At 45.0% G+C, this 142,476-nt stretch overlaps 15 protein-coding genes across 15 annotated transcripts; 9 read left to right on the top strand and 6 right to left on the bottom strand.

The window, feature by feature from the left end:
* Positions 1-3,427: 3,427 nt before the first annotated feature.
* MYCTH_90296 (uncharacterized protein) lies at positions 3,428-4,234 on the bottom strand (the record flags this gene model as incomplete). The annotated part of the gene is made up of 3 exons (XM_003665831.1): positions 3,428-3,850; positions 3,907-4,031; positions 4,072-4,234. The coding sequence occupies 3 exons, from the start codon at positions 4,232-4,234 to the stop codon at positions 3,428-3,430; spliced, it is 711 nt and encodes a 236-aa protein (XP_003665879.1).
* Positions 4,235-30,620: 26,386 nt separating this feature from the next.
* On the top strand, positions 30,621-30,836 carry MYCTH_2069453 (uncharacterized protein; the record flags this gene model as incomplete). Its single annotated transcript, XM_003665830.1, has 1 exon — positions 30,621-30,836. A coding segment is annotated over one exon (216 nt), but the record flags the coding sequence as incomplete, so codon positions are not given.
* Positions 30,837-44,472: 13,636 nt separating this feature from the next.
* MYCTH_2112679 (uncharacterized protein) lies at positions 44,473-48,539 on the top strand (the record flags this gene model as incomplete). The annotated part of the gene is made up of 5 exons (XM_003665829.1): positions 44,473-45,087; positions 45,147-46,020; positions 46,129-46,713; positions 46,788-46,902; positions 47,300-48,539. The coding sequence occupies 5 exons, from the start codon at positions 44,473-44,475 to the stop codon at positions 48,537-48,539; spliced, it is 3,429 nt and encodes a 1,142-aa protein (XP_003665877.1).
* A 755-nt stretch (positions 48,540-49,294) lies between these two features.
* MYCTH_2310036 (uncharacterized protein) lies at positions 49,295-50,975 on the top strand. The gene is made up of 2 exons (XM_003665828.1): positions 49,295-50,044; positions 50,114-50,975. The coding sequence occupies exons 1-2, from the start codon at positions 49,573-49,575 to the stop codon at positions 50,839-50,841; spliced, it is 1,200 nt and encodes a 399-aa protein (XP_003665876.1). The 5' UTR covers positions 49,295-49,572; the 3' UTR covers positions 50,842-50,975.
* Positions 50,951-52,625, bottom strand: MYCTH_2310035 (uncharacterized protein). Its single transcript, XM_003665827.1, has 2 exons — positions 52,225-52,625; positions 50,951-52,149 (listed from the first exon to the last, which is right to left on the bottom strand). The coding sequence occupies exons 1-2, from the start codon at positions 52,330-52,332 to the stop codon at positions 51,130-51,132; spliced, it is 1,128 nt and encodes a 375-aa protein (XP_003665875.1). The 5' UTR covers positions 52,333-52,625; the 3' UTR covers positions 50,951-51,129.
* A 1,430-nt stretch (positions 52,626-54,055) lies between these two features.
* Positions 54,056-56,480, bottom strand: MYCTH_2310031 (uncharacterized protein). Its single transcript, XM_003665826.1, has 2 exons — positions 55,991-56,480; positions 54,056-55,877 (listed from the first exon to the last, which is right to left on the bottom strand). Exons 1-2 carry the CDS (start codon positions 56,432-56,434, stop codon positions 54,600-54,602), a joined length of 1,722 nt encoding a protein of 573 aa, XP_003665874.1. The 5' UTR covers positions 56,435-56,480; the 3' UTR covers positions 54,056-54,599.
* Positions 56,481-57,012: 532 nt separating this feature from the next.
* Positions 57,013-59,625, top strand: MYCTH_2310028 (uncharacterized protein). Its single transcript, XM_003665825.1, has 3 exons — positions 57,013-57,365; positions 57,418-59,029; positions 59,094-59,625. Exons 1-3 carry the CDS (start codon positions 57,163-57,165, stop codon positions 59,430-59,432), a joined length of 2,154 nt encoding a protein of 717 aa, XP_003665873.1. The 5' UTR covers positions 57,013-57,162; the 3' UTR covers positions 59,433-59,625.
* A 1,516-nt stretch (positions 59,626-61,141) lies between these two features.
* On the bottom strand, positions 61,142-61,866 carry MYCTH_2112674 (uncharacterized protein; the record flags this gene model as incomplete). The annotated part of the gene is made up of 2 exons (XM_003665824.1): positions 61,142-61,297; positions 61,453-61,866. The coding sequence occupies 2 exons, from the start codon at positions 61,864-61,866 to the stop codon at positions 61,142-61,144; spliced, it is 570 nt and encodes a 189-aa protein (XP_003665872.1).
* Positions 61,867-64,282: 2,416 nt separating this feature from the next.
* Positions 64,283-67,793, top strand: MYCTH_2096092 (uncharacterized protein; the record flags this gene model as incomplete). The annotated part of the gene is made up of 10 exons (XM_003665823.1): positions 64,283-64,502; positions 64,569-64,608; positions 64,691-64,834; positions 64,931-65,214; positions 65,345-65,464; positions 65,597-65,696; positions 65,747-65,983; positions 66,032-66,134; positions 66,183-66,573; positions 66,631-67,793. The coding sequence occupies 10 exons, from the start codon at positions 64,283-64,285 to the stop codon at positions 67,527-67,529; spliced, it is 2,538 nt and encodes an 845-aa protein (XP_003665871.1). The 3' UTR covers positions 67,530-67,793.
* A 1,673-nt stretch (positions 67,794-69,466) lies between these two features.
* MYCTH_97150 (uncharacterized protein) lies at positions 69,467-71,031 on the top strand (the record flags this gene model as incomplete). The annotated part of the gene is made up of 3 exons (XM_003665822.1): positions 69,467-69,517; positions 69,606-70,171; positions 70,257-71,031. The coding sequence occupies 3 exons, from the start codon at positions 69,467-69,469 to the stop codon at positions 71,029-71,031; spliced, it is 1,392 nt and encodes a 463-aa protein (XP_003665870.1).
* A 1,151-nt stretch (positions 71,032-72,182) lies between these two features.
* On the bottom strand, positions 72,183-74,144 carry MYCTH_2310016 (uncharacterized protein). The gene is made up of 4 exons (XM_003665821.1): positions 73,709-74,144; positions 73,372-73,652; positions 72,741-73,301; positions 72,183-72,669 (listed from the first exon to the last, which is right to left on the bottom strand). The coding sequence occupies exons 1-4, from the start codon at positions 73,866-73,868 to the stop codon at positions 72,454-72,456; spliced, it is 1,218 nt and encodes a 405-aa protein (XP_003665869.1). The 5' UTR covers positions 73,869-74,144; the 3' UTR covers positions 72,183-72,453.
* A 1,425-nt stretch (positions 74,145-75,569) lies between these two features.
* MYCTH_2310013 (uncharacterized protein) lies at positions 75,570-77,594 on the top strand. Its single transcript, XM_003665820.1, has one exon. It carries the CDS (start codon positions 75,960-75,962, stop codon positions 77,529-77,531), a length of 1,572 nt encoding a protein of 523 aa, XP_003665868.1. The 5' UTR covers positions 75,570-75,959; the 3' UTR covers positions 77,532-77,594.
* A 2,087-nt stretch (positions 77,595-79,681) lies between these two features.
* Positions 79,682-81,226, top strand: phy1 (uncharacterized protein; the record flags this gene model as incomplete). The annotated part of the gene is made up of 2 exons (XM_003665819.1): positions 79,682-79,737; positions 79,795-81,226. 2 exons carry the CDS (start codon positions 79,682-79,684, stop codon positions 81,224-81,226), a joined length of 1,488 nt encoding a protein of 495 aa, XP_003665867.1.
* Positions 81,227-81,997: 771 nt separating this feature from the next.
* Positions 81,998-83,012, top strand: MYCTH_117620 (uncharacterized protein; the record flags this gene model as incomplete). The annotated part of the gene is made up of 2 exons (XM_003665818.1): positions 81,998-82,219; positions 82,341-83,012. The coding sequence occupies exons 1-2, from the start codon at positions 82,118-82,120 to the stop codon at positions 83,010-83,012; spliced, it is 774 nt and encodes a 257-aa protein (XP_003665866.1). The 5' UTR covers positions 81,998-82,117.
* A 1,508-nt stretch (positions 83,013-84,520) lies between these two features.
* On the bottom strand, positions 84,521-85,757 carry MYCTH_59005 (Intradiol ring-cleavage dioxygenase-like protein; the record flags this gene model as incomplete). Its single annotated transcript, XM_003665817.1, has 2 exons — positions 84,521-85,296; positions 85,385-85,757. 2 exons carry the CDS (start codon positions 85,755-85,757, stop codon positions 84,521-84,523), a joined length of 1,149 nt encoding a protein of 382 aa, XP_003665865.1.
* Between the last annotated feature and the right edge of the window lie 56,719 nt (positions 85,758-142,476).

Genomic DNA, 142,476 nt, shown 5'->3' with positions numbered 1-142,476 from the left:
AGTCGTATAGATGACGGTAACGATAGTCGGTAGTTGGATGTCGAAATTTGTTCTTTGATAACGAAGGGTCCGACCTTCTTAAAGTCTAGCTTCGTACTTAGTCGTTTGGTTCGTAAGTTCCGTGCAATCAAGTAGACTTTGTCTCCCCTCTCTAGGCGAGGTCCCTCGAGCCTGTGTTTGTCGTAGTAGTTCTTCATTCTAGTTCTGACAAACTCGAGTTCCTTTTTAAGCTTTTTATATAGTGCGTACATTTGTTCCGCTTTGACTGCTGCTCTCGGCACTGTGACTTCTGGTCCTTGCCTAAGGTCTGCTTCGTATCCGTAGTTCGCGAAGAACGGTGTGACTTTGGTCGTTTCTGTCGGCGTCGTGTTGTAGGCGAGTTGTGCTGTTGGTAACAGTATGACCCAGTCGTTTTGCTGGTAGTTGACGTAAGAACGGAGATACTGCTCGACAACTTGGTTCAGTCGCTCCGTTTGTCCGTCAGTCTGTAGGTGATATGCCGTTAACAGCTTGCTATTAACGCCCAATCGTTGCATTAACGCTTGCCAGAACTTCGATACGAATTTGGTGTCTCTGTCGGTGATCCATTCTTGCGGCCAAGCATGCACTGATGTAACTTGCCGATAGATTATGTCTACCAACTGTTCCGCTGTCCAGGACTCCTTGTAGGGAAAGAAGTATGCCCACTTAGTCAGGCGATCTACTACAGTAAGAATACTATCATAGGTCACTCCTGTGGCTGTGTCCTTAGATTCTGGCAGCTTCGTGATGAAGTCTATCGTAACTAAACTCCATGGTTTGTCAGCTGTTGGCAGTGGCTAAAGTAGCCTATATGGCTTGTGTCGTGCCGTTTTGCTTCGATTGCAGATGTCGTAACTCCGTATGACTTCCTTAACTCGTGCCGTTAACTGTGGAAAGTCGTAGTGTTTCTTGACTTGTGCGATAGTCTTCGTGACTCCTTTATGTCCTCCGAGTTTCGACTCGTGGAGTTCTCGAATCATCCGTAGCTGTTGATCTTTGTCGTGGATGTATGCTTTACCTCGGTACTAGAGTTTCCTATCTTTTTCTTCTACTCCGTCAGGTACCACTGGTCCGGGTGCTGCTTGATACTGTGCCTCGTTGATCCTTTCTTCTCGAAAGATTGCGCAGCATTCGAGGAACGAGTCGAGTGGATCATCTTCTACGGGTGTCTGCGTCTCGTGATGCAGCGTTCCGTCTGTCCGTTCCTTGAATAACGGTGGTGTCGTTCCCGTTTGTCCTTCCGTGTGATCCGTTCGTCGACTTAAGATGTCCGCTCGTGCGTTCTCTTTGCCCTTCTTGTAGCGGATCTCAAAGTTGAATTCCGCGAGGAATTCTGCCCATCGTATTTGTCGTCTGTTGAGTTCTTTTGTCGTCGTGAAGTATCGCAAATTCTTGTGATCTGTATATACTTGTACTGGTTCAATCGTGCTACTAAGGTATGGTCGCCATTCTTTGAAAGCTTCGACAATCGCAAGTAGTTCCTTATCGTGGATCGGATAATTGAGACGTGGTCTATCGAGCTTCTTTAAAAAGAAGGCTATAGGATGTAGCTTCCCTTGTTCGTCTCGTTGTCCTAATTGTCCTCCAATGGCGTAGTCTGAAGCGTCCGTTTCTACCTCGAATGGCTTCTTGGGGTCTGGCAGTACTAGTACTGGGTCTTCGGTAATGGCGTTCCGGATCTGCGTGAATGCTTGCTCGTGTTGTTCTTCCCATTAGAATTCAGCATTCTTCTTGGTGAGTTCGTGCAAAGGTCGTGCGATCGCTCCAAAGTTCCTGATGAACATCCGGTAGAAGTTTGCAAATCCGATAAAGCTTCGTATTTCCGTGACTAACGTCGGTCGTGGCCAATTCTTGATAGCTTCAACCTTTGAAGGTTCCATCCGGATTTGTCCTGGGGATATCTCGTATCCCAGAAACACCGTTTTCCTGACGTGGAATTCGCTCTTTCCCTTGTTAACTGATAGCTTGTACGCGTATAGCGCGTCCAGCACTGCTTTTACGTGCTTCCGGTGTTCGTCTATTATCTTGGAGAAGATGAGTATATCGTCGAGATAACATACCGCAAATTTGTCGAGAAAGGGTCGGATAGCTTGATCAATCAGGGCTTGGAACGTTGCCGGCGCGTTCGTAAGTCCAAATGGCATGACGAGGTACTCGTAGTAGCCATAAGGTGTCCTAAAGGCCGTTTTCCACTCGTCGCCTTCTTTGATCCGTATATGGTTGTAGGCCGATAGCAAGTCAAGACGCGTGAAATATTAGGCTCCTGCCAACTGATCTCGGAGCCGTGAGATCAGCAGTAACAGGTATCGATTTTTCACGGTCTGTTCGTTAAGTTGCCAATAGTCGACGTATAACCATAGCTTTCCGTCTTTCTTGGGCACAAACAGGATTGGGTAGCCTGCTGGCGATGTCGACGGGCGGATATGTCCTCTTCGAAGGTTCTCCTCCAAATATCGCTTAAGTTCTTCGTCCTGTGTCTGGCTCGTATGGTAAATCTTGAAGAACTTCAGTCGTGCTCCTTCCTTGAGCTTGATCTCGTGATCCTATGGGCCGTGTTCTGGTAATCCTTCCAGATGCTTCGGTTCGAATGCTGGGTGTCCTTCGTATTCCTTCGGTACTTCCCTAGTCTTGTCTCGTCTCTCGGTTTTCTGGTAGTATGCGAACTTGGTTCCGTCTATGGCGATACTGGCGATTTCTCCTGTCTCAACCCACTGCTCCTATTGCAGTGCTCCGCATTCGTTAACAGAGAGAACAGCTATCGGCGATTCAGCTCGTTCCTCCTGTCGTAACGTCGGTATCGTTATGCCGCTTCTTCCAGAGTCCGTAGTGGTCTGCCTACCACTGTCCGTCTCTTGCGGTGGATCCGTAGGACATGCCTTTCTCTGAGCATCGTCCGCTCGCGATCCTTGCGCGCTCCCCATCTCGCTGGTCGAATACGACTCCGTTCGGGGTCGCAGGTGGCCACCATTCTTCTAGCTAATGTCCGGGTCGTAATCTTCATGCCATGGTAACCCCAATATCATGTCTTTGTCGTTGCCTATGTCTACGATGCTGAATACGACTGCTGTAGTCTTCCCTACTACAGTGATGTCGATCGGTTCGGTCTCCCTACGTACCCATTGCGTCGGAAATAGCCCTTTGACTATACCATGCTTCCGCTTCATTCTCCAGGGTATCCGTAGCTAATTCACCAGTGTCGGCGAAATCAGATTCATCTCTGCTCTACTATCCACTAGTACGAGCATTTCGTGCTGTTTCCACTGTGCTGTTATCCATAGCCGCTTGTCTTGCCGCCGTCGTCCAAAGATTGCGGCGATTTCCCATGTTTCTGCCGGGAGGTCTCGGTATAGTGGTCTCTTGTGCCAGTTCCTCCTGTATTACGCTACCACTCGCCGCTACGCGGGCGTTAATGGTTTCCGGGCCCCTCGAAGGGCCCTGACCCGTTTCCTAGGTCAGTGCTGACCTCTCCGGTTGTTCGGCTAATAGCGGCTTCGTCGATCGTGCTCATTTCCGTGAGCCATTGAGTGCTTGCGGCTTCCCACCATTGGGTCCGTTCCGCTTTCCGTCGTACGTGCCATAGCTTCATCTGAAGCTCCCGAATTCGCAATTTCTTTTCGTCCGCGTGATAGAGGCAATCGTTGCTCCAGCACGAGTCCCATGTGTCTCGTCCGGTTCCGCAGTGCCTAGGCCAGGCTCGTCTTGGAACTATCGTGATGCTTTCTAGATCGCGGGCTTCGATCTTCCAGAGCAATTCGGCCGCTCTGTTTCCTGCATCATAGACCCATTCCACAGGGCACAAGCCTCCGTCCCCGTTCTCCTGTCGGGTCGGCTAGTGGTTGTTTTCGAATTTGTCGCGGAAGTGGTATCGGCATTCGTGTGCCACACACTGGAACCAGGGCACTTGCGTATGTGCCTCATGTCGAGGGTGCAGTCGCGTGGCGTCGCCCGGGAGGTATTGGAATTCTTTCCCGAATCCTTCCCATTGTACGTAGACCGTAGGTACTCCAGTGCTGATATAGGAGTGTTTCTTCCAGTAGCTTTCCTACGTACGTTCGTCTTTTCCGCGGTTCGCGCGCATGAACTGGTATTCGGGGTTCCGTACGTCGTGGCTGAGTTGCTGATCGTCAAAGTGCTCGGCGTAGCTATCGGGCCTATCATATGTCACAGGCTGTTCCCCTTTGATAGTTTCCACGATACGTCGGAGTTCCCTCATTTCGTCCTTTATCTCATCGCTCTGCTGGGCGAGTCGAGTCAAGCGCCCATTCCGTTCGCGTAGTTCCGTGTTAAGTCGGAAAACTTCGTTACGGTACTATTTGATTCGTTCCTGGAGGAATAGAGCATTAGGTCCGGGTCTTTCGATTCCTTGGGTGTCGGTTGTCCACGATCCATCCCGCCTCTACGTGACTGTGAAACCCCACTGCCTCAAGGTTAGGAGAATCGAAATTAGCGGCGCATACTCTCCTGCCATGTCCCATTCGGTAAGACCTGTCTCTGGGTCCACAGTGACCAGTTCGGAGTACGGTGCTTGTTCGTCTTCACCGTTGCCGTCGTGTCCGAGACTGTCCGTATCACTGTCCTTGTCTTCGTAGCTCGTGGCTACTACTTCGGTGACGTTCTTGGTAGTTTCGTCGATGTCCGCGATTTCTTTTCCAGGGACTGGCTTCCATTCTTTCTTCGGGCTCTGGCATTCTCGCTTATAATGCCCTTTCTTTCCGTAGTTGTAGCAGGTAACATTGGACTTGTCTTTGGTCGCCTTCTTCTGGTCCTGCTTCTACGCTGCGTCTACATCCATAGCTCCGGGGTGCGTCCCGTACGAGGTACTGACGTACGCTCGCTTTTTCTTATCGTTAGCCTTAACCGTAGTTCCGTTCATTCGACCTCGTTTCTACTGCTCTCGTGCGTAGAGTCGATCATCGATTCTGATGGCCTGTGCGATGTATTCGTCCAGGGTCTCAGGCCGGTCGTACTTGTATAGCTCGTCCTTGACCTTTTCCTTTAAGCCGTTGTAGAACAGTTGCATCAACGCCTTGTCGTTAAGCTGAGACTTGAGCATGTCCTGTCTAAACTGTGCGGCGTAGGAGGCTGCTAACTTGGTCTGTCGAAGATTGGCGAGTCTTTCTTGTGTATGAATCTTCTCGTCTTTGTCGCCGAAAACCTTTCGAAGCTCTTCTTCGAAACGGTCGTAAGATCGGAAGACTGCCTGTGTAAACGCGTCTCGGTCGTCTTCGTCTTCCTCAGTGAGGTAGTTGTTCTACGTAGGCTCGAACCATCTGAGTGCCTTGCCCTCTAGTCTTGTGGCTGTGTAGAGGACTTTGGCTTTGTCGTCTGGAAACTTGTCGTTATTGAGCCGGAAGTAGGATCGGAGGTTTGTTAGGAATCCTACGAGATCCTCCTTGGTTCCTCCGTATTTACCAGGTGGTTCGATCTTGATACGGCTCGCCTTGGCGGTCTCGAGCGCTTCGATTTTGGCGTAGGCCTCGTTGACCAACTTCTGCGAGTACTTTTCGCGATTCTCGAGTTCCTTGATTCGAGCTTGAGCAGCCTTGTCTCTCTGGTCCAACTCCTGGATCCGCTGCTAGAGTTGACCAAGCTGAGTGAGCAGCTGTTCGGCCGTGACGTCGGTAGCCATGTCGATGTCGAGGTCGAAGTCTCCTCCGTTCTGAACCATGACAGAACAAAGGGAGTGGTAACAACGTATGACGAACCCAACTCAGACTTCTTCTGAAAGGGTCCAGACGGAGGTGGGTGAAGCGGGACAAGCAGGCAGGTCGTCTGAGGGATTCGGTGAAGCCAAAGGGTTCACAACAACACTTAGAGTTGTCTCTCACAGTAATCAGCAATGCTTGGTATGAGTACTGTGATTGTGATTGTTACCACTGGTGAACTCCCAGAGTCCACCATAACGAGTGACTATTTACATGTATATATACTCTTCCTGATCGCTTATGGCCTTCTTCGATCCTGTCTTCGGATCGCCTTTGGTAGCTAGCTATCCTCTGCTATCTTTCCCCTTTTGGCAATTGTTCGCTCGTGGTAGCCTGCGCTCCCTAGCGATCCGTGTCAGCCTTGCTTCGTGCCCTTCTTAATTGGTGGCTCATTCGGCCTGCTGCACCCCACCGGGTCGCGGTTTATGGTTGGCTCGTGACATAGTGCTAATATAGGAGTGTTTCTTCTAGTAGCTTTCCTATATACGCTCGTCCTTTCCGCAGTTTACACGTATAAACTAGTATTCTAGGTTCTACACGTCGTTACTAAGTTGTTAGCCGTCAAGATACTCGGTATAGCTATCGGGCCTATCGTATATTACAAGCTATTCTCCTTTAATAGTTTCTACAATACATCAGAGTTCCCTTATTTCGTCCCTCATTCTATCGCTCTACTAGGCAAGTCAAATCAAGCGTTCATCCCGTTCGCGTAGTTCCGCGTTAAGCCGAAAAACTTCGTTACGATACCATTCAATTCGTTCCTAGAGGAATAGAACATTAGGTCTAGGTCTTTCGATTCCTTAGGTGTCGGTTATCCACGATCCATCCCGCCTCTACGTGACTATGAAACCCTACTACCTCAAGGCTAGGAGAATCAAAACTAGCGGTGTATATTCTCCTGCCATGTCCCATTCGGCAAGACCTGTCTCTAGGTTCATAGTGACCAGTTCGGAGTACGGTGCTTGTTTGTCTTCACCGTTGCCGTTATGTCCGAGACTATCCGTATCACTACCCTTGTCTTCGTAGCTCGTAGCTGCTACTTCGATAATGTCCTTAGTAGTTTCGTCAATAGCCGCAATTTCCTTTCTAGGGGCTAGTTTCTATTCTTTCTTCGGGCTCCGGCATTCTTGCTTATAGTGTCCTTTCTTTCCGTAGTTATAGCAGGTAACATTGGACTTGTCTTTGGTCGTCTTCTTCTAGTCCTGCTTCTACGCTATATCTATATCTATAGCTCTGGGGTACGTCCTATACGAGGTACTAACGTACGCTCGCTTTTTCTTATCATTGGCCTTAACCGTGGTTCCGTTCATTCGACCTCGTTTCTGCTACTCTTGTATGTAGAGTTGATCATCGATCCTAATAGCCTACGCGATATATTTATCTAGAGTCTTAGGCCAATCGTACTTATATAGCTCGTCCTTGACCTTTTCCTTTAGGCTATTATAGAACAATTGTATCAACGCCTTATTATTAAGCTAAGACTTGAGCATGTCCTATCTAAACTATACGGTGTAGGAGGCTACTGACTTGGTCTGTCGGAGATTGGCAAGTCTTTCTTACGTATAAATCTTCTCATCCTTATCGCTAAAAACCTTCCGAAGCTCTTCTTCGAAACAGTCGTAAGATCGGAAGACTGCCCGTATAAACGCGTCTCGATCGTCTTCGTCTTCCTCCGTAAGATAGTCGTTCCACGTAGGCTCGAACCATCTAAGTGCCTTGCCCTCTAGTCTCATAGCTATATAGAGGACTTTAGCTTTATCATCCGGAAACTTATCGTCATTAAGCCAGAAGTAGGATCAGAGGTTTGTCAGGAATCCTACAAGATCCTCCTTAGTTCCTCCGTATTTGCCAGGTAGTTCGATCTTAATACGCTTTACTTTGGCGCCCTCGAGTGCCTCGATTTTAGCATAGGCCTCGTTAACCAACTTCTGCGAGTACTTTTCGCGGTTCTTAAGTTCCTTAATTCAAGCTTAAGCAGCCTTATCTCTCTAGTCCAACTCCTGGATCCGCTGCTAGAGTTGACCAAGCTAAGCGAGCAGCTGTTCGGCCGTAATATTGGTAGCTATGTCGATATCGAGGTCGAAGTCTCCTCCGTTCTGAACCATGACAGAACAAAGGGAGTGGTAACAACGTATAACGAACCTAACTCAGACTTCTTCTGAAAGGGTCCAGACGGAGGTAGATTAGGCGGGACAAGCAGGCAGGTCGTCTAAGGGATTTGGTAAAGCCAAAGGGTTTATAACAACACTAGAGTTATCTCTTATAGTAATTAGCAATGCTTAGTATAAGTACTGTGATTGTGATTGTTACTACTAGTGAACTCCTAGAGTCCACTATAACGAGTGACTATTTACATGTATATATACTCCTAGGATCACTAGCAGTCGTAGTGATCATTCATACTGGCTTACCTGGCTCATATCGTGAGCCGGTGATCCTCTGTTAGGATCATTCCTTGCCAAGCGTGATCCCGTCCTGATTGGTCCATCATTCCTTCGGCTTGATTGGCCCGTTCGTGCCAGTGGCTCAGGCGGCATCTGCATGTATATTTCCGTGACACTTGTCTAAGGTCGACAGACTACGTGCTACTATATTAGTACCTTTCTCTACTAAAAACTCTTTCTATTAACGAAGACGCCGGAGCTATATAAGCTTTTTAGACAACTCGCGCTAGGCTTCTTCTAGACGGCGTTAGGATTTATCTAGCTTAAGTTTGGTACGACGTTTAGTATCCTTGATATAACGCTACTCCTAGAGAATATAATCTACTAAAGCAAATATTAGGAATTATATTTAAAAAAAAAAGAAGAAAAAAGGAGATGTACTTATAAGAAGAAAGCAATATACTAGAGCTATTATAAGAATAACCTTAACAAACGTAGGCTTTGTAACACTTCGTGCGTACGATCATTTTACAGACAAGGCCTTGCGACGCGCACTAAGAGCAAGGCATAACGACAAAACCGTTCTTAGCAATGTTCTAAGCAAGGGAAGCATGGTAACGTGTAGAATACGACTTCTGTTTCTCTATCGGCATTTTGTTAACATGGCGACTATAACGTAGAAATAGGAAGAATGTAGTACTTACAAGCGAAGGGTCGTTGGCGCTATTTGAAATAGCCTAAGAGGGCTTTCAGGTCAAAAGCCTTGAAGGAGGGGCATCGTGTTACGGATAAGCATATGGACGGCCCGGCAGGCTGTAGCCAGGACATAGGACATTCCGACAGCCAATCACTTGACGGACTAATCAGAAGATTATCACTGCTAAGACTAAGGTCTTTACTAGTGATAATAACATATTACCGTTGATAACGCGGAATTATAGAGTAAAAGGAGAAATGGTACTAGTGATAACTATTGAAGAAGGACAGATAATTGTATATATATAGCTAGCTAGTCACTCGTTATGGTGGACTCTGGGAGTTCACTAGTGATAGTAACCTAACCTATAATTATAGTACTTATACTAAGCATTGCTAACTATTGTGAGAGATAACTCTAGTGTTGTTATAAACCCTTTGGCTTTACCGAATCCCTTAGACGACCTATACGCTTGTCTTGCTTGATTTGCCTTCGTCTAAACCCTTTTAGAAGAAGTCTGAGCTGGGTTTGTTATATACAAGTCCTATATATCTTGTCCTATTTTGTAGTGCCTAGGCTAGGCTCGTTTTAAAACTATCGTAATGCCTTCTAGATTGTAGGCTTTGATCTTCTAGAGCAATTTGGCCGCTCTATTTCCTATATTATAGATCTATTCTATAGGACGTAAGCTTCTGTCCTTATTTCTTTGTCGGGTCGGCTAGTAATTGTTTTTAAATTTGTTACGGAAGTAGTATTGGTATCTATATACTATATATTAGAACTAGGGCACTTATATATGTGCCTTGTATCAAGGATATAGTTATATAGCGTTACCTAGGAGGTATTAGAATTCTTTCCTAAATCTTTCCTATTATATATAGACTATAGGTACTCTAATGCTATAGTAGGAGTATTTCTTCTAGTAGCTTTCCTATATATACTTGTCTTTTCTATAATTCGTATATATAAACTAGTATTCTAGGTTCTATATGTCGTTACTAAGTTACTAGTCGTTAAGGTACTCGGTATAGCTATTAGGCCTATTATATATCATAGGCTATTCTTCTTTAATAGTTTCCATAATACGTTAGAGTTCCCTTGTCTTGTCCCTTATCTTATTACTCTACTAGATAAGTCGAATCAAGTGTCTATCCCGTTCGTGTAGTTCCGTATTAAGCCGGAAAACTTCATTATAGTATTATTTAATTTATTCCTAGAGGAATAGAACATTAGGTCCGGGTCTTTTGATTCCTTAGGTATCGGTTGTCTATGATCTATCTCGCCTCTATATAATTGTAAAACCCTACTGCCTTAAGGCTAGGAGAGTCGAAATTGGTAGTATATACTCTCCTACCGTGTCCTATTTAGCAAGACCTATCTCTAGGTCTATAGTGACCAGTTTGGAGTACGGTGCTTGTTTGTCTTTACCGTTACTGTCGTATCTAAGACTATCTATATCACTACCCTTATCTTTGTAGCTTATAGCCGCTACTTCGATAACGTCCTTAGTTTCGTTAATAATCGTAATTTCCTTTCTAGGGACTATCTTCTACTTTTTCTTTAGGCTTCGATATTCTTGCTTATAGTGCCCTTTCTTTCTATAGTTATAGTAGGTAATATTAGACTTATCTTTAGTTATCTTCTTCTAGTCCTGCTTTTATACTATATCTATATCTATAGCTTTAGAGTATATCCTATATAAGGTACTAATATATACTCGCTTTTTCTTATCATTAGCCTTAACCGTAGTTCTATTTATTCGACCTCGTTTCTACTACTTTTATATATAGAGTTAATTATCAATTCTAATAGCCTATATAATATATTCGTCTAGAGTCTTAGGCTAATTATACTTATATAGCTTATCTTTAACCTTTTCCTTCAAGCTATTATAGAATAGTTATATTAACACTTTATTATTAAGCTAAGACTTAAGTATGTCCTATCTAAACTATATAGCATAGGAGGCTGCTAACTTAGTCTATCAAAGATTAGTAAGTCTTTCTTATATATAAATCTTCTTATCTTTATCGCCAAAAACCTTCTAAAGCTCTTCTTCAAAACGGTTATGGGATCGAAAGACTATCTATATAAACGTATCTTGGTCGTCTTTGTCTCCCTTAGTAAGATAGTCGTTCTATATAGGCTCGAATGTCACGATTTGGCTGCATAAGGCGACCCGGCAAGGCGCACAGAACCAATCAGGAACCACAAGACCTAAGGACCAATCAGGAAGTGATCGCAGTGATCGCACTTCGATCAAGACGAGCACTTGGGTAACGATCGCAGGATCGCAGCAGCGATCGCACGATCAAGACTCAAGGGGGAAAGGACAAGGAAATTGTATATAGTCACTCGTTCTGGCGAACTCTGGGAGTTCACCAGTGGTAACAATCACAATCACAGTACTCATACCAAGCATTGCTGATTACTGTGAGAGACAACTCTAAGTGTTGTTGTGAACCCTTTGGCTTCACCGAATCCCTCAGACGACCTGCCTGCTTGTCCCGCTTCACCCACCTCCGTCTGGACCCTTTCAGAAGCAGTCTGAGTTGGGTTCGTCACACGTTGTTACCACTCCCTTTGTTCTGTCATGGTTCAGAACGGAGGTGACTTCGACCTCGACATCGACATGGCTACCAACGTCACGGCCGAACAGCTGCTCGCTCAGCTTGGTCAACTCCAGCAGCGGATCCAGGAGTTGGACCAGAGAGACAAGGCTGCTCAAGCTCGAATCAAGGAACTCGAGAACCGCGAAAAGTACTCGCAGAAGTTGGTCAACGAAGCCTACGCCAAAATCGAAGCGCTCGAGACCGCCAAGGCGAGCCGCATCAAGATCGAACCACCTGGTAAATACGGAGGAACCAAGGAGGATCTCGCAGGATTCCTGACAAACCTCCGATCCTACTTCCGGCTCAATGACGACAAGTTTCCGGACGACAAAGCCAAAGTCCTCTACGCAGCCACGAGACTAGAGGGCAAGGCACTCAGATGGTTCGAGCCTACGTGGAACGACTATCTCACGGAGGAAGACGAAGACGATCGAGACGCGTTTACACGGGCAGTCTTCCGATCTTACGACCGTTTCGAAGAAGAGCTTCGGAAAGTTTTTGGCGACAAAGACGAGAAGATTCATGCGCAAGAAAGACTCGCCAATCTCCGACAGACCAAGTCAGCAGCCTCCTACGCCGCACAGTTCAGACAGGACATGCTCAAGTCTCAGCTTAACGACGAGGCGTTGATGCAACTGTTCTACAACGGCTTGAAGGAAAAGGTCAAGGACGAGCTGTACAAGTACGATCGGCCTGAGACTCTGGATGAATACATCGCGCAGGCCATCAGGATCGATGATCGACTCTACGCACGAGAGCAGCAGAAACGAGGTCGAATGAACGGAACCACGGTTAAGGCCAACGACAAGAAAAAGCGAGCGTACGTTAGTACCTCGTACGGGACGCACCCCGGAGCCATGGATGTGGACGCAGCGCAGAAGCAGGACCAGAAGAAGGCGACCAAAGACAAGTCCAATGTTACCTGCTACAACTGCGGAAAGAAAGGGCACTACAAGCGAGAATGCCGGAGCCCGAAGAAAGAATGGAAACCAACCCCCGGAAAGGAAATTGCGGCCATCGACGAAACCACCAAGAACGTCACCGAAGTAGCAGCCACGAGCTACGAAGACAAGGACAGTGACACGGACAGTCTCGGACACGACGGCAACGGTGAAGACGAACAAGCACCGTACTCCGAACTGGTCACTGTGGACCCAGAGACAGGTCTTGCCGAATGGGACATGGCAGGAGAGTATGCGCCGCCAATTTCGATTCTCCCAATCTTGAGGCAGTGGGGGTTTCACAGTCACGCAGAGGCGGGATGGATCGTGGACAACCGACACCCAAGGAATCGAAAGACCCGGACCCAATGCTCTATTCCTCCAGGAACGAATCGAATGGTACCGCAACGAAGTTTTCCGACTCAACACGGAACTGCGCGAACGGGATGGGCGCTTGACTCGACTCGCCCAGCAGAGCGATGAGATGAAGGACGAAATGAGGGAACTCCGACGTATCGTGGAAACCATCAAAGGGGAACAGCCTGTGACATATGATGGGCCCGATAGCTACGCCGAGCACTTTGACGATCAGCAACTCAGCCACGACGTACGGAACCCCGAGTACCAGTTCATGCGCGCGAACCGCGGAAAAGATGAGCGTACGTGGGAAAGCTACTGGAAGAAACACTCCTATGTCAGCACTGGAGTACCTACGGTCCACGTACAGTGGGAAGGATTCGGGAAAGAGTTCCAATACCTTCCAGGCGACGCCACGCGACTGCACCCTCGACATGAGGCACATGCGCAAGTGCCCTGGTTCCAGTGTGTGGCACACGAATGCCGATACCACTTCCGCGACAAATTCGAAAACAACCACTGGCCGACCCGACAGGAGAACGGGGACGGAGGCTTGTGCCCTGTGGAATGGGTCTACGATGCAGGAAACAGAGCGGCCGAATTGCTTTGGAAGATCGAAGCCCGCGATCTAGAAAGCATCACGATAGTTCCAAGACGAGCCTGGCCTAGGCACTGCGGAACGGGACGAGACACATGGGACTCGTGCTGGAGCAACGATTGCCTCTATCACGCGGACGAAAAGAAATTGCGAATTCGGGAGCTTCAGATGAAGCTATGGCACGCACGACGGAAAGCAGAACGGACCCAATGGTGGGAAGCCGCAAGCACTCAATGGCTCACGGAAATGAGCACGATCGACGAAGCCGCTATCAGCCGAACAACCGAAGAGGTCAGCACTGACCTGGGAAACGGGTCAGGGCCCTTCGAGGGGCCCGGAAACCATTAACGCCCGCGCAGCGGCGAGTGGTAGCGCAGTACAGGAGGAACTGGCGCAAGAGACCACTATACCGAGACCTCCCGGCAGAAACATGGGAAATCGCCGCAATCTTTGGACGACGGCGGCAAGACAAGCGGCTGTGGATAACAGCACAGTGGAAACAGCACGAAATGCTCGCACTAGTGGACAGTGGAGCAGAGATGAATCTGATTTCGCCGACACTTGTGAATCAGCTGCGGATACCCTGGAGAATGAAGCGGAAGCATGGCATAGTCAAAGGGCCATTTCCGACGCAATGGGTACGCAGGGAGACCGAACCGATCGACATCACTGTGGCAGGGAAGACCACAGCAGTCGTATTCAGCATCGTGGACATGGGCAACGACAAAGACATGATATTGGGGTTACCATGGCATGAAGATTACGACCCGGACATCAGCTGGAAGAACGGTGGCCACCTGCGACCCCGAATGGAGTCGTATTCGACCAGCGAGATGGGGAGCGCGCAAGGATCGCGAGCGGACGATGCTCAGAGAAAGGCATGTCCTACGGATCCACCGCAAGAGACGGACAGTGGCAGGCAGACCACTACGGACTCTGGAAGAAGCGGCATAACGATACCGACGTTGCGACAGGAGGAACGAGCTGAATCGCCGATAGCTGTTCTCTCCGTTGACGAATGCGGAGCACTGCAATGGGAGCAGTGGGTTGAGACAGGAGAAATCGCCAGTATCGCCATGGACGGAACCAAGTTCGCATACTACCAGAAAACCGAGAGACGGGACAAGACTGGGGAAGTACCGAAGGAATACGAAGGACACCCAGCATTCGAACCGAAGCATCTGGAAGGATTACCAGAACACGGCCCATGGGATCACGAGATCAAGCTCAAGGAAGGAGCACGACTGAAGTTCTTCAAGATTTACCACACGAGCCAGACACAGAACGAAGAACTTAAGCGATATTTGGAGGAGAACCTTCGAAGAGGACATATCCGCCCGTCGACATCGCCAGCAGGCTACCCAATCCTGTTTGTGCCCAAGAAAGACGGAAAGCTACGGTTATGCGTCGACTATCGGCAACTCAACGAACAGACCGTGAAAAATCGATACCCGTTACCGCTGATCTCACGGCTCCGAGATCAGTTGGCAGGAGCCCAATATTTCACGCGTCTTGACTTGCCATCGGCCTACAACCACATACGGATCAAAGAAGGCGACGAGTGGAAAACGGCCTTTAGGACACCTTATGGCCACTACGAGTACCTCGTCATGCCATTTGGACTTACGAACGCGCCGGCAACGTTCCAAGCCCTGATTGATCAAGCTATCCGACCCTTTCTCGACAAATTTGCGGTATGTTATCTCGACGATATACTCATCTTCTCCAAGACGATGGACGAACACCGGAAGCACGTAAAAGCAGTGCTGGACGCGCTGCACGCGTACAAGCTATCAGTCAACAAGGGAAAGAGCGAATTCCACGTCAGGAAAACGGTGTTTCTGGGATACGAGATATCCCCAGGACAAATCCGGATGGAACCTTCAAGGTTGAAGCTATCAAGAATTGGCCACGACCGACGTCAGTCACGGAAGTACGAAGCTTCATCGGATTTGCAAACTTCTACCGGATGTTCCTCAGGAACTTTGGAGCGATCGCACGACCTTTGCACGAACTTACCAAGAAGAACGCTGAATTCCAATGGGAAGAGCAACACGAGCAGGCATTTACGCAGATTCGCGACGCCATCACCGAGGATCCAGTACTGGTACTGCCAGACCCCAAGAAGCCATTCGAGGTAGAAACGGACGCTTCAGACTACGCCATCGGAGGACAATTGGGACAACGAGACGAACAAGGGAAGCTACATCCTGTAGCCTTCTTTTCAAAGAAGCTCGATGGACCACGTCTCAATTATCCGATCCACGACAAGGAACTACTTGCGATTGTCGAAGCTTTCAAGGAATGGCGACCATACCTCAGCGGCACGATTGAACCGGTACAAGTATATACGGATCACAAGAATTTGCGATACTTCACGACGACGAAGGAACTCAACGGACGACAAATACGATGGGCAGAATTCCTCGCGGAATTCAACTTCGAGATCCGCTACAAGAAGGGCAAAGAGAACGCACGAGCGGACATCTTAAGCCGACGAACGGATCACACGAAAGGACGAACGGAAACAACGCTACCGTTATTCAAGGAACGAATAGACGGAACGCTGCATCACGAAACGCAGACACCCGTGGAAGACGATCCACTTGACTCGTTCCTAGAATGCTGCGCAATCTTTCGAGAAGAAAGGATCAACGAGGCACAGTATCAAGCAGCACCCGGACCAGTGGTACCTGACGGAGTAGAAGAGAAAGATGGGAAACTCTGGTACCGAGGCAAAGCGTACATCCACGACAAAGGTCAACAGCTGCGGATGATTCGAGAACTCCACGAGTCGAAACTCGGAGGACACAAAGGAGTTACGAAGACTGTCGCACAAGTCAAGAAACACTACGACTTTCCACAGTTGACGACACGAGTTAAGGAAGTCGTACGGAACTGCGACATCTGCAATCGAAGCAAAACGGCACGACACAAGCCGTATGGACTACTTCAGCCACTGCCAACAGCTGACAAACCATGGAGTTCAGTTACGATGGACTTCATTACGAAGCTGCCAGAATCCAAGGACACGGCCACAGGAGTGACCTACGACAGTATTCTTACTGTAGTAGATCGCCTGACTAAGTGGGCATATTTCTTTCCCTACAAGGAGTCCTGGACAGCGGAACAGTTGGCAGACGTGATCTATCGGCAAGTTGCATCAGTGCATGCTTGGCCGCAAGAATGGATCACCGACAGAGACACCAAGTTCGCATCGAAGTTTTGGCAAGCGTTAATGCAACGATTGGGCGTTAACAGCAAGCTGTCAACGGCATATCACCCACAGACTGACGGACAAACGGAGCGACTAAACCAAGTTGTTGAGCAGTACCTCCGTTCTTACGTCAACTACCAGCAAAACGACTGGGTCATGCTGTTGCCAACAGCACAACTCGCTTACAACACGACGCCAACGGAGACGACCAAAGTCACACCGTTCTTCGCGAACTACGGATATGAAGCAGACCTTAGGCAAGGACCAGAGGTCACAGTGCCAAGAGCAGCAGTCAAAGCAGAACAGATGCACGCACTGCACGAGAAGCTCAAGAAGGAACTCGAGTTTGTCAAGACCAGAATGAAGAACTACTACGACAAACACAGGCTCGAGGGACCTCGCCTAGAGAGGGGAGATAAAGTCTACCTGATCGCACGAAACTTACGAACCAAACGACCAAGCACGAAGCTGGACTTCAAGAAGGTCGGACCCTTCGTTATCAAAGAACGAATTTCGACATCCAACTACCGACTATCGTTACCGTCATCTATGCGACTACGGACGGATGTTTTTCATATTTCACTTCTCGAACCAGCACCAAAGAACGCCAAGGTTGCCACGCACATCGAAGCAGAGGACGAAGAGGAAGAATGGGACGTCGAAGAAATTCTGGATTCACGCATCATCAACGGAGAACTGCAGTACCTGGTCAAATGGCTTGATTTTGGGCCAGAAGACAACTCATGGGAACCAGTTAAGAACCTGAGTTGCCCCGAGAAGCTTCAGCAGTTCCACCAGAGGAACCCTGACCGACCGAAAGCGACGAACCCGAAACCAACCCGAAATCGGCCAGCAAGGACGGATCCAAAGGAACTTCAGGATACACGGCATCCCAAAGCTGTCCGAAATCGGCGGACAGGCGAGATGGGGTCGAAGAAGACGCAGTAACCCCAGAAGCTTCCGCTGCCACCGCCGCCGCAGCCTCCTCACGTTCCACTCGCTCCAACTCCTCCACACTGTCGATACCCCGAGCGATAGCCCTCATCATCTTCTCAAACCACATTCGCTTCTGTTTCCGGAGACGAAGGACCCGCTCCTCAGCAGCCATAAGCTCATCCTCAAGTTTTTGATGCTGAGCCGCAATAGACCGAAGCTGAGCAGGAGAAACGCCAAGAACGTCACAATTCGAACGCTTGTTGCGAACGCACTCTGCGCATCGAGAAGAATCGCTTTTCGAAACCTCGCACGAACTAAGGCCTTTGGACTCGCACGGCGTACAAGGACGCATCGTTAAAAGATTATCCGAGGAGAGAATCGCGGCCAGGAGATGGTTGGCACGAAGAGTCGACGCAGCAGGTTTAGATTTCGACTTCTTTCTCACACGATCAGCCATCTCGACAACATCGTGGGAAGGCAAAGGAAGGAAGAAACTGAGAAACGCAATTACGTACAGACAGGGGATGATGGCGCTATTTGAAACGGACCGGAGTCTTTCGAGGACGAAAGACCTGAAGGAGGGGCATCGTGTCACGATTTGGCTGCATAAGGCGACCCGGCAAGGCGCACAGAACCAATCAGGAACCACAAGACCTAAGGACCAATCAGGAAGTGATCGCAGTGATCGCACTTCGATCAAGACGAGCACTTGGGTAACGATCGCAGGATCGCAGCAGCGATCGCACGATCAAGACTCAAGGGGGAAAGGACAAGGAAATTGTATATAGTCACTCGTTCTGGCGAACTCTGGGAGTTCACCAGTGGTAACAATCACAATCACAGTACTCATACCAAGCATTGCTGATTACTGTGAGAGACAACTCTAAGTGTTGTTGTGAACCCTTTGGCTTCACCGAATCCCTCAGACGACCTGCCTGCTTGTCCCGCTTCACCCACCTCCGTCTGGACCCTTTCAGAAGCAGTCTGAGTTGGGTTCGTCACATCGAACTATCTAAGTACCTTGCCCTCTAGTCTTATAGCTATATAGAGGACTTTAGCTTTATTATCTAGAAATCTGTTATTATTAAGCTAGAAGTAAGATCAAAGGTTTGTTAGGAATCCTATAAGGTCTTCCTTAGTTCCTCTATATTTACTAGGTAATTCGATCTTGATACGGCTCGTTTTAGCGCCCTTAAGTGCCTTGATTTTGGCGTAGGCCTTGTTAACCAATTTCTATAAGTGCTTTTCGCCGTTCTCGAGTTCCTTAATTCGAGCTTAAGCAGCCTTATCTCTCTAGTCTAACTCTTAGATTCGCTAATAGAGTTAACCAAGCTAGGTAAGCAGCTGTTCGGCTATAACGTTAGTAGCCATGTTGATGTCGAGGTCGAAGTTACCTCCGTTCTAAACCATGATAGAACAAAGGGAGTAATAGTAACGTGTAACGAACCTAACTTAGACTTCTTCTAAAAGGGTTTAGACGAAGGTAGATTGAGTGGGATAAGTAGGCAGGTCGTCTAAGGGATTTGGTAAAGCTAAAGGGTTTATAATAATACTAGAGTTATCTTTTATAGTAGTTAATAACGATGCTTGGTATAAGTACTATAATTATAGGGGGGGGTTGCTATTACTAGTAAACTCTTAGAGTCTACTATAATAAGTGACTATTTATATATATATATAATTCTAGGATTACTAGTAGTTATAGTAATCCTCTATATTAGCTTACCTAGCTTATGTCGTAAGCTAGTAATCCTCTGCTAGGATCATTTCTTGCTAAGTGTGATCCTATCTTAATTGGTCCATTATTCCTTCGGCTTGATTGGCCTGTTTGTGCTAGTGGCTTAGGCGGCATCTATATATATATTTCTGTGACACTAGGCTTCGAAATACTACTTAGTTTATAAGCCTAAGGGTAAGGCAGCTATTCTAGTAGTTAAGCGCTTCCTAGTTAGCTAGTAGGACTATTCGGTAGAGGAGAACTAGTATAAGGTAACCTTTCCGGCCCTAAGGGAGAGGGGGTTCAAGCTCTAGTTAGTCTATAATAACAAAGAGGAGCAGGCCCTCTTATAAGGCCTACTAGCCTTACCTTGGCTAACCTACCCCCTAGTTCTTATAGGTAACTTTAACCTCTACTACCTGGTCTAGGACCTATTTAATAGGCTTAGCCTAGGGGCTAGGGACCTCCTTAGCCTTATAGATTAGTAGGACCTCGACCTATATACGCCCTATAGCTAAGTTACTAGGGCCCCTTAGGGGGACTAATGTAGCCGGCCTTTTACGATAGACTTATTCTAGGCCTTGGCCAGGCTAGAAGCGACCTATAGGGATATCACGGAACGTAGGAAATCCGATCACTACCTATAGGCCCTAAATATCTCCCTCTAGGAAATTAATAGGCCTAGATTAGCTAGTAAAGGGTAGGACTAGAAGAGCCTAGACAAGGAGGTTACATAGGCCAAGGCGGCCTACCTCCTACTCTGGCTTAGTAGGTAGGTATCGGCCCCGGCTAGGCCTGTCTTCCGGGGCCTAGAGAAGCTTCTATAGGCCTTCGACAGGCTTATAGAGGCCTTTAAGGAGATAGCTACGGTCTCGGCCCTGGCAAAGAAGGCTAGCACGGGTGGTAAACGAGCTCGATAGTAGACGAAGGAGGTTTAGGAGGCCTAGAAGAGGGCCAAGGAGGCAGAGAGGGCCTATAGGGGTACCCTAAACCCCTATACACAGGAGGCGCTTCGGCAGGCCCTATAGGACTAGGCTAGGACCATTATAGCCGCGAAGACCAAGAGCTAGAGGGCTATATTATAGGAGGTAACTAACCGGCCGGACCTACTATAGAGGCTAAAGAGGTAGGTAAGGCTATAAAGCTACCTACCGGTCGACCTTCTAAAGCTCCTAGCCTTCGAAGGAGGACTTATAACCTACTAATAGAAGGTTAGAGCACTAGCCGATAAGTTCTTTCTAAACCTAAAAGCAGACCTATTAGATATTAACGACCTAGATCTAAACGACTACTAGGAGCCGAAGTTCGAAATAAGCTAGGAGATTATAGTAGGCAAAGTCAAGGTAGTACTAGCTAGGGCGGCCCTATAGAAAGCCCTAGGGGAGGACCTCTTCCCTATAGGCCTACTAAAGGCCTATAGGTAGCCGCTCTACCGGATACTAGCTAAACTAGCCTTAGAGAGCCTACAGCTCGGCTATTTCCTAGCCTAGTTTAAAAGGGCTAAGATAGTGGTCCTCTATAAGCCTAGTAAACCCCTATAGGCCTACTTTACCCTAGGTAGCTATAGACCTATAGCGCTCCTACTAATAGTAAGTAAGGTACTAGAGGCTATAGTTACCTAGAAGGTAACGGCTATCGTAAAGGCCTATAGGCTTTTCCTAGTTAAACAAATAGGTAACTAGAAATATAGGTCTACTAAACTAGCTATTTAGCTTATTATAGCCTAGGTTTAGGAGGCTTAGAGGTATAAGGCGGCTACCTCCCTCCTATAGCTTAATATCTTAGGGGCCTTTAATACTATTAACTATACCTAGCTACTAGCCACTTTATAGAACTAAGGCTTCCCAAAGTGGCTAATAGTTTAGGTTAGGGAGTGGCTATAGGATAGGGTAGCTATCCTTTACTTCGATAGCTAAGAAACAGAGGATATAGTAATAAGGGCTAGGGTCCCCTAGGGGTTACCCCTCTCCCCTATACTATTTATCTTCTATATAGCCTCTCTTTACTAGGCCATTCGCTAGGCTTGCCTTACAGTTAGTTTAATAGGCTTTACTAATGATACTAACCTTCTTGCTTTTAGGAGGACCAAGGAGGCCTATAACAATTAGCTATAGAGGGCTTAAAAGGCCTGCCTATAGTAGGCAAAGACCTAGGGTATAGCTTTTGCCCCGGAAAAGTGCAAACTTATCTACTTTAACAAGGGCTAGAAACAATGGTCGTAACTACTAGAGCTCCTACAGCCTAGAGGGGGTACTATTACCATAGCCCTGTCAAAGTCGGCTAGATTCCTAGGGGTCTGGCTAGACTAGAGGCTATAATAAGGCCCCTACTATATAAAGGTAGCCAAGAAGCTAGAGACCTAGGAGTTCGCCCTAACTAGGCTCGCTACAAAGACCTAGGGCCCTAGCCTCCTATAGGCCCGCGAGGTCTATACCAAGTGTATCCGTAGCGCCCTAGCTTACAGGGCCTCGAATTTCTACAAGCCTACTAAGCTAGGGGGCAGGCTAGAAGGCCCTACTAGGGAACTATCGAAGGCCTAATATAAGGCCCTTTAAGTAGTTACTAGGGCCTATAAGGCTACCCCTATTTAGTGCCTCGAAATAGAAGCCTAGGTACCGCCCCTTGACCTCTACCTTAATAAGAGGCTAGCCAACTTCGAAGCTAAACTCGACTAACCGCTCCTATAGGCCAGGGCAGGTCCGGGGGCCTCCTAGGTCTCTATAAGGGCTCTTATCTAGCAGGCCTATAATAGGCTAAGCTAGAGGTTTTGGAAGAGAAGGGCAAGGGCAAGGGGCTAGGAGCCGAAGCCTATAGCCCTAGAGGTAGCAAGGTTAACGGTCCGGCAGTGGGTTTAGGGGGGCTATAGAGGGGATCGACCCCCCCTATAGACCCTATAGAGAAGGCTACAGGCTACAGAACTAGCCATACTAGCTAGCTAGAGTAACCGATAGAGGGCTAACTAAGCCAGTAAGAAGATATAGCACGTATCAGATAAGGACCCTCCGCGCCTAGTTTTTACAAGGGAAGGCCTATAAAGGCACTAGGGCCTAATAAAGGCCTAGATATAACGAACCTAACTCAGACTTCTTCTAAAAGGGTTCAGACAAAGGTAGTTAAAGCGGGACAAGTATACAGGTCGTCTAAGGGATTCGGTAAAGCCAAAGGGTTCATAACAACACTAGAGTTATCTCTTACAGTAGTCAGCGATGCTTAGTATAAGTACTATGATTAGGAGTTACTATCACTAGTGAACTCTCAGAGTCCACCGTAACGAGTAACTATCTATATATATATATAATCCTAGGATTACTAGCAGTCGTGGTGATCCTCTATACTAGCTTACCTAGCTTATGTCGTAAGCTAGTAATCCTCCGCTAGGATCATTTCTTACCAAGTGTAATCCTGTTCTAATTAGTCTATTATTCCTTCGGCTTAATTAGCCTGTTTGTGCTAGTGGCTTAGGTAGTATCTATATATATATTTCCGTAATACGATGCCCTCCCTCTAAGGCTTTCGACCCGAAAGCCCTCTTTAGGTCATTTTAAATAGTACTAATATCATTTTCTACGTATATCTTGTAATTTTTCCCTTTTTCCGTACTACTAGTAGCTAATAAGATAGTAGATTATATCTCTAAATGCTAATCTTCGAAATCCTAATAGCGTGCTACGCTTACTTCTTTCATTAATTCTTCTAGCGTAGACGTTATACTATGTTCGTAGTGTTTTAAGTAAAACTTAGCTTGTCATATAGCGTCAGGCTCTTCTTGCTATAGCAAGTATATACGTTAGGGTTATTCTTATAATAGTTCCGACGTAATATCTACTTATTTATAACCTAGTTTATTACCTTAATATTTATAGCTAATCTTTTATAGTAACGAAGATTATATCTAAATAAAAATGTATAGAATAAAAAGAGGCCGATGCTAAAGAGGCCCTTTTTGTTCTTTAGACTTTAGACGGCTATTAGTCGATTAACTTGTCTTTGTTGCCAGAAACGTTTCTTAAAGGAGCAGGGTTCCGAGCTATTTCGTCGAGGTATATAGTCTCTAGAGGAAATAGAAGCGGAAGAACGGAGGGTACGGGATTCTAAGGTACGCGTTATTAGTAATATATAGTCCTAGGGTGCTAATGTCCTATTTGACTAGTCTTCTTTAGGCCTAGATTTGTCGGAGGCCGACTTGGCCGTTTTGTCCGAGCTAGTGCCTATAATCGATCTAGGTTCTGCTAATGGAACTATTCTAGTTTCTTAGGGCAATTTAAGTTTTTAATTAGTTCCTATAAGTTATCCTCTAGTCTAAAATTAAGCCATTTAACTAGATACCATAGTTCCCTATTAATAATATATAAATCTAGAATTTCTTTAACGTCCTATTTTTTTCCTCGTCTTTTGCTTTAATATACGTAGTAATTTTAGCGTTTTTCGGTACTAGTTCGAGAAGCAAAATATAAAAAATATCTATCTGTAGTTATATAGATGACGGTAACGATAGTCGGTAGTTAGATATCAAAATTCGTTCTTTAATAATAAAAGGTCTAACCTTTTTAAAGTCTAGCTTCGTACTTAGTCGTTTAGTTTATAGGTTTCATATAATTAAGTAGACTTTATCTCCCCTCTCTAGGCAAGGTCCCTTAAGCCTATGTTTGTTATAGTAGTTCTTTATTTTGGTCTTAATAAACTCGAGTTCCTTTTTAAGCTTCTTATATAGTACGTACATTTGTTCTACTTTGACTGCTGCTCTTGGCACTATAACCTCTAGTCCTTGCTTAAGGTCTACTTTATATCTATAGTTCGCGAAGAATGGTATAACTTTAGTTGTTTCCGTTAGTATTATATTATAAGCGAGTTATACTATTAGTAATAGTATAACCTAGTCGTCTTACTAGTAGTTAACGTAAGAGTAGAGGTATTGCTTAATAACTTGGTTTAGTCGCTCTATTTGTCTGTTAGTCTACGGGTAATATGCTATTAATAGCTTGCTATTAACGCCTAATCGTTATATTAACGCTTGCTAGAACTTCGATATAAACTTAATGTCTCTATTGGTAATCTATTCTTATAGCTAAGTATACATTAATGTAACTTGCTAATAGATTATATCTACTAGCTGTTTAGCTATCTAGGACTTTTTATAGGAAAAGAAGTATACCTATTTAGTTAGGTAATCTACTATAGTAAGAATACTATTATAGGTTACTCCTATAGCTATATCTTTAGATTCTAGCAGCTTTATAATAAAGTCTATCGTGACTAAGCTTTATAGTTTATTAGCTATTAGTAGTAGCTAAAGTAGCTTATATAGCTTATATTATACCATTTTGCTTCGATTATAGATATCATGGTTCTATATAACTTCCTTAACTCGTGTCGTTAACTATAGAAAGTCGTAGTGTTTCTTAACTTATATAATAGTCTTCGTAACTCCTTTATATCCCCCAAGTTTCGACTCGTAGAGTTCTCGAATCATCTATAGCTATTAATCCTAATCGTAGATATATACTTTGCCTCGGTACCAGAGTTTCCTATCTCTTTCTTCTACTCTATTAGGTACTAGTGGTCCGGGTGCTGCTTGATACTATGCCTCGTTAATCCTTTCTTCTTAAAAGATTATATAATATTCTAGGAACGAGTTAAGTAGATCATCTTCTATAGGTATCTACGTTTTGTAATATAGCGTTCTGTCTATTCATTCCTTAAACAACGGTAGTATTGTTCCTGTTCGTCCTTCCGTATGATCCGTTTGTCAGCTTAAAGCATCCGCTTATACGTTCTCTTTACCTTTCTTGTAGCAGATCTCAAAATTAAATTCTATAAGGAATTCTACCTATCGTATTTGTCGTTTGTTAAGCTCCTTTATTATTATAAAGTATTATAGGTTCTTATAATCCATATATACTTGTACTAGTTTAATCGTACTACTAAGGTATAGTCGCTATTCCTTAAAAGCTTTGATAATCGTAAGTAGTTCCTTATTATAGATTAGATAATTAAGATATAGTCTATCGAGCTTCTTTAAAAAGAAGGCTATAAGATATAGCTTCCCTTGTCTGTCTCGTTATCCTAATTGTCCTCCGATAGCGTAGTCTAAAGCGTCTATTTCTACCTTGAATGGCTTCTTAGGGTCTAGTAGTACTAGTACTAGATCTTCGGTAATGGCGTTACAGATCTATATAAATGCTTACTTATATTGCTCTTCCTATTAGAATTTAGTATTCTTCTTAGTAAGTTTATATAAAGGTTATATAATCGCTTTAAAGTTTCTAATAAACATTCGGTAGAAGTTCGTAAATCTGATAAAGCTTCGTATTTCCGTAACTAACGTTAATTATAGCTAATTCCTAATGGCTTTAACCTTTAAGGGTTCTATCTAGATTTGTCCTAGGGATATCTTATATCCTGAAAAGACTGTCTTCCTAATATGGAATTGGCTCTTTTCTTTGTTAACTAATAGCTTATATACGTATAGCGTATCTAGTACTACTTTTATATACTTCTAGTATTTGTCTATCGTCTTAGAGAAGATAAGTATATCGTTAAGATAATATACTATAAATTTATCGAGAAAGGGTCGGATAGCTTGATTAATTAGAGTTTAGAACATTACTAACGCGTTCGTAAGTCCGAATAGCATAACAAGGTACTTATAGTAGCTATAAGGTATCCTAAAGGCCGTTTTTTACTCGTCGCCTTCTTCAATCTATATATAGTCATAGGCTAATAGCAAGTCAAGACATATAAAATATTAGGCTCCTGCTAACTAATCTTAGAGCCGTAAGATTAGTAGTAATAGGTATCGATTTTTCACGGTCTGTTCGTTAAGTTGCTAATAATTAACGTATAACCATAGCTTTCTGTCTTTCTTAGGCATAAATAGAATTAGGTAGCTTGCTAGCGATATCGACAGGTAGATATATCCTCTTCGAAGATTCTCCCCTAAATATCACTTAAGTTCTTCGTTCTATATCTAGCTTATATAGTAAATCTTAAAGAACTTTAGTCATGCTCCTTCCTTAAGCTTGATCTCGTAATCCTATAGGCTATATTCTAATAGTCCTTCTAGATGTTTCGGTTCGAATGTTAGGTATTCTTTATATTCCTTCGGTACTTCCCTAGTCTTATCTCGTTTCTTAGTTTTCTAATAGTATACGAACTTAGTTCTGTCTATAGCGATGCTAGCGATTTCTTCTATCTCAACCTACTACTCTAATTACAATGCTCTGCATTTGTTAACAGAGAGAATAGCTATTAGCGGTTTAGCTCGTTCCTCCTATTGTAACGTTAGTATTATTATGCCGCTTCTTCTAGAGTCTATAGTGGTCTGCCTACTATTACTTGTCTCTTACGGTAGATCTATAGGATATACCTTCCCTTAATGTCACGGAAATATACATATAGATACTACCTAGACCACCGGTACAAACAGGCCAATTAAGCCAAAGGAACAAAAGGACTAATTACAATATAGAAAGCATAGTAATTACTACACTTACTAATAATCAAGGTAATCACCACTATATAATCACTTATAATTACTATAATTAGAAGTAATCACTAGGATTATATATATATATAAATAGTCACTCGTTAGGTAGACTCTAAAAGTTCACTAATAATAGTAACCTATAATTATAATACTTATACTAAGCATTGCTAATTACTATAAGAGATAACTCTAGTATCATTATAAACCCTTTAGCTTTACCAAATCCCTTAGACAACCTACTTACTTGTCCCGCTTAATTTACCTTCGTCTAAACCCTTTTAGAAGAAGTCTAAGTTAGGTTCGTCACACGTTGCTATTACTCCCTTTATTCTATTATAGTTTAGAACAAAGGTAACTTTGACCTTGACATCGACATGGCTACTAACGTTATAGCCGAATGGCTGCTTACCTAGCTTAGTTAACTCTATTAGCGAATCTAGGAGTTAGACTAGAGAGATAAGGCTACTTAAGCTTAAATCAAGGAACTTAAGAATGGCAAAAAGCACTTATAGAAACTAGTTAATGAGGCCTACGCTAAAATTAAGACACTCGAGGGTGCTAAAGCAAGCTATATCAAGATCGAACTATCTAGTAAATATAGAGGAGCTAAAGAAGACCTTATAGGATTCCTAACAAACCTTTAATCTTACTTTTGGCTTAATGACGATAAGTTTCTAGATAATAAAGCTAAAGTCCTCTATATAGCTATAAGACTAGAGGGCAAGGCACTTAGATGGTTTAAGCCTACATAGAACGACTATCTTACTAAGGAAGACGAAGATAACTAAGACACGTTTATATAGGTAGTCTTTTAATCCTATAACTATTTTAAAGAAGAGCTTTAGAAGGTTTTTAGTGACAAAGATAAGAAGATTTATATGTAAGAAAGACTTGTTAATCTCCGATAGACCAAGTTAGTAGCCTCTTATACTATATAATTTAGATAGGATATACTTAAGTCTTAGCTTAATGATAAGGTATTAATGTAATTGTTCTATAACGGCCTAAAGGAAAAGGTTAAAGATAAGCTATATAAGTACGATTAACCTAAGACTCTAGACAAATATATTATATAGGCTATTAGAATCGATAATCGACTCTATATACAAGAGTAGTAGAAACGAGGTTAAATAAACGGAACTATAGTTAAGGCTAACAATAAGAAAAAGCGAGCGTACGTCAGTACTTTGTATAGGATATACCCTGGAGCTATAGATATAGATGTAGTATGGAAGTAGAACTAGAAGAAGACAACTAAAGACAAGTCTAATGTTACCTACTATAACTATAGAAAGAAAGGGCACTATAAGTAAGAATGTCAAAGCCTAAAGAAAGAGTAGAAGATAGTCCCTAGAAAGGAAATTACGGCTATTAACAAAATCACTAAGGATGTTATCGAAGTAGTAGCTATAAGCTATGAAGATAGGGGTAATAATATAGATAGTCTTAGATATAATGGTAATAGTAAGGACGAATAAGCACCGTACTCCGAACTAGTCACTATAGACCTAGAGATAGGTCTTGCTAAATAGGACACGATAGGAGAGTATATACTATTAATTTCGATTCTCCTAACCTTGAGGTAGTAGGGTTTCACGGTTATATAAAGGTAGGATAGATTGTAGACAACCAATACCTAAGGAATCGAAAGACCTAGACCTAATGTTCTATTCCTTTAGGAACAAATCGAATAGTACTATAATAAAGTTTTCCGGCTTAATACGGAACTACGCGAATAGGATAGACGCTTGATTTGACTTGCCTAATAGAGCGATAAGATAAGGGACGAGACGAGGGAACTCTAACGTATTATAGAAACTATTAAAGGAGAATAGCTTGTAATATATAATAGGCCTAATAGCTATACCAAGTACCTTGATAACTAGTAACTTAGTAACGACGTATGAAACCTAGAATATTAGTTTATATATACGAACCGTAGAAAAGACGAGCATATGTAGGAAAGTTACTAGAAGAAATATTCCTACCTTAGTATTAGAGTACCTATAGTCTATATATAATGGGAAGGATTTAGGAAAGAATTCTAATACCTCCTAAGCGATGCCACGTAACTATATCCTTAATATAAGGCATATACATAAGTGCCCTAGTTCTAGTATATAGTATATAGATGCTAATACTACTTCCGTGACAAATTCGAAAACAATTACTAGCCGACCTAACAAGGAAATAAGGACGGAAGCTTATACCCTATAGAATAGGTTTACGATATAAGAAACAGAGTAGCCGAATTGCTCTAGAAGATCAAAGCCTACAATCTAGAAGGCATTACAATAGTTCTAAAACGAGCCTGGCCTAGGTACTATAGAATAAGACGAGACATATAGGACTTATGCTAGAGTAACGATTACCTTTATTATACGGACGAAAAGAAATCGCGAATTCAGGAGCTCTAGATAAAGCTATAGTATATACGATAAAAAGTAGAACAGACTTAATAGTAGGAAGCCGTAAGCACTTAATGGCTTATAGAAATAAGTACGATTAACGAAGCCGCTATTAGCCGAACAACCGAAGAGGTTAGCACTAACCTAGGAAATAAGTCAGGGCCCTTTAAGGGGCCCGGAAACTATTAATGCCTGTATAGTAGCAAGTAGTAGCGTAGTATAGGAGGAACTAGCGTAAGAGACCACTATATCGAGACCTCCCGGCAAAAACATAGGAAATCGCTATAATCTTTAGACGACGGCGGTAAGATAAGCGACTATAGATAATAGTATAATAGAAATAGCATGAAATGCTTGTACTAGTAGATAGTAGAGTAGAGATAAACCTGATTTCGCTAACGCTTATAAATTAGCTATAGATACTCTAGAGAATAAAGCAGAAGTATAATATAGTTAAAGGGCTATTTCTGACGTAATAGGTATATAGAGAGACTAAACCGATTGATATTATCATAGTAAAGAAGACTATAGTAGTTATATTTAGTATTATAGATATAGGTAATAATAAAGATATAATATTAGGGTTACTATAGTATAAAGATTATAACCTAGACATTAGCTAGAAGAATAGTAGCTACCTATAACCCCAAATAGAGTCGTATTCGACTAGCAAGATAGGGAGTATATAAAGATTACAAGCAGACGATACTTAGGGGAAGGCATATCTTACAGATCTACTATAAGAGATAGATAGTAGCAGACAGACCATTATAGACTCTAGAAGAGGCAGTATAACGATATCGATAACATAATAGGAGGAACAAGCTAAACCGCTAATAGCTATTCTCTCCGTTAACAAATGTAGAGCACTATAATTGGAGTAGTAAGTTAAGATAGGAGAAATCGCTAGCATTGCTATAGACAGAACCAAGTTTATATACCATTAGAAAACTAAGAGACGAGACAAGACTAGGGAAGTACCAAAGGAATACAAAGGATACCTAGCATTCGAACCAAAGTATTTAGAAGGATTACCAGAACACGGCCTATAGAATTATAAGATCAAGCTTAAGAAAGGAGTATAATTAAAGTTCTTTAAGATTTACTATACGAGCTAGATATAGAATGAAGAACTTAAGCGATATTTAAAGGAGAATCTTTAAAGAGAACATATCTACCTATCAATATTACTAGTAGGCTACCTAATCCTATTTATACCTAAGAAAAATAGAAAGCTATAGTTATATATTGACTATTGGTAACTTAATGAATAGACCGTGAAAAACCGATACCTATTACCGCTAATCTTATAGCTCCGAGATTAGTTAGTAGGAGCCTAATATTTTACACGTCTTAACTTGCTATCGGCCTATAACTATATACGGATTAAAGAAGGCGACAAGTAGAAAACGGCCTTTAGGATACCCTATAGCTACTACAAGTACCTTGTCATGCTATTCAGACTTATAAACACGTCGGCAACGTTCTAAGCCCTAATTGATCAAGCTATCTGACCCTTTCTCGATAAATTTACGGTATATTATCTCGACAATATACTTATCTTCTCTAAGACGATAGATAAATACCGGAAGTATATAAAAGCAGTACTAGACGTGCTATATACATATAAACTATTAGTTAATAGGGAAAAGAGCGAATTCTATATGAGGAAAACGGTATTTTTAGGATATGAGATATCCCTAGGACAAATTCGGATAGAACTATCAAAGGTTAAAGCTATCAAGAATTGGCTATAACCGACGTTAGTTACAGAAGTATAAAGCTTCATCAGATTTGTAAACTTCTACTAGATGTTCATTAGAAATTTCAGAGTAATTATATAACCTTTGTATGAACTTACTAGGAAGAATGCTAAATTCTAATAGAAAGAATAGCACAAGCAAGTATTTATATAGATCTATAACACTATTACTGAAGATCTAGTACTAGTATTACTAAATCCTAAGAAGCCATTTGAGGTAGAAACAGACGCTTTAGACTACATTATCGGAGGACAATTAGGATAACGAGATAAATAAGGAAAGCTATATCCTATAGCCTTCTTTTTAAAGAAGCTCGATAGACTATATCTTAATTATCTAATCTACGACAAGGAACTACTTGCAATTATTAAAGCTTTTATAGAATAGCGACTATACCTTAGTAATATAACCAAACTAGTATAGGTATATATAGATTATAAGAACCTATAATACTTTACGACGACAAAAGAACTTAACAGACGACAAATATAATAGGTAGAATTCCTTGTGGAATTTAACTTTAAGATCTACTATAAGAAGGGTAAAGAGAACATATAAGCGGATATCTTAAGCTGACGAACGGATTATATAGAAGGACGAACGGAAACAATACTACTATTATTTAAGGAACGAACAGACGGAACGCTATATTATAAAATGTAGATACCTATAGAAGATGATCTACTTGACTCGTTCCTAGAATATTACGTAATCTTTCGAGAAGAAAGGATTAACGAGACATAGTATTAAGTAGCACCTAGACTAGTAGTACCTAACGGAGTAAAAGAAAGAGATAGGAAACTCTGGTACCGAGGCAAAGTATATATCTATAATAGGGATCAATAGCTACGAATGATTTGAGAACTTTATAAGTCGAAACTTGGAGGATACAAAGGAGTTACGAAGACTATCGTACAAGTTAGGAAACACTACGACTTTTTATAGTTAACGATATAAGTTAAGGAAGTCATATAGAACTACGACATTTATAATCGAAGTAAAACGGCATGATATAAGCTATATAGACTACTTTAGCTACTACTAACGGCTGACAAACTATAGAGTTTAGTTATAATAGACTTTATTATAAAGCTATTAGAATCTAAAGATACAGCTATAAGAGTAATCTACGATAGTATTCTTACCATAGTAGATTACCTAATTAAATAGGTATACTTCTTTCCTTATAAAGAGTCCTAGATAGTGGAATGGTTAGTAGATATGATCTATTGGCAAGTTATATTAGTATATACTTAGCTATAAGAATAGATTACTAATAGAGACACCAAGTTTATATTAAAGTTCTAGTAAGCATTAATGCAATAATTAGGCGTTAATAGTAAGCTATTAATAGCATATTACCTATAGACTAACGGACAAATAGAGCGACTAAACCAAGTTATTAAGTAATACCTCTGTTCTTATGTTAACTACTAGTAAGATGACTAGGTCATGCTATTACCAATAGTATAACTCGCTTATAATATAACACCAATAGAAACGACCAAAGTTATACCGTTCTTCGCGAATTACAGATATAAAGCAGACCTTAGGCAAGGACTAGAGGTTATAATGCCGAGAGCAGTAGTTAAAGCGAAACAAATAAACGCACTATATAAGAAGCTTAAAAAGGAACTCGAGTTTGTCAAGACCAAAATAAAGAACTACTACAATAAACATAGGCTTGAAGGACCTTGCCTAGAGAGGGGAGACAAAGTCTACCTAATCGCATGAAACTTATAAACTAAACGACTAAGCACGAAGCTAGACTTTAAAAAGGTCGGACCCTTTATTATTAAAGAACGAATTTCGACATCTAACTACTGACTATTGTTACTATTATCTATACGACTATAGACAGATGTTTTTTATATTTTACTTCTCGAACTAGCACTAAAAAACGCTAAGGTTACTATATATATCAAAGTAAAAGATGAGGAAGAAGAATAGGATATCGAAGAAATTCTAGATTTATATATCATTAATAAGGAACTATAGTATCTAGTTAAATAGCTTGATTTTGGACTAGAAGATAGCTTATAGGAACTAGTTAAGAACTTGAACTACTCTAAGAAACTAGAATAGTTTTATCGGTAGAACCTGGATTAGCTAAAGGTAAACCTAGGACAGAACCGAAAATAGCACCCTAGTTAATAACGTCGACGCTACCGTTAAGTTATACGATAACCCCCGATTCCTATTATTCTACCGCCTCTAATTTGTCTAGATTCGATAAACCCCGTATAACTATATCTGCCCCCTTCTCCACTAGGAACTCTCGTTATTTACGAACCCGAGTCAGACAGGCCAACGCCTTAGAAGCTTTGTATTGATATTCTTATAGCAAGGCTTCGGCCTCTTTCTCTTTAGCCTTTAAATAACGTTGCTCGTATATAATACGATCTATTACGTTACGATTAGAGACGTGCCCTTGTAAGGAAACGGGAACTTATAAGAAGAAACTAGAACACTAGAATCATCGTAAGCACGACCCTAACATACGTAAGCCTCGTAGTAACAAGATTTTTTAATCATTTTATACACTTAGTTATACTTTGCGTAATAGGAACATACTATTACTACGAACCTATGATCAGAAATAAACTAAGCTAAACGCTTATAGCGAATAGACGCTAGGGATCTATACGCGTCAGATGGTATAATTGACAGTACAAAGGGTAATAAGAGGCTAAGGAGAAAAACATATATAAGGAATATAAGGGATGTTAGTACTATTTGAAACGGCCTAAAAGAGGGCTTTCGGGTCAAAAGCCCTAAAGGGAGGGCATTGTATTACGGAAATATATATATAGATGCTGCCTAGACCACCGGCACAAATAGGCTAATCAAGCCAAAGGAACAAAAGGACCAATTACAACATAGGAAGCATAGTAATTACTATGCTCACTAGCGATCAGGGTGATCACTACCATGCGATCACTTACGATCACCGTAATCAGGAGTAATCACTAGAATTATATATATATATAGATAGTCACTAGTTAGGTGGACTCTGAGAGTTTACTAGTGATAGCAACCTACAATCACAGTACTTATACCAAGCATTGCTGATTACTGTAAGAGACAACTCTAGTGTTGTTATAAACCCTTTGGCTTTACCGAATCCCTTAGACGACCTGCCTACTTGTCCCGCTTAATCTACCTTTGTCTAAACCCTTTTAGAGGAAGTCTGAGTTAGGTTTGTTACACTTAAGTATCGTCTGCTTGTGATTCTTATATGCTCCCTATCTTATTAGTTAAATATAACTCTATTCGGGGTTATAGGTAGTTACTATTCTTCTAGCTAATGTCCAGGTTATAATCTTTATACTATAGTAATCCTAATATTATATCTTTATTAGTACCTATATCTATAATACTAAATATAACTACTATAGTCTTCCCTACTATAGTAATGTCAATTAGTTTAGTCTCTCTATATACCTATTATATTAGAAATAGCTCTTTGATTATACCATACTTCTGCTTTATTCTCTAGGGTATTCGTAGCTAATTTACAAGTGTCGGTGAAATTAGGTTTATCTCTGCTCTACTATCTACTAGTACGAGCATTTCGTGCTGTTTCCATTATGCTATTATCTATAGTCACTTATCTTGCCGCCGTTATCTAAAGATTGCGGCGATTTCCTATATTTCTGCCGGGAGGTCTTGATATAGTGGTCTCTTGTGCTAGTTCCTCCTATACTACGCTACTACTCGCCGCTATATAGGCGTTAATGGTTTCCGGGCCCCTCAAAGGGCCTTAACCCGTTTCCTAGGTTAGTACTAACCTCTTCAATTGTTTGGCTAATAGCGGCTTTATCGATCGTACTCATTTCTATAAGCCATTAAGTGCTTATAGCTTCCTATTATTAAGTCTATTTTACTTTTTGTTATATATACTATAGCTTTATCTAAAGCTCTTGAATTCGCGATTTCTTTTTATCTATATGATAGAGGTAGTCGTTACTTTAGCACAAGTCCTATATATCTTGTCCCGTTCCGTAGTACCTAGGCTAGGCTCGTCTTAGAACTATTATAATGCCTTCTAGATCGCGGGCTTCGATCTTCTAGAGCAATTCGGCCGCTCTATTTCCTATATTGTAGACCTATTCTATAGGGTAGAGGCTTCTATCCTCATTTCCTTATTAGGTTAGCTAGTAATTGTTTTCGAATTTGTCGCGGAAGTAATATTAACATTTGTATACTATATACTAGAACTAGGGCACTTGCGTATGTGCCTTATATTAGGGGTATAGTCACATAGCGTTGCCTAGGAGGTATTAGAATTCTTTCCCAAATCCTTTCTATTATATATAGATCGTAGGTACTCTAATGCTAAAGTAAGAGTATTTCTTCTAATAGCTTTCCTATATATGCTCGTCTTTTCCGCGGTTCGCGTATATAAACTAGTATTCTAGGTTCTATATATTATTACTAAGTTACTAGTCGTTAAGGTACTTAATATAGCTATTAGGCCTATTATATATCATAGGCTATTCTCCTTTAATAGTTTCTACGATACATTAGAGTTCCCTTATTTCGTCCCTTATCTTATTACTCCATTAGGCAAGTCAAGTTAAACGCCTATCCTATTTATATAGTTCTATATTAAGTTAGAAAACTTCATTATAGTACTATTTAATTCGTTCCTAGAGGAATAGAACATTAGGTCTAGGTCTTTTAATTCCTTAGGTATCGGTTATCTATAATCTGTCCTACCTCTATATGACCGTAAAACCCTACTACCTTAAGGCTAGGAGAATCGAAATTAGTAGTATATATTCTCCTGCTATATCCTATTTAGCAAGACCTGTCTCTAGGTCTATAGTGACTAGTTCGGAGTACAATGCTTATTTGTCTTTACTATTACTATCGTATCTAAGACTATCTATATCATTGCCCCTATCTTTATAGCTTATAGTCGCTACTTCGATAACGTCCCTAGTAGTTTTGTTAATGACCGTAATTTCCTTTCTAGGGACTGTCTTCTACTCTTTCTTTAGGCTTCGACATTCTCGCTTATAGTGCCCTTTCTTTCTATAGTTATAGTAGGTAACATTAGACTTGTCTTTAGTCGTCTTCTTCTAGTCCTACTTCTATGCTATATTTATATCTATAGCTCTAGGGTATATCCTATACGAGGTACTGATATATGCTTGCTTTTTCTTATTATTAGCCTTAACCGTGATTCCGTTTATTTGGCCTCGTTTCTACTACTCCTATATATAGAGTTAATTATCGATTTTAATAGCTTATATAATATATTTATCTAGAGTCTTAGGCTAATTATACTTATATAGCTCGTCTTTAACATTTTCCTTTAAGCTATTATAGAATAATTATATTAATGCCTCGTCGTTAAGCTAAGACTTAAGCATGTCCTATCTAAACTATATAACGTAAGAAGCTACTAACTTAGTTTATTAGAGATTAGCAAGTCTTTCCTATATATAAATCTTCTTATCTTTATCGCTAAAAACCTTCTAAAGCTCTTCTTTAAAACGGTTATAAGATTAAAAGACTGCCTATATAAACGCGTCTTAGTTATCTTCGTCTTCCTTAGTAAGGTAGTCGTTCTATATAGGCTTAAACTATCTAAGTACCTTGCCTTCTAGTCTTATAGCTATATAGAGAACTTTAGCTTTATCGTCTAGAAACTTATCGTTATTAAGCCGGAAGTAAGATTAGAGGTTTGTTAGGAATCTTATAAGATTCTCCTTAGTTCCTCTATATTTACTAGATAGTTTAATCTTAATACAGCTCGCTTTAGCGCCCTCGAGTGCCTTGATTTTAGTATAGGCCTTATTAACTAACTTCTACAAGTGCTTTTCACCGTTCCTAAGTTCCTTAATTCAAGCTTGAGCAGCCTTATCTCTCTAGTCCAACTCCTAAATCCGCTACTAGAGTTGCCCTAGCTAGGTAAGTAGCTATTTAGCCGTGACGTTAGTAGCCATGTCGATGTCGAGGTTAAAGTCACCTCCATTCTAAACTATAATAGAACAAAGGGAGTAATAGCAACGTGTGACGAACCTAACTTAGACTTCTTCTAAAAGGGTTTAGACGAAGGTAGTTAAAGCGGGACAAGCGTATAGGTCGTCTAAGGGATTTGGTAAAGCTAAAGGGTTTATAATAATACTAGAGTTATCTCTTACAATAGTTGGCGATACTTAGTATAAGTACTATAATTATAAGTTACTATTACTAGTGAACTCTTAGAGTCTATTGTAATGAGTGACTATCTATATGTATATATAATTCTAGGATTACTAGTAGTTGTAGTGATCCTCTATACTAGCTTACCTAGCTTATGTTATAAGCTAGTGATCCTCTGCTAGGATTATTTCTTACTAAGTGTGATCCTATCCTGATTAGTCTATCATTCCTTCGGCTTGATTGGCCTATTTATACTAGTGGCTTAGGTAGCATCTATATATATATTTCCGTGACACTAGAGCTCCCTATTAGTATAGGCCTATATAGGGGCTATTAGCCTCTGTGACTTCCTTTTTAGGGTTCAAGTCTCGGGGGTTAGTACCCCTTACTATGCCTATAGCTAGGGGAGGGAAACTATAGAGCACCTAGTTATATAGTGCCCGAACCTACCAAGAAGCCGAACGTGGGAATCCTAGAAAATATAGTCGCAAAGGGACCTAGACCTCGTTCTACGGGGTATAGGGACCTGTAACCATCGTTTGGCAAGGAGGGTTCTATAGTGGCTAATGGACCTAGGGAGGCTCCTGGAATACCGCCTTGTAAGGAGGCTAGACCGGGAGAGAAGGCCTCTATAGGGCTATTCTAGCTACTTCTCCTTTTCTTTGTAGTATATTAGTACTCTGGATTAGGCGTTAGAGGCGGGACAGAGGTTTTTATCCAGCCTATTAGGCATAGTTTCCTTTATATATGAATAGAGAGGCTTTAGCATGCTTATTAGCATAATAGTATAGGAATATTAATAATAATAATAATAATATATTAGTTATAGACTAACTATATTTTATATATAGGTTAGTCTTAAATTACCTTAATACTAAGGAACTAACTAATATTACCTTACTTATAGATATTATATTAAGCTTTAATTCCTTCTATTATATGCTTAGCTACTATAGCGTTACTTTTATAGAAGAAGATTAAGAAGTCGTTAATATAGAAGATTAGAATAACTCGTTCATCGTAGCTTAGGAAGAGGCACTTCTCTTTACCTAATAGTTCTATACCTAGATCTAATAGCATTTTATAGAACTCCTTATACTATAAGAGTAGTAAGTCTCTCAAGCCGTATAGAGCTCTTCGTAACTCTATATATTTCCCTAGCTACTTGAATCCTTCTAGCAATTCGTAGACGATAGGATTGTCTTCTAATCGTTCGGCGTTAAGGAATGCTTATACTATATCGAACTACTTAACTTCCAAGTCAAAGTACGTAGCAATCGCTATCATTATACGGAACGATTATACCATTAGAGTAGCTATATATGTACTTTCTACTAAGCTAATATCTTATAGATCTCCCTATATATAGATCCTTGCCTTGTATTTCTCTAAGAAACTGTCTTTGTCAAACTTATATATAAAGACCTATTTTAATAGGATAGGTCGCGCTTTCGCCTACTTATATGGTACGATCTTCTACGTTCCCCTGCTCTCTAAGTTATATATCTCCTTATAAGCTATATCTTTAAACTATTGTCCTAACGGGTGATTATATAGGTCTTGCTAGTTATTAGGAACGCGAATAAGATCGTTAATATACTAATGTAACTTATTTAGGGCTACTCTAGGGTATATAATATCCTTCTATTATATAGTAGTAGCAAATACTATATATATTATTTAAAAGCTCTGGTCTCCTAGGTAAGCTTCCTATTAATTAGGTAGGTAAGTCTTATAGAACTATTACTAGAGTTCCTTTATTATATAGATAAAGGAGTAGTAGTAATTAACCCTTTCTTTATTTTATAGCCATTTACTTAACTATATAAGGTCCCTAGGTATATAAGCCCTCCTCCTACCTCTGCCTCTCCTTATAGGAGGTTACTAAATAGCTTCTCCTTTACTTCTACCTTCTAGAGGATACATTAGCTAATCTAGACTTTGCTTAATACTCTACTCTTTTAGCCTAGCTAGGTACAATATATCGGTAGTACCGTCCCTAGCTTCTAACTCTTCTATTAACATACTATACACGCTTAACTCTTTTATAGAAGGCATTTCTCTATTAGATCCGACGGCTCCCTTGCTCTCCCTAGTATCTAATTAGCCAGCTAGCGATTAGGAAGGCCCTAATTTAAACCTTCCTACTTCCTAGTAGACATCCCCTTTACTAGCCAGCGTAGGGTAAGTCACTAAAGGCTTAGGTATATATTTAAGGGTTAAGAGTCCTCTAAAGCTCTCTATCTATTTAGTAAGTTCGTCTATTACTTATGTCTCCGTTATAAGAGTCTCTAGAACTAATTGCTTGCTTATAGGCTATATATTAGAGAGCTCCCTTACCCCTAAGTCTTAACTCTATTAGAGAGGTTAGTCTACTACTAGACTCTCTTACGATAGAGATAGCTAAGCCACTATAATAGAGTCTTTTACTAGTTATTAGGTCTATAATAACGCTTCCTAGAGAAAATCGCTATCCTAGGAATCTTTGCTAAGATCGAATTAATTAACTTCCTAGCTTGCTACTACTAATAACGGCTCTATTAGCTATTCTTTACCTAGATAGTAAAAAGTCTTCTTATTAAAGCGAACGTTATAAGTTATAATAACCCTATCGAGCTTGGGTATCTAAATATGATAAATATTAAATACGCGATATTCTATAAGATACCTTATTAGCCTATATAATAGCACCTTAAAGTCCTTTATATGCTACTTAGCTTTCTTATCCTTATAGAGGATATATACCTAGTATCTATATATAAAGATACTATTCTAGTCTAGGCGTAAGTTGCTAGTTAACGTAATTATTAAGCTAGGTTCGTACTAGCAAAAATACTATTTAAACTAGCTATAAAGCACTTTGTTAGGAGTTCTAAACAAGTAAGCATAGCTTAGGCTTATTACGTATAAGTACGCTACTACTTATACGCTTTCTAACTAGAGCTTTATAAGGAGATTTGCCCTATTAAGTATTTTAATTAAGCGTAAGATTAGTTCTTACCTTACTCGCTTTACTAGTCCGTTAGGCTTATAAGTATATAAAGGTAAAAGTTTAAGATTAATACTACTTTCTATAGCCTAAGTCTAGTAGTATATTAGTATACGCCCTACTAAACTAATCGTCGTAGTATCATTATCCCACTTAATCTTATAGATAGCAAGCCTATATTAGCGTCTTACCTAGCTCTCGAAATTCTAGATAATTCCTATAATCTAGTCTAGTAACTTTATCATTAGGAGGAAAGGGAAGAGCTTCCTACTATACTTATTAATAATTATAAGTAGCTATCGTAATCTATTAATCGCTTTAGGATAGTCAAACAAATCCTAGGCTACTTACTAGAATAGGTATATAGACTTCTACTTAGGTAGTGTTTTCCTAGAGATAACCTTGCTTATATAAGTATAAGTATAGCTCTTATACTTAATATATACTATCCCCTTAATATAGATGTTTCTAGCGTTATTAATAAGTGCTTTTAACGCTTCTAGTCCGAGGTAGCTAGCTCTTAAGTGCTAAAGATCCTTGGTATCCTCTCTTACAATAGGTAACGCTTATATATATAACCTTCTACTATATATAGTAAATACGTTCTACAAGGATATACGAACATTCATAGTACCTACTTTACTAATTTAAACATAGTCTAGGAGGCTTAAATAGTAGAAAAGTGGCTTATATTCCAAAAAGGTAAGATTATACTTATATTTTAGCTTATAAAGAATAATATTATTTTCCAGTATTCCGAAACGTAGTAAGCAATCTAAGCTATAGTACTAAGCGCCTACCTTAAGTAATAAAGCTTCTAAGATAATATTAATATAGAATCCTTTAACGATAGTAATATCCTTAAGTGTTAGATTCTCGGTATATAGTCTATATAGTCTTTCTAGAATGTTCTCGATTATTTAAGTGCCCCTCCTACTAATAGGAAAGGTTATCATACCTGCTTTAACAAACTTAAGATCATTTACCTTAATAAACATCTTAGGCAAAAGGAACTTCTTATCGTTAACTAAGTAGGTCGTACTATATAAGTCTAGTAAAGTGCTTTCCGAAAGAGGATAGCGCTATAAAGTAACTATATTAAACGCCCTATAGTAAGTTAAGAGCTTACTAAGTAGTTAAGGGCTAATAATTGACGTATTAAGAGAACTAAGATATCCTACCCCCAACTATCTAGAATAGGATAGCTCCCCTTATTTAGCGATAAGTTAATTTTTTAGTCTAGCCTACTTTGGCTTATTAAGCTCCTAGCAAATCCTCTTATACTCCTTATCGGAAAGGTATAAGCGTTACTTATTACCGTAGATAGCTTACTTAAGCGTATAATAGTCTACTAGATCCTACAGATATCTTAGATGCTTATAAGGATATCTTATATTATGCTGCTAAGTACGTAAGTCTTTGCCTCTCTCCTTACCGCTCTTTTAAGCTATAGGAAGTATTAGTATATAAGTTATTAAGAAGATTCTATACTTCTAAGAGATTCTAGATTACATATTATTATTAATTAGGATCTTAGTCATTATAATAAGGGTATTAAGCTCTAGAAGTAGCTATCCTATACTATTAATAAGCTTAATTTCTATCCTTTTATTTATTGCCTAGGTTAGTAGGATATATATAGCGATAGCATTAAGAAAGGTATAAAGTCCTTATATACCCTATACTTTCAGGATATCATATTAGATAGCTTACTAGAAGGCGATATTAAAGTTATAAATCTATTACTACGGATTAACTCCTAAACGCTTAGCTATATTAAGACTAGCTATATATTATATAGTAACTATTATATAGAGCGTTATAATAGATAGTATAAGTATAGAGTAAAGTACCTAGATAATCCCCCTAATAAGGTTAATATCCTTCTTCCTATATGCTTTTATAGCTTTATAAAGTTTAGAATCTATGATATATACTAGCTAGTATTATAGCTATCTCATATACTTCCTAATATCTATAGTATATATAATATCTTTATAAAAGGAGTCTTATAATTATATAAATTCAGCTATAACGGCTATATTAGAAGGTATTAAATCTACAAATATCAAAGGTAATAATCCTTCTAAGAATTACTCTTAAAAAGCTAGGATAAGGTTATCTCTAGCATACTTATAGGTTAGGCACTATAGAACTTCTAGATCTAGCTTATAGTCGCCGTTAAGGTCGACAAATTCCTATATACTAGCAAATTTAGCCTACGATTATAGTTCGATATACTACAAGTTCTAGGAACTAGGCCTTATAAGGTATATAAAAGTCTTAACTAGGATCTTAGACATAATAGACATGTCGTTAAAAGCGTATTAAAGTAAGGTAAGAGAGTTCATAATAGAAGAAGCTACTACTAATATTAAAGATATATCGGTAAAGGAGTAGTCAAGGCGCTAGGCTTATAATTGCCAAATGTAGTAATAAGCTTCTAGGAGCGTTGAAAGCAGTCTATAGTAGGTGGCTATATGAAGGAAAAGAGTGCCTTGTTAAACTATCTATAAAGGAGACAAAACGACTAATATTTATAGATAAAGGAACTGGCCAATGCGTTAAACAGCCTTATATAGCTATAGCATGTATGTGGCTAATACTCTTAGAAGCTCTACAGCTTCTGACACTTCCCGAAGCCTAGAGATTCAATGGCGTGAAAATCAAAAGTCAAAGAAAAATAATTAACCGGAAGGTTATTAGCCTAAAACATCGTTTAACTATATCTTCGTGTCTTCAGCGTGCGATACGGTACTGTTGATTCCTCATGCGAGTCCGGATTCGACTTGCTCTCCGTTCTCTATCACAGAGCAACTAATACCTGAAGCATCAGCAATCAGCTGGGGGACTTGTAGGCAGTTCGGGCGAGATGATTATAACCAGACCCCATGTTTGTTGCCTGTGGCGTTAGCAGCAACCAATCGTCACCGAGAGTGAATAAACCCCTATCCAACACGGGAGGCGTCAGAGAAGTGAGAAGACTCACGATACCTTTCTGACTCCGGTCGTATTGTAGACAATGGTGCCAATCCTTACCTCCCTTCTCGGACCCATGCGAGTCTGCAGTATTTCGTCTGTTCTATGTGTTGTTATCGCCTTGTCGGCATCTCTCACCCTCATACGGAGTAGAACTGAATTATTGAGTGCTGTTTCCTCCCTTCCAGCGCCACCACCACCGAGCGCGTCACCGTTGGGACGACCACAGGAGAGCAGACGCGGTGAGGCGCGTCATACCACCCTCTTTAGAGAGTTCACGCTGGCTTTCCATCCACTTCCCACCACTCCGGCAAGTTCAGCTTTCTTTTCTCGATCAATCTCTTCCTCAACACCAAAACTACCAAGCTCTTCAACTTTCAAAGCAGCCTCAAGTCGAGGGCATTAATGCCTGCGGTCCTCAAAAATTACCTATTTTAGTTTATGTAAGTACTCCCCCCTCTCTCTCAAAGCAAGCCACCTCATCCCTCGCCGGCGAAGTCGTCGAATCAACATTGGGACGAAGACAGCCAATCCCCCTCCAAAGTTTCTCTTCCAGGCTCAACCTTGACAACAACACCAACTCCCGCCCCGCAGACTGCTCCTCCCACCTTCTCCATCTACAGAAAAGCCCAGCTCTTGTAAGCCCGCCGCGAGGACGCATCATTGGGACAGCGTCCGCTTCTCCTTGCTTCTCATTAACCACCCCCCACCCCCTCTTCTGCTCCATACCGAGATCATTCGCGAATAACCAGCATGCAGACCCAGGAAGAGAAGTTGGCCGCGGGCTCTCCGTTGGCTAAGCTCTCCCATGCTTTCTCACCTGACAAAAGCTGACCCTCGGTGATCCTTACAGAAACTTGCCAGCCAAGGAAGCTCCCACCAGTTTGGCCATCAGTATGACCCCATTCCTCTGTCTTCTTCCCCGTTCTTCGCGAAATTGGCATACAAGAGCTTCCTCTTCCACAACAGGTGACTAACAAGAACTCTTTCCAAACTCTGCAGCACGACGATCGGCCAGCAATGGCGCTTTCCTTCGCTCTTTTCCTGTCATTTCGCTGAACACAGGAGAGTCGCGTTCCTTCTCATCCTCACGGTAATAGCCAGCCAAGACGGGAGCCTGTTCTCTCTTCGTTTCGGTGGCCAACACGAAAGACGCGTTTACTTGATCGGTTGCGATAGCCCAGCTGACTAGAAAGCTCCTCTTTACTCTTCTCTTGATACCCACTGAGGTGGGTTCCAAAGGCTCTTCTCTCTGCCCTCTTCACCACAAGCACGGCACCCATTCCGACTATCGCCGCCATCATCTTCCACCAGAACCAGCCAGCAATCCTGACCTTCTTTTCCTCTTTTGCAAAAACACAACACTCGCTTTCACGATTGCCAGTTTCTTCACTGCGTTCACCTCACCGGAGCGACCACTACCCCTAGCACGGTCAATCAACCCCTTTCAAAGCAGACCTCCCCCCATCAAGCGCGCGACCGAGCGACATCCCACCGCGGCTCATCATGTCCGGCATGAGACTTCGGGACTCCTCAAGGCTGAGGATTCCCGGCCGTTACCAAGAAGACCTCGGTCCGTCCAGGGCTGACCGCCCGCTCTTCGTGCATCCAGATGTGCCGTTCAACCCGGATCTGGTCCAGTACTGTGCCCACCCCAGCCTGCCCCTGGACTACCCTGGTATGGGGCCCTCCGAGGCAGTGAAAGCTCGCCTGGAGGCGCTTGCAGCAGAGGAGGCCCAATCCGGGAACGACGCCGAGCAATCAGGAGCGGGAGAGGAGGTTCCGGTGGTTGCGACTTGCGACCAGGTCACACAGGATGGCACCTCGGAATCTAGCAGCGAGTGTAGTCGGGGACACAGAGACCGAAGGGGCCAGAGGAGGCATGCTCCCTCGAACCTGAACAACATGTTCGCCGGATTAACAATCAGTGAGCCCGCCTCGCGCAGCACCGCCCCCATGCCTGCTGAGCCTACCGTCACTGCCACCACAACCACCACAACCACCACCACCACCAACAACAACAACAACAAGAAGATGGCGCCTTTCGCACGCCCGGCACGTGTGGCCAATGTCCCCTGGCGCAAACCAGGTCAGAAGCTCGCCGAGAACAGCAAGAAGAGGGTAAGACAAAGTTCATCCGATCCAGGACTAAGATGGGATGACCAGCTAACACGTGTTAGAAGAAGCACGGCAGCCAAGATCGGCCCAATTGGGCTGATCTTCCGGATGGCATCAGATATGCCATCATTCACGACCTGACTCGGACGGCACCCCTTTCCCAGGTCGTCCAAGCCCTCGACCTTGGGCACGTTGAGGTCTCTTCTCTCCTCGGCTTGATCTCCGAGGAGAGTAGGAAAAAGAAGAAATTCGCCGAGCTGCTCCTGCAGCACGGTGACGATGCCGGGATCCCCTCGGCAGAGGAGTTGGCCGCCCTCTGCCCCGTTACCGAGGGCATTACGGCCGAGGAGGTCCGGTGCGGCCGGGCCTTCCTCAGGTTCCTGGGTCTCGACGGTGTGGCGGCCGGTTTGGGCTTCTGGGAGGGGACGGGTGCCGACTTTCACGACGTCCAGGTCGATGAAGGATGCTGGGCCCTCGTCGACGGCTTCGACCTTCCGGACGGCGGCGACGGCGAGCGCCGCAGCTTGCGCAGGCTGCGGAACTTGAAGGGGGCGGAGCTGCTGCTCCGGCTGGACCCTCCGACCAAGACTCTCAACCCACAGCGGTTGAAGTCTGGTAGCGGCGGCCCGTCCGCTCGCGCCGCGAGGTCGGGGCCGATCCGGGTTCCTCCGTCGGAAGGACTCCACCCGTTGAACTACACCGTGGCGGGGAAGAGCGGTCGGCGGTACTCGACCCTGGACAAGTCGGACTGGCCGGCCTGGGAGGCCCTCCGCGACACCGGTATGGTCCCGGAGGCCGGCCTGGTGGTCATGACCGCCAACTCTCTTGTGCCCGACGAGGTCGCCTTTCTGAGCTCCGAGGACCTCGAAACCATCAGCGTCGCGCAGCCCGCGGAGATGTTTGGGTCGTTGCCCGCCGACGACAGCCACGTCTTCGGTTGGGAGGAAATCCGCCCGCTCCCGCCGGAGGATGAAGCGCCCCTACCAGTCTGGTATGACAGCGAAGAGATAAGCCCCTAGGAGGGGTTTAACTACCAGTACCTAGCGGGACAAGAACCCGACCCCTATCCTCGCGCGCCGGGGAACGGGCACCACAACCCATTTGACGACGACTACGACCTTGAGGTGTTCGTCGACAGTCCCGTGAAACAGAATGAGGCGGTTACCGAGCAGCAGCCGCAACACCGCGCCGAGTCGACAAGTACTCAAACGGCACTCGAAGAGCAAGCCACCCGGGACCCGGCAACCCCGGAGGACAGGGACCATGAAATGGAGAATGTGTCGACTCAGCCATTCAACCTGCAAGCTCCAGCGGCGTCGCATCAACTCTTCCCGGCCGGACAGACTGGCCCCTTCGATATGGATGCCGCCACGCTTGCACTCAACCAGTTCCTCATAGCACCACGTCTCGCGGTGCGCCAGCTCGACCCAGAGCTAGCTTCCAGCGCTGCTGAGGTCATTGCCCGAGTTTCCAGTGCCAAGCCCCGGGTCCGCTTCGAGGATGAAGCGTTGACGGACTCAACCCTATCGCGTCAACATTCCCAGGCCGTCGATATGGGAGATTCACCGACATTTGATGAGCTGGAGGATCTTCTTGAGGGGGCCGACATCGTCTCGCCGAAGACCAAACGTGGGCGTGGACGCGGTTCCCGCAAACATGACGATGATGAGGATGATGACGAGTATAAACCGAGAACAAAAAAGTCTGGGGGGAGGCCACCCAGAGCAAGAACGCCCGGAGCGAGAGCGGCTGGAGTCGCGAGTTCTGGGCCAGAAGCCTCTGGCACTACAATATCCGGCACAAGGAAGCATGCTCGCGGTGATTCCCCTACCGCCGATCAAGCCCCAAAGAGGCGGCGTCAGAAAGCAGCTGACGGCACCGCAACTTCAGCGACGCGCGTCCCGGGCCGACCCAGAAAGAAGGTGCTTCTCAACCCCGTGATGCAGGCTCCATCAGGCTCGGCGATGCCGGGCGTTAATTCGGCTTCGAATCCCTTCTCAAGAGCAGATACAACACAAACCGGCCAGTCCACGAACCCGATGGTTTCGGCTACGCCATCCAACCCCGTTGCAAGGAGATTGGGGAGCGAGGATCCAGACCAAGCCGCCCCGTTTGAGCAGACCGCCGCTGCGATCAGGGACCGACACATAGAAGGGAAGGCGAGTGGTGACCCAACCCCTATAACAACAGCAATTAAACTTGTGATTCGTCCCAGTCAGCTCCCCTCCGCCACTTCGTCCTCTCGGACCAAGTTGGCTCCGCAGGCAGAGAAGAATCCTCGTTCCCGCACATCATCGGGCGACGGGGACGAGGGCGAGGGCGCAAAAGAACATTCGAAGCTGGTAAAACGCCGAGCATACAAGCCCGAACCGGACGAAAACGGACAGCCGATCAAGCGCATACGGCGCAAACCCACACCCGAGCTCGACGAGAACGGGCAGCCGAAGAAGCGCCCCAGGGGACGCAGGCCCGGTTCACGCACGGGTACCGGGAAGGATCCGGGCCAGTCCGCTCCACGGCGCCCGGGGTTCACATGCGAAGGGGATAGGCTGCTGCGGTCGACCGAAGGCAAGATAATGACGCGCGCCGAACTCGAGGAGGCGTACCCGCATGACCAGCGCATATACCGCTCCGGTGGAAACCTGGGGGGCGGCAAGTTCGAGATCATCGCCACGGGCGTGTTCTGGTCGTTCGTGCCGGAGGATGAGCAGCAGGCTGCCGCCGAAGAACATAAGCGTCGCCGCGAAAAGAAGGCCAACCAAGACGAGGGAATGAACGATGGCACGGGCGTGAACGCGCCCACGGCCGCCTCGAGCAACAACAATGGCAAAAACGCCGCCCTCACCCGAACGGTCGCTCATTCCAGCCTTACTTCTCCCGAAAGCTCGACCCCTCCTCAACCGGGCCTCTCCACCCCCGTCGGAAAGCCCAAGCAGACCAAGCTGCGCATCTTCCGTCGCAACGCCCCGGCCCACATCACCCTGCAGGCTTCGGCGAGCGCCCCTCCTGCCACGGCGACGACGGTCCCGAAGACTCCCACGACCGTTCCCGCTCCGGCCGGCATCTCAGCGGCCCCAGCGGCGACAGCACACGCAGGCACGACCGCGGCACCGGCACCGGCACCGGCCCATGTCCCTCGCCCACTGGCCCCGCGTCCTCCGCGCAACACGACTCCCGGCGGCCCCTCAGCTCAACGACCGGTAGTGCCAGGACCGGCTCTGGCGCCGGCGGCGATGGACCCCCGCCGAGCGGCCCGCGTCCGGGAGCTGAACGAGCGGTGCGCGCGGTACCACGTCGCGACGCGCGACCGGTTCGACTCGGACGATGCGTTCCTGGCGCATGCCGAGTCCATGCTGCCCTTGCTGTATCCGGATCTGGGCGGGAGTCGCGCTGGGAGTGCTGGTGGTGGTCCTCCTCCGCCTCCTGCTCTGGGGTCTAGTCGTTCGTTTATTTGAGGTTGAGCTTCTCTTTTTCTTTTATTCTTCATTTTGCGCTGTGACATCGACTTATGGTTTCTCGTCGCGATTGCTTTCGATTATTTTATCTTCCGGGTTGTCTCACGGCGATCTTTCTTGTTTCTCCCTTTCACCTGGAGGAAATGTAGGGTGTGATGTGGGATGGTATAGAGACGGAACCATATGAAGAGAAGGAACGTGGGGGTTGAGTGAGGAAGGGCAACTACCTGGATTAGCTTTGGGGTTTGGTTGCCGTCTTTGAACTTGATGCCTTGATGACAAGGATTGGATGGCACATGGGCTCCCAAGCGGATATGGTTTCTAATCAGTTAATTTAACACGGGAGATTTGGAGAGGCATTGAGACTTCCGCGAGAATGACTGTTCCGATTCGGGGACTTTATTATAAGATATATGCCCCATGATGTTCAGGAGATTTACACTGCGGAAAGTGGCGGGATCGGAGGTATCGCTGAATTGGCTCAACTGCCAAGCACGGGGAGGGTTTGGGGGTTCCTAAATCTGGTCATGCAACCGGGCCTGAAAAGACATGCTAGGCGTATTGTATGTACTTGGAAGATTGAACATCGGTATATACATATATATATATATATATATAAGGTGCTACTATTGTTTTGTAGTACCCATGAAAGTGTCAAATGACGAAGTGAGGAGGAGAATTGGGCATGGGGCAGGAGCAATGTGGGGTTTCCTTGGTCCAAGTAGCTTCGGCCCAAGTGCGCGCCGAGTAGGGATGCTTGGTTGCTTGGCGACCAAGTAACCCCTACAAGATCGTGGTAACAGACATTACGCAACTCCTGTGAGCCCCATCCCAGCAGCGTCAATCAACGACAAGCAACGTCCAACGAGACGACCACTTCTCCCACCTCGACCCGACGACCTCCCGCCCAAATTGCCCGGCGTCGCAATCGATAGCGGAGAACCTCCGTTGAACCCTTTCCGTTCATTCGACCGCCCGTTCGCTCTCATTCACGGACCGTATATACGATACGCTGTTGAGGCCGGCCGACACCATGGCACCGCGCATCGAGGCTCAAGAGATCGAGACATATTGGAATATCTTCTCGGCAAGGACGAATGGCGGCAAATATCTGACCGGCGAGCAGGCGGCGCCGGTGCTGAAAAACAGCGGGCTGCGGGACGACCAACTGGAGCGCGTGTGGGATTTGGCCGACGTCGACAATGACGGCAACCTCGACTTCGAAGAGTTCTGCGTCGCCATGCGCCTCATCTTCGACCTGCTCAACGGGGAATACACCGACGTGCCGACCTCGCTACCAGACTGGCTTGTGCCCGAGTCCAAGGCACATCTCGTGCAGGCGAGCCGGGCCATCACGGGCAAGGCGGCACAGTTCGAGCGAGTGGAGGACGATGACGAGTCACAGGGGCTGAAGGACGGGTTTGACTGGTACATGAGCCCGGCCGACAAGGCCAAGTACGAGCAGATCTACCAGGAGTGCCGGGATATGCGGGGTGAAGTATCATGTAAGCCCACCCTCCCCTTCTCTCCCCTCTCGCTCGTTCCCAGCTAACAGCCCCCCTCCCCCCCACCAGTTTCCGCCCTGCAAGACCTCTACGACTCCCTGGATGTGCCCGATACCGACATCCGCTCCGCCTGGAACCTGATCAACCCGTCAGCCAGCTCCACCATCAACAAGGACGCCTGCCTCGCCTTCCTCCACATCCTCAACAACCGCCACGAAGGGTACCGCATCCCGCGCACCGTCCCGGCCTCGCTCCGCGCGAGCTTCGAGCGCAACCAGATCGACTACCAGGTCGGCAGCGCGCGCAACGCAGCGCAGTCGCGGTGGGCAACCAAGGCCGACGACGAGACCAGCACGGGACGCAAGGCCAAGTTCGGCGACCAGTACCTCACCCGGCTGGGGCGCAGCGGGTTCAAGACGGCCGGGACCGACTTCAGCAACGCCCAGACGGACGCCGAGTGGGAGGAGGTGCGGCTCAAGAAGCAGCTGGCCGAGCTGGACGAGAAGATCGCAAAGGTGGAGGCCGCCGCGGAGAGGCGCAAGGGCGGGAAGCGCGACTCCAAGCCGGCGCTGGTCAAGCGGGAGCTGGAGCAGCTGCTGGACTACAAGCGGAAGCAGTTGCGGGATCTGGAAGAGGGGAAAGCGACCAACAGGCCCGGGGGGAACCTCAAGAGCGTGCACGACGACTTGCAGACGGTGAGGGAGCAGGTGGAAGGGCTGGAGGCGCATCTGCGGTCGCGGCAGGAAGTGCTGGAGCAGTTGAGGAGGGAGATCGAGGACGAGAAGGCGGGGAGATAGTGGGTAGGCGCGCTATGCGAGACGAGGATTTGGCTCAGGAGAGATGTTATTGCGAATGGTATATTAAGGAAAGGGCAATAATCCCGCTCTTGAGATTCCCTATTTCTTTCCGGATACTTCATCAAGGCTGGCCAGCAATTGAGAGAAGAAGAAATGGGGTATATATATATACCCTCTAGCCTTTAACCCTTACCCACGACTTCCCCCCGCACCTCTCTCTTTTTTCTCTCCTCTTCTCTCCTCCCCACGCGTCTCTATCGCCTCTCCAATGATTCGCTTACCACCGGATCACGCAACGCTCCCGTCGATGTACCCCTTCAACATCGGGATCCCCAGGTTGCGCCCCTTGGCCAGCCACACCACGAGGCTCGGCATCCTGATCGAATTGTTGACCCGTCCGACGCCCCTGCCCCTTCCCACAGCGCAGGCAAAGATGTCCACCGGCGGGCCCTTTGCGACCGTCGGCTTCAGGCCGGCCAGCGCCGCCTCGACGTTCCTGGCCACGCTGGCGGCCTGCTTCTGCGTGATGAAGAAGCCGGCGCGCGGCTGGCTCACCACGTCGCCGCACGCCCAGACGTCCCGCGCGCCGGACACGCGTAGGTACTCGTCCACCAGCACCGTCGCCGAGCGCTGGTCCGTGCTGAGGAACCGCGCGGGGATGTACTCGGTGTTGGGGACCTGCCCCGTCGTCGGGAGGTACAGGTCCGTGGTGATGGTCTCGCCGCCGGCGAGAACCACGTCCGTTTTGCCAGTGCCGTTGCCGGACGGCCGCACTTCCGCCGCGCGCGCATCGTACCGGATGGTTACGTCGAGCTTCCTGAGCTCGTTGGCCGCCGCCTCCGCGATGCCGTGCCCGTTGGCCAGCTTATCTCCCGCGCAGAGGAGGACGATCTCCTTGGTCTTGCCGTACTCGTAGCCCAGCTCGCCCGCAACCTCGATGCCGGTCCCGCCTGCTCCTGCTACTACGATGTGCTGGGCGTCCTTGACCTTGGCCGAGGTGGCGTGGAGGGTGGCGAGCGCCTGCTCGTAGCTACCCGTGGCTTTCCAGGGCGCGTCGGGGTGGGTGCGGGCTCCGGTGGCGAGGACCAGTTGGTCGTACGAAATCGTCCGGGCCGTTCCGTCGCCAACGGCGATATCGACTGTCTTGGAGTCAAAGTCGGCATGGGTTGCGCTGCCGATGACCAGCTCCCACGACTCTGCCGGGTACCGGGCGAGGGCGTCCTCGAGAGGCTTGAAGATGTCATCATCCTCGATCTGGCCGGGAATAATGGCCCGCACGGAGGCCAAATTCCAGTAGAAGTGCGTGCTCTGCGGAGGTTAGTGGTCGTGATCAGGGTCGTCACATGAGCAAATGGCTACTAAAGTCGATCGCCGATTGCGTACCTTGGACACGAGGATGACTTTGACATCCCTGATGCTTTTCTTCAGGAGCGCGTGGGCGACATGGAGGCCGGCAAATGACCCCCCAAGGATCAATACCGTCTTGCTCATTTTCTTGCGGTGCGGTGTTGACGCTGCAAAAATGGTGCCGATTACTAGGTGGGGGAGTAAACGCAGGACTACAAGTGGGATGAGATTTGAGAACGTCCAAACGAGAAAACTGGAACTCGGCGTTTGCTCGGGACGTGCCTTCTTATTATACGTTGCAAATGATGCAACTGCCACAGCCCTCCCTGCGTGACACAGGAGCTTCATTATGCACCACGGACTCTCGTGTAATAGCAACCCGGGCGTGTGAGAGGATTCCGACAGGCTACAAAACCATCCGACTTGCATGGCTGCCATGGGCTGAAACACGCAATCACCCTGGGCAGCACATGCGAATAACAATCGCCAACCTTACCAAAATTTATACTCGGTCTGCCAACGATGCAAGTAGTGGCGCATCCAGTCACAAAGACGTCAGTCCGTTCAGCACCAAGTGCCAAACTGCTGTGATACGACATGCTGCGATGCAAAGTATCACCGAGGCGGCGTTCATCAAGGTCCGACATGGTTTTTCTCGGGCTCCTCCAAACAGCTTTCAGATGGACATGGACTCGGCAATGAAAAACGTAGCTTTATTCAGGGAAAGCATTCCTTCCACATCAAACATGGGCCCATCCTGTTTGGACGACCTTACCAGCACGACCTGCGCAGAGTGTACGTTCACATGCCAATTGAAACTCCGATGTTGTGCAGTAAACAAAGGAGTCTAACGTAACTCGGTACATACGTCCGTACGTCCGTACGACCAAGTAGATTGCGGCCCCACGTACGGAGCACTTTGGACGATTGGCGTGGTCGGAGCGGATAGAGACCGAAGGCCCGACGCTACCAGGAACTGCGTACTCCGGACGGAACATTCCGTGCTTTTGATCCAATCTCAACTCCAGTCCCGTTCGGGTTCGGTTGTTACCTTACTGCACTAACGGCAGAAGTGAGCGACTGGTAAAGGTTTTCGAGGCTGAGGCAGCATACTGTTGTAGTTAACACTCCTCGAAGAGGAAGATCTGACAGAGCGACCGTCCATATTGCTTTCTTCCTTCTGTTCGTGGATAGCACAGTCGCTGTCCTGAAGTTTCGTCCCGTGTATCTTAAGCCCGGCGTTGCGGTTTTGGTTAAATTGACTGTGATACACCAAATCGGCTAGAACCAAAGATGCTCATGACAAGCAGCAGCTTTCGCTTGCTCTCGCGCGTCTTTTGCGGATCCTTCATACTCAGAGCTCCATCTTGATAGGGATCTTGCCCTTCAACCCGGAATTTGAGCAATCATGTGCGGCAGCGAGCACGCGTTTTTCCTGAACTCGCTTCCTACCGGACCTATTGGTGGAGCGATTAGGCTCGAGGCCAAGTCACAAGGTGCCCCTCCCCTGCCAGAGCAACGCAGTGGAGGGAAGCCAGAACCCCGCGCTGGAACCACCCTTGACCCCGCCAAACCGACCCCCAACAAATAAACCATCTCCTCAACAACATCGACCGTTGCGACCGAGACCCATTCTCTGTCGACCACCGAGACACGACACGCCTGGAATCCATTACATCATCATCACCGGTCCAAAAACCACCCATACCGTCAAAATGGTTGCCCAGAGCGAAGCTTTCCAGAAGGCAATCGTCGACAGCAAGAAGCTGACGTCGAAGCCGAGCAACGACGAGCTCCTCGAGCTCTACGGTAGGTTGAGGTCGCAGCTTGTGATGTCGTGGACCTGTTTCTCGCTGACGGAGCCGCTTAGCTCTCTACAAGATTGGAACTGGCGAGGACATCGAGAAGGCCCCCCAGCCGGGCATGTTCGACCTCAAGGCGAGTAGTCATCCGGCTTGCCTTCCACACATACGGCACTCCAGTCATGGCTAACAACCAGTGCAGGGCAAAGCCAAGCACAAGGCCTGGCAAAAGGCGGTCGATGACGGCATCACACCGGAGCAGGCGCAGGAGAAGTATGTCGCTAAGGTCGAGGAGCTGAAGGAGAAGTACGGGTACGACGAGAACAAGGAGCCCGAGGCCGTCGGCGGGCAATAGATATAATATCAGGTTTAGGGAAGACGGGGGGCCCTAAGCCAGGAATCCAGGAGACATCCTCGGGGGCGATTATGGAAAGCCACCTGGGGTATTGCTTGTGAGCCTATTTCTACGTCCATAGCAAGCGAGTACTGTGTTCCTCTCGAGAAACCTCATTCCAGAGGTTGCACTATTACCCCTCCTTCCAGAAAACCATCTCCTTTCGGGACTCTATCCACGAACCTCCGTTGTCAGCATCATTTGTCGTTTTCGCCTCAACCGTGCCTCCATATTTGCCCTTTCCAGTCCGGCTCCGAGTAATTCGCCGTCGCGACCCACGGCACCTCTCCCTTGCCATACGGTTGCAGCGGCAGGTTATACGGCATCCTCAGCGCCACCGCCGTCGTGCCCTCTTTCACCTCCTCTGTCCCCAACGAATCCGTCAGGAACGTGCCCCTCATGATCGCGCCCTCGCCGTACAGCCCCGGCCAGACCAGCACCCCGATCTCGTACGAGGCGATGCGCATCGTCGCGCCCCCGTCGGCGCCGCGGACCGCCGCCTCGCCCCACGCCTGCTTGGACAGGTTGGCCGACGTGACCAGCGCCCAGTCGATCGAGGGGCCCGACTTGTCGCCGTACCGGATGTACGTCTTGATGTGGGGCGCCGCGCGTTTCCGGCCGGCCTCCTTGACGACCACGGCGGAGTCTCCCTCATCGTCACCGCCGTCGTTCTCGTAGTCTTCTCTTCTTCTTTCTCCTCCTCCTCCTCCTTCTTGAGGGTCCGCGCCGTTGGCCGAATCGTTGGCCCAGTGGTAAAGCATTGGCCGGAGGTAGGCTAGCTGCTTCACCTGCTGCGGCGATTGGACTTTTGTGTGGATAGAGGCCCCAGAGCTGTATCCATCTAGGGATTTACGGATCTCGTCGGGTGTGGGGAAGATCACTTGGAAGTTAGGTGGTTGTTGGAGGGTGCCGCCAGGTCGCCCGCCGCTGAGGGAGCGGAAGAAAGTACTCTTGAGCCAGGTGTCGGTTGGCCCCAGGGTTGCTATGGAGGAGATCTGAATGGCAATGTCGGATCTCCTGGATGAGACGGGGACAGATTTGAGGGCCTGCTCCATTGCCGCCCATCCCCACCTGGTAGGCGAAGTATCGTCGAGTTTGTGCCTGCCTGGCACGCTAGCTATGAGCGACCCCCGGATCGCGGAGAAGTCGTATTTGGATAGCTGGTCAATAATGGGTCTGCAGGTGGTCCTGCGGGTGTCGTAGGCACGGAGGTAGTTGAGGAAGTCGATCTTGAACTTGGCTCCGCTGCCCGCCGCGACTTCCTCCGGCCTGGCGTCGCACCGCGATGGTTCCATGAGCGGGAGCCTCGGCGAGAGCCAGACAGCCTGGGTCATGTTGGTCCAATCCCGGATGATCATGTTGGCCGTGTGAATGACGATCTGGGCCGTGTCGTCCCGCCGTAGGAGAATCATCATCTTGGAATGATGAGTGCCGTACATCTCCGGCATGAACGCGCTGTGAAGGGTGACATTTTGGAAGCGGGATGCCGCTTCCTGGTAAACATTAGGCTTGAATTAAGAGTAGCGGGAATACTTTGAAGAAATGGGGATCAAGTCTTTTGTTCACTTCACAAGACGAGAACAGAGGAAAGTTGAGGCCTGCTTACCTGAAGCTCCAGCCCGTTTGGGTCTTCCCTCTTCCAGAACCCGTGAACCACGTGAACTTTGACCAGATGCCGGACATCTGGATCGAAGGCCGCCATGAGAAAGTCGATGTCATGAAGATAGTTAAACTCCCAGCACTCCGCGATAAGCGGGTCGCCCAGTATATCCTTGAGTGTGATTGTATCCTTATTCATCTCCCGGGGCAAGTCTCGAATTTTTGTCAGGCGGAAGGGAGAGTCAAATACCCTACGGGATGCTGAGGGCGACCGGGCTGGCTCAGTCTCCTCCAACGATTGTGCACGTCGCCGCTTCTTCAGCGGAGGACTGACGGGGTGTGTGAGCGAAACCGGCGTGTACTTCCTACTTGGTTCGCCATCGCCATCGCCATCGCCATCGCCATCGCCATCTCCATCTGCAAGAGCCGGACGCTTGTACGGCCGGCTCATATCTTCCCAGGTTCCGCAAGGTAAGGAAGACTGAGTGTCGGGTTCTCTAAGAATCGAATCGTTTTCCGTTATTGGCAAGTCAATGAGCGGAGGATGGAGTACCAGCAGGTTGTCGGCGCTTGACACTAATTGCCAGCTGCCAGAGCAGTTTGAGGTCATTGCGCAGGCTTGAACGGGGACCCACCTCCCCTTGTCTCCCACCAAAATGCTTTACTTGGCTTTGTGGGTCCGGTAGTCCCGAACGCTACTAGTACGCTCCCCGGCTGGGCAGTGCCTTGAAATTGAGGGGGGCAGACCCATAGGCCTGGCCAGACTGCAGCGACCAACGTGTCGGATCGTGGAAATTCTGCCTGCGACCGCCTCCTGAGCACATCCTAACCCCATTTAATTTGCTGCATTCGGCCTCCCCACGAGTTATGACCCCTTAGCCAAGGCCGAGCACGCGCTTTACAGTGTGCAACATCTGCGATATCCACCATTAGGTATCCGTATCACACAAACCGGAACACTCTAGTGACCGGGCTGTCGGTTCCCACACGGTGCTTCCCCATGCATGCCTACCTAGGTAGACTGCGACGACCCTCGAGAAGCTTCAGCCGACAGAAAACTCCTGACACGCGGGCGTGAACAACTCGGTGTTCCGCCTGCAATTGTGCTGGCGCCCGGCGCTCTGCACTTTTTGATCCGGTCAAGACGTACGACGACAGAGCGAATCTGGGCGGGAAACAATGCGCGTATTCGACGTGACATTTTTGTTTGGCGTGGCCGCGCTGGTCGTTGCCCAGTCGCCAACTGTGGATGACGACGAGGAGCCGCCGAAGGAAACCACATACTTCAACGGAAAAGAGGTCCCGCCGATGCTCGAGCTGACACCGAGCAACTGGGACAAAGAGCTGAAGGCGTCCAAGTACTTGATGGTCAAGCATTACAGGTAATCAAGTCGCTTGTCCCACGCTACATGGCTCGCGTGCTGACGTTCCCAGCCCGTACTGCCCGCATTGTATCGATTATGCTCCGACGTTCCAGACGTTGTACGAGTTCTACTACACCTCATCTCCCGCCGGAAACGCGCCCAAGGATGCCAGTTTTACCGACTTCTATGATTTCCGATTTGCCGACGTGAACTGCGTCGCATACAACGACCTTTGCACCAAGAACAAAGTATCGTCATGGCCGACTACCATCCTATACGAGGACGGCGAGCCTATCGTGACCTTCAAGGGTGTCAAGGCCATGAAGGTGTTAAGCAGTGCAATCGAGGATGCGCTTGAGAAGGCTAAGCCGGGAACGCGTCCTTCCGCGATCGAGCTGCCGGAACCCGGCGCCAAGTCATATCCCCCATCCAACGACGCAGCGGTTGACAAGCCGGACCCTGAAGGGAAACGCACACCTGCAAATCCAAAAGACCAACCGGATAAAGGGGCGGCTCCTGCGTCGACGTCGCTTGCGTCAGAGCCAGCGACCCCAGAGTCAACGAGCCCCAAATACCTCGTGGTTCCGTTTGACCCGCCCCCTCAGGTTGTGGTGAAGCCGACGACCACGCCTAACCCCAATGGTGAATCGGTTCCCCTGACGGCCGAGACTTTCCAGAACTTGGTGACCACGACGCACGATCCTTGGTTCATCAAGTTCTACGCTCCTTGGTGTCACCACTGCCTGAAGGTCAAACCAACCTGGGATGAACTTGCGAAAGAGGTCAAGGGCAGGCTCAACATTGGCGAGGTCAACTGCGACGCCGAATCCCGGTTGTGCAAGGATGTCGGCGTCAGGGGTTACCCCACCTTCCTGTTCTTCAGGTCCGGCGAGCATGTCGAGTACCAGGGCCTTCGCGGCCTGGGCGACCTTATCCAGTTCGCCGAGCAGGCAATCGAGCTGGCGAGTGGCGTCCAAGACGTCGACGCCGACTCGTTCAAGGCCCTCGAGGAGAAGGAGAAAGTCATCTTCCTCTACTTCTACGATCACGCCGCCACGTCCGAGGACTTCATCGCTCTCGAGCGTCTGCCGCTGAACCTGATAGGCCGTGCTAAACTGGTCAAGACGCGCGACGTCAGGCTGTATGAGCGGTTCAAGATCACTACGTGGCCGCGACTGCTCGTCTCGCGTGAGGGGCGTCCTACATACTACCCGCCGCTCACCCCGAGGGACATGCGCGAGACGCATTTATTGATGAACTGGATCAGGTCCGTGTGGTTACCGTTGGTGCCGGAGCTGACGGCCTCGAACGCGCGCGAGATCATGGACGGCAAGATTGTCGTTCTTGGCATCCTCAACCGGGAAAACGACGAGTCGTTTCAGAGCGCGCTCCGTGAGATGAAGAGCGCCGCCAACGAGTGGATGGACAAGCAAATCCAGCTCTTCCAGCTCGAGCGGCAGGAGTTGCGCGACGCCAAGCAGCTGCGGATCGAGGAAGCCGAGGACCGCGGCGACGAGCGGGCGGCTCGCAATGCTAAGAACATCCGGATCAACATGGACAGGTCGGACCGCAAGGAGGTTACTTTTGCGTGGGTCGACGGCGTCTTCTGGCAGCGGTGGATCCGCACTACATACGGCATTGATGTAAAGGATGGCGAGAGAGTCATTATCAACGACGAGGATGTAAGTTTGAGGGAGCCATTCGAGCCTTTTTTTTTCAACCAGTTTTTTTTCTGACCATTTCCAGAACCGCCGTTACTGGGACCAAACCAGCACCGGCAACCCCATCGTCCCGTCGCGCACCTCAATCCTGGAGACCATCAACAAGGTCACGGCCAATCCGGCCAAGATCAAGCCGAAGCTCACCATCGGCTTCTTCGAGAAGCTCATCTTTGACGTCAAGACCAGCTTCAAGGAGCACCCGTTCCTCAGCTCGGGCTGCGTCCTCGGCATTGCCTTTGGCTGTCTCTCGTGGTTACGCGGCGGGATAAGGAGATTGAGGGCCGGCCACTTTAAGCTCGACGACGCTCCTAGCAACAGGGCGCCGCTTCTGGGGCTGTCCTCCGACGGCAGCAAGGTGGACTAGACACGAACTCCGGGATGGGTGGATAGAATGGGCTTGGATCGGTTAAAGGGATGGGCTTCTGATGATATTCGGGGCTTTTTTCCGCATAAATGGGTGTTTTTGTGTATAACACGTGGTCTACGACGGCTTTCTCCTGGGTGTCTGGACAGTGTCGATGTTTGGTAAGGGGGTGGTCAGGCCTCGCTCGGGCTGCATACTAATATCTTCTTTTGCTGGTCTAGAGGCGTTCCTCTCCTGGCTTTTGGTTTTCCTGTTCAGTCTGCTGCCGAGGGGTGTTGTAGATAGGAGTTTCTGGTTACTGGGTCTGTGTTGGTAATGTGTCTTACCTCCCAAACATTGTCTGACTGCATCTGAACTCTGCAGTCACGCGGTGTTGATGACAATCTCATTGAAAAATCGAATGAACAGACCACACTATCCATCTACAACGCACAAAACCCCCGTCATTGTTCCGCTCGTTTAATCTTGTGTATCTGGCCAGTTCGACACTTGTTATTACACCAGCTGGGCATTGCGCTGTGAGACCTCGGATGTACGGCATATATTAGGTGTTACGTTTCAGAGGAAAAGGCCTGTAACTGTCGGTGAACATCGCAAGATGGAGGAATTCTGCTGGTTACGCAGTGGTTCAGCGTCAGGCCAAGGGAGGGCGTCAATCAGTTACGGCGACGGTTCCCTGGGGCGGCTGAAGTTACTCTGCTCGAGTGCTCGAGAGACGAAGTGAGAGCCCTCCACTGCTTCTTCGTACACACACAAGAACTAGCATGTGATATGTGGATCACATACAACTAATTGACACGGATTCTGCCTAGTCCCGTTCTACTGGGCCTGGGGAATGCCGGCGTCTAAGAAAAGATGTGGTGAGACATCTTCTCATACGTGGCGTGACCAGAGCGGTGAGGCCAGGGCTTGAGTCACAGCACCCGCTCTTTCTAATAAGCGTCTATATCAGAACCCGAGGATGCAGAGGCGGCGAACCGTACCTGGGCTGATCCGAGGTGCTAGTGGCACAGTACGACAGAGTGCACAATGGCCAAAAGTCAACACCAGCATACACCATCAATGTTAACAAGATTTTGATAAACAGAGGATGGTGCTCAGGGGCATCTTCACTAGGGCACAGGTATTTGCAGAGGCGAGAGGCTAGGCTCTTGAGAGTTTTCGCATGCAAAATTCGCCAATCGAACCTCAAGTGGCTCGCCTGCATAGCACGGTAGAGCCACCAACGTCAGAGGGTGGTGGTTTAGCGGGCGGGTTTGGTCGGGCCGCAAAAACGGGCGACAGGAGGCCCGCACTCTCAACCACGTTCTACTAGTAGCATGTAAACAGAAGTGAATCGGAGAATTGCCGTGTAGGTCACATACTGGTGGGTTGCTTCCTCAACCGTCCGCCGTGCCGGTGTCATGGAGGAGAATCAGCCTGTATTTGCGACATTATCACCTGGCTACATTAAGCTCAGCCTTGTAGAATTGTGTCCCTCGTTTGACGGGAGCAGATAGAGGTTAGTTTTCCAGGCGAGAAGTTAAGCCAAAAGGCGTTTGATGCAGAAACATATTCTGCCATCAACCGAAACCAATAATTCACACGCAAGGGAATCTTGTAGAAGCGTGAGCTTCGTCCATCTAAGAAACCTCCGTCATCGCCAACGCCGAGTGTGAAGGAGAACCGAGAAACGCAAAAGGAGAGACGGCCCTTCAGTACGGACATGGTTATGTCGACGAAGGCAAAAACTCTTTGTAAAAGAAGGTCTCTCCCTTCTTCCCGTTGGAAAGCGCCCGGCTGAAGTGCGGAACCTTGCCAATCTCGATGTAGCCCAGCTTCTTGAACACCAACTCGGCCACGCTGTCCGTCTCGGCATCGACAAGCTGTTCCGGCAGTCGTTAGTAGAGCCGGACATGCGAGACGAGGCCCAAAGAACAAGGTAAAAGGAGAAACAGGAACGAAGGAGGTCTGAACGAGAAGGGAAAGTGAGGTTGAAAGAAAAAAAGGGGAAAAAAAAAGAGAGAAAAACACAACGCACCAACAACGACCGCCCCCTCTTCGCGGCCTCGTACTCCAGCGCGGCGACTAGCGCCTTCGCGCCGCCCTGGCGCCGATGCCTGCGGTCGACCAGGACGGCGTCGATGTGGCCGCGGAACGAGCCCGTCTCCGACTCGGACAGCTTGAGCATGGCCAGGCCGCGCAGGTCGGTCCCGAGGGGCTTCTTGCCAAGCGTCGCCTCGGGCAGCAGGAGGACGATGACGCGGGTGCCGCCGACGGCCTCTGCGATGCGCTCCTTCCACCAGGGGAGCAGCTTCTCGTTGGTCAGCGGTGGCAAGAAGGGGCCGACCATGTGGTCGAGCGTGATGCACGAGGCGTGGAGCGCGGCGATGTAGGGTATCAGGTGGCCGTGTTGTTCCTGAGAGAAGACGTAGGTCATGGAGGGGGAGGCCATTTTCTCGTTTTTTTCTCCCTTTCTTTCTGCTCTTTTTTTTCCCTTTCTTATCTCTTTCTCTCTCCCTCGCTCTCGCCCTCACTCTTCTCTCTCTTCTGCTCTCTTCTCTTCTTTTTGCCCTTTAGTGCGCCACTAAAATGGATGAGAAGGGGCAAGTCGCCAATGTTCTTTTTTTTTTTTTTGTTTCAATGGCTTCGTTTCCTTTTACAGCCGGGTGATGGTGGTGGTGTTTTTGTCGTGTGAGCACGGCCAATGGCGTATCCGAAGGATTGGCCCCTCCTGGTCCAGTGACAATGGGCTAGGCTACTCTTTAACGGTAGCTCAAAGAGGGAGGCGAACAGTGATGAGTTGGTTTCCCTGAGACTACGAGATTTTTTTTCCTGGCGGCATTGTCCGGCGCAATCTCCTGTCCCCTGCCCTTACAGAAACCCCCCTCCTTTCCTCTTTTAGTGCTTGGGTTCCGGGGGAGGCATGCGACAACGCTCAAGAGATCTCTGCGGGGCAAGGGGATTCAGAAAGTCAGCCAATTGTGTGCATGGTGCCGACACCGGATAGGGAGAGTCGAAAATGTCTCAAAGTGGGAGGGTGGGTGAAGGAATTTTGCTTTTCTCTTCCGTGGTGGAAGATGGGGGGAAGGAGGATGGCAGATTGGGGGTCATGAAGGAGGGGAGGGGGGTGCCCATCACATCCGAGCGAGTCAGGCTATATGCCTATAAAAGATGGTTCCTTACCACCCAGTAGCGTATGTATCTGTAGTGTAGCTTACCTTGCGGTACCTGGAGAATCGTGAGATCCAAATGCGTGGTTGGGCAAATTTTGCAGGGCGGCTCACCGGTCTGGCGCGCTGCGTGACGCGCTTACTAGTGTACCAGCGGGAATGCAGGAGGGTTCCAATTGTCAGAAGCTTGCTGTCGCTGTTAGCGCAGGCACCACCAAGGGACCAGGGGCAAGACTTCCGTTTTGAGCCTGAATGGGGCTGTATCCGGGTTTCCACGGTCAAATGCGGCGGGAACTGACGCCACACTGCAGAGTGGTATTTACGCAAGCCGTAGTGCATGGGTCCGTTTTCCTGTTTTCTCTACCACGGACTTCAAACACAGATACCTCATACCAAAGACAGCTCAGATAGAGAAATATTAGTCTTCCTGGATCTCATCCACATCAATTCTTTACTCGTCGATTTTCCCAGCAGATTATTCTCCTCGGCTCGTCCCTGTGATACTGCCTCTTCTACGTAGCACCCTGAGTCAGCAGCCAGGAGTTGAACTGCAGCTTCGCAATAGCGTCACACAAAAAGCTACCACTTCCGGGCCTCCCCGCTGAAACGCAGCTAATAGGAATATACGAGGTGGTGGTCTCTTATTGATTTGTGTAACAATTGTATGTGGTCGTCGGCTGCCCAGATTTGCCGACGGAAGCGCAACTTCGCTCGGCTATACATAGTGATGTCCGTGCTAAGGACGGGCCCATGAAACTTGGAACACTTACGGACTGTGCCAAGCTGATCGAGTTGTCAAGCACGTTTTTTATTCGACACCCCGATGGTAGTGACAACCTGTAATCTCCCTTCTTGCGCAATAATCCGGCATACAAGCGCCTCTCAAGGCACAACACCTGACCCAGCGGTCGGAATTACTCGAGATCGGCCATGTCAGTAATAAAGCCTTGCCTTGCCGAAGTGGACTGCTCTCTCAGCCCTATCTGACTGTGCCGTGGGCTGCATCTGGTGGACCCGGCGCCCGGGAGAGGATTGACGAATCGCGCATCACGCGCGTGCTCCAAAATGCTGGGGATGGATGGGACTGCCCAAGCAGCAGCATCACAGTGCACTCCCATTGGTTTTTCGAGAGCACACACCTTGCATTACGGTTACGAAGCCACACTAATCCGTAGATTTCTTAAATCGTGCACGGATACAGCTTTGCCTCCGACACAGTCAGCTGTATCAACATTCAGCCCAGGGCCCATCAATGAGCGATATCGACAACACAAGGATGGATTAGTGGAATCTGTAATCCGTAATCCAGGTTCGCAGTCTCGGGGCCAAGGAGGGGTGGGACCCACCCATTGAGGGGTAACCCGAGGGCACAACTGCAGTGCATCTGAGCGCGTTCTCCTCGATATACGGATTACACCATCTCCATACGGACTATATTTGTCTGTATTCCGTACGAGGTACAGTACTGTCCCTCCATCCACCAACAAAGCAGTGAGGTTGCAGATTGTGTGTGGGGTGGCCAGGCCGCTTTGCCCCTGCGCGTATTGTTCATTTCCCGACAGGTCACGCTACCCTCTGTTCCACTGCACGACCCCTGATCTCTTTTCAGGTTCCGGGCTTCGGCTCTTCTCCGCATCCAGCTTGCCCCGCGCTCTTAACGCCGAGACACTCATCGACCCAACATCAAGATTGCAAGTCATGGACATCCATTCGATGCTGCGCAAGGCCAAGCACGGCCTGGAAGAACTCCTGCCCGGCGACGAGAAGCACTCGCACACCCACGACGGCGACATTGACGATGCGCACGCCGAACAAAGCGGCAACCGCTACAGCTCGTTTGCCCCTCAGAGTTCAGGACATGCCAAGTGGTATGTCGACGGCGCCTCCTATTTCTGGGCCGTCTCCATGGCTCTGGAAGGTAACTAGCATGGTCGACCCCGGCGACGCCCATCATACGCTAACCATATCGTGTCTGTTACATCAGAGGCGCGGGAGTACATCTACATACTCGATTGGTGGCTGAGGTAATGGTGTTCATTTTCAACGCGGTCGGGGGGAACATGTCATTGACAACGACAACAACAACAACAACAACCCCCAATGCAGTCCAGAGCTGTACCTGCGTCGCCCGCCTGCCCGCAATGAGCGCTATCGTCTGGACAACATGCTCAAAGCCGCAGCTGAGCGCGGTGTTCAAATCTTTGTCATTGTGTACAAGGAAGTTCCTCAAGCGTTGACATGTAAGTGGGCGTTCCAAATTGAGCGGAAAGGCTGGACTAACATGAGTAGTGAACTCGAAGGTGCGAAACCTGACGCCACGTCCTCTCTGATGAGCGATACTGACAGCTCGCAGCACACCAAGCATGCTCTGGAAGCCCTCCATCCCAACATCAAGGTCTTCAGGTATCCCGATCACCATCACAGCGGCAACGATATTGTCAACGGCCTCCAGGAGCTGCACTCCAACCTGCAGAACTTCAGCCTGAAGACATTCAACCTTGCTAAAGCATCGCAGGAGGCTGTTGAAGCTCTTTACGGTGTTGCCGATGACATTACCTTGTACTTCTCTCATCACGAGAAGCTCTGTCTCATCGACGGCAAGGTGGCCTTCATGGGCGGTCTTGATTTGTGTATGTTGCATACCTAAATGGCCAACAAACCTCACGCTAACCTTTACAGGCTTTGGAAGATGGGACACGAACAGTATGCTACGTCCTTTGACCAACTGAACCAAACTGCAGAAGTATGCTCACAAGACAGGCCACCCCATCGCGGACGCCCATCCCGGCAACGTCGAGGAACTAGTGTATCCTGGCCAAGACTACAACAATGCGCGGATCTACGACTTTGAAGACGTCGATAAGTGGGAAAACAATAAGCGTGAGTCCCTAATCCCCCCCCCCCCCCCCCAACCAACCAACAAATCTCTCTCTCCCCTCGTCGTGTCCCTTTATCTCATTAGGGTCCAAGAGTGTTCTGTCTCCTTGCATGGACCGGACTGACGAGTCATAGTCGACCGGACAAAGAGTTCGCGCATGGGCTGGTCGGACATCAGCATCAGCCTCTCGGGACCGATCGTCGATAGCCTGGCCATGCATTTTACCCAGCGATGGTAAGCAGAAGCAAACTCTTCTGTTCCACGGACGTACTAACCTTCCCCAGGAACTTCATCTTTAACAAGAAATACAGCACGCGTGATATTGGCAAGTATTGGTTACTCGAGGCACCCCACACCCACCACGGCGCTGCAAGCCACTACGGAGGCGATTTTGAGAGTCACTTCGATGACCTGCAGCAGCGATTCACGCGGCACGTGCGTCGCTTCGTCGGGACGGATGAGGAAACACATCACGCGTCCCAAGTTAAGAGCGAGAGTGCGCACATTCAGTTGACCAGAAGGTATTCAGACCACGATCTTGGTATAAAGTGCTTCACTAACTTTGCTAGCTGCTCCAAATGGTCGCTGGGCGTCGACACTGAGCATTCCATCGCCAATGCCTACATTGAAGCCATCAAGAATGCCAAACACTTTGTCTACATTGAGAACCAGGTTCGTCAATTGTTTCTTGGTTTCGAAAAGCGCTTCTAACCCGAGTAGTTCTTCATCACTGCCACATCGGACGAGCAGAAGCCCGTGTGCAATAAGATTGGCCGGGCCATCGTTGACCGTATCCTTCGTGCCCATCAAAACGGGGAGGACTTCCATATCATCATTGTGATTCCCGCAGTTCCTGCTTTCGCCGGAGATCTCAAGTCGGACGGTGCCCTCGGTACCAGGGCCATCATGGAGTTCCAGTACTTCTCGATCAACCGGGGTGGCAGCAGCATTCTCGAGACACTGCGGAACTCTGGCGTCCAGGACCCCCACAGGTACATCAACTTCTATAACTTGCGCAACTACGACCGCATCAACTCCAGCGCCATCATGGGCCGTGCCGAGCGTGAGAGCGGTGTCCGTTACGAGGAGGCGCGGCGGGAGTATGACGAACGTATTGGTGGATACGATTATGAGCGCGAGCAGTACAGCCGGGACGACTACGGTCAAGACAGCCGGGACGACTACGGTCAGGGCAGCCATGGCGACAGCCGATATCGCCGATACCAGGAAGCCGCGCGCCACATGTCAGACGAGACTTGGGATTCCGTCGCTGCCTGCTACATGCACAACGGCCCCGATCTGCGTAGCGTCCCCTGGACCGGGTCTCCGGAAGACGAGTTCAACGCGTTCGTGTCGGAGGAGCTTTACGTCCACAGCAAGGTCCTCATCGCCGACGACCAGCTCGTCATCTGCGGCTCAGCCAACCTCAACGATCGCTCCCAGCTCGGCAACCACGACAGCGAGATCGCCGTCGTCATCGAGGACCCCACCCCGGTGTCCAGCACCATGGGCGGGCGTCCCTACACGGCTTCGGCCTTCGCGGCCTCCCTTCGCCGCCAGCTCTTCCGCAAGCACCTCGGCCTCCTGCCCCACCAGCGCCCGGATGCTGCCGACCGCAATTGGACGCCCGTCACGCACCACGCGGTCAATGACTACGACTGGGGCTCCGCCGCGGACAAGCTGGTGCAAGACCCGCTGAGCTGGGAATTCCGCGACCTCTGGCGCACCACGGCGCGCCGCAACACCGAGATCTTCAGCCGCGCGTTCCACCCCGTGCCCGACGACAAGATGCGTACGTGGGACGACTACAACGACTTCTTCTCCCGGTACTTTGTCATCCCCGGCGAGTCGGCCGACAAGGCCGAGGAGGGGTACCGGCAGGGCAAGGTCGACTACGGGCACGCGGTCAGGGAGGAGTTCCCCGGCGGCGTGGAGGAGCTGAAGGAGTGGCTTGCCGGGGTCAGGGGCACGCTGGTGGAGATGCCGCTGCAGTTCCTGATCGATGTGGACGACCTCGCCGAGGACGGGCTAATGCTGAACACGCTGACCGACGAGCTCTATACGTAAGGTAGGCTGCTTCTCTGGCCAAGTGCCACCGTGTTCGCTCCCGTGTCCTCCTGTAGGGGTTGGGGGTTCACGGGACGGTCTTGACCGCACCGATTCAGTAAGAACCTCTGCTTTCATTATCATGACACACAACATATAGTGGAATTAGATTGCGCAATGGATCGTACGTCCTGGTCTCGCGAGGCGCACGGTCCTGCGTGCTACATACCGGCATCAGATAGGTACACCTATATAGAGCATAAAAATCAAGCCATAGCTTTCTCCAATTGTCATGTTTGACGTTAATTAGCAAGTTGTTCGAAACAATCCAAATCCGACCCCTTGCGATGGATCCCAACTGACATTCTGCCCTATCTATATGGGGACCTCTGCTTCCCAACTCACTAATTAGAACTTGCGAGAATCAAACCTGACCGATGTCGAGCTGATCCAGGGTATGAGAGACGGCAAGTCTAAAGAGTCAAGATAGAATAAGGGAACTACACCAATCATTGAAGTCTCTTTGTATAGATAGTGATATACTCAATTGGTTGTCTGAGGCCTTGGGAGCCAACTCTGAGAGTCGTGTCGTCCCGTTAACTCAGGCATTGGACAACAAGCAAGAAATATGTTGAAGACTGAAGATCCAGGTCCAAAACCCTTCTGAGATGTTATCCCTTTGGTCAGTGATATGTTATTGTTTCCATCAAGGATGAACGGGAAGAACGGGAACGAGGTGTACTGTGTAGGCACCACTGATACCCACGGTTTGCCAAGCGAGAGCCTAATTTGGAGTGCCAACTAATAATTAATTAATTAGGTGAACACCGGGCTGTTTTGCGTTTCTTACAGCACTTTTGTGCTACCCGGTGATGACTGACACACTCGATGTTGTAACTTTTCGTGTTCTCCTAGGCCCGGGTACATTCCATAAGTTGCATCGAAACCGCTAGATCGTGTGCTGAACTCTCAGTACATATTTCGTTTGCGGAAAACGCCCTTTCTCTCAGCTGAGAATCGCCCGGGCGGAGAGATGTATGTATAATATATATACATATTATGCTTCTGCATGTACGGATTCTGGCAACTCCGCACGGAATGTCAATGGGTTTTCTACAACGGGGCCAGGAAGGCGAAACCCCTAATTACAGCTCAGGACCTTGGATGGGGGGGTTCAAATATGAGGGAAAACAGCTTAAGAATTTTCACCCATCCTCCTAGGCCGTTCAAGAACCGGCTTTTGATGGTCCATTTCATAATCTTGCAAATGAACTCTTTCTACTGAGTCGACTATACAATGATGAACTTTCTTTACCAACCCTCGGCCTAGCTCTTGAACCTTGTTGATACGATCAGGCCATGTTTCCTGGCGATTCTGCACAACTTCTGCAAATTGCAATGGTGGTGCCCCAGGCAGCCGTGTGATATCCCGAGGGCATGACGTGAATTGGATCAGGCACCTGCGACGGCCCCGCTTCGCTTCGACTGTGTACGCACTGCAGCCCAGACGAAATCGGAATTCGTCTCAATCACAGCGCTGCACCCTACCTCGTTTGCTCGAGGCCGCCTCTGGGCTGAGAGAGAGCAATTTGCTGTCAGCCTTGTCATCTCAACGTGGAGCCAAAGCGCCTCCGAGCCTCTTGACATGATTACAGGACCCTGAGCTTTCCGGGCAACAACAACACATCGACAATTTTCACTTTCCACCGCGATGGCAACGCGTGCAACAAACAGCGACCGTCTTCCAAGGTATCCTGCGCCTCACTCCAGAAATTCAGCATCGTATCTACCTCGAAGTCGGGTTAGGCGGCAAACTATTATTTATTCGATCGGGGCACGGACCCGGAAGTTTACGACCTGGGGCGCCGGTTGACCTTCGAGCAAGTGACTAGGCCCTTGATAACTAGGCTACCACCCTACTGCAACCAATGTGAACCGTTTCACGACCTGCTGCTGTCATGTCAGACCATCTACACCGAGGCCTCTTCGCTTCTGTACTCGGCGAATTGGTTTGTCGTTTCTTTCTAACCTTCCCGGTCTCTGGACCCCCTTCGCGCCCTCACCCCTCACGCCTTGTCGGCCCTGACCAACCTCAAGATCGTGCTCAATCAGAGCTCGTGCCACCCTAATCTACCGGGATACGAGGGTCAAGGCCTCTGTTGTAACCGCCCGTGGGCGTACCAGGATGTCGGGTCGGAAACCGGCAGCCCGAGATTGACTGCCGGCTCAATCCTAGAATGCCATGAGTACTCCCACGACCTTCCGCTCGACCGATCAAACTCACTGGCCCGCGCAATCCTGAGAGAATGGCGTGAGACCGTTGCCTATCTAGCGTCACATATTGCCCCTGGCAGACTGGAGCTCTCCTTGGTATGCGATCTCCACCGCGGGGAGGTGGAACTAGCCAGACTCGTCGTAGACGGTCTTTGTACGCTCCCGCGCTTGAGAGACTGCCACCTTCGGCTGTGCGAACCGCGCGACTCTCGGCTGCAGCAACTTGCCTACGAGGCTGTACTGAAAGTTCGGGCTCTTGGGTCCGTCAAGCACCACCGGTCGTCAGAGCGCACCGGCTCCGGTCCCCTCGCCCTCCCGCGCGAGCTATTAAGGCTTCGGATCTTGGAGTATTATACCGACCTGGTCACCCCCGACAAGGAGGTCTTGTGGTAAAGAAAGGCCGACGGTAAAGGATACTATTGCGTTAGACGCCTCCCATGCTATTGGGAAGAGCTGTGGGCATGTATACCGGAGTGCCGGGAAGAGTGTGCATTTTTCACCTGCTGGAAACGACCATAGATTAACCCGTCCAGTGGCTGCTTCTGCAGCCGCAGGCACACGGCGTTTTCATCTCGTTGCCCCGCCGACTCCTTTTTTCCTCGCGTGCCGGGCTCTCTATGAAGACGCGAACCTGGTCTTCTACAATCAGAACCGCTTCATCATCGTCGACAACCCACTCGATGACCCGTTCGCGTCACGAGAACGGGGCGACTACAAACGCGTCCTTTGCGGCCAGCCAGTTCTTGAGGCAAGTCGTGCCCCGTCACTGTCTCGGATACCTCCTACTCCTCGAGCTGGTGTTTGCCCCTTTTACTCCGTGAGCCGGCCGTGGGACGGGCATCCTGCGCTGCAGGACTGGGACGATACCGTAGAGTGGGTCAAGGACAAGCTCAACTTGCCAGCCTTGATCCTCCGGTTGGTGGTGGCCGGTCACCCTTGGCACGGGCCCGAAAACAGCTATAAAATAACCCGGGCCGATGGCAAAGAGGTATTGGCGACGTACAACCATATGTTGCATCCCCTGCAGCGCCTCAATCCCGCTACGGGCCAGGGACTGGCACGTTCCTATGCCCATCTGCCATGGTCCTTAACATGGTCGCATTGGGCACATGAGCAGCAGCTTAATGGGAGGTCTTCAGATTGGTTAGAATCCAAGGACCGTGAACTCAAGAAACGCGCCGAGTGTATAGCTGAAGCAGAATGTGTGATTCGTTCAGGGGCCCGCAATCGCCTGGTTGCTCGTTCATAGGTAATTAATTAATTTACATCTTTCACCAACACCCAAGGAGGTGCCTTTACGTTTGAGAATGCGCAAACATATGAAAGTCCTCGAGAAGTCTGGTGTCAATGCAAATGGCGGCCGGTCCATGTTGTCTAATTACATCACCTAATTAGACCATGAGACGCAGATGCCTAATTATCGCCCACGACATGTTCGGCGAATCTGATTTTGAGCTCTTTCGAAGTTGTGCAAAATCAGGAAGCGCTTTATTTACTTACTGACAATAGCAAGTTAATATTCGTCTCTTTGTTATGGACTATTAACTCGTCTACCAGAGGTTCCGACGATGAATACTATCCGTATGATGCAACAGTTAATTACCGCCACGCCTCGCGCCGAGCAAGAGGTGGCAAGGGTTGTGAAACGGATTTGCGAAAGAAGGCAGGTGATGCGTGTAGTCGCGACAGATGAATTTTTACCGACAAGCTGGCGGTTGCTGAAACATGGGCGAGCGAGTAAAGCTCACGGATCGCGTCACAGGCGAACCCTCACCCGCAGAGACGGGAGCATAGTCCGACTGATAGAAGATGGTGGTTCCAATAGATGGAAGAAGGTTGTAGTATTGTAAATAGTTCAAAAGTGCCATGTCTTCTTCCTACGTTTGCTGGCCCTGTGGCTCTGTATAAGTAGAGGATAGGAACAAAGAACCCTCCGTTTGCCAGCCCGTTTGCCAGGATCCACAGGGCTTACATGACAAACGCGTCCGCAGACAAACGAACTGTATCACCGACTAATATATCAAGAATTAGAGGTTGCGGATCGCGTAATGGAGTGACAGCAGCGCTCTATATCGGCCGTTAAAAGCTGGCCCCGGTCTCTCTCTCTCTCTCTCTCTCTCTCTCTCTCATCCTGAAGTGATTATCTCTGAAACTTCTCCCCTTAGTCGGCCCTGATCGCCGAGACGAACCAGATCAGCCCGAGACCGACCTGGGAGTGGGGTTGAGAAGACTCGAGAGTATTGTATCGGGCTCTGGATGAATGACTTTGAAGGAGTGAATCTATCGCAGACCGAGGTTTTGCCTCTTTGCGATCTGATCCAGTTTTGCGGGACCGTCGTTTACCGGGCGGCTGCTATCGTTCCATCCACCTCTAGACGGTATACCGAGTCAACAACTAGGCTTGAAGCGACGGGATGCTGATCGTCACGGGGCACAGTGTCATGTCAAAGTCGTGAACAACTCCGAGCGGTTGCGTTCAAAAAAGAGCTAATTGCGGCCTCCACGGCGGCGCAATCACAATTTCCCCAAACAGATCCATTTATGAATAACCAGATATACCTTTTGAACCGGCCCTGAGCAACCAGATTACTGCAGGCCTAAAAGTACATGCGCAGCCCCCTCCCCCTCCCTCATTTCCACTCGCTCCCCGCTTGATGCTGTAACCAACACCTCACTCGTCATCCTCCAGCTCCTCCACCCTCGGCGCCATGTAGTTACTACGTTGCTGCGGAGCCGTGGATACCTGCGTAGAAGTCGCGGTAGTAGTAGCAGTCGCAGGGGCAGGCTGTCCGGTAGTGGCGGAAAAAGTCGCTCCGGCAGCTGCCGAGCCACTCGCCGACCTCTCCGACTTCTTACTCTTCTTCTTTTTCTTCTTCTTGCTCGCAGGCTGGGGAATCGTTAGACAGGAGTTCTCTAAAAGAAGCAAGAGAGGGTTAGCAAAAATAAGGGGCAACTAACCTCGTGCCACGCCCAGACGGGCTTGAAGCTGTCCACCACCGAGACATCCTCCCACAGGTTGGGGAAGAGCCAGAGGCCCGGCGGCAGGATAAAGTACGTCAGGCAGAAGAGAATGACGCGGAAGATGGCCATGGCGAAGAACAGGCCCATGAAGCACAAGAAACCCCAGCTGAGGTAGTAGCCGCCCTGGCGCAGCTTGACGGGCCACAGCGGGTAGCAGACGAGGGCGAAGATGACGGCCAGGGCGAGGCCGGCGTACACCTTGCGCATCACCTGGCTGCCCTCCCACAGCCAGACGTAGTACATGTCGTCGCCGGCGTCCTGCTGCGGCTCGATGCGCACCGTCCACAGGCCCTTGATCCGCTTGCCGCCTTGCTTCTTGGCGTGGTCGTGGCCGTCGTGCGGGTCTGCCTTGACCACGCGCAGGGCCAGCATCGACAGCGGCAGGAGCTTGAAGGCATTCTCGAGCGAGGCCCGGTCCGTGATCTCGGGGAGGGCGGGGTTCTTCTTGCGCGCGGCCTTGTAGGCGTCGGACTGGAGGGCGCGGAGGGCGCGTTTGACCTGGACAAAAATGAACGTGTCAGACCGAGCGGTGATGGGGTCGGATTTGCGGGCTAATTAGACAACTCACCCTGAACATGTCCTTGCGCTCGCCATTGAGAATACAAGTGCGCGGCTTCAGGTTCTGGCTGCGCAGGAACTTGGCGAGAGCCAACGCGACGGGGTTAGGTGGCCCCGGAACGATGGGCCGGGGCTGACCGGAGGTGTCCTGGTGCTGGTGCTGGTGAGGATGAGGGTGCTGGTGGGGGTGCTGGTGTTCATGTTGATGGCCACCGCCTTGCTGGGCTTGCTGCTGCTGCTGCTGCTGCTGCTGCGCGTGCATCCGTTCTTGCGCCTGCCGCTTGAGGTGTTCTGCAGTCGTTAGAGATGAGGGCCGCGCTGGGATGGCATCCGATGACGAAGCTCACCAATGAACTGCGGCACGGTCATGCCCATCTTTTCGGCGTCAATCGCAAGCTGCCGTTGCATGGCGGCGATCTGCTCTGGGCTGGGCATCATGGGCGGCATCTGCCCGCCCTGGGGCCCATGGGGGCCCTGGGGACCCTGCGGAGGAGGAGGAGCTTGCATCGCTCCGAAAGTTGCCTGCGACTAGTCGATGTGCTCGACAACCGATCGAAGACGTTGGTCAAGTGCAAGCGGTCGAGTGAATCTGCGCAAATCTGTCCCACCGGTCAATTGAAACGACGCCGCGCAGCGAGTTGTGCTGAGTTGAGGTCGAGCCTTGTTGCTGGCGTTCGAAGTGAGTTCGGCACGAATCCGTACACGTATCTCAGAAACCCCCTGCTGCAGCTTGGTCTGTGCCCCAGCTTCTGAAGGCTTGGCGGAAATTCAAGCCAATTGGGCTAGGTAGTGGAGGTGCCGTTACACTACGAGCCCGTCGCAGGCCTGTCCAAGCCCCGGGCCGAAGTCGACCTGTGGAATTCGGTAAATCAATTGTTCCGAACCGAGACATCTGGTGGCTGTGGTCGGGTCGGGCACCCTACAGGGCTGATTCGCAGCGAGTATCAGCCACTGCCGCTCGTTGCACAAACACTTCCCGACCCTCCAACCCAGGGGCCTCGAAAGAAGTCGGGTCTCAGTAACGTTGCAAACATTTACGACCTGTAGCATGTGATGGATCCGCATCTGGACTTGCCGATGGTTAACCGTTAAACTAAACGGTTTCTGCTGCACGTGGTTTTTTTTATTTTTCTTTTCTAAATTTTTTTGTGCTGCCGGAAAACATTTTTTTTTTCGGTTTCAGCAGCGCGTTCCATCCCCGCAGGCTCTGAGCCAGTCAATCTTTGGACTTTTTATGATGTCCACACCTAGGTATGGAGTAAGTTACTGATAATCGACACTTGAGACTTGGGGAGCGCGCGACCTCTCAAGGGCGCGCAAATTCACTGCTGCGCAACTCTTGACGTCGCCAGGTCCCTCTACTAACACAGACATTGTTTGCTTTGCCTCTCGGCGATGCCCCACACACACACGCTTCCGGGCGTCTGGCATCTGACAGAAGCCAATCGGCCACAGCGGGAATCTCGGCAGAGGCGAGATGTGCGACTCTCGCTGCAACTGCCGTGAGGTTCCCGCGCAAACCAATCTTGGGCGACGGCACAGCTTTTGAACAGAACAACCTACCCGTTCGATGCAATGGTACCCTGCATCCGCCTGTCGGGTGGCCGGCATCGACCACGATCGAAACAAGCCAAACAAGGGTCTTCCCGCTGGCCTGGGCTAACACAGATCTCAAATCGCAATCCGCCGCAGGTCCCGAGCAACCGGCCACGGGCCACGCCCTCCGCGCCGCAAGGTCCAGTTTCAGGAAAGAATAGCAACGCTTCATTGCATGGCTTCCCTTTACTGTGTACGAGTCTCACCACTGGTCTCACATTCTCACATTCTTTCTTTGTCCATTGCCTAATGAGGGGATCGGGCTGATGGGGACCCGGCCAATCTTGACGGCCACGAGACCCCCCCAATTCCGAGAAGGGCTGTGGCAATGCAGTTGCGAGAGTGGCACTAGAGTGGCCGCCGTCCAAGAATCGAGTGAGACATGGCACGCGGTGCGGCACCTTTCGCGGCACGTCACTGGTCGATGTCCCAAACTGGGTGTGTGGACGACAACCCTCTCTATCGCCCTCCCCCCGGTCCTGCAAGCGCCAACTGGTTCCTTGGCCGGGCCGCGCCAGCCTATCAGATGCCGCCCCCTGTGACCTCACATCTGGCCGCTGTCCACCACCAAGTCAGCCACTGCTCAGCCGGGACTGCAGAGTATGCAACAATCCCGTCTGGCAACATGTACTGTACATACAGATTACAAAGTGAAAAAGATGGCGGGTCCGCCCGCGCCGCGGCATCCTGCTTCACTTCTCATGCGCTCTGTCGCCATACCTCTCTCTGTCCCCAGGTGCTGGTCGCTGGACGTCCTTTCGTTCCCATCTAATCTGCTTTACCTTCTCTCTCACCCGGCCTGAGGCATGAGGTCAGGTCTTTTCTATACCTTTTAGTGGCTGCGTGAACCTCGCCAGCATGGATCCCCTTTCCTCTCATTCCCGTTCCCCTTCTTCTTCTCCTCCTTCATCTTCCTGGCTCGCTTCCATTGCCTCATGTTGCGGCGGATCCCGCAAGAAGACTCGATCGAGCCACTCGGGTCATGGAGCTGAGCCAGACGGTATGTTCATGCCCACCGGCGCCGAGAGGAACTTTGCCGTCTTGCGAGACCAGCCCGCCGCCATCCCGCAGCCGTCGGCAGAGCCGGTGTGGCCGAGCGAGAGGACGTACGAAAAGACACTGGGGCGCGAGGCGTCGGAGAAAACGAAGCTGTGGAGGTCGGCAAGTCGAGAGAGCTCTGCGAGGAGGAACTTGTTCTCGAGGACTTTATCACCATCAGTCCGCCGGCTGCAGATCTCGGGACCGACGGATTTCCGTCACTTGCACTCCGAGTCATTCCAGTTCCCACCACCGCCGCAAGAGTCTCGCCCACGTCCCAGCTCGTTCCGGCCGATCGAGCTCAGCATCTATCGGCAGGAAAACCGCCTCTCCGCCATCCTGCCGCACATTGAGTGTAACATCACGCCGCCGCCCCGGGCGTACACGGGAAACAGCTCGAATTGGGAGGACAACAGCGGCAGCAGCACTACTCTGACGCAAGAGGCTACCTTGGCACATGAACGGAGCCATTCGGCCATGTCTTTCCACCTCCCGCGGAAATACAGCAGACAGATATCCGAGGCTAGTATGAGCCCGCCAAGGATACCGCCCAAGTCGAGAGCAAGAGCGGCCACGGCGCCGAACACGGAGCGCATCGTCGAGCGGATCGCCAGCGCCATGATCGAGAAGGAGCGGCTGCAAGCCGAGATCAACTCGCTGGTCGAGCGCCAGAGCCTCTATCTAAACAGCCGACCCTCCACCGGCTACGACGTGCGGGGGCTCGAGCCCATGCCGTCGATCCCGGCGCTGCCGGCAGCTGGGCGCTCCTTCGCCGAGCGCCTCAGCACAGATGACCGCCCGCGCACCGCACCCTCGTACTCGCACAGCATGGCGCCGCACGAGAAGACGCCGGAGCTCACCGCGTCTGCCCAGTCCTCTCCCCCGCAGCGACACGACCGCGTCACAACCCGCAACCGTTACGGCAGCCCCTCGACCAGCAGCGACGGCCGCGTGATTACGGCCGACTTCCCGCTCGCGCCTCCCCTGCCGCTGGTCCTCCGACCGCCGCTCCGCAAGAAGAAGTCCTTCTCGCGCGTCTCCAACTGGCTCTTCAACCCCGACGACGCCGCCGCCTCCCCCACGGTCGCCGCCGCCGGCCACGCGACGACGTCCCCGCGCCCGGTCAAGGAGTCGGACGGGTTCTACCAGTGCGTCGCGCCGCCCGAGGGCCTGCCGCGCACCAGCATGGACACGTCCTCGTCCGTGTACACGTGGGAGACGGGCGGCAACAGCGACGGCAACAGCAACGGCGACGGCGACGGGGCCAAGACGCTGCCGACGGCGACGACGGCCACCACCTGGTCGCCCGACCAGACGCCCAAGCAGGGGTGGTCTTCGTCGACGAGGCACACCACGCCCGTCCTCGGCGGGTCCGAGAGGGCCGGGCTCGGGTTCGACAAGGAGACGGGCGTCCCTTCGGGCGTGGGTGGGGGTGCGGGTGTTGCTGTGGACGGTGAGGAGGGGAACGGGCTGGGCGTTGATGACGGTACGAATGCGAACGGACACAGGCCGTTGAGCGTGGGTGTTGCGTTCTAATCTTTCTTTGTGTGGGTGTGTATGTGTGGGTGTGTATGTGTGGGTGTGTATGTGTGGGTGTGTATGTGTGGGTGTGTATGTGTGGGTGTGTATGTGTGGGTGTGTATGTGTGGGTGTGTATGTGTGGGTGTGTATGTGTGGGTGTGTATGTGTGTGTTGGGGGGGAGGGGGGAGGGGATTGTTCTTGGTAATTATTTTTCTACCCTTCTTTCTCTTTCCTTTATTCTGTTCAGCAGGTATACCCCGTGTAAGTGTACAGGATTATGGGACGGGTGGGTGGATGGACTTCTAGAAGGACGGATAAGGAAAAAAGGGGAAACACGAATATGGCGCCCTGGGTGGCGCGTCGAGCTGGATGCTTGACGCCGGTCTGGCAAACATTTTCTTCTTCGAGCACCCAACCTAGTACTTGATAGAGTGTTTCGGGGCCAGGCGGTTTGTGCTGTGTTTTTAAAAACCCATCACCAACTAGTGCTACTACTACTATTGCGGCTGTTGATGCAGCCGTGTACCAAAGATGCCGCGGCATCTCCATTGATACTTGTAGTTTTGACAGATCAATATTTGGGAGGTTGCGCTGGGCTGCTCTGAAACCCCTCTCTCTTGCTGTATGTAACGTATGTGCACAGTATGTCACCGACAAAGACGATTGCATGCGCATCGTTTTTTTGTTGTGTTTCAGGCCTCGCTCGTGTCTAGGGTATAAACACATTGAAGGCTACATATGCGCAAGACGTTGACATTAAGGGGGTCCTGCAGCCGCCGCAGGTGCATGTCGTGATCAATACCACGCGCCCGCGTAAATTAGCTAGCCGCCGCGCTGTTTCACTCGGTTAGAGACGGACAGGTGAGACGGGTCTCGGTTAAGCAAGCAAATTGGAATGCAAGGTTGAAGGTGTAATCTGCATAGCGTGGAAATGAGAGGGCTCTGTGGGCAGCCAGGAAGGTGAGACGAAATCAGGAAAGAGGCACCGGAAGCTGTTGTTCTGAAGTGCCCGTGGTCATAGCTCCAGGATTAAGTACGAATATCCCATGCCAAGCTGCTGGCTTCGAAAGCGAGTACGGAGTAGTGTCCATTGTTCACGAGGGGTCCCCAATGTGTAAGACATGCCTGAATCATTTTGTCCTATTTTTGGATTTCAACTGTTTCTCTCGACTGTGCTCGGTAGCGACTATGCCGCAAGGTACACTACATACATACAATAATCATACATCGACCTTCCGTAGGAGTGCTGAAATACCCGACCTGCTCTCTCTAGCAGGTGCCTAATGGCTTTCGTGTAACTCGATCGAAACGGGTCAGCAAGTCCATTTGCTGTTGGTTGAGATGTACGATTTACAAACACGTGGAGAGGTGAGCCACAGCGATAGGCTTCTGGAAGGATTCTGGCGTCTCGGAAAGAGGGCCACTCGCCCCACTAACCGGCGCCGATCTTGACATGGGGCTCGCAGGGGGTTTAAGTGTACACTACTCCGTACACTAACTAGTGTACACTAGTGTATGGGTGGGGGCGAGTTTGGGTGGCCTTGTGTGGGGCTCAGCGGCTGCATGATCTCGGGGAGTCTTGGCGGGCCGATTGGACCCACCTACATAGTCACCACGGGTAGCCTTGGCCCGGCCAACTCACACCGCCCTCATGTTTCGGGCCCAGTCAGGCAGGCAGGCACTACTCAGTCAGGTACACACGTCGGGCTCCTCGATGCTGGGTGATATCGAGGCGATACTGCATTCCAACTACGGTTGGCATAGGAGACATCCTATTCTAGAGCTGTTCTACGCCGGAATGTAACCCCGGATAACCCGGGATATCGCTTCCCTGAGCAACGAGCGCGCTGCTGAGGATCATACAACCCAACAACCGACGACGGTGCAAGAAGGTTGGGGGGAGGAAGAAATCAAGGAAAAAAAAAGGGGGGGTGGGGACCAAGAGAGAAAGAAAGGAGAGAAGGGTGGGGGGAGGGAAGAGAGAAAAAAAAAACGGAGGAATATGGCGTCGCTCTTCGACTGGTTCCGGAAGGGGGCATCTGGGTACACATATGCACCTCTTCCGCACGGCAGGGATATAAACCGGGAGTGCAGTCCCACCGATCATGCTGAGTCCGCCCGTCTCCAGACTTCACGGTCGCAGAGGACTAGACGCGCGGTGAAGATGACTGGGCTCGGAGTGATGGTGGTGATGGTCGGCTTCCTGGCCATCGCCTCTCTGTAAGCAGCGATTCCCGGGGTCCGGTGTGCGTTAAAAGAAAAAGCTAACGCCGCCAGACAATCCGAGTCCCGGCCATGCGACACCCCAGAATTGGGCTTCCAGTGTGGTACGGCCATTTCCCACTTCTGGGGCCAGTACTCGCCCTACTTCTCCGTGCCCTCGGAGCTGGATGCTTCGATCCCCGACGACTGCGAGGTGACGTTTGCCCAAGTCCTCTCCCGCCACGGCGCGAGGGCGCCGACGCTCAAACGGGCCGCGAGCTACGTCGACCTCATCGACAGGATCCACCATGGCGCCATCTCCTACGGCCCGGGCTACGAGTTCCTCAGGACGTATGACTACACCCTGGGCGCCGACGAGCTCACCCGGACGGGCCAGCAGCAGATGGTCAACTCGGGCATCAAGTTTTACCGCCGGTACCGCGCTCTTGCCCGCAACTCGATCCCCTTCGTCCGCACCGCCGGCCAGGACCGCGTCGTCCACTCGGCCGAGAACTTCACCCAGGGCTTCCACTCGGCCCTGCTCGCCGACCGCGGGTCCACCGTGCGGCCCACCCTCCCCTACGACATGGTCGTCATCCCGGAAACCGCCGGCGCCAACAACACGCTCCACAACGACCTCTGCACCGCCTTCGAGGAAGGCCCGTACTCGACCATCGGCGACGACGCCCAAGACACCTACCTCTCCACCTTCGCCGGACCCATCACCGCCCGGGTCAACGCCAACCTGCCGGGCGCCAACCTGACCGACGCCGACACGGTCGCGCTGATGGACCTCTGCCCCTTCGAGACGGTCGCCTCCTCCTCGTATTACTCCTCCTCCTCCTCCTCCTCCGACCGGGCAACGGCGGACGCGGGGGGCGGCAACGGGCGGCCGCTGTCGCCCTTCTGCCGCCTGTTCAGCGAGTCCGAGTGGCGCGCGTACGACTACCTGCAGTCGGTGGGCAAGTGGTACGGGTACGGGCCGGGCAACCCGCTGGGGCCGACGCAGGGGGTCGGGTTCGTCAACGAGCTGCTGGCGCGGCTGGCCGGGGTCCCCGTGCGCGACGGCACCAGCACCAACCGCACCCTCGACGGCGACCCGCGCACCTTCCCGCTCGGCCGGCCCCTCTACGCCGACTTCAGCCACGACAACGACATGATGGGCGTCCTCGGCGCCCTCGGCGCCTACGACGGCGTCCCGCCCCTCGACAAGACCGCCCGCCGCGACCCGGAGGAGCTCGGCGGGTACGCGGCCAGCTGGGCCGTCCCGTTCGCCGCCAGGATCTACGTCGAGAAGATGCGGTGCAGCGGCGGCGGCGGCGGCGGAGGCGGCGGCGAGGGGTGGCAGGAGAAAGATGAGGAGATGGTCAGGGTGCTGGTGAACGACCGGGTGATGGCGCTGAAGGGGTGCGGCGCCGACGAGAGGGGGATGTGTACGCTAGAACGGTTCATCGAGAGCATGGCGTTTGCGAGGGGGAACGGCAAGTGGGATCTCTGCTTTGCTTGATATGGCCACGCCCGAGATTGAACAGCGCTTGTGATGGGGGTAGAGTGTCGTATTCGAGATAATAGTTCACGGTTTTCGGGAATCAAAAATCGGTTGGACTGGCGAAATTCAAGTTTGGGGCTGCCGAGTCTGCATTCTCCGTTCCCTGTTGTTGCCTTCTTAATTTTTTTTTTATTTTTTTATTTTTCTTAAATTTTCACACAAACCTTTTATTGTCTTTTTTCTTTCTTTTTCTTCTTCTGTACATCGGATGGGAATTGTCGACAGCACCCAAGTCCCCATGCTTGTTCACTCTGTATCCCGTAATGTACGGATTACAGAAAGTAGCGTACGGAGTAGCCACGCTCGCAATCTTCTTAATCCCCGAAACTCACGCCATCTCCCCACCCTGCGATCGATCCTCGTCGAAGCAGACACACCACAGACCATGTAGGTACGGATTACGGGAATAATCTTGGCGCGCATGGGTTTGGTGTTGAGAGGCATGCCAAGCTTCGGTCTTGGCATGCATGGCCTAGACCGCGCAAGTGGGCGCGGTTGGCCCGCGAGCGATCGATCTCTGGGGTCCCCCACTTCTTTGGGAGCTTCGGGCTCTTCGGAAACGGCCAGAAGCCATGCAGCCAACGACTGCTGCCGTGGCACAAGGCTGCCGGGGCGCCGCAAACCAAGTTCAGAGTCTTCCGCTGCAGTCCGAATCCTATCGCCGGAAATTTGCCCTCTCGCACATTCCATCATCCATCCCCATCACGGGCTCGCGCCGCTCAATCGAGACCTGTGCTCTCTCTCTCTCTCTCTCACCCCGCGCCCCGCTGGATGATACGATACCGTTCCCGACCGTTGTCGCATCCGCATCTGCTGCCAGTCGCATCCCCCACCTGAGCTTCGCACACCATGAACACGGCCGGAGCCGTGATCCTCGCCCTCGTCCTGCTTCTCATCGGAGCAGGTGTGGGCTGGATCATATTCACACGCATCAGGGCGTCGCGGCTTGGGGTAAGTCGACCCCCTCTCCCCTCCGTCTCGTTCTCCCTCTTTTTCGCCATCCCTCTTTCCCGATAAGGAATATAGCAAGCCAAGACAAGATGCTGACACAAGGATCTCTCTGCCTCCTCAGCTGCCCCCGCCCCCGCTCAGATCCTACATCCCCTTCCTCTCGCCCGGCTCGACCTCGTACGGCGGCGGCGGGCCGACCCCGGCGCCGGGCGGCATCGTCGGCTGGGTCAACGACAAGATCCGGCTCATGCGCCACCGCAACAAGCGCACCGCCGCGGGCGCCTACGAAGGCCCCGCTCCCACCACCCCTTACTACGGCGGTCGGTACCCCGCCCGCGGCAACAACCCCTCCGCCCCCCCCGAGGACGACGACCCCTGGGACTCGCGCCTCCGCGGGTACAACCCGTACGAGGAGGACGACGACGAAGAGCGCCAGCGCGGGTCGGGCTACGGCCCCGGCGGGGAAGGATACCAGATGAACCTGCCCGTCCCCGCGCCGCCCGAGGAGGGCGCCGCCAGTGCTGCCGGTCCCTCCGGTCCTGCCGGCGCTGCCAAGGTTGCTGGCCCTGCCGGTGCTGCCGGTGCGCAGCAAGGCGGGCACGACGAGGAGGAATGGAGGAGGGGCCGGACCGAGAACCCGTTCGGCGACGACGCCGACCCGAGCAACCTGAGCGTGAGGGGCGTCAGTCCGCGGCCGACGACGGAGGGCGGTGCCGCCTCGTCGTCCTCTGCCGCGAGGAGCGCCGTGAGGGAGGACCGCGATAGGACGTCGATGTTCCGGGAGGACGTGTAAGCCCGGGACGTGCGGGAAATAAAAAAAATTATGGGTTGTGAGTTTTGGGTTGGGGAAGGCGCTGTGTCGGCTTGTTTTGCGGACGGTTTCCGGATTTCTGTCGATTTCCTTTCTCTTTTCTTTTCTTTTCTTTTATTTTTTTCCGAACAGATTTATCTTGCTGTCCGTGGCATTGGGATCTGGCTTGGGCTTCGGGAGGAGTTGGGCCGGCGGTTTCCTTCTGAATACGTCGATTTTTTTTTTTTTTTTTTGGGGGGGGGGGGGGGGTTGCGTTCGTATCGCCATGATCGTGGTCTTTTTGGTCGTACCCTGGTGGCCCAGTGAGCGGTTACAATGGTGTGACCTTCCTATGTGTCTTTCCGGGATTGCAACCTGTGCCTCTGGATATGATCGGGAACGGAATGCAATTGTCTACGGAAGATTGGAGTAGTGGAAGGCGAGCGGATAGAGAACCATCACGTCGCTGCGCAGGGCCACAACAGCTTCGATATGGTTGCACTAATACCGAATACGTCTTGCGCTATGTGTATCGGGGGAAGCTTGCGATCATTGCTCAGCGGCCCAGTACCTTCTTCTATTTTGACATCGGACCTTCGGGGAGACGTGCACGGTACACAGAACGTGTGTTCCAAGCGCAGAAGCTCCAAAATCTTGGCGCTTCCGCCTGACTTGTTTTATTGGAGCGTAGTTTGACCTTCCCTCCTGTCACCGAACACAAATCTCGATCATGTCTTCTCTCGCGACTGCGTTGGAAAACATCAGAAACATCTCTCAACTTGGTTGTTCAGCAGCGGCACACAATCGCATAACCAACCATTGCAGACGATCAAGTCACTGTCCAAGATTCAACCTGGCCACAGAGCAGGACCACCGAAGCGGCAAGTTTCGCCTCGGAACACAAAAGACAAGGAATAGAAGGAAAGAAATCAATTGAGGCAGTTAGACTCACTAGTTCCACACGTTTCCACACCATCCACCACCAAGGGGCCACCGACACTCGCTCGAAAGTAGAAGGCAAAGCTGAAGGTTAATAATTATGCCAACTAGACGACGCCGCTTGACCGATATAAGAAAAGAACCGAAAGAGAAAAATGCTGCTGCTGCCCGGATGAAAGGACGAGCTAGCAAAGGAAAACGAACCAAGCGAACGGGCTTGGTGCTCAGCCCGGCTGAACCCAACCCCATTCAAGACGAGTTGAGGGCTAAACGGTTAATTTCCCTCGTAGTTTAGGCAGAGGCCACTTAGTGCGAGCGATGAAGTCGACAGGGGAACCACAGCTTTTGAATTGACAGATGGCTGCATGTATGTACGTTTTGTGGCGGACTAACTATCTACGGAGCTCTGGGACACACCACCTCTTCCTCCCTCGCAGAACTGACGACCAGTCTCCGTCTCAACTTCTTGACTAGGATCTCGGGTCTTGGCCGTCACTCGTTACGAACCTTGTTCTCCCAATTCTTCTTCTTCTTCTCCTCCTCCTCGTCTGAGCTCGGGTTCGCCCGTCCGTTTAGTGCCGTGCGCGGCGGCCGATGCCACGGCCGACGTTGCCAGTGGGGACGGGGAAGCCGCCGGTAGGGAAGCTGCCAGTCGGGAAAGAACCGCCGGGACCGCCGGGACCGCCAGCGTCGGGGTTGGCCCTGCCGCCGCCCTCCTCAAGGTAGACGGCCGGGCTGATGGCCTCGGAGCGGGTCGTGTCGATGCCGAAGGCGATCCAGGCGAACAGACCGTCGGAGAGGTTGTCGCCGAGCAGAGTGTACTCCATGACGGGGTCGACGCCGTCGGTGGCGGACTCCTCGGCCATGATGCTGTCCTCCTCGTTGGTGGTCAGCGGCTGCTGGTTGGACGCGTACGGCTCCAGCTTCTCCACGGCCGTGATCAGCGCCTGGTCGAAGAAGGCCTGGCCGACGTGGCTGGCGTAGTTGTCGAGGCCGAGCGTCTGGTTGGCCTGCAGGGTCGCGTTGGTGTGCACCATGATGTGGATGTGCGTCGCCCGGCCGGTGTAGTGGCCCGGGAAGACGGACTCGAACTGGGCCACGCCCTCGGCGTCGGTCGGCTGGATACCGCGCAGGAACGTGTTGTCGAGGTTGCTCGCGTCCGACGAGTCGCCGTTGCCGCTCGCCACCACGCCGCCGTACACGCCCGTGGCGTTGCAGTGCCAGATCTCGACGTACACCTCCGGCACCGGCTCGCACGTCGCCACGTCGACGACCTGGTACTCGAGGAGGAGGGGCAAGCCGGGCTGGTCCTCAACCACGTTCTCGCGGACGTACTCGCCGGCGACGTCTGGGAAGGGAGGTTTTTGTCAGTTTGAATCCACAGAGAGAGAGAGAGAGATGACGACCAGTGAACTAAGGGCTGCTTATTAACTTACAGTACGGTCCCTGGGTGACCTCGGGCGTCAGGAGGCACGAGTTGTAGCCGGCAAACAGGGTGGCGGCGTCGGTGTTGGGGGTGTAGCCCAGGGTGGTCTTGTTGTGGTCGGTGCCCAGGACGTCGCTAAAGTCGCGCTTGGTGAGGCCGCGCTTCTGGCGGGCCTTCTCGACGACGGCCTTGCGCCGGACGATGTTGCGAGACTCGGTGCCGCGGGCCCTCAGCTTGTCGGCGCAGTGGGCGAGGGAGGTGCGCTTGGCGTTCTGCAGGTAGGCCCGGCGCTCGGCAGCCTCCTTGCTAGCATCGTGCCCCGGGTGAGCGGCAACGAGGCCCGCGAGGATGGCGAGGCCGGAAACAGCCTTGGTGAAAAGCATGCTGGAGGAGAGAGAATATGTATGAGAAGATACAATTGTATGTTGAACGAGGAACTTGTGTCAACAAAGATCACAGAGAGACGACGACCTTGGCCCGGGGAAGCCGTCACCTATATACTCTTCTTGCCAATCCTCAAACCCGCTTCCTGCGTAATGCTACCTCGAGATCACGATCTCGTCGTCATGCTCGCCTCCATACTTTGTGGCAGGGTAAAATGCCGTCAGGGACGGAGTAGCTGAACCTGCCCTCCAAGGCTCTTACCCGTCCACCAACCAGATGTTTCCTAATGATTATCCCGGATCTAATTGGAGTCTCTCCTGGGTCGTCTGCCCAGGGGTCCACGCGCATGGCGCACTGGAGCATGCATGGAAGTCGGATCTGACAGCCTCATTGGGTTCTGCCGCGCGGCACTTCCCGCATATTTGCCGGAGCTTGGTTCGCCCCTAAACTCTTGGCCGGGCTTTCCATAATTAAGGGGGTGTTGTTTGACGCGCAACGTCAAGTTTAAGCGGGAGTGTTTGTGGGGCGACGATTACGCAAGCTCTCCCACATCCCGGACGATCGTCGAATCCCGGAGGTTGCGAACTCGGAAAGGAATTCGCCGGAAGAATTACCCCGTATATGATTGGGCAATTGGCAAAAAAGATGGAATACTACACTACCTGTGTACATCCATAGTGTGCGTACAGGACCACGGGGCTGTGTTGTGGCCGTGTCTGGATCGTTCTGGTATACATCGTAGCGAACATCTACATTCGGATCCGTGGTGTTTTCTCGACCCAAGCGGAGAGAACTGCCGCTTTCACATACCGCAGCTGACGTGTATCTCAGGGGCCAATTAAATTCTTTGCCCCTGATAGAAGGGATGTGGGCGCGACAGCCATCCAGCGAGGTCGAAACCTCAACCTGATCGACTACTAATTAACTCCCAAAAAAGGAAGGTTGGGTTTCAAGGCCAAACTCCATGACAGGCGTCAACAGAGCCTGATTGCTTCGAGGACGAAAATGCTAAGAAAAAGAGAGAAAAAGTATAGCGGAAAAAATACACAAGAGAAAGAGGAAAAGAAAAGAGCAGAGCGAAGAAAGGAAAATAAACTAAAAGACTTGCTGACGCCAGAGACCGCTTTGCTACTTTAATCTCTCAACCTCTAATTATTTCCTTACCAATCTCACTTTGACAGTCAGAATACCTACTTAGGTACAATTACTAAGTCAGACCCCCCATATACCGACCACCCCCATTTTCTAACCGCTTGGCAAACCTTGGCACCTATAACTACCTATCTTCTTTAACCACATATATTATAGACCTGTTTAACCAACTATAATATAGGAAGCCGTTAATTCTATACTTTCTAAGCCACTCTCTTTAGCAATAGGGTCCTCTATACAGCCGGCTTCTATCTAGGCTTGGTAGATCTGTTTAATTATCGCAAACTACTCGTTTAAATCTACTATTACCCTTTTTCTCTTTAACGGCTAGGCTGCTTCTAACTATGCCTTTAGAGCTTCGTTTTTCTATTATAACTAAGCTAACTTAAAGTCCTTCTAGTTAAAAGCTTTCTTAACCTTCCTAAATAGGAGCCTATATATAGAGGGGTACTAAGTCTTAGTAGATAGGTTAGTTAGCTAACTATATAAGTCTAACTTCCTCTATAATATACTAAAAATTAGGTTAATAGCTCCTTTTAAAGGCTAGGAGTATTAAATAGGTTTTAGAATCTATATAAAAGCTAGCTATTTATTAGGATAAGGGCTAGGGACCTCCTTAGCCTTATAGACTAGTAGGATATTAACCTATATACGCCCTATAGCTAGGTCATTAGGGCCTCCTAGGGGGACTAACGTGGCTAGCCTTCTATAATAGATCTATTCTAGGCCTCGGCTAGACTAGAAGTAACCTATAGGGATATTACAGAACAGGGGAAGTCCGACTACTACCTATAGGCCCTATACGTCTCCTTCTAAGGGACTAGTAGACCTGTACTAGCTAGCAAAGGGTAGGACTAGAAGAGCTTAGATAGGGAGGTCGTATAGGCTAAAGCGGCCTACCTCTTACTCCGGCTTAGCAGATAGGCATCGGCCCTGGCCAGGCCTGTCTTCTAGGGCCTAGAGGAGCTTCTATAGGCCTTTGACAGGCTTATAGAGGCCCTTAAGGAGATAGCTTCGGTCTCGGCTCTAGTAAAGAAGGCTAGTATAGGTAGCAAATAAGCTCAATAGTAGACAAAGAAGGTACAAGAGGCCTAAAAGAGGGCTAAAGAAGTAGAGAGGTATCACGAGCTAACCATATACCGCGACCCGGTAGGGTGCAGCAGGCTAAATAAGCCACCAATCAAGAAGGGCACAAAGCAAGGCTGACACGGGATCGCTAGGGAGCACGGGCTACCACGGGCGAATAATTGCCAAAAAGGGAAAGATAGCAGAGGATAGCTAGCTACTAAAGGCAATCCAAGGACAGGATAGAAGGAGACTATAAGCAATCGATAGAAGTATATATACATATAAATAGTCACTTGTTATAATAGACTCTAGGAGTTTACTAGTGATAGTAACTTACAATTACAGTACTTATACCAAGTATTATTAACTACTATAAGAGATAACTCTAGTGTTATTATAAACCCTTTAGCTTTACTAAATCCCTTAGATAACCTGCCTACTTGTCCTACTTAATCTACCTTTGTCTGAACCCTTTTAGAAGAAGTCTGAGTTAGGTTTGTTATATGTTATTATTACTCCCTTTGTTTTATTATAGTTTCGAATAGAGGTGACTTTGACCTTGATATCGATATAGCTACTAATGTTATAGCTAAATAGCTGCTTGCCTAGCTTGGTTAACTCTATTAGCGAATCTAGGAGTTAGACTAGAGAGATAAGGCTGCTTAAGCTCGAATTAAAGAACTTGAGAACAGTAAAAAGCACTTGTGGAAACTAGTTAACAAGGCCTATACCAAAATTAAGGCACTCGAGGGCATTAAAGCAAGCTATATTAAAATTAAACTACCTAGTAAATATAGAGGAACTAAGGAAAACCTTATAAGATTCCTAATAAACCTCTAATCCTACTTCTGGCTTAATGATAATAAGTTTCTAGACGACAAAGCTAAAGTCCTCTATATAGCTATAAGACTAAAGAGTAAGGCACTTAGATAGTTCGAGCCTATATAGAATGACTATCTTATTAAGGAAGACGAAGACGACCGAGACATATTTATATAGGTAGTCTTTTAATCCTATAATCGCTTTAAAGAAGAGCTTTAGAAGGTTTTTAGCGACAAAGATAAGAAGATTTATATATAAGAAAGACTTACTAATCTCTGATAGATTAAGTTAATAGCCTCTTATACTATATAGTTTAGATAGGATATACTTAAGTCTTAGCTTAACGATAAGGTATTAATATAACTATTCTATAATAGCTTAAAGGAAAAAGTTAAAGATAAGCTATATAAGTATAATTAGCCTAAGATTCTAAATAAATATATTATATAGGCCATTAGAATCGATAATCGACTCTATATATAAGAGTAGTAGAAATAAGGTCAAATAAATAGAATTATAGTTAAGGCTAATAATAAGAAAAAGTAAATATACGTTAGTACCTCGTATAAAATATACCCTAGAGCCATAGATATAGATATAGTATAGAAGTAGGACTAGAAAAAGATAACTAAAGATAAGTCTAATATTACCTACTATAACTATAGAAAGAAAGGGCATTATAAGCGAGAATGTCAAAGCCTAAAGAAAGAGTAGAAGATAGTCCCTAGAAAGGAAATTATAGTCATCGACAAAACTACCAGAGATATTATTAAAGTAGCGGCTATAGGCTACAAAGACAGAGGCAGTAATATAGATAGTCTCGGACACGATAGTAATGGTAAAGACAAACAAGCACCGTACTCCGAACTAGTTACTATAGACCTAGAGATAGGTCTTGCCGAATAGGACACGGCAGGTAAGTATATACCGCTAATTTCGATTCTCCTAGCCTTGAGGCAGTGGGGTTTTACGGTTATATAGAGGCAGGATAGATCGTAGACAACCGATACCTAAGGAATCGAAAGACCTGGACCTAATGTTCTATTCCTCTAGGAACAAATCAAATAGTACTATGATAAAGTTTTCCAGCTTAATATAGAACTACGCGAACGGGATAGACGCTTAATTCGACTTGTCTAGTGGAGCGATAAGATAAGGGACAAGACGAGGGAACTCTAATATATTATAGAAACCATTAAAGGAAAATGGCCTATAATATATAATAGGCTTGATAGCTATGCCGAGTACCTTGATAACTAGTAACTTAGTAACGATGTATAGAACCTAGAATATTAGTTTATATATACAAATCGTGGAAAAGATAAGTATATATAGGAAAGCTACTAGAAAAAACATTCTTACCTTGGTATTAGGGTACCTATAGTCTATATATAATGGGAAGGATTTGGGAAAGAATTCTAGTACCTCCTAGGCAACGTTACATAACTATATCCTTAATATAAGGTATATATACAAGTGCCCTAGTCCTAATATATAGTATATAGATGCCAATATTACTTCTATAATAAATTTAAGGATAATTACTAGCCAACCTGACAAGGAAATAAGGATAGAAGCTTATACCCTATAGAATAGGTCTACGATGTAAGAAATAAAACGGCCGAATTGCTCTAGAAGATCGAAGCCCGCGATCTAGAAGGCATTATAATAGTTCTAAGACAAGCCTAGCCTAGGTACTATAGAATAGGACAAGATATATAGGACTCGTACTAGAGTAACGATTACCTCTATTACGCGGACGAAAAGAAATCGCAAATTCGGGAGCTTTAGATAAAGCTATAGTACGTACGATAGAAAGTAGAACGGACTTAATAGTAGAAAGTCGCAAGCACTTAATAGCTTACGGAAATAAGCACCATCGACGAAGCCACTATTAGCCAAACAACCGAAGAGGTTAGCACTGACCTAGGAAACAGGTTAGGGCCCTTCAAGGGGCCCGGAAACCATTAACGCCTATATAGCGGCGGGTAGTAGCGTAGTATAGGAGGAACTAGCGTAAGAGACTATTATATCAAGACCTCCTAGCAGAAATATAGGAAATCGCCGTAATCTTTAGACGACGGCAGTAAGATAAGCGACTATAGATAATAGTATAATAGAAATAGCACGAAATGCTCGTACTAATAGATAGTAGAGTAGAGATAAACCTGATTTCGCCGACACTTGTAAATTAGCTATAGATATTCTAGAGAATAAAGCAGAAGTATAGTATAGTTAAAGGGCCATTTCCGATATAATAAGTATATAGGGAGACCGAACTAATCGATATTATTATAGTAGGGAAGACTATAGTAATCGTATTTAGTATTATAGATATAGGTAATGACAAAGATATAATATTAGAGTTACTATAGTATAAAGATTACGACCTAGATATTAACTAGAAGAATAGTAGCTACCTATAACCCCAAACGGAGTTATATTCGACTAGTAAGATAGGGAACGTATAAGGATTGTAAGCAGACGATGCTTAAAGGAAGGCATATCCTATAGATCTACCACAAGAGACGGATAGTAGCAGGCAGACTACTACGGACTTTAGAAGAAGCGGTATAATAATACCAACGTTACGATAGGAGGAACGAGCTAAACTGCCGATAGCTATTCTCTGTTAACAAATGTAAAGCACTATAATTAGAGTAGTAGGTTAAGATAGGAGAAATCGCTAGCATCGCTATAGATAGAACCAAGTTTATATACTATTAGAAAACCGAGAGACGAGATAAGACTAGGGAAGTACCAAAGAAATACGAAGGATACCTAGCGTTCGAACCGAAACATCTAGAAGGACTACTAGAACACGGCCTATAGGATTATAAGATTAAGCTTAAGGAAGGAGTATAACTAAAGTTCTTTAAGATCTATTATATAAGTTAGACTTAGAATAAAGAACTTAAGCGATATTTAAAGGAGAACCTTCGAAGAGAATATATTTGCCTGTCGACATTGCTAGCAGGCTACTTAATCCTATTTATACCTAAGAAAGATAGAAAGCTATAGTTATATATTGACTATTGGCAACTTAACAAATAGACTATAAAAAACTAATACCTGTTACTACTAATCTTACGGCTCTAAGATTAGTTAGTAGGAGCCTAATATTTCATACGTCTTAACTTGCTATCGGCCTATAACTATATATAGATTAAAGAAGGCGACGAGTAGAAAACAGTCTTTAAGACACCCTATAGCTACTACGAGTACCTTATCATGCTATTCGGACTTATAAACGCGCTAGCAATGTTCTAAGCCCTAATTAATTAAGCTATCTAACCCTTTCTCGACAAATTTATAATATATTATCTCGACGATATACTTATCTTCTCTAAGACGATAGATAAACACCAGAAGCACGTAAAAGCAATGCTAGACACGTTATACATATACAAACTATTAGTTAACAAGGAAAAGAGCGAATTCTATGTTAGGAAGATAGTATTTTTAGGATATAAGATATTCCTAGGACAAATTTAGATAGAACCTTTAAAGGTTAAAGCTATCAAGAATTGGCTATAACTAACGTTAGTCACGGAAGTATAAAGCTTTTCATCGGATTTACAAACTTCTACTAGATGTTTATTAGAAAATTCAGAGTGATTGTATGACCTTTATACGAACTTACTAGGAGGAACGCTAAATTCCAATGGGAAGAATAGTACAAGTAAGCATTTATATAGATCCGCGACGCTATTACTAAAGATCTAGTACTAGTATTACTAAATCCTAAGAAGCTATTTAAGGTAGAAATAGACGCTTTGAACTATGCTATCGGAGGACAACTAGGATAACAAGACGAACAAAGAAAGCTATATCCTATAGCCTTCTTTTTAAAGAAGCTCGATAGACTATATCTTAATTATCTAATCTATAATAAGGAACTATTTACGATTATCGAAGCTTTTAAGGAATAGTAACCATACCTTAGTAATATAATTAAACTAATATAGGTATATATAGACTATAAGAATTTACGATACTTTACAATGACAAAGGAGCTTAACGGACGACAAATACGATAGGCAAAATTCCTCGCGGAATTTAACTTTGAGATCCGCTATAAGAAGGGTAAAGAGAACGTATAAGCAGACATCTTAAGCTAACAAACGGATCATATAGAAGGACGAATAGAAACAATACTACCGTTATTCAAGGAACGAATAGATGCGCTACATTACGAAACGTAGACACCTATAGAAGATGATCTATTTAACTCGTTCCTAGAATGTTACGTAATCTTTCGAGAAGAAAGGATTAACGAGATATAGTATTAAGCAGCACCCGGACTAGTGGTACCTAATGGAATAGAAGAAAGAGATAGGAAACTCTAGTACTAAGGCAAAGTATATATCTATAATAGGGATTAATAGCTACGAATGATTCGAGAACTCTATAAGTCGAAACTTGAAGGATATAAAGGAGTTATAAAGACTGTTATATAAGTTAGGAAACACTACGACTTTCCATAGTTAATGGTATAAATTAAGGAAGTTATACGGAACTACGACATTTATAATCGAAGCAAAACGGCACGATATAAACTGTATAGGCTACTTTAGCTACTACTAATAGCTAACAAACTATAGAGTTTAGTTATAATAGACTTTATTATAAAGCTACTAGAATCTAAGGATACGGCTACAGGAGTAATTTATAATAGTATTCTTACTATAGTAGATTGCCTAACTAAATAGGTATACTTCTTTCCTTATAATGAGTCCTAGATAGCAGAATAGTTAGTAGACATAATCTATTAGCAAGTTACATTAGTATATGCTTAGCTATAAGAATAGATTACCGATAAAGATACTAAGTTCGTATTAAAGTTCTAGTAAGCATTAATATAACGATTAGGCGTTAATAGCAAGCTATTAATAGCATATTATCTGTGGACTAACGGACAAACAGAGCGACTAAACCAAGTTATCGAGTAGTATCTCTATTCTTATATTAACTACTAGTAAGATAACTAGGTCATACTATTACTAATAGTATAACTCGCTTATAATATAATACTAATAGAAACGACTAAAGTTATACCATTCTTCGCAAACTACGGATATAAAGTAGACCTTAGGCAAGGACCAAAGGTTACAGTGCCAAGAGTAGCAGTTAAAGCGGAACAAATGTATATATTATATAAAAAGCTCAAAAAGGAACTCGAATTTGTCAAGACCAGAATAAAGAACTACTATAATAAATATAGGCTCGAGGGACCTTGCCTAGAGAGGGGAGACAAAGTCTACCTAATTGTACGAAACTTACAAACCAAACGACTAAGTACAAAGCTAGACTTTAAGAAGGTCAGACCCTTCGTTATCAAAGAATGAATTTCGATATCTAACTACCGACTATTATTACTGTCATCTATATAACTATAGACAGATGTTTTTTATATTTCACTTTTCGAACTAGTACCAAAGAACACCAAGGTTATTATATATATCGAAGTAGAGGACGAAGAGGAAAAATAAGACGTCGAAGAAATTCTAGATTGATATATTATTAATAGAAAACTATAGTACCTAGTTAAATAGCTTAATTTTAGACTAGAAGATAACTTATAGGAACCTATTAAGAACCTAAATTACCCTAAGAAACTAAAGCAGTTCTACTAGTAAAATCCTAATTAGCTATAAGAACCGGCTCTAAAGCCTATTCCCTAATAGAAAAAGAGGGGAACCTGCTAGAATTAGGACCAGGATTTAACCCGATCGACTCTTAATCAAGCACATCAAAAGCACCTAGCGCCTAAGCCTAACCTACAAGGGTCTATGTCTCTGACATCGGCAGAGGAGTATCTAGCTCTTCCTCTTCCTCTAGACGAGCTACGCTACGACGAAAAACTTCGGTACTACGATCGTATAGGGATTGCTATAAACGACGTAATCGACTTAAACGGCTTAGTATCTAAGCAAGTAATACCTCGGTCTTAGCAATCTCCCTCGAAACCTTCTCCTGCTCCGACAAATTCAAAAGGACTAAGATAGTTAATAACCTAGGACTATAAAGAAAAATAACGAAGAACCTATAGGCATCTATAACGTTTAGACTACTATACTTCTTGCCTATATAAATACAGTTTTAATACTTGTTTAAACCCTCTATTATTATATAACGCTTTTACGGCTTTATATTCTAATAATGCTTATAAGGTATAGCGACCTTGTAACCCTCTTACTTAATCTTAATCGTAATAGTATATTGTTCGCGTTTAAGATCGCGACAATTCCTAGGAATATGATTAGCTATAGCGAAAGGAAGTTAGCAGAAGAAGGACGTTACTTACTAGGAAAAGAGGGTGTTAATGGTACTTAAAACAAGTTATAAAAAGCTTTTAGGTCGAAAACCTTAAAGAGGGGGCATCGTATTACAAGCTAACTATATACCGCGACCTGGTAGGGTGTAATAGGCTAAATGAGCTACCAATCAAGAAGGGCACAAAGCGAGGCTAACATAGGATCACTAGGGAGTACAGGCTACTATAGGCAAACAATTGCCAAAAAGGGAAAGATAGCAGAGGATAGCTAGCTACCGAAGGCAATCTAAGGATAGGATAGAAGGGGACTATAAGCGATCGACAGAAGTATATATATATATAAATAGTCACTCGTTATAATAGACTCTAGGAGTTTACTAGTAATAGTAACTTATAATTATAGTACTTATACTAAGCATTGTTAACTACTGTAAGAGACAACTCTAGTGTTGTTATAAACCCTTTGGCTTTACCGAATCCCTTAGACGACTTGCCTGCTTGTCCCGCTTAATCTACCTTTGTCTGAACCCTTTTAGAAGAAGTCTGAGTTGGGTTTGTTATAAGAGGGCCTATAGGGGCACCCTAAACCCTTATATATAAGAGGCACTTTAGTAGGCCCTATAGGACTAGGCTAAGACTATTATAGCTGTAAAGACTAAGAGCTAGAGAGCTACATTATAGGAGGTAACTAACTAGCTAGACTTACTATGGAGGCTAGAGTAGTAGGTAAGGCTATAAAGCTACCTACTAGTCGACCTTCTAAAGCTCCTAGCCTTTAAAGGAGGGCTTATAACCTACTAATAGAAGGCTAAGGCACTAGCTAATAAGTTCTTTCCGAATCTAGAAGTAGACCTATCGGATATTAACGACCTAAAACTAAATAACTACTAAGAGCCAAAATTTAAAGCTAGGAGGTTATAGTAGATGAAGTTAGGATAGTATTAGCTAGAGTAGCCCTATAGAAAGCCCTAGGGGAGGATATCCTCTTTATAGGTCTATTAAAGGCCTATAGGTAGCCATTTTATTAAATATTAGCTATATTAGCCTTAGAAAGCCTATAGCTTAGCTATTTCCTAGCCTAGTTTAAAAGGGCTAAGATGATAGTCCTTTATAAGCTTAGTAAACCCCTATAGGCCTACTTTACCCTAGGTAACTATAAGCCTATAACGCTCTTATTAATAATAGGTAAGTATAATATACTAAGCTAGTACTAACCCTTTAAGGCACCACTTAGCACCTCTAGAACCAAACCTCTATCTAGTCAGATAGAGAAGAGCCTCGGCTTAAAATGTCTAGGGCGTCCGAGTATTTGTAGTTATAGTAGGCAAGTCCGACCATCTAGATAGTAACGACGATAGGGGCAAAGGCGGCGATAGTGATGTCCCTCTAGATAGACGTAAAGGAGTCTACTTACGTAGAAAAAGATATCCCTAATTTACAAAAGAAAGAGGAACTATATCCTATTACTCTAATCTATTAGAGTAAACAAGTATTAAAAGCTATCTATTATCCTTGTCTTTCTTATCTAGTACCCCTAGATAGGTAACCCCTATTTATGCCTATTATATATAGTAAAGCTCTATGGAACTAGAAAAACAAAACTATACCTTATATCCCCTTAGTTATATTAAGAACTTCTAACCTTAGTCTATATTTCCCCTTTGAATTTGCCTTAAGGCTCCTATTAGCAAATTTAGACCTAAAACCTCATTTACGTTCCTTACGACGCTTGGCCTGCTTAGCTCTACCATTACCTTTGGGTAAGGGCCGTTTCTTAGATGCCTAATATCTTTACTAGGCTTTTACTTTAGTATCTAGCGCATCCTAGCCTATAAACTATAGTAGGTACTTAGGAACTAGCTTAAGATCTTCAGGCCCTAAATATTCAAATAATAAGGGCTAAGTCTATTTAGTAGAATCATTATTAGGACGACGCTAATAAGCTTATCCTTTCTTAGTAGCTTAGATTAAGTATATCTCCTATATCTATACCAGCTTACTTGCCTTTGTCTCAGTCTAACTAGGCGGTTATTGTATTACTAAAGGCGCTTACTTTACTAGTTACTACTACTATAACCCTAAAGGTTTTCCTTGTCCTTCTATAGCTATAAGTTACTCCTTTACCTATTCTACTATATACTAGTAAATAGCTATCCTTAGCTTATAAAGATACTCGAATACCTATTAAAGTAGCTAAGGCAGCCTAAGTTCCTTAGGTACCTTACTAAGGAACCGTTAGATAGTATTGTATAAAGGAACCTGGTAATCCTTTTCTATAACTAGTTACTCCTTTGTTGGTAGCAGATTATCCTTTCCTTCCTTTATCTAGATAGAGATAACCGATTTTGCCTATCCTAGTTCTAGCTATAGCCATAGAACTAGTAGCCTATAAAGTAGCTTATCTATAGGCTACCTAGGTAGTTAATAAGGGTAGATATCCCCCTAAGGGTTCTTTGGCTTTTCTAGCTAGAGGGAGCTATTAGGTAGATAGCTTAGAGCTATCTAAATTATTCTAAGCTAGAGTATTAATATCTTATTCTTAGCCTTTATTACTTTTAGCCTTATATATAGATGGCCTTTCTGCTAGAGGAGCTTAAGCTACGCTTTATCTCTATATCAAATCTCTTAGAAGTAGAACCAATAGAACTTAGCGACCTGGATATTATATTCCTATTAGCCTTTTTACTTTGACATCGCCTATACTATTAGCTAGTATATATAACCTATAGGTAGTGGAAAAAGAAAGCTAGGGAGAATAACCTTATCCTATAGAGTCTTAAATAGATCTTTTTAACTTTATATATTAGAAAGGTAGGAATCTATATAATAGAGATAGGACTTTATCTAGTTATATATAGCTATAGCCTAATATAACTATTATAAGTAGTAAAGGATTACCTAGAATTGTTTTCCGGCCGTATCCTTCTATTTTTATAAAGATAATATTAACTACTTAGGCTTTAAGTTACTAATGGCCTTTAGAAAGATATAAATATATAGCTTATAAGATACTAATATATACTAAAGTAGGTTTAAAAGGTTATAGCCATTTAGGTATTCCTTTCTTAATATAAGCCCTTTAATATTATATAGGCTTATAGTAATATTATATTAATACTAGCTAAAGTATATCTTCCCCTAGCTATATAGCCTAATATATAAGGGAAATAGGTAACTAATAATTTGCTTATTAGTCTTAAGGCTAGGACTTATAAGCTACTCTAGCCTTCTAGCTACTACTTCTCTAGGGTAGGAAATAGGCCTAGTATATAGCTCGTTAAAGAGCTTCTAGGTATTACCGCTCCCGGGGTAGTTAGCGATCTCTTCCCCTAGAACCTAGGTTGTAAGGAGGTACTAAAGAAAGAGCCTTAGGGTTTCGGGATCTTCTCTTAGAAGGAGTAAAGGTAGTCCTATACTTAGTTAGCTTAGCCCTCTAGTTAGAGGGAAAGGGACCGACCCTTCTCTTCTTCTTTAATCTAACTTTCTAACGTTATCCCTATATATATTTACCGTCGAAAGACTTATATAAAGTCGCTTAAAACCTAGACTACCAATATTTAGAAATGAATCGCTTAGTAGAATACTTACCTAATGGTACCTAGCTATCTAACTAGGTAGAGAAGACATTTTGTTTAACGTTTTTATAAGTTAGTAATTTATAGTTTATAGTTATTAGTTATAGAAAAGAGAGAGAGGAGGAGGGTTAAGTTAGGGGTATTTATAGACCTTCTAGTTTCTCTTAGATACCTTCCTTATCCAGCTATTCTAGGCTATATTTACTAGTTCTAGTACTATCCGATAGATAACTATATTAGCCCTTATATAATTAGGTTATTCTTTATTATAACCCTAAGGAATAACCTTAACTTATATTTTATCTAATAGTAATAAAGGAGTATAATCTATTATATAATAGGTTATTTTAGCTTAGGTATACCTTCTTCTAATAGAAGTCTAATAGTTTTAGTACCTTAACTATTAAATCGTTTAAAAGATAAGTATCCCCTATTTCTCTTTAAACTTCTTCCTACTTTTCTACCTTTCTAACTAACTCTTATTTATAATTGTCTTCCTTTACTTAGACGGCTAGCATTACTTCTTCCTATATTACTTCCCCTTCGAACTTATTATAAGCTCCTATAAATAAGTTCGATTACTATATCTACCGAAAGAGTTAAGCGCTAGAGATATAAATCCTCTATCTAGGAAGATATAGAAATTAATAAAGATACTAAGCCTATACTTTCTTTAATAACTAACTAGCTAGTAGATTTGATAACTACCTAGGATAATCAGTTCCTAGCGCTTCCTAAGTTCGTATAGGTAGTAAGGGTAGCTTACCTAGAAGATCCCCTAATGCCTTTAGATTATCTAGAGGTAGTCTCGATATAGTACTAGTATAAATTGTTTCTTTTATACTATAGATTCTTCTTTATTAAGTACCTTAAGATATAGGTAATCCTATATATTTGTTAAGAGCTAAACCCTAATCCTAATACTTTAAAGTAGATATTTAGAATCCTAAGACTTACTCCTACCTATATAGAATTCTTCTATACCTATAAGGGAGCTCTAGTAAAGCGGTTATACCCGGTTTTTACGGAAATTAATAATAGTAGTCTATTTAGTTAGTAGATTTATACTATAGTTACCTACTAGGCCTAAGTTCTTAGTTTATTTATCTAGGTGTTTAGGGATATATAAGAATAACTTCCTCCCTCTAGTTAGAGGAAGAGCTAATTAGGGATATAGGAATCCGGCACTATACTAGGTCTATAAATAGTCCTACCAAAGGTTAATAATTAAGGTTATCCCTCTAAGGAATAAGAAGCCTATCATTATCTATATTATATAGCTATTCTATAGCTACGTTTTAATAGGTCTTGTCTTGGATGGATAATATAGAAACTACTACTAGAGTAATAAAAAGTGCTTATAGGAAGATATAGTTAATAATAGCTCCTAAGATCCTAACCTTCGGCTTATAGGTTAGGCTAAATTTAACCTTAATAGCTAGTTAAAGAATGTCTGGCTAGTAACGTGGAAAAAGAGCTCTCTAATTTTAACGGATTTAGATAGTATAGTTAGGGATTAATAGGTAGCTTATAAATAAGGTAAACGGCGATTATAGGTAGAGAATTAGGGATTTAAGGAAAAAGGGTAAAGGCGGTATAGAAAAGGGGTAATTAGGGGTTTAGGTAGTAAAGAGTAAATAGAAATAAAATTGAATAGGGTTAACTTGTACTTCTATTAACGGTTTAAAGGTTAAAATCTAGGTAGTTTCCCTCTAGTTAGTTTAACTATAAGCTCTTGCCGTTACTATCGTTACTCTTAGGCTTTAGATCTAGTAAGTTAGTTACTTAATTATAGTTACCTAGTTCGTCTAGCAGCTTCCTCTTCCATTACTACTTCTTTAAGCGCTTCTAATAGCAAAGAACCTACTTCCTAGTTCTAGGGGTTCTACTTGCCTAGAAAACTGTTAGATCTGTCGGCTTTAAGCTAAACTCTATCCTACTTAAAAAACTTCTTAATGTAGTTTATGGAATATAGTATTTATATAGTTATACTATTAAGAGTCTCTAGGTAGTAGGTATCCTTATTCCTAACTTCCTAGACCTAGTATAGGCTATACTACTAATATTAGAGTTTTCAAGATAAGCTTATATTAATCTGCCAAATGTTATCGTAAATTAGAATAAGATTACCTACCTTGACTTAGGCATTCTTAGCTCTAAATTTATAGTAGTAGGCTTTATTTTGCTATTTAGCCATTTTTTGTCTAGCTTTAGTAACCTTTTTAATAGCGACTTCTAGATTAAATTCCATATTAAGTAACACTTTAGTATAGAGTTTTAATAATCGTAGATAGGCTTCCGCTTAATTTTCTCTGTCTAATTAGATAGCTATAGAGTCCTAGTAAAGAATTTGCTAGGTAGGGACATCGTTTTCGATCAGGCTAATAGGGTTATAGTTATAGATAAGGTTAAAGGGTAAGCGATCGTAGCTATTTCGAACGATAGTACAATTAATATATAGGACGTAAGGAAAAAGCTATTACTAGTTCTTTCTAGTCCTTATACTTATCTTTACTAGGATAACTATAATAGGTATATACCTAGCCTTACTAATACTATTAGCCTTAGAGTTATAAGGAGAAATGATAATACGTTTTACCTCCAGTTCCTCTAGGATAGCTTTTACTTCCCCTTTAAATTTAGATCCCCTATTAATAACTATAACTATTAGAAGTCCTTAACGAAGGAGAATGTTACGGTTAATAAAGTTCTTTACTACTCTAGCTAACTTATTAGGTAGGACTTTGGCTTCTATAAATCCTAAGAGATCGTTACATGCCTCGAAGAGGAAACAAGGCTTCCCCTTCTAATTAGAGGGTATAAACTAGATATCTAAGTGCCATTTTGTAAATAGGATTAGAGAAGGTTCTAAATGTAAATATACCTCCTTAAATCTTTTAGCATCTTATACCTAGTACTCTAGGTAGGTATAAATCTATTCTACTACATTAATATATATTCCCTTCTAGTAATAGTAGTTAGTAACCCTCTAGTAAGTAGCTTTTTTATCTTTATAGCCTATCTTATCATAGCAAGCCTAGAAAATTCGTTACCTTTCCTCTAAGGTGTCTACTATATAGTAAAGATTCTAGGTATTATTTACTAGCTAAAGGAATAAATAGCCCTTATCTATTAAATATTTAAGTACTTCCTTCTTAAATAGACGTTACTACTAGTATAGTTAGATAGTTATAGGTTTTTCTAAAGTGGCTAAATACCATACGATAGCTTTAAAGTATTTAAAGTATCCTTCTTTAAGGTTTAGGTCTATAGGTTTAGAAGGATCGTTAATACGGTTAGTATGGATTTATATATTAACCTAATTATCAATATCCTCTTCGTTTGCTTTCTTTATTTGGTTGGACAGACTAGGAGGCTTCCGCGAAAGTCTATTAATAATAGCATTTTTGGAACCTAGAATATACTTAACCTTAAAGTCAAATAGCCGAATCTATACGATCTACTATATTATTAAGGCTCTAGGTATATTACTAGCCACGCCATTTAACTAGTAAACTAGGATAAGAGCGTCTATCTCTACGATAAAGTGAACGCTAAAGAGGTACCATTAGAAACGTTTTAATAGAAAAAGTAGTCTATAGAGCTCCTATTTAGTAGGATCGTACTACTTCTCTACCTTAGACTATATCCTACTCTTAAACCGGCATAGGTACCTTTTCTTATTAGGGCCGACTTATTCGATAACTCTTCCCTATCCAAAAAGACTTATATCGGTCATTAGGTATATCTAACTATACCTAGGGTCATCGAAAATAAGCGGTATAAAGACTAAGGTAGTAGTTATTCGAGTTTAGAGTTCCTTTATAGCCTATTATTAAGTAAGGCCCTATTTCTAATAGGTATTCTTCCTTATTAGGTTATATAATAGCCAAGTAATTGTAGTAAAGTGCTCTATCCAGATCTAGTAGTAGCTAACGATTCCTAGGAAGGTATAAATATCCTTTAAATCCGAATAGGAAGTCTACTTAAGGATTTTCGTAACTTTGATATTATTAGGTAATTGCCCTTTAGGTATATAGAGATAGCTAAGTAACACTGCTTATAGGTAGCACTACTAGGATTTCCTAGCTATAATAGTAGCTCTGGTAAGTTTAGCGTTTAAGAGAACTATATTAACGTTTTAGAGATATTTAATTACGAACTTCTGTAACCTAGGGGCAACTTCTTCCTTATTATAGTCAGACTATAGCCCCTTTATATAGATATTATCTAGGTAAATATAGTAGATATCTAGAATTAGGTTCTAGAAGATCCAGGTCATCGCTTATTAAAACTAGATAATAGAGTTTATTCTACCTATAGGGAGGATATATATCTAGAAAAGGCTAATAGGTATTTAAAAGGTAATAAGATCCTAGCTCCTTTTGTTAAGGCTAACTTAGTTATACCTAGAAAAGAGATCTAAGAAAGAGATAACTTTATAACTACCAAAATCTTTACTAAATTCCTCTTTCCTCTATAGCCATTAGTATAAATATATAATATACTAGCCTTATAGCAACTATAGATAAGCATATAATATTCTATTTAACTACCTTAGGGAGGAAAAAGAGGAAAAATACAAGAGTCGTACGGAGGAGTGCCCTTTAACCAATATATATATATATGATCTAGGTAGGGCCTGGTTAGGCTCCGGGTCGGGCGCTAACCAGGCCCTAGCCGCGTATCTACCGGACGAGTTATAAACGAGCAACGAACGCTCTACAGACCTATAGGGCATATAGGAGTAGGGCAAGGTAGGTCTATTCCAGTGCCCGGGTAAAGCCTAGGTATTATCTAGCCTAGGTATAGCCCGGGCCTATAATATACCCCCCCCCTTCTCTTTTCGCGGTTGCCGGGCCGACCTATCCCGCGTCCCGCCCCCGTGTCGGTCCCGTGAGCGGGTCCTATGCCTTCCTTTCTTTGTCGCTTTGACAATGTGACCTGTACGTATAATGGCGTGTCGAGCGCGAACAGGTAGCTGTTCGAGTTCGGATGAAAGCTAAGCTCCTTCCCTTTGTTATCAGAATAACGCGCCCCGCGTGCGTGGTAGTGAGTTACGCACGTAATAAGCAATTTGCCTAGGTTATACGTGCTCCCTTACTACCTTCCTCCTAACGCCTATAAATACCCCCTCCTCTTTCCTCCTACTCCCGATTCTTTCTTCTATAACTAACTCTCTTCCTCCTCTGTACCCTCTAACTACCCCTGCCTCTTATAATTATACTTGTTGCCTATACCCCTGTTATACTTTTAAAGTTTTTTTTTTAATTAGTATCTGTCTAGTATATTGATAGTTACTAGTTTACTTAGTAGTAATAGTAGTAATTACTACCCTAGTAATAATAAGAATAAAGAGTATTATATAAGTTTTCTCTACCTATATTGATTTTTAGCTATTATATATATATATAGGGTATAGATTGACTCTTTATTTTATAGTGTAAGAATGCTAACCTTTCCTTTAGTAGGTATGCTATTAAGGGTAACTCCTTTAATAAGGAATTTAAACTATAGTCTAAGAAGTAGTAGTACTACCTACCGTATGTTAACTGACTTCTTAGAGGTAATAAGGTTGAATATATCTAGGGTTAGGGCACTTCCTATATAATGTGCTATAAGAACTATAGGAGCTACGTTTAGGATCCATAGCTCTAGGCTAATAACCCCTACCTACGTATAGGCATTAAGAAAATCGTAGGTTATTATAATGCCGGCACTACCTTTGCCTCCCCTACCTGCTATAAGACTACTAACTAGAGCACCTATTACACTATCCTAACACCTAAGTTCTCTATACTAGTACATTCGTTCTCTATACTCTTTAAGGCCGCCTAGTCTAACCGCTCGCCTAGATAGGCTACCTTTGCCCCTGCCTAGGCTGTAAGTTCTCGTTATTCTAGTAACGACTTCGCCCTAGTTGCTACTACTACTGCCCCTAATACCCCTACCTACTATAGCAACATCGTCTAGCCCGCTGCCAGCCCTAACCCTACCCTATAAGCTACTAAGTAGCTTATACACCACGCTATAGCATAGAACGAAAGTATACTACACTAGATATAGTATACAAACGAGAACATGTCGACTTTAGTCGACACTAATGCTACCCTTGTCGCCTACGTCCTAGGCACCCTATCGCCTACCTCCTACGCCCGCTTAAGCGCCTCTATACGCCCCGCACCCGTGCCGATCGACTTTAGCTATTCCCGTGCCTGCCGCTCTTCCTTGCCTGTCGATCGCGCGAAAAATTTACATTGTTTGCTTTTATACTCTCCCCTGCCTCCTATTCGTAATTGGTCCATTATAGTAATATATGTCTCCTTACTCCTATTTAAACACGTTAAGCGCCTTAGTATTTTCTAGATTTTCTAACGGTTCCTAAGTTAGGGTGTTATATCCCTTCTATTTTACTAGTATATTACGTCGATTTCCTCTTCCCCTTGCGTTCCTAGCTATAAGGATCGCTTCTACTTTGTATTCCTCTTATAGTAGTCCTTCTTAGGAGAGTTCTAATACTAGGTCCGGTTAGAAATCTGATATACGTTGCGAAGGTAGTAGGTCGGACACGGTACATTTAACAAGGTTAATATAGAAGGTAGGGTAGAGGCTATAGGGAACATTTAGAGTTACTATTAGTAGCGTCGGTACTATAATCACTTTGTACTTAGCGTTAACCTAATTAAGTTTATAGCTAGGGCGGTTAGTCTTAATATTACGTAAGGACAGCTATACTTTATCCCCTACCTTGAACCTCTTAGCTAGGTATTGAGAGCGATTAGCATTTTCTTGCTAGCGCTACTACGTATATACGATAGCGGCCTAGGTCTATTCTATACCTTCTCTTAGGTAATGTAAGAAATTGGTAGCTCTTCCTTATAAGGTTGAGGTAGGAGCGTCTAGTAGGTCGGTAAACTATATCAGGCTTATATTATAACTATAAAGGAGATAGCTCACGCTTATCCTAGTCACCGTCGAGTTACGGTTATTAATCGCAAGTGTCACAAGCCAACCATAAACCGCGACCCGGTGGGGTGTAGCAGGCCGAATGAGCCACCAATCAAGAAGGGCACGAAGCGAGGCTGACACGGATCGCTAGGGAGCGCAGGCTACCACGAGCGAACAATTGCCAAAAGGGGAAAGATAGCGGAGGATAGCTAGCTACCAAAGGCGATCCAAAGACAGGATCGAAGAAGGCCATAAGCGATCAGGAAGAGTATATATACATGTAAATAGTCACTCGTTATGGTGGACTCTGGGAGTTCACCAGTGGTAACAATCACAATCACAGTACTTATACCAAGCATTGCTGATTACTGTGAGAGACAACTCTAAGTGTTGTTGTAAACCCTTTGGCTTTACCGAATCCCTTAGACGACCTGCCTGCTTGTCCCGCTTCACCCACCTCCGTCTGGACCCTTTCAGAAGAAGTCTGAGTTGGGTTCGTCACACGTTGTTACCACTCCCTTTGTTCTGTCATGGTTCAGAACAGAGGAGACTTCGACCTCGACATCGACATGGCTACCGACGTCACGGCCGAACAGCTGCTCACTCAGCTTGGTCAACTCCAGCAGCGGATCCAGGAGTTGGACCAGAGAGACAAGGCTGCTCAAGCTCGAATCAAGGAACTTGAGAATCGCGAAAAGTACTCGCAGAAGTTGGTCAACGAGGCCTACGCTAAAATCGAAGCGCTCGAGACCGCCAAGGCGAGCCGCATCAAGATCGAACTACCTGGTAAATACGGAGGAACTAAGGAGGATCTCGCAGGATTCCTGACAAACCTCCGATCCTACTTCCGGCTTAATAACGACAAGTTTCCGGACGACAAAGCCAAAGTCCTCTACGTAGCCACGAGACTAGAGGGCAAGGCACTCAGATGGTTCGAGCCTACGTAGAACGACTACCTCACTAAGGAAGACGAAGACGACCGAGACGCGTTTACACAGGCAGTCTTCCGATCTTACGACCGTTTCGAAGAAGAGCTTCGAAAGGTTTTCGGCGATAAAGACGAGAAGATTTATACGCAAGAAAGACTCGCCAATCTTCGACAGACCAAGTCAGCAGCCTCCTACGCCGCACAGTTTAGACAGGACATGCTCAAGTCTCAGCTTAACGACGAGGCGTTAATGCAACTGTTCTACAACGGCTTGAAGGAAAAGGTCAAGGACAAGCTGTACAAGTACGACCGGCCTGAGACCCTGGACGAATACATCGCACAGGCCATCAGAATCGATAATCGACTCTACGCACGAGAGCAGCAGAAACGAGGTCAAATGAACGGAACCACGGTTAAGGCCAACGACAAGAAAAAGCGAGCGTACGTCAGTACCTTGTACGGGACGCACCCCAGAGCCATAGATATGGACGCAGCGCAGAAGCAGGACCAGAAGAAGGCAACCAAAGACAAGTCCAATGTTACCTGCTATAACTACGGAAAGAAAGGGCATTACAAGCGAGAATGCCGGAGCCCGAAGAAAGAATGGAAGCCAGTCCCTGGAAAAGAAATCGCGGACATCGACGAAACCACCAAGAACGTCACCAAAGTAGCAGCCACGAGCTACGAAGACAAGGACAGTGACACGGACAGTCTCGGACACGACGGCAACGGTGAAGACGAACAAGTACCGTACTCCGAACTGGTCACTATAGACCCAGAGACAGGTCTTGCCGAATGGGACATGGCAGGAGAGTATACGCCGCCAATTTCGATTCTCCCAACCTTGAGGCAGTGGGGTTTCACAGTCACGCAGAGGCGGGATGGATCGTGGACAACCGACACCCAAGGAATCGAAAGACCCGGACCCAATGCTCTATTCCTCTAGGAACAAATCGAATGGTACCGTAACGAAGTTTTCCGACTCAACACGGAACTGCGCGAACGGGATGGGCGCTTGACTCGACTCGCCTAGCAGAGCGATGAGATGAAGGACGAAATGAGGGAACTCCGACGTATCGTAGAAACCATCAAAGGGGAATAGCCTGTGACATATGATGAGCCCGATAGCTACGCCGAGCACTTTGACGATCAGCAACTCAGCCACGACGTACGGAACCCCGAATACCAGTTCATGCGCGCGAACCGCGGGAAAGACGAACGTACGTGGGAAAGCTACTGGAAGAAACACTCCTATATCAGCACTAGAGTACCTACAGTCTACGTACAATGGGAAGGATTCGGGAAAGAATTCTAATACCTCCCGGGCGACGCCACACGACTGCACCCTCGACATGAGGCACATGCGCAAGTGCCCTGGTTCCAGTGTGTGGCATACGAATGCCGATACCACTTCCACGACAAATTCGAAAACAACCACTAGCCGACCCGACAGGAGAACGGGGACGGAGGCTTGTGCCCTGTGGAATGGGTCTACGATGCAGGAAACAGAGCAGCCGAATTGCTCTAGAAGATCGAAGCCCGCGATCTAGAAAGCATCACGATAGTTCCAAGACGAGCCTGGCCTAGGCACTGCGGAACCGGACGAGACACATGGGACTCGTGCTGGAGCAACGATTGCCTCTATCACGCGGACGAAAAGAAATTGCGAATTCGGGAGCTTCAGATGAAGCTATGGCACGCACGACGGAAAGCGGAACGGACCTAATGGTGGGAAGCCGCAAGCACTCAATGGCTCACGGAAATGAGCACGATCGACGAAGCCGCTATTAGCCAAACAACCGGAGAGGTCAGCACTGACCTGGGAAACGGGTCAGGGCCCTTCGAGGGGCCCGGAAACCATTAACGCCCGCGCAGCGGCGAGTGGTAGCGCAGTACAGGAGGAACTGGCGCAAGAGACCACTATACCGAGACCTCCCGGCAGAAACATGGGAAATCGCCGCAATCTTTGGACGACGGCGGCAAGACAAGCGGCTGTAGATAACAGCACAGTAGAAACAGCACGAAATGCTTGCACTAGTAGACAGTGGAGCAGAGATGAATCTGATTTCGCCAACACTTGTAAATTAGCTACAGATACCCTAGAGAATGAAGCAGAAGCATGGCATAGTCAAAGGGCCATTTCCGACGTAATGGGTATATAGGGAGACCGAACTGATCGACATCACTGTGGCAGGGAAGACTATAGCAGTCGTATTTAGCATCGTGGACATAGGTAACGACAAAGACATGATATTGGGGTTACCATGGCATGAAGATTACGACCCGGACATTAGCTGGAAGAATGGTGGCCACCTGCGACCCCGAACGGAGTCGTATTCGACCAGCGAGATAGGGAGCGCGCAAGGATCGCGAGCGGACGATGCTTAGAGAAAGGCATGTCCTACGGATCCACCGCAAGAGACGGATAGTGGCAGGCAGACCACTACGGACTCTAGAAGAAGCGGCATAACGATACCGACGTTGCGACAGGAGGAACGAGCTGAATCGCCGATAGCTGTTCTCTCCGTTGACGAATGCGGAGCACTGCAATGGGAGCAGTGGGTTGAGACAGGAGAAATCGCTAGTATCGCCATGGACGGAACCAAGTTTGCATACTACCAGAAAACCGAGAGACAAGACAAGACTGGGGAAGTACCGAAGGAATACGAAGGACACCCAGCATTCGAACCGAAGTATCTAGAAGGATTACCAGAACACGGCCTATGGGATCACGAGATCAAGCTCAAGGAAGGAGCATGACTGAAGTTCTTCAAGATTTACCACACGAGCCAGACACAGGACGAAGAACTTAAGCGATATTTGGAGGAGAACCTTCGAAGAGGACATATCCGCCCGTCGACATCGCCAGCAGGCTACCCAATCCTGTTTGTGCCCAAGAAAGACGGAAAGCTACGGTTATGCGTCGACTATCGGCAACTCAACGAACAGACCGTGAAAAATCGATACCCGTTACCGCTGATCTTACGGCTCCGAGATTAGTTGGCAGGAGCCTAATATTTTACGCATCTTGACTTGCCATCGGCCTATAACTATATACGGATCAAAGAAGGCGACGAGTGGAAAACGGCCTTTAGGACACCTTATGGCCACTACGAGTACCTCGTCATGCCATTTGGACTTACGAACGTGCCGGCAACGTTCTAAGCCCTGATTGATCAAGCTATCTGACCCTTTCTTGACAAATTTGCGGTATGTTATCTTGACGATATACTTATCTTCTCTAAGACGATGGACGAACACCGGAAGCACGTAAAAGTAGTGCTGGACGCGCTGCACGCGTACAAGCTATCAGTCAACAAGGGAAAGAGCGAATTCTACGTCAGGAAAACGGTGTTTCTGGGATACGAGATATCCCCAGGACAAATCCGGATGGAACCTTCAAAGGTTGAAGCTATCAAGAATTGGCCACGACCGACGTCAGTCACGGAAATACGAAGCTTCATCGGATTTGCAAACTTCTACCGGATGTTCATTAGGAACTTTGGAGCGATCGTACGACCTTTACACAAACTTACCAAGAAGAATGCTAAATTCCAATGGGAAGAACAATACGAGCAAGCATTTACGCAGATCCGGAACGCCATTACCGAAGACCTAGTACTGGTACTGCCAGACCCTAAGAAGCCATTCGAGGTAGAAACGGACGCTTCAGACTACGCCATCGGAGGACAATTGGGACAACGAGACGAACAAGGGAAGCTATATCCTGTAGCCTTCTTTTCAAAGAAGCTTGATAGACCACGTCTCAATTATCCGATCCACGACAAGGAACTACTTGCGATTGTCGAAGCTTTCAAGGAATGGCGACCATACCTCAGCGGCACGATTGAACCGGTACAAGTATATACGGATCACAAGAATTTACGATACTTTACGACGACGAAGGAACTCAACGGACGACAAATACGATGGGCAGAATTCCTCGCGGAATTCAACTTTGAGATCCGCTACAAGAAGGGCAAAGAGAACGCACGAGCAGACATCTTAAGTCGACGAACGGATCACACGGAAGGACGAACGGGAACGACACCACCGTTGTTCAAGGAACGGACAGACGGAACGCTGCATCACGAGACGCAGACACCCGTGGAAGATGATCCACTCGACTCGTTCCTCGAATGCTACGCAATCTTTCGAGAAGAAAGGATCAACGAGGCACAGTATCAAGTAGCACCCGGACCAGTGGTACCTGACGGAGTGGAAGAAAAAGATGGGAAACTCTGGTACCGAGGTAAAGCATACACCTACGACAAAGATCAACAGCTGCGGATGATTCGAGAACTCCACGAGTCGAAACTCGGAGGACACAAAGGAGTCACGAAGACTGTCGCACAAGTCAAGAAACACTATGACTTTCCACAGTTAACGGCACGAGTTAAGGAAGTTATACGGAGTTGCGACATCTGCAATCGAAGCAAAACGGCATGACACAAGCTGTATGGGCTACTTCAGCCACTGCCAACAGCTGACAAACTATAGAGTTCAGTTACGATAGACTTCATCACAAAGCTGCTAGAATCCAAGGACACAGCTATAGGAGTGACCTACGACAGTATTCTTACTGTAGTAGATCGCCTGACTAAGTGGGCATACTTCTTTCCCTACAAGGAGTCCTAGACAGCGGAATAGTTAGCAGACGTGATCTATCGGCAAGTTGCATCAGTGCATGCTTGGCCGCAAGAATAGATCACTGATAGAGACACCAAATTCGCATCGAAGTTCTGGTAAGCGTTAATGCAACGATTGGGCGTTAACAGCAAGCTGTCAACGGCATATCACCTACAGACTGACGGACAAACGGAGCGACTAAACCAAGTTATCGAGCAGTATCTCCGTTCTTACGTCAACTACCAGCAAAACGACTAGGTCATGCTGTTACCAACAGCATAACTCGCCTATAACACGACGCCGACAGAAACGACCAAAGTTACACCGTTCTTCGCGAACTACGGATACGAAGCAGACCTTAGGCAAGGACCAGAAGTCACAGTGCCGAGAGCAGCAGTCAAAGCGGAACAAATGCACGTACTGCATGAAAAGCTCAAAAAGGAACTCGAGTTTGTCAGAACCAGAATAAAGAACTACTACGACAAACACAGGCTCGAGGGACCTCACCTAGAGAGGGGAGACAAAGTCTACTTGATTACACGGAACTTACGAACCAAACGACCAAGCACGAAGCTAGACTTCAAGAAGGTCGGACCCTTCGTTATCAAAGAACAAATTTCGACATCCAACTACCGACTATCGTTACCGTCATCTATGCGACTACAGACAGATGTTTTTCATATTTCACTTCTCGAACCAGCACCAAAGAGCGCCAAGGTTGCCACGCACATCAAAGCAGAGGACAAGGAAGAAGAATAGGACATCGAAGAAATTCTGGATTCACGTATCATTAACGGAGAACTGTAGTACCTGGTCAAATGGCTTGATTTTGGACCAGAAGACAACTTATGGGAACTAGTCAAGAACCTGAATTGCCCTGAGAAGCTGGAGCAGTTCCACCGGTAGAATCCTGACCGGCTACAAGAACCGGCTCCAAAGCCTATTCCCCGACAGAAAAAGAGGGGAACCCGCCAGAATTAGGACCGGGATCCAACCCGATCGACTCCCAATCAAGCACGTCAAAAGTACCCAACGCCTGAGCCTGACCCGTGAGGGTCTGTGTCTCCGACATCGGCGGAGGAGTATCTAGTTCTTCCTCTTCCTCCAGACAAGCTATGCCACAACGAAAAACTTCGGCACCACGATCGCGCAGGGATTGCTATAAACGACGTAATCGACTCAAACGGCTTAGCATCTAAGCAAGCAGCGCCTCGGTCTCGGCAATCTCTTTCGAAACCTTCTCCTGCTCCGACAAATTCGAAAGGACTAAGACAGTTAGCAACCCAAGACTACGAAGGAAAACTACAAGGAACCTACGGGCATCCGCAACGTTTGGACCACTGCACTTCTTGCCCATGCGAACACAATTTTAGCACTTATTCAAACCCTCCATCATCACACAACGCTTCCGCGGCTTCGCATTCCAACAACGCTCGCAAGGCATGGCGACTTCGTAACCCTCTCACTCGATCTTGATCGCAATAGCGTGTCGTTCGCGCTTGAGATCGCGACGATTCCTGGGAATACGATCATCCATGACAAAAGGAGGTTAGCGGAAGAAGGACGTTACCTATTGAGAAAGGGGATGTTGGTAGTATTTGAAACAAGTCATGAGAAGCTTTCGGGTCGAAAGCCCTAAAGAGGGGGCATCGTGTCACAAGCCAACCATAAACCGCGACCCAGTGGGGTGCAGCAGGCCGAATGAGCCACCAATCAAAAAGGGCACGAAGCGAGGCTGACACAGATCGCTAGGGAGCACAGGCTACCACGAGCGAACAATTGCCAAAAGGGGAAAGATAGCGGAGGATAGCTAGCTACCAAAGGCGATCCAAAGACAGGATCGAAGAAGGCCATAAGCGATCAGGAAGAGTATATATACATGTAAATAGTCACTCGTTATGGTGGACTCTAGGAGTTCACCAGTGGTAACAATCACAATCACAGTACTCATACCAAGCATTGCTGATTACTGTGAGAGATAACTCTAAGTGTTGTTGTGAACCCTTTGGCTTCACCGAATCCCTCAGACGACCTGCCTGCTTGTCCCGCTTCACCCACCTCCGTCTGGACCCTTTCAGAAGAAGTCTGAGTTGGGTTCGTCACAGCAAGCTAGTATATAGGTAGATGTTCAGGCTAGTTATACTAGGCAAAGGAAACTACAATCTATAAGATAGTCTATACCTCTTAATTTATATATTCTATACCTCTATTTGTTTATAGATAATAGGCTATTAATAGTAGTTACTCGATCCCGACAGTCTTGTAAAGAGTAGTCTAAAACTAGCTAAGCTAGTCCGAACCGCGATTAGTAATAATTTGTATCAGAAATCCGTAAAACCGCTACTATACGTCCCGGAACTAGAGCACGTACGCCTCGGCTCCTATCAAGGATATAGCTTCGAGCTAGATATACTTTGACAGCCGATTAGTAATCACTATAAGGTACTAGGGTAAATTCTTATCTCGTATAGGGAGATCGACTATTGTAACGAACCCAACTCAGACTTCTTCTAAAAGGGTCTAGACAGAGGTAGGTTAAGCGTAACGGGCAGGTAGGTCGTCTAAGGGATTCGGTAAAGCCAAAGGGTTTATAACAACACTAGAGTTGTCTCTCACAGTAATTAGCAATGCTCGGTATAAGTACTGTGATTGTGATTATTACCACTGGTGAACTCTCAGAGTCCACCCAACGAGTGACTATCTATATATATATATAATCCTAGTGATCATTCCTGATCACGGTGATTGTAAGTGATCGTATGGTGGTGATCACCCTGATTACTGGTGAGCGTAGTGATCACTATGCTTCCCATGCTATAATTGGTCCTTTCGTTCCTTCGACTTGATTGGCCCATTTGTGCCAGTGGCTTAGGCGGCATCTGCATGCATATTTCCGTGACACGATGCCCTCCCTCCAAGGCTTTCGACCCGAAAGCCCTCTTTAGGCCATCTTAAATAGCGCCAACATCCCTTACATTCCTTATATATGTTTTTTTTCTCCTTAGCCTCTTGTTGCCCTTTGTACTATTAATTATACCATCTAACGTACGCAGATCCCTAGTATCTATTCGTCGTAAGCGTTTGGCTTAGTTTATTTCCGATTATAGGTTCGTAGTGATGGTATATTCTCATTGCGTAGAGCATAACCGAGTATGCAAAATGATTAAAAAATCTCGTCACTACGAGGCTTATATACGTCAGGGTCGTGCTTACGATAGTTCTAGCGTTCTAGTTTCTTCTTGTAAGTTCCTATTTTCTTATAAGAGTACATCTCTAATTATAATGTAGTAGATCGTATTATATACGAGCAACGTCGTTTGAAGGCTAAAGAGAAAGAGGCCGAAGCCTTGTTACGAGAATATTAACGTAAAGCTTCCAAGGCGTTAGCCTATCTGACTCGGGTCTATAAATAACGAGAGTTCCTAGTAGAGAAGGGGGCAGATATAGTTATACGGGGTTTGTCGAATCTAGACGAATTAAAGGTGGTAGAATAGTAGGAATCGGGGGCCGTTATATAGCTTAACGGTAGCGTTAACGTTATTAACTAGGGCGCTATTTTCGGTTTTGTCTTAGATTTGCCTTTAGCCGATCTAGGTTCTACCGATAGAACTATTCTAGTTTCTTAAGGTAGTTTAAATTCTTAACAGGTTCCTATAAGTTATCTTCTAGTCCGAAATCAAGCTATTTAACTAGGTACTACAGTTCTCCATTAATAATATATAAATCTAGAATTTCTTCGACGTCCTATTCTTCTTCCTTATCTTCTGCTTCGATATATATAGCAACCTTAGCGTTTTTCGGTGCTGGTTTGAGAAGCAAAATATAAAAAACATCCGTCCGTAGTCGCATAGATAACAGTAACGATAGTCGGTAGTTAGATGTCGAAATTCGTTCTTTAATAACGAAGGGTCTGATCTTTTTGAAGTCTAGCTTTATGCTTGGTCGCTTGGTTCGTAAGTTTCGTACGATCAGGTAGACTTTGTCTCCCCTCTCTAGGCAAGGTCCCTCGAGCCTATATTTGTCATAGTAGTTTTTTATTCTGATCTTGATAAACTCGAGTTCCTTTTTGAGCTTTTTATATAGTATGTATATTTGTTCTGCTTTGACTGCTGCTCTTGGCACTATGACCTCTGGTCCTTGCCTAAGGTCTATTTTATATCTGTAGTTTGTAAAGAACGGTGTGACTTTGGTCGTTTCTATTGGCATTATATTATAAGCGAGTTATACTGTTAGTAATAGTATAACCTAGTTATCTTGCTAGTAGTTAACGTAAGAACGGAGATATTACTTAATAACTTGGTTTAATTGTTCTATTTGTCTGTCAGTCTACGGGTAATATACTATTAATAGTTTGCTATTGATGCCTAATCGTTGTATTAACGCTTGCTAGAACTTCGATGCGAACTTGGTATCTCTGTCGGTGATCTATTCTTACGGCTAAGTATATATTAATGCAACTTGCCAATAGATCACGTCTGCTAGCTATTCGGCTGTCTAGGACTCCTTATAAGGAAAGAAGTATACTCATTTAGTCAGGCGATCTACTATAGTAAGAATACTATTATAGATTACTCCTATAGCCGTGTCCTTAGATTCTAGCAGCTTCGTAATAAAGTCTATCGTAATTAAACTCTATAGTTTATTAGCTATTAGTAGTAGCTAAAGTAGCCTATACGGCTTATATCGTGCTATTTTGCTTCGATTGTAGATATCGCAACTCTGTACAACTTCCTTAACTCGTGCCGTTAACTATAGAAAGTCGTAGTGTCTCTTAACTTATACAACAGTCTTCGTAACTCCCTTGTATCCTCTAAGTTTTGACTCGTAGAGTTCTCGAATCATTCGTAGCTATTAGTCTTTATCACGGATATACGCCTTACCTCGGTACTAGAGTTTCCTATCTCTTTCTTCTACTCCGTTAGGTACCACTAGTCCGGGTGCTGCTTGATACTATACCTCGTTAATCCTTTCTTCTTGAAAGATTGCGTAATACTCTAGGAACAAGTCAAGTGGATCGTCTTCCACGGGTGTCTACGTTTCGTGATATAGCGTTCTATCTGTTTATTCCTTAAATAACGGTAGCGTTGTTTCCGTTTATCCTTCCGTATAATCCATTTGTCGGCTTAAGGCATCTGCTTATACGTTCTCTTTGCCCTTCTTATAATGGATCTCAAAATTGAATTCTATAAGGAATTCTGCCTATTATATTTGTCGTCCGTTAAGCTCCTTTATTGTCGTAAAGTATTGCAAATTCTTATAATCTATATATACTTGTACTAGTTTAATTATACTACTAAGGTATAGTTACCATTCCTTAAAAGCTTTAATAATTATAAGTAGTTCCTTATTATAGATCAGATAATTAAGACATAGTCTATCAAGCTTCTTTAAAAAGAAGGCTATAGGATATAGCTTCCCTTGTTTGTCTCGTTATCCTAATTGTCCTCTGATGGCATAGTCTAAAGTGTCTATTTCCACCTCGAATGGCTTCTTAGGGTCTAGTAGTACTAGTACTAGATCTTTAGTAATGGCATCGCAGATTTACGTAAATGCTTACTTATATTACTCTTCCTATTAGAATTTAGCATTCTTCTTAGTAAGCTTGTATAAAGGTCGTACGATCACTCCAAAGTTCCTAATAAACATCTGGTAGAAGTTCGCAAATCCGATGAAGCTTCGTACTTCTATAACTAATGCCGGTTATAGCCAATTCTTGATAGCTTCAACCTTTAAAGGTTCTATCCGAATTTGTCCAGGGGATATTTCGTATCCTAGGAACACCGTTTTCCTAACATGAAATTCGCTCTTTTCCTTGTTAACTGATAGCTTGTACGCGTATAACGCGTCTAGTACTACTTTCACGTGCTTCTAGTATTTGTCTATCGTCTTAGAGAAGATAAGTATATTATCAAGATAACATACTGTAAATTTATCGAGAAAGGGTCGGATAGCTTGATCAATTAGGGCTTAGAATGTTGCTGGTGTGTTCGTAAGTCTAAATGGCATGACGAGGTACTTATAGTAGCTATAGGGTGTCCTAAAGGCCGTTTTCCACTTGTCGCCTTCTTTGATCTATATATAGTTATAGGCCGATAGCAAGTCAAGACATATAAAATATTAGGCTCCTGCTAACTAATCTTAGAGCTATAAGATTAGTAGTAACGGGTATCGGTTTTTTACGGTCTATTCGTTAAGTTGCCGGTAGTTGACGTATAACCGTAGCTTTCCGTCTTTCTTGGGTATAAATAGGATTAGGTAGCCTGCTAGCGATATTAATAGGTAGATATATCCTCTTTAAAGGTTCTCTTCTAAATATTACTTAAGTTCTTCGTTCTATGTCTAGCTTATATAGTAAATCTTAAAGAACTTTAGTTATACTCTTTCCTTAAGCTTGATCTCGTAATCCTATAGGCCGTGTTCTAGTAATCCTTCTAGATACTTCGGTTCGAATGCTAGGTATCCCTTATACTCCTTCGATACTTCCCTAGTCTTATCTCGTCTCTCGGTTTTCTAATAATATAAAAACTTAGTTCCGTCTATAGCAATACTAGCGATTTCTCCTATCTTAACCTACTACTCTAATTACAGTGCTCTACATTCGTTAATAGAGAGAATAGCTATCGGCGGTTTAGCTCGTTCCTCCTATCGCGATATCGATGTCATTATACTACCTCTTCTAGAGTCTATAGTAGTCTGCCTGCCACTATCCGTCTCTTACGGTAGATCTGTAGGATATACCTTTCCTTGAGCATCGTCTGCTTGTAATCCTTGCGCGCTCCCTATCTCGCTAGTCAAATATAACTCTGTTTAGGGTCGTAGGTAGCTACCATTCTTCTAGCTAATGTCTAGGTCGTAATCTTCATGCTATGGTAACCCTAATATCATATCTTTATCGTTACCTATGTCTATAATGCTAAATACGACTACTATAGTCTTCCCTGCCATAGTGATATCGATTGGTTCGGTCTCCCTATGTACCTATTACGTTAGAAATGGCCCTTTAACTATGCTATACTTCTGCTTCATTTTCTAGGGTATCTGTAGCTAATTTACAAGCGTTGGCGAAATTAGGTTTATCTCTGCTTTACTATCTATTAGTACAAGTATTTCGTGCCGTCTCTATTGTGCTGTTATCTATAGTCACTTGTCTTGCCGCCGTCGTCTAAAGATTATAGCGATTTCCCATGTTTCTGCCGGGAGGTCTCGGTATAGTGGTCTCTTATGCTAGTCCCTCCTATACTACGTTACTACTCGCCGCTATACGGGCATTAATGGTTTCCGGGCCCCTCGAAGGGCCCTGACCTATTTCCTAGGTTAGTGCTAACCTCTTTAGTTATTTAGCTAATAGCGGCTTCGTCGATTGTACTTATTTCCGTGAGCCATTAAGTGCTTACGGCTTCCTACTATTAGGTCCGTTCTGCTTTCCGTCGTACGTGCTATAGCTTTATCTAAAGCTCCTAAATTTACAATTTCTTTTCGTCTATATAATAGAGGTAATCATTGCTCTAGCACGAGTCCTATATGTCTCGTCCCGTTCTATAGTGCCTAGGCCAGGCTTGTCTTAGAACTATTGTAATGCTTTCTAGATTACAGGCTTCGATCTTCTAGAGCAATTCGGCCGCTCTATTTCCTATATTATAGACCTATTCTATAGGGCGTAAGCTTCCGTTCTTATTTCCTTATTAGGTTAGCTAATGATTGTTTTCGAATTTGTCACGGAAGTAGTATCGGCATTCGTATGCCATATACTAGAACTAGGGCACTTACATATATGCCTCGTGTCAAGGGTATAGTCGTATAGCGTTGCCTAGGAGGTATTGGAATTCTTTCCCGAATCCTTCCCATTATATATAGGCTATAGGTACTCTAATGCTAAGATAAGAGTATTTCTTCTAGTAGCTTTCCTACGTACGCTCGTCTTTTCTACGGTTCGCTTATATAAACTAGTATTCTGGGTTCCGTATATTATTACTAAGTTGCTAATCGTTAAGGTACTTGGCGTAGCTATTAGGCCCATTATATATTACAGGCTATTCTCCTTTAATAGCTTCTACGATACGTTAGAGTTCCCTTATTTCGTCCTTTATCTTATCGCTCTGCTAGGCAAGTCAAGTCAAGCGCCTATCCTATTCGCGTAGTTCTATACTAAGTTAGAAAACTTCGTTACGGTACCATTCGATTTGTTCCTAGAGGAATAGAGCATTAGGTCCAGGTCTTTCGATTCCTTAGGTATCGGTTGTCTACGATCTATCCCGCCTCTACGTGACTATGAAACCTTACTACCTTAAGGCTAAGAGAATCGAAACTGGCGGTGTATATTCTCCTGCCATGTCCCATTCGGCAAGACCTATCTCTAGGTCTATAGTGACTAGTTCGGAGTATAGTACTTGTTTATCTTTACCGTTACTATCGTGTCCGAGACTATCTATATCACTACCCTTGTCTTTATAGCTTATAGCCATTACTTCGATAACGTCCTTAGTAGTTTCGTCAATAGCTGTAATTTCCTTTTTAAGGGCTAGTTTCTATTCTTTCTTTGGGCTCTAGCATTCTTGCTTGTAGTGCCCTTTCTTTCTATAGTTATAGTAAGTAATATTAGACTTGTCTTTGGTCGTCTTCTTCTAGTCCTGTTTCTATGTTACGTCTATATCTATAGCTCCGGGGTACATCCTATATAAGGTACTAACGTATGCTTGCTTTTTCTTGTCGTTAGCCTTAGCTGTAGTTTCGTTCATTCGACCTCTTTTCCACTACTCTCGTATATAGAGTTAATTATCGATCCTAATAGCCTATATAATATATTCGTCTAGAGTCTTAGGCCGATCGTATTTATATAGCTCGTCCTTAACCTTTTCCTTTAAGCCGTTATAAAACAATTACATTAACGCTTCATTATTAAGCTAAGACTTAAGCATGTCCTATCTAAACTATACGGCATAGGAGGCTACTAACTTGGTCTGTCGGAGATTAGCGAGTCTTTCTTATATATAAATCTTCTTGTCTTTATTACTAAAAACTTTCTAAAGCTCTTCTTTAAAATGGTTATAAGATCGGAAGACTACCTATATAAACGCGTCTCAGTCGTCTTTGTCTTCCTTAGTAAGATAGTTATTCTATATAGGCTTAAACTATCTAAGTGCCTTACCCTTTAGTCTTATAGCTATATAGAGGACTTTGGCTTTATTATCCGGAAACTTATTATCATTAAGCCAGAAGTAAGATTAGAGATTTGTTAGGAATCCTATGAGATCCTCCTTGGTTCCTCCGTATTTGCTAGGTAGTTCGATCTTAATACGCTTCACTTTGGCGCCCTTAAGTGCCTCGATTTTGGTATAGGCCTCGTTAACTAACTTCTACAAGTACTTTTCGCGGTTCTCGAGTTCCTTGATTCGAGCTTAAGCAGCCTTGTCTCTCTGGTCTAACTCCTAGATCCGCTGCTAGAGTTGACCAAGCTAAGTAAGCAGCTATTCGGCTATGACGTTAGTAGCCATGTCGATGTCGAGGTCGAAGTCACCTCCATTCTAAACTATGATAGAACAAAGGGAGTGGTAATAACGTGTGATGAACCTAACTTAGACTTCTTCTAAAAGGGTCTAGACGGAGGTAGGTTAAGCGTGACGGGTAGGTAGGTCGTCTAAGGGATTTGGTAAAGCTAAAGGGTTTATAATAATATTAGAGTTATCTTTTATAGTAATTAGCAATGCTTAGTATAAGTACTGTAATTGTAATTGTTACTATTGGTAAACTCTTAGAGTCTACCTAACGAGTGACTATCTATATGTATATATAATCCTAGTGATCATTCCTGATTACGGTGATTGTGAGTGATTGTATGGTGGTGATTACCCTGATTACTGGTGAGCGTAGTGATTATTATGCTTCCTATGCTATAATTGGTCCTTTTGTTCCTTTGACTTGATTGGCCTATTCGTGCTAGTAGCTTAGGCGGCATCTGTATGTATATTTCCGTGATAACTATAAAATTGATAGAAATCTATTTCTAGAAGCGGTCGGCGATAGGTAGGGGCTAGAGGAGTCCTTGTTGTAGTTAATGTAAAACCTTAGCCCTTTAACACGTATAATAGTTCCTTATAAACCTCTTTACGTCTAGGGATATAAAATCCTAATGGTAGTCCTGTTAAAGCATTTTAAATAGCCTATTCCTCCCTAGGTAACCTAATATAGGGGAGTTATAGATATATTAAAGGATGGTAATAGTAAGTAGTTTCTATATAGGGAGCTAAAGTCTACCCTAGAACTAGAGAGCACCCTATATATTAAAGGAGCAATCTATAATCTAGGTCTACGCTACATTTACTTCCTTTGGAAATTTTCAGGCCCTGTCCTATATAGCCTAGAGTTAGTATATATAATGTTCGTCCTTGATAACTCTCTTATCCTATAAGGCTACTAGTTGTTTGTCTGTAAAAATAGTACTCCCCTTTGGAAGGTAGGATACTTTAGATAACGTCAAGGTATCTATCGTATCTATCTGGATAGTAGGGAGAAGTTATACTATATGCTATATATCTTCGGGAAAGTCTTGTTCATGACAGGATAGGGCGTTAGGGTAGGACACTTATAACCTAGGTTAGTAACGGAGCTTAAAGTTAAAGAGGGAGAGTATCTTAGCCTATCGAGCTTGCTACTTACTAATTAAACAAGGCTAGGAAAAGTATTCGAGGTTTTTATAGTTAGTTAAGATCTAAAAGGGGGCTATAATATTATATAGCTCGGCCGACTAGGCCTTTAGGTATAAGATAATCATAAGTAATTCCTTATTATAGATTATATAATTCTATTTAGCTAGGGTTAGTTTTATAGAGTAATAGGCTATAGGGTATAGGACCCTATCTTCTCCCTACTAGGATAGGTACCCTTCTAGCGCCGTCCTAGAGTAATCTGCCTTAAGTACCGTCTCCTATTTAGGGTCCTATTATATAAGGACAGGTTCCGATATAAAGGCCGTCTTAAGGGCGTCAAAGGCCTTTTATTCCTTAGTCCCTTACTAGAATAGGGTATTCTTATAGGTTAACCGTATCAAGGGTTCCGTTAGCCTAGAAAAGTTAGGGATAAAGTCTTGGTGGAAATTAGCAAACCCTAGGAAGCTTCGTACTCTCTAAACCTTCCATAGTGCCTCCTACTTACGGATGGCGGCTAGCTTTTCAGGGTCTAGACAGACCTAGGCCCCTACCTTTACGATATAGCTAAGGTACTTGACTTCTTTTATAGTAAACGTATACTTCTTAAGGTCTAATATAAGTCTTGCTTTCTATAACCTTTAGAGCACGTCCCTTACTTACCTTATATAATCTTTCTTACTACTTAAAGTATAAACTAAGATATTATCGAGGTATACTATTACGAAGTCTCTAAACGTTAGGCCAAGAGCGTTATTAATATATCGTTAGAAGGTTATAGGTATACCTATAACTCTAAAGAGATAGATAAGCCACTTAAAGAGGCTAAACTAGGTCTAGAATACTATCAAATGTTTATAGCCCTCTACGATCTAGATACGGTAGAAGGCTGCCTAGATATCTAACTTTATAAACTACTTAGCTCTGGCTAGGGAGCGAAATATTTCCTTAATAAGTAGGAGGGGGTATCGATCTTGCTTTATAATCTTATTTAGTGCTTAATAGTTAATATAGAACCTCTAACCTCCGTCTGCTTTCTTTACTAAGAGGACAAGGGCAGCGGCTAAAGAGGAGCTAGCTCGGATCTATCCCTTATCTAGTAAGTTAACGACTTGCTTTTGGACTTCTGATAAATAATCCCGTGGCATATTATAGAGAGGCCCCTAAGGGAGTTTAGAGATCTTTCTATTTAGGCCTTCCTTTAATTTGATATAATAATCGGCCGTGCTATAATATAGGGGAAGTCTACTAGCTTTCTCCTTATTAAAGAGGTTAGTAAAGTTATGAAGTTCGTCTAGTAAGGTGACCTCTAACTCTGTACTAGGCCCTAGTTAGGTACCCCTATTCTCTATACCTTCTCTATCAAATTAGCGTCTTAATTCTAGGATAGTTATCATTTCCTAGATACTAGTAACTAGGAAGGTATCGGAAGTTTTCTTCTTCTATACCTTCTAAACTATGCCTATAAAGACTATACCTATAATTTAAAAGATTCCTGTCTATCTTAACTACGAAGAGATCTTATAGATAAGTAATCCTAGTTATATCCTAATTTCAAGAACGCCTATATATATATCTAGTTTGACCTCCTAATGTTCTATCTATAGAAGATCTAGTATTATATTATATATAAGTCCTAGGACTATATAAAACGTGGCCTAACTCTCTTAGCTATTAATATCTATTATAATGTAGGCTATCTAAGTGATCTTCCGGTCCTATCATAACCTAGTTATAGTCTTAAGGGTATATATAGTAGGTAAACTAATCTACTCGATTCTAAACTTCTAGTATATTCTCTTGCTAATAATACTATAGCTAGAACATTTACTATCCACTTAAGCGTTTACAAAGCCGGCAGAGTTAAGGAAGATTAGAATAAGAAAAGGAGGTCCATCTATTCTTTTGCTAATCTCTATAAACTCGTCTTCTAGGTAATTATAGTCTTCTAGCCCCCTTACGAGACTTTGCTTAGGGGCTACTCTTTTCCCTGCTTACCGTCTTCTTTATTAGATAGGTTATCGTCTTCCTTCTAATCCTTAGTCTCTAAGGCATTAATATCGGTTCTTAGCTAGTTCTATTATACCGGCCTTAAAGTAAGGGCGAAGTGACACTTAGTAATGAAGTAACCCTTCTACCTATACTAGATATATACTCTGGCTACCTATTAGGCTATATATACTTCCGGACTAACCTATTTTACCTATAGGGTATTACCCCTACGTTTTCCTACCCTATCCTTATTAGGTCTCTTCCTCTATAGGTTAGTATATAATAAGTTAATTCCGGTCATTAGTATATCTCCTTCTATATCCTTCTCTCCCTACGGTTTAGGTACCACCTGCCGCCCCTATATCTACTAATACTTATTACCAAGCCAAAGAGCCTCGAGATCTATAGTAATCTTACGGTATTTCTTGACCGCTATTATATAATTATCCCAGGGAATTCCTTATCTAACCGCTATATATTTAAGTTTCAGAGAGAGGTATTATTATAATTTGATTAGGTATAGCTTATTACTCTAAAGGAGACTGCCTGCCTTTGATAGCTTAGCCTTAAACTAAACAATAAAGGTAGTAAACGGTTTATTATCTCTCTATCGAAAGAATTCTAGTTCTAATAGGGCTATTATCTTTTTATAGGGGTCAGAGAAGATGCTCTTAAGATATTAGAGGAACTTAGTCAGGTTATACCTAACTTTTAGGCCTATAGATTTATAGTAGGCTATAACCTAAGTCTGTACCTAGCGTGTAAGGTTTCCTTAGATAAAGACCTATTAGTTATAATTAGAGCTAATAAAATCTCTATTAGCTATAAGGACATATTCTATTATACTCTTCTATACTATAAAGAATTCCTTTTTGCTATCAAAAGGTTGTCTAGTTAGGAGACGCTTCCGCTATAGCTACTAAGCTTTAAGGGGCACCCTAGCCGACTTAAGGGTTAGGACAGGTTAGGTTTAGGATGCTCGGAGAGTGTCAATCGTCGTGTTCTACTGTTCTACTACTACTTAAAGGGAGCAGACAAGCTCCTATAATTCCGCTAAGCCTAAGGGCCTATATACTATCGAATCTATTATGACTATGTTATTAATAACTCCCTTAGGGAGTTGCTACCGGTCAGAAGGTAGTTAAAATGTAATGTGCTAGCCTTATAGCAACTGTAGATAAGCGTATAATATTCTATTCGACTACCTTAGGGAGGAAAAAGAGGAAAAATATAAGAGTTGTATAGAGGAGTGCCCTTTAATCAATGTGTGTATATATGATCTAGGTAGGGCCCGGTTAGGCTCTAGGTCGGGCGCTAACCGGGCCTTAGCCGCGTGTCTACCGGACGAGTTACAAACGAGTAACGAACGCTCTATGGACCTGTAGGGCGTACAGGAGTAGGGCGGGGTAGGTCTATTTTAGTGCCCGGGTAAAGCCCGGGCATTGTCTAGCCCGGGTGTAGCCTAGGCCTATAACAAAATACGTCCTATATAGTTATAGTATTAGCTTTCTAGGCGTTATTAATTAGCTAGAGATTACTGTTCTTCTTAAGGATTAGAAACTAGTTATTATAGTAACTCTTATAGCTAGGTTTAATGATCCTACGCTAAATCCGCTACTTTAGGAGATTAATAACCTTTGGTATTAATAGCTTTGGAATAGGGATACTCTTTAATTACCATATTATATAAGAGATAGTCTAGATAACCTAAGGGGGAATAATATTAGGGTAAATCTATCTATATTTAGTAAAATTCTATACTAGAGTAGCCTCTTAGTTCTATAGGACCTATATAAAGAGTTCCTTCTCTTAGTTAGATAGAAAGCTTCCTATAGATATAAGTAACGTATTAAGCCGTTTAGCTATTAGACTAAGGCTAGAGGTTCTTAATATAACCAGAGGGACACACGGTGCAGTTTTGTTTTTCTAGTTCTATAGAGCTTTGCTATATATAATAGGCATAAATAGGGGTTACCTATCTAGGGGCACTAGATAGATAGACAAGGATAACAGATAGCTTTCGACACTCGTTTCACTCTAATAGATTAGAGTAGTAGGATGTAGTTCTTCTTTCTTTTGTGAGTTAGAGTATCTTTTTCCATGTAAATAGACTCTTCTATGTCTGTCTAGAGGGACATTACTATCGCTAGCTTCGCCCCTATCGTCGTTGCCGTCCAGATGGTCAGACTTGCCTACTATGACCACGAATACTCGGACGCCCTAGATATTTTGAGCCGAAGCTCCTCCCTATCTGACCAGATAGAGGTTTGGTTCTAGAGGTGCTAAGTAGTGCCCTAGAGGGTTAGCACTAGCTTATATTTTTAGGGGCTTAATCGGGGAAGAGCTTAGCTTTAAGTCTAAACTAGATTACCGGACTTCGAGTATAGTAGGATAGTAACGTTTACGATAGAGGAGCGAGGACATACGCGCGGAGGCGTATATGGCAAAACTGTTAGGAAACCGAGAAGAGCAAATATAGGTGCTAAGAGATTGGTATATCTAGCGGTAGGCTAGGGAACCACTCTTACCCTAACGTAATAATACCGCTAGTAAAGATAGCAGGAATTATAAGATAATAAGTTTAAAGGAGCTTGACATCTATCTAGAGGGATAGAAACTCCGAAATATAGATTAGCGACGCTAGAACTATTCGGGATTCGGAAACGAGATTTTAGAGTTATATGGATACTAGAGGAAAGCCTTATAGCTATCCTAGCCTTAGTTACCTTAGTACCAGCGCTTGCTAGCAAGGGTGTATCTATCTATATACCGCTACTCTTTAACGGTCTAGTATAGGTTTATCTTATTGTTTTAGGAGTTCTAACTTTAGGGGTTAGAGTACTATTATTATAAGGTACCCCCTATTAGAAGGTTTAGGAATAGCTTTACTAGGTATACTCTAAAGGAGTAAAAGTAGTAGACTAAGTTTATATTTAATCTTACTAGTTATAGGAAGACTTAAAGGAAAGAAAGAAGGCTTCCTAGATTAGCTATTTAGATAGAAGAGTTGTCTTTAAGGAAGTTACCTAAATAGGAAGGTATAATTAAGGATAATAACCTTAGGTACTACTCTTCTTGTTAGTTTAGTAAATACCTTAATTAGAATCGCTACTCTTAACGCCTCTTATATCTAGGTATACTAAAACCTCGTTAGGAAGGACGCTATTAGAATTATCTTAATTGCTAGAGTTTAGAAACCTTACTTTAGACTCGGAAATCAAACGTTACACTTAAGTAGACATTATAGTAGACAAGCTTACCAAAGTTATTCGGGTTATATTCCCTTTGCCAATAGATAAGGGATTACCTAGTCTCTTCTCTAGTTATGACGTTACTAAATACCTCAAGCGTTTCGAAAAAGCTTATAAGATCTTTAGTAGAGATAATAGTGATAAGATCTCTTACTTCGAGTAGTAGTATATAGATAACCTCCAGGAAATCCTAGACTAATAGCCGGAATTAAAGAAGAAGGACTAGGCTACTTTCGAAGCTACTATTAAGGAATGCTAGAAGTGTAACGACTCTTACTAGGAAACCTCTATTTAAGAGCTAAAGCGTCTTCTAGATTCCTAGTATACGGATTCGGCTAAGTCTATCTATGACTACCTAGAGTACGTTAACGTCTTGCTTACCTAAGTGCTAAAGAAGAAGAAAGCGGTCTATTAGTTATTAGCTATCTGGAAGGTATAGGACAGATTTCTCCTTATTCTCTGGACTAGTCTTTAGGTCTATAAGAAGGGTGATTTGTAGGTTAATAATATAGAGTAGGAGGACTTCTATAACTTTATATAGGAGTATCTATATAAGGGAGTTAATGCTAGGTTAGTATACTATAAGTTAGATCCGAAAGGAGGAGAAGTTAAACTATAGGTAAGCTAGACTATTAAGAAGAGTTCTTTAGCTCCCTAAATATAGGAAAGTCCTTTAGGTTCATCTACCTAGAGAGATACTGCCCTTAATAAGATCGTTAATAGGCTTATGGATGCCTTATATAAGCTTCGGATTAACAAGGGCAAAGTTAGCTATAGATCCTTAGATAGAGGTAGGCGTTCCTGTAACTAGATAGACGACCTAAGCAATAACGAGATTAAGAAGATCCGGACCTATCTATCGGCTACTTAAGAGTCTTAGCGGAAGAAAAAGAGCAGCGGGTTCCGGCCGAGTTCGACCTCGGCTACGCCTTATAGCTACTACTACTATAGTAACCGGACATACTTTACCTATAGATATCTAGTCCTAGCAGAAGATATCTATAATGGTCTCGTCTATCGGCTTAGTTTTAAGTAGATCTTAGGTAAGAGAGATCCTAGTCTTCTAGAAAGCTAGTAAGTCAAAATCCTTAACGAGGATATAGCTACTATAGCTAATTAAGGGACTTAGCAATATATTATTTATACTTATACCTCTCTTTAGCTAGATCTTCCTAGTTAAGAGCTATACTAATGGTTTATAGAGAGCTATTAAAAGGAGTATAGTTAGGAGTACCATCTAGACCTAAACCTCATTACTAATAAGGCCTTCCTTTAGTATACTAAAGGTTTACGCCTACTAGAAGTAGTTATAACCTCCCTTAATTACCTTACCAATACTAAGAGAGTTTCCCTAGAGTCAATCTATAACTATATTAAGGCTAGAGAGATCAATTTCTAGATAGATCGTAAGCAAGGTAGACGTACCCTTATCTAATAGGTAAAACAGACGGCGTCTCGGATAGATAACCCCGTTTTTGCTACCGACTATGAGGGCTTACCAGCAGACGTGTCATAGTCTGACTAGATAGCGATACAAGCTTTTAATGCTATCGAGTCAGAGCTTAATAGTAAAGATGTTTCTAATAGGGATAGTGATATGGTGACTATAGTATAGAGTACTACCCCTATAAAACGCTATTTTATAGAAACGGAAGACGAGCTAATATAAGATCTTATCTAGTAAGAGGGGACCGATAAAGTAAAGACTATTCGATTACCGAAAGGGAATATAGAAGTAGGAGGAACTAACCCTCTAGTTATAAGCTAAGGGGTTATAGTTACTACTAAGAGGGCTGCCGATCTAGCTAGTAAGGGAGCTCTCCCCCTAGCTGGATAGAAATAAACCGTTTACTTTAGGGAATTAAAGAAATCGACTAAGGAGAATATAGCCTATAACGTACTCTCTCTAGTTAATAAGGCTCTTTAAGCGAAGACACTTACTATTAACAAGGTCTTAGGGATCTTCCCGGCGTTTAAGAACACGCTAATTGTATTCCTTAAGTAGGATTATAAAAGCCCTTAGGAGGTAATCGAGTATAAGGGCTTAGCTATTCCCTTCCTTAATAAGCCGGCTTTATAAGTAAGAGGGAGAGCGCTATAAGAGGTTAAGATATATCTTAGCCGTCTAGGTAGACGGAGTAGCGTTAAGGGGGAAGAGTTTATAATTATAGTCCCGGCATTTCTAGGGGTTACTAGTAATAGCTAGTAGGCCGTTATAACGGATAGTTTCTAGAGTAACTATCTTATTAGACGGCGAGACTAGCTAGACTTGTAAGAGATCGAAACATCCTTCTAGGCTCTAATCTATACGCTCTTTACCAGCTAGAAGATCTAGATAGGTATACTTATATAGATATATGTATTACTAACGCTCTACTATAACTTTGAGGATCTAAGGAGTAAGAAAGTGCTTACTCTAATCGACACTAGATCTAAGTATAATATAATTACCCTTAGCCTAATATAGAAATACTATCTCCCTATATAGATAATAATAGTAATTTTCTAGGGTCTTTATAATAGTAGGCCGTTTACTAGGGAAACGGTTAGTATAATTATCTTAGGGGCTATCTTAATCTATAAGCATTTCTTCGTTTTAGATAGAGATACTGGTAATTACCAAATCTTACTAGGTATACCATTTATCTATAATATAAGCCTAACGTTTAGCTATAAAGCTGGCCGTCTAGTTATAGCAAACATTATTACTAAGAACAAATTAATTAAAGCGTCGGTTATCTTAGACGTTATAGCTAAAATGACATTCAAAAGAAAACATTGACTTATAAGGGACGAACTCTAGCGTTTAGTCGCGATGAATACCACTACCCTTACGTTCGCCGATGTTTAGGACGATAAAATTCCACTTAGATTCCTTAATAATTAGGCTAGTAAAGCCATTTTTAATATAATGCTAAGGATTTCTTGCCTATTTCTTATCGACATGCTTACTAAAGTTTCGACATTTTGTCTTGCTAAATAAGACACTTCAAAACGGAGACATTAGGAAACGGAGGGCGAAACGGACGAGCCTAGATGTCTAGATAGACGGAAAACGCTTAGGAAGCTTATATCAGAGGTTAGAAAAGGGTTATAGGAGGTATAGACATTTACTATACGAAAGTCCACGGCTAGAAAAGTTCACCCTATAAATACGGCCGTTAGCGATAGTTCGGTACCCGACAGTAACCCTAACTAGCGGAAACAGCGCCTAGGGGAAGCTACTAAAAAGATAAAGTTTAGGTTAGAGTAAGATAGCCTTATTATATATGACAAACCTAACTCAGACTTCTTCTAAAAGGGTTTAGACAAAGGTAGGTGAAGCGGGACAAGTACGCAGGTCGTCTAAGGGATTCGGTAAAGCCAAAGGGTTTATAACAACACTAGAGTTATCTCTTATAGTAGTCAACGATACTTGGTATAAGTAGTATGATTATAGGTTACTATCACTAGTAAACTCCTAGAGTCTACTGTAACGAGTGACTATCTATATATATATATAATCCTAGGATTACTAGCAGTCGTGGTAATCCTCTATACTAGCTTACCTAGCTTATGTCATGAGCTAGTAATCCTCTGCTAGGATCATTTCTTACTAAGTATGATCCTGTCCTAATTAGTCTATCATTCCTTTGGCTTGATTAGCCCGTTTATACTAGTAGCTTAGGCAGTATCTATATATATATTCCCGTAATATAATGCCCTCCCTCTAAGGCTTTTAACCTAAAAGCCCTCTTTAGGTTATTTCAAATAGCGCTAATATCCTTTTCTATATATACCTTATAATTTTTCCCTTTTTCCATACTACTAGTAGCTAACAAGATGGCAGATTGTATCTCTAAGCGCTAATCTTTGAAATCCTAATAGCGTGCTATACTTGCTTCTTTTATTGATTCTTCTAGCATAGACGTCATACCATGTTCGTAGTATTTTAAGCGGAACTTAGCTTGTCGTATGGCGTTAGGCTCTTCTCGCTATAACAAGTATATATATTAGGGTTATTCTTACAATAGTTCTAACGTAGCGTCTGCTTGTTCGTGACCTAGTTTATTGCCTTAATGTTTATAACTAATCTTTTATAGTAACGAAGATTATATCTAGATAAAAACGTGTAGAATAAGAAGAGGCCGATGCTAAAGAGGCCCTTTTTGTTCTTTAGACTTAACTTTAGACGGCTATTGGTCGATTAGCTCGTCTTCGTCACTAGAAACGTTTCTTAAAGGAGCGGGGTTCTAAGCTGTTTCATTAAGGTATATAGTCTCTAGAGGAAATAAAAGCGGAAGAACGGAGGGTATAGGATTCCGAGGCACGCGTTATTAGTAATATACGGTCCTAGGGTGCTAACGTCCCGTTTGACTAGTCTTCTTTAGGCCTAGATTTGTTAGAGGCCGACTTGGCCGTTTTGTCTAAGCTAGTGCCTATAGTCGATCAAGGTTCTACTAGTAGAACTGTTCTAGTTTCTTAGGGTAGTTTAAGTTCTTAATTAGTTCCTATAAGTTATTCTCTAGTCTAAAATTAAGCTATTTGACTAGATACTATAGTTCCTTATTAATAATGTATAAATCTAGAATTTCTTTAACGTCTTATTCTTCTTCCTTGTCTTTTGCTTTAATATATATAGCAACCTTAGCGTTTTTTGATACTAGTTCGAGAAGCGAAATATAAAAAATATCTATCTATAGTTATATAGATGATAGTAACGATAGTCGGTAGTTAGATGTCGAAATTTGTTCTTTAATAACAAAAAGTCTAACCTTTTTAAAGTCTAGCTTCGTACTTAGTCGTTTAGTTTATGGGTTTCGTACAATTAAGTAGACTTTGTCTCCCCTCTCTAGGTAAGGTCCCTTGAGCCTGTGTTTATTGTAGTAATTTTTTATTTTGGTCCTGACAAACTCGAGTTCCTTTTTAAGCTTCCTATATAGTACGTACATTTGTTCCGCTTTGACTACTGCTCTCGGCACTATAACCTCTAGTCCTTGCCTAAGGTCTGCTTTATATCCGTAGTTTGTAAAGAACGGTATGACTTTAGTCGTTTCTGTTGGTATTATATTATAAGCGAGTTGTGCTATTGGTAATAGTATAACCTAGTCGTCTTGCTAATAGTTAACGTAAGAGTAGAGGTACTACTTAATAACTTGGTTTAGTTACTCCGTTTGTCTGTTAGTCTGCAGGTAATATGCTATTAATAGCTTGCTATTAACGCTTAATCGTTATATTAACGCTTGCTAGAACTTTAATACGAACTTGGTGTCTCTATTAGTGATCTATTCTTACGGCTAAGCATATATTGATATAACTTGCCGATAGATTACGTCTACTAGCTATTTAGCTATCTAGGACTCCTTATAGGGAAAGAAGTATACCTATTTAATTGGGCAATTTACTATAATAAGAATATTATTATAGGTCACTCTTATAGCTATGTCCTTAGATTCTAATAGCTTTGTAATAAAGTCCATTGTAACCAAGCTCTATAGTTTGTTAGCTATTAGCAGTAGCTAAAGTAGCCTATATAGCTTATATTATACCGTTTTGCTTCGGTTATAGATGTCGTAGTTCCGTACGACTTCCTTAACTCGTGCCGTTAACTATAGAAAGTCGTAGTGTTTCTTGACTTATACGATAGTCTTCGTGACTCCTTTACATCCTTTAAGTTTCGACTTGTAGAGTTCTCGAATCATCTGTAGCTGTTGATCCTAATCGTAGATATATGCTTTACCTTAGTACCAGAGTTTCCTATCTCTTTCTTCTACTCTATTAGGTACTAGTGGTCTAGGTGCTACTTGATACTATGCCTCGTTAATTCTTTCTTCTCGAAAGATTATACAATATTCTAGGAACGAGTCAAGTAGATTATCTTCTACGGGTATCTGCGTTTTGTAATGTAGCGTTCCGTCTGTTCGTTCCTTGAATAACGGTGGTATTATTCCTATTCGTCCTTCTGTATAATCCGTTCGTTAGCTTAAAGCATCTGCTTATACGTTCTCTTTACCTTTCTTATAGTGGATCTTAAAATTGAATTCTATAAGGAATTCTGCCTATTATATTTATCGTCTGTTAAGCTCCTTTATTGTTATAAAGTATTGTAGGTTCTTATAATCTATATATACTTATATCGGTTTAATCGTACTACTAAGGTATAGTTATTATTCCTTAAAAGCTTCGATAATTATAAGTAGTTCCTTATTATAGATCAGATAATTAAGACGTAGTCTATCGAGCTTCTTTAAAAAGAAGGCTATAGGATATAGCTTCCCTTGTCCGTCTCGTTGTCCTAATTGTCCTCCGATAGCGTAGTCTAAAGCGTCCGTTTTTACCTCGAATGGCTTCTTAGGGTCTAGTAGTACCAGTATTAGATCTTTAGTAATAGCGTTACAGATCTATATAAATGCTTGCTTGTATTACTCTTCTTCTTAGAATTCAGCGCTCTTCTTAGTAAGTTCGTATAAAGGTCGTACGATCGCTCTAAAGTTCCTAATAAACATTCGGTAGAAATTTATAAATCTAATAAAGCTTTATATTTCCGTTACTAACGTTAGTCATAGCTACTCTTTAATAGCTTTGACCTTTAAAGGTTCTATCTAAATTTGTCCTAGGGATATCTCGTATCCTAGAAATACCGTTTTCCTAACGTGGAATTTGCTCTTTTCCTTATTAACTAATAGTTTATATATATATAGTATATCTAGTACTACTTTTACGTGCTTCCGGTGTTCGTCTATTATCTTAGAGAAGATAAGTATATCGTCAAGATAACATACTGTAAATTTGTCAAGAAAGGGTCGGATCGCTTGATCAATTAGGGCTTAGAACGTTACTAGCGCGTTTATAAGTCTAAATGGCATGACAAGGTACTTATAGTAGCTATAGGGTGTCCTAAAGGCCGTTTTTTACTCGTTGCCTTCTTTAATCCGTATATAGTTATAGGCCGATAGCAAGTCAAGACGTATGAAATATTAGGCTCCTACTAACTAATCTTAGAGCCGTAAGATTAGCGGTAATAGGTATCGATTCTTCACGGTCTATTCGTTAAGTTACTAATAGTTAATATATAACTATAGCTTTCTATCTTTCTTAGGTATAAATAGGATTAGATAACCTGCTAGTAATATTAATAGGTAGATATATCCTCTTCGAAGGTTCTCCTCTAAATATTGCTTAAGTTCTTTATTCTATATCTAGCTCGTATAGTAAATCTTAAAGAACTTCAATTGTACTCCTTCCTTAAGCTTAATCTCGTAATCCTATAGGCTATATTCTAGTAATCCTTCTAGATATTTCGGTTCAAATGCTAGGTATCCTTTATATACCTTTAGTACTTCCCTAGTCTTGTCTCGTTTCTTAGTTTTCTAATAGTATACAAACTTAGTTCCGTCTATAGCGATGCTAGCGATTTCTCCTATCTTAACCTACTACTCTAATTACAATGCTCCGTATTTGTCAATAGAGAGAATAGCTATCGGTAGTTTAGTTTGTTCCTCCTATCGTAATATTGGTATTGTTATACCGCTTCTTCTAGAGTCTATAGTAGTCTGCCTGCTACTGCTTATCTCTTGCGGTAGATCTGTAGGACATGCCTTCCCCTAAGCATCGTCTGCTTACGATCCTTATACGCTCTCTATCTTGCTAGTTAAATACGACTCTGTTTAGGGTTATAGGTAGCTACTATTCTTCTAGCTAATGTCTAGGTTATAATCTTTATACTATAGGAACCCTAATATTATATCTTTATCATTGCCTATATCTATAATACTAAATATAACTATTATAGTCTTTCTTACTATAGTAATGTCGATTAGTTTAGTCTCCCTATATACCTGTTACATCGGAAATAGCCCTTTGACTATACTATACTTCCGTTTTATTCTCTAGGGTATCTATAGCTAATTTACAAGTATTAGCAAAATTAGGTTTATCTCTACTCTACTATCTACTAGTACAAGCATTTCATGCTATTTCTATTATGCTATTATCTATAATCGCTTGTCTTACCGCTATCGTCTAAAGATTGTAGCAATTTCCTATGTTTCTGCCGAGAGGTCTCGATATAGTGGTCTCTTATACTAGTTCCTCCTATACTACGCTACTACTCGCCGCTATACAGGCGTTAATGGTTCCTAGGCCCCTTAAAGGGCCTTGACCCGTTTCCTAGGTTAGTGCTAACCTCCTTAGTTATTTAGCTAATAGCGGCTTCGTCAATCGTGCTCATTTCTATAAGCTATTAAGTGCTTACGGCTTCCTACTATTAAGTCTATTCTACTTCTCGTCATATATACTATAACTTTATCTAAAGCTCCCGAATTCGCGATTTCTTTTCGTCCGTGTAATAAAGATAGTCGTTACTCTAGTACGAGTCCTATATGTCTTATCCCGTTCCGTAGTACCTAGGCTAGGCTTGTCTTAGAACTATCGTAATGCCTTCTAGATCGTAGGCTTCGATCTTCTAGAGCAATTTAACCGCTCTATTTCCCATATCGTAGACCTATTCTATAGGGTAGAGGCTTCTATTCTCATTTCCTTATTAGGTTAGCTAGTAATTATATTTAAATTTGTTATAGAAGTAATATCGACATTTATATACTATATACTAGAACTAGGGCACTTATATGTATACCTTGTATCGAGGGTATAGTCGTATAGCGTTACCTAGGAGGTATTAGAATTCTTTTCTAAATCCTTCCTACTATATATAGACTATAGGTACCCTAATGCTAAGGTAAGAATGTTTCTTCTAGTAGCTTTCCTATATACGTTTGTCTTTTCCATAGTTCGTATATATAAACTAGTACTCTAGGTTCTATATATCATTACTAAGTCATTAGTCGTCAAAATACTTGGTATAGCTATTAAGCCTATTATATATTATAGGCTATTTTCCTTTAATAGTTTCTACGACATATTAGAGTTCCCTTATCTCGTCCCTTATCTTATCGCTCTACTAGGCAAGTCAAGTTAAGCGCCTATTCTATTTATATAGTTCTATATTAAGTTAGAAAACTTCATTATAGTACTATTCAATTCGTTCCTAGAAGAATAGAACATTAGGTCTAGGTCTTCCAATTCCTTAGGTATTAGTTATCTACAATCTGTCCTACCTCTATATAACTATAAAACCCTACTACCTTAAGGCTAGGAAAATCGAAATTAGCGGTGCATACTCTCCTACCGTATCCTATTTAGCAAGACCTGTCTCTAGGTCCATAGTGACTAGTTTAAAGTACAGTGCTTGTTTGTCTTTACTATTACTATCGTATCCAAGACTATCTATATCACTGCCCCTATCTTCGTAGCTTATAGCCGCTACTTCGATGACATCTTTAGTGGTTTCGTCGATAACCGTAATTTCCTTTCTAGGGACTATCTTCTACTCTTTCTTCGGGCTTTGATATTCTCGCTTATAGTGCCCTTTCTTTCTATAGTTATAGTAAGTAACATTAGACTTGTCCTTAGTCGTCTTCTCCTAGTCTTACTTCTACGCTATATCCATATCTATAGCTCTAGGGTACGTCCTATACAAGGTATTAACGTACGCTCGCTTTTTCTTATTGTTAGCCTTAACTATAGTTCTATTTATTTGGCCTCGTTTCTACTACTCTTATATATAGGGTTAATCATCGATTCTAATAGCCTATATAATATATTTATCTAAAGTCTTAGGCTAATTATACTTATATAGCTTGTCTTTAACCTTTTCCTTTAAGCCGTTATAAAATAGTTATATTAATACCTCGTTATTAAGCTAAGACTTAAGTATATCCTATCTAAACTATATAGTATAGGAGGCTACTAATTCAGTCTATCAGAGATTAGTAAGTCTTTCTTACATATAAATCTTCTTGTCTTTATTACTAAAAACCTTCTAAAGCTCTTCTTTAAAACGGTTATAAAATCAAAAGACTACTTACATAAATATATCTCGGTCGTCTTCGTCTTCCTTAGTAAGATAGTCATTCTATATAGGCTTAAACCATCTAAGTACCTTGCCCTTTAGTCTCGTAGTTATATAGAGGACTTTAGCTTTGTCGTCCGGAAACTTATTATCATTAAGCCAGAAGTAGGATCAGAGGTTTGTTAAGAATCCTACAAGATCCTCCTTAGTTCCTCTATATTTACTAGGTAGTTTAATCTTAATATAGCTTGCTTTAGCGCCTTCAAGTGCCTTGATTTTGGCGTAAGCCTCGTTAACTAGTTTCTATAAGTGCTTTTTGCCATTCTCGAGTTCCTTGATTCGAGCTTAAGCAGCCTTATCTCTCTAGTCTAACTCCTAGATTTGCTAATAGAGTTAACCAAGCTAGGTAAGTAGCTATTCAGCCGTGACGTTAGTAGCTATGTCAATGTTAAGGTCGAAGTCACCTCTGTTCTAAACTATAATAAAACAAAGGGAGTAATAACAATGTATAACGAACCTAACTTAGACTTCTTCTAAAAGGGTTTAGACGAAGGTAGGTAAAGTAGGATAAGCGCGCAGGTCGTCTAAGGGATTTAGTAAAGCTAAAGGGTTTATAATAACACTAGAGTTATCTCTTATAGTAGTTAACGATGCTTAGTATAAGTACTATAATTATAGGTTACTATTACTAGTAAACTCTTAGAGTCTACTATAATAAGTGACTATCTATATATATATATAATCCTAGGATTACTAGTAGTCGTAGTGATCCTCTATACTAGCTTACCTAGCTTATATCGTGAGCTAGTGATCCTCTGCTAGGATTATTTCTTACTAAGTGTGATCCTATTCTAATTGGTCTATCATTCCTTTGGCTTGATTGGCCCGTTTGTGCTAGTGGCTTAGGCGGTATCTGTATATATATTTCTGTGACATTATACGATAGTTTTTGGACCTAGAGCCTAGGACGTAGCTTACGGCCAAACGGCTTAATATACTACTTACGTCTATGGAAAGCTTTCTATCTAACTAGGAGAAGGAACTCTTTATATAGGTCCTATGGAACCGCGAGGCCGCCCTGGCGTAGGATTTTACTAAATATAGGTAGATTTACCCTAATATTATCCCTCCTTAGGTTATCTAGACTATCCCTTATACGGCGTAGCAATTAAAGAGCATCCCTATCCTAAAGCCGTTAATGCCAAAGGTCATTAACCTCCTAAAGCAGCGGATCTAGCGTAGGATTATCGAGCCTAGCTATAGGAGCTACCATAACAACTGGTTCCTAGTCCTTAAAAAGGACGGCGGTCTCTAGCTGATCAATGATGCCTAGAAAGCTAACGCTATAACTATATCGGACGCATTCGTGCCGCCGGCTATAGAGAAGTTTAGTAAGGACTTTGGTAGTTGCAAAGTTATCTCCCTCTTAGACCCGTTTTCTAGGTACGACCAAGTTAGCCTTGACGAATAGAGCTAGGACCTTATAACCTTTTAAATGCCTATTAGCCTCTTCTAGATATATACCTTCTTTATAGGCAGAACGAACTCTATTACCTAGTTTTAACGAGCGATGACCTAGATCTTCTAGAATCTAATTCTGGATGTCTGCTGCGTTTACCTAGATAATATCTATATAAAGGGGCTACGGTCTGATTATAACGGGGAAGAAGTTACCCCTAGGTTATAGAAGTTCATGGTCAAACACCTCTAAAATGTTAATGTAGTTCTCCTAAATACTAAACTTGCCGGAGCTACTATTATAGCTAGGAAATCCTAGTAGTACTGCCTATAAGCGGTATTGCTTGGCTATCTCTATATACCCGAAGGGCGATTGCCTAATAATGTTAAAGTTACGAAAATTCTTAAGTAAACTTCCTATTCGGATTTAAAGGATATTTATACCTTCCTAGGGATCGTTAGCTACTACCAAATCTAGATAAAGCACTTCGCTACTATTACTCGGCTGTTATACGACCTAATAAAGAAGAATGCCTATTAGGAATAGGGCCCTACTTAATAGTAGGCTATAAAAGAACTCTAAACTCAAATAACTACTGCCCTAGTTCTTGTACCGCTTGTTTTCAATAATCTTAGGTATAGTTAGATATACCTAATAACCGATGTAAGTCTTTTTAGTTAGGGAGGAGTTATTAAACAAGTCGGCCCTGATAAAAAGAGGTACCTGTGCTAGTTTAAGAGTAGGATATAGTCTAAGGCAGAGAAACGATATAACCCTACTAAATAGGAGCTCTGTAGACTGCTTTTCCTGTTAAAATGTTTCCGATAGTACCTCTTTAGTATTCACTTTATCGTAGAAACAAACGCTTTTGTCCTAGTTCACTAGTTAAACGGCGCGGCTAGTGATATACTAGGAGCCTTAATAATACGGTAGATCGTATAGATTCGGCTATTCGATTTTAAGGTCAAGCACATTCCGGGTTCTAAAAATGCTATTACCGATAGGCTTTTACGGAAGCCTCCTAGTCTGTCTAACTAGATAGAGAAAGCAAATAAGGAGAATATTAATAATTAGGTTAACGCGTAAATTTATACTAACCGTATTAGCGATTCTCCCGAACCTGTAGACCTAAACCTTAAGGAAGGATACTCCGAACACTCTAGAGCTATCATATAGTACCTAGCCACTCTAGAAGAACCTATGGCCATCTGACCGTACTATCGGCGACGTCTATTTAAGAAGGAAGCGCTCAAATATTTAGTAGATAAGGGGTATCTGTTCCTTTGGCTAGCAAACGATACCTAGAATCCTCGCCATATAGTAAACACCCTAGAAGAAAGGCGATAAATTTTCTAAGCCTGCTATAATGAGATAGGCTATAAGGGTAGAGAAGCTACTTACTAGAGGGTTACTAACCACTATTACTAGAAGGGAATGTACGCTAACGTAGTAGAGTGGATTCGTACCTGCCTAGAGTGTTAGGTATAGAATGCTAAAAGATTTAAGAAGGTATATCTATATTTAGAACCTTCTCTAATCCCATTTACAAAATGGCACTTAGATATCTAGTTTATACCCTCTGACTAGAGGGAGAAGCCCTATTTCCTCCTCGAGGCGTATAACGATCTTTTAGGATTTATAGAAGCTAAAGTCCTACCTAACAAGTTAACTAGAGTAATAAAGAACTTTATTAACTATAATATTCTCCTTTGTTAGGGACTCCTAATAGTCGTAGTCGTTAATGGGGGATCTAAATTTAAAGGGGAAGCGAAAGCTATCCTAGAGGAACTAGGGGTAAAACATATTATCATTTCTTCTTATAACTCTAGGGCTAACGGTGTTAGTAAGGCTAGGTATATACCTATTATAGCTGCCTTAGTAAAGATGACTACGGGGACTAGAAAGAACTGGCGATAGCTTCTTCCCTATATCCTATATACTAATCGTACTACCGTTCGAAATAGCTATAGCTACTTACCCTTTAACCTTATCTATAACTATAACCCTATTAGCCTAATCGAAAATGATGTCCCGACCTAGCAAATTCTTTACTAGGACTTTATAGCCGTCCGACCAGACAGGGAAAATCAAGCAGAAGCCTATCTACGACTACTAGAACTCTATACCAAGGTATTGCTTAATATAGAATTTGATCTAGAAGTTACCGCTAAAAAGGTTGCCAAAGCTAGACGAAAAATAGCTAAACGCCAAAACGAAGCCTACTACTATAAATTTAAAGCTAAGAATACCTAAGTTAAAGTAGGCGATCTTATTCTAGTATATAATAATATTCGGTAGATTGATATAAGCTTGTTTCGAAAACTCTAGTATTGGTGGTATAGCCTGTACCGGGTCTAGGAAGTTAGGAATAGGAATACCTACTACCTGGAGACTCTTGATAGTATAACTATATAGATACTATATTTTGCGAACCGTGTTAAGAAGTTTTTCGAGCGGGATAGAGTTTGGCTTAAAGCCGATAGATCTAATAGTTTTCTAGGCAAGTAGAACCCCTAGAACTAAGTAAGTTCTTCGCTACTAGAAGCGCTTGAAGAAGTGGTAGTAGAAGAGGAAGCTCCCGGACGAACTAAGCAACCATAACCGAGCGACCGACTTACTAGATCTAAAGCCCGAGATTAACGATAGTAATAGTAGGAGCTTATAGTTAAACTAACTAGAGGGAAACTACCCGGATTTCAACTTTTAAGCTATTAATAGAAGTATAAGTCAACCCCGTTTGATTTTGCTTCTATTTACTCTTTATTACCTAAACCCCTAATTACCCCTTTTCTTACTACCTTTGCCCCTTTCCCCTAAATCCCTAGTTCCCTACCTATAATTGCCGTTTATCCTATTTATAAGCTGCCCGTTAATCTCTAACTATACTATCCAAATCCGTTAAAATTAGAGAGCTCTTTTTCTATATTACTAGCTAGACATTCTTTAGCTAGCTATTAAGGTCAAATTTGGCCTGACCTATAAGCCAAGGGTTAGGATCTTAGGAGCTATCGTTAACTATATCTTCCTATAAGCACTTCTCATCACTCTAATAGCAGTTTCTATACCGTCTGTCTAGGATAGGACCTATTAAAACGTAGCTATAGAATGGCTATATAGTATAGATAGTGATAGGCTTCTTGTTCTTTAGAGGGGTAACCTTAGTTATCGACCTTTGGTAGGATTATTTATAGGCCTAGCACGGTGCCGGATTCCCATATCCCTGATTAGCTCTTTCTCTAACTAGAGGGAGGAAGTTATTCTTATATATCTTCGAATACCTAGATAAACAAACTAAGAACTCGGGCCTAGTAGGTAACTATAATATAAATCTACTAACCAAATAGACTACTATTATTATTTTCCGTGAAAACCGGGTATAACCGCTTCGCTAGAGCTCCCTTATAGGTACAGAAGAATTCTATATAGGTAGGAGCAAGTCTTAGGATTCCAAACATCTGCTCCAAAGTATTAGGATTAGGGTTTAGCTCCTAGCAAATATATAGGACTACCTATATCTTAGGGTGCTTAATGAAGAAGAATCTATAGTACGAGAGGAATAGTTCGTATTAGTACTATATCAAGGCTACCTCTAGATAGTTTAAAGGCATTAGGGGATCTTCTAGGTAAGCTACTCTTACTACCTATACAAACTTAGGAGGCGTAAGGAACCAATTATCCTAGGTAGTCGTTAAATCTACTAGCCGGTTAGTTATTAAGGGAAGTATAGGCTTAATATCCTTATCGATTTCTATATCTTCCTAGACAGAGGATTTATATCTCTAGCGCTTAACTCTTTCGGTAGATATAGTAGTCGAACTTGCTTATAGGAGCTTATAATAAGTTTAAAAGGGAAGTAATATAGGAAGAAGTAGTACTAGCTATCTAAGTAGAGGAAGACAATTATAAGCGAGAGTTAGTTAAAAGGGTAAAAAAGTAAGAAGAAGTTTAAGGAGGAATAGGGGATACTTATCCTTTAAATAATTTAATAGTTAGGGTACTAAAACTATTAGACTTCTATTTAAAGAAAGTATACCTAGGCTAGAATAACCTATTATATAATAGGTTATACCCCTTTATTACCATTAGAT

This window comes from Thermothelomyces thermophilus, chromosome 6 (assembly GCF_000226095.1).
Source record: "Thermothelomyces thermophilus ATCC 42464 chromosome 6, complete sequence".
Lineage (NCBI taxonomy): Eukaryota > Fungi > Ascomycota > Sordariomycetes > Sordariales > Chaetomiaceae > Thermothelomyces > Thermothelomyces thermophilus.
The sequence above is the reverse complement of the archived record's forward strand: the minus strand, read 5'-3'. Positions and strand labels throughout refer to the sequence as shown.

Coding starts and splice junctions, on each gene's coding strand:
- MYCTH_2310036 (XM_003665828.1), top strand. CDS start 49,573: ATGGCACCGCGCATCGAGGCTCAAGAGATCGAGACATATTGGAATATC. Junction 50,045..50,113: donor TATGCGGGGTGAAGTATCAT/GTAAGCCCACCC, acceptor CCCCCCCACCAG/TTTCCGCCCTGCAAGACCTC.
- MYCTH_2310035 (XM_003665827.1), bottom strand. CDS start 52,332: ATGAGCAAGACGGTATTGATCCTTGGGGGGTCATTTGCCGGCCTCCAT. Junction 52,150..52,224: donor AAGTCATCCTCGTGTCCAAG/GTACGCAATCGG, acceptor TAACCTCCGCAG/AGCACGCACTTCTACTGGAA.
- MYCTH_2310031 (XM_003665826.1), bottom strand. CDS start 56,434: ATGAGCCGGCCGTACAAGCGTCCGGCTCTTGCAGATGGAGATGGCGAT. Junction 55,878..55,990: donor CAAACGGGCTGGAGCTTCAG/GTAAGCAGGCCT, acceptor AATGTTTACCAG/GAAGCGGCATCCCGCTTCCA.
- MYCTH_2310028 (XM_003665825.1), top strand. CDS start 57,163: ATGCGCGTATTCGACGTGACATTTTTGTTTGGCGTGGCCGCGCTGGTC. Junction 57,366..57,417: donor TTGATGGTCAAGCATTACAG/GTAATCAAGTCG, acceptor TGACGTTCCCAG/CCCGTACTGCCCGCATTGTA. Junction 59,030..59,093: donor TCATTATCAACGACGAGGAT/GTAAGTTTGAGG, acceptor GACCATTTCCAG/AACCGCCGTTACTGGGACCA.
- MYCTH_2310016 (XM_003665821.1), bottom strand. CDS start 73,868: ATGCAAGCTCCTCCTCCTCCGCAGGGTCCCCAGGGCCCCCATGGGCCC. Junction 73,653..73,708: donor GACCGTGCCGCAGTTCATTG/GTGAGCTTCGTC, acceptor TAACGACTGCAG/AACACCTCAAGCGGCAGGCG. Junction 72,670..72,740: donor CCGTCTGGGCGTGGCACGAG/GTTAGTTGCCCC, acceptor ACGATTCCCCAG/CCTGCGAGCAAGAAGAAGAA.
- MYCTH_2310013 (XM_003665820.1), top strand. CDS start 75,960: ATGTTCATGCCCACCGGCGCCGAGAGGAACTTTGCCGTCTTGCGAGAC.